Source organism: Gorilla gorilla, chromosome 11, assembly GCF_029281585.2.
Source record: "Gorilla gorilla gorilla isolate KB3781 chromosome 11, NHGRI_mGorGor1-v2.1_pri, whole genome shotgun sequence".
Taxonomy (NCBI): Eukaryota; Metazoa; Chordata; class Mammalia; order Primates; family Hominidae; genus Gorilla; species Gorilla gorilla.
The window spans coordinates 29126194-29249093 of NC_073235.2; the positions used below are offsets into that span (position 1 = coordinate 29126194).

Sequence of the window (122900 nt, forward strand, 5' to 3'; positions counted from 1 at the left end):
GATTACAGGCGTAAGCCACTGTGCCTGGCCATTAATGAGTTTTAAGAGTTTGTTATGTGTTCTGGATACAAGTCCTTTATAAGATAGGTGTTACATCTTATATTGTGTCCAAGTTTGTGGCTTGTCTTTTCATTCTCTAGACAGGGTCTTTTGCAGGGCAGAAGTTTTAAATTTTGATGAAGTTCAATTTTTCCTTTTTTTCTTTTATGGGTCATGTTTTTTTGTGTTTTATCTAAGAAATCTTTGCCTAACCCAGAGATTTTCTCCTATGTTTTTCCTATATGTTTTGTAGTTTTAGGTCTTATATTTAGGTTGATGATCCAGTTTATGATTTACATTTGTGATCTGATATTTTTCTATGGTGCAAGGTACACAGCATAGAAAAAAAGACTTTTGGCTGGGCATGATGGCTTATGCCAGTAATCCCAGAACTTTGGGAGGCCAAGGCAGTCAGATCGCTTGAGGTCAGGAGTTCAAGACCAGCCTGGTCAACATGGGGAAACCCCATCTCTACTAAAAATACAAAACTTAGTTGAGCATGGTGGCATGCGCCTATAATCCCATCTACTCGGGATGCTGCGGCAGGAGAATCGCTTGAACGCAGGAGGCAAAGTTTGCAGTGAGCCGAGATCACACCACTGCACTCCAACCTGGGCGACAGAGTGAGACTGTCTCAAAAAAAAAAAAAAAAAAAGACTTTTCTGTCTTTCCTTCCTTGTTTCTTTCTCATCTTTTCTCCTTCCTTCCTTTCTTTTTCTCCTTCCTTCCTTTCTTTTTCTCCCTCCTTCCTTTCTTTTTCTCCTTCCTTCCTTTCTTTTTCTCCTTCCTTCCTTTCTTTTTCTCCTTCCTTCCTTTCTTTCTCCTTCTCTCTTTGTTTGTTTTGTGTGTTGATACTCTATTATTGCAGTCCTATTTGTCAAAAAGACTATTTTTTCTCTATTGACTTACCTTTGCACCCCTGTCTAAAATCAACTGACCGTCCATGTATGGGGCTGTTTCTGGATTCTCTGTTATCTTCAATTCCCCTCTCTGTCTATTCTTTCACCAGTGCTACACTGTCTTGATTTCTATAGGAAGCGGTGCAATCAGATAGCATGTGCCCTCCAATTTTGTTATTCTTTTTCAAATTTGGCTATTCTAGGTCATTTACCTTTCCATATACAGTACATTTTAAGATCAGCCTGTCAGTTAGTACCAAAAAAAAAAAAAAAAAAAAACTGCCTGCATCAGATTCTTTCTTAAAGGGACACCCAACCAGTTGCCCCCATGATGGCCACACTGAGTTCAATAAGTTAAACAGGTTTCGTAATGGTGGCACTTCTCAGAGGCTCTGCCGTGCATTGGGATTCCTTGAGAGAGAGACAGGGTGCCGTGTTTCCTAAACCTACTTCCCCAAGGAACCCTTTTCCTTCGTTTCATGGGACTATGCTGGATGCTGGTATTCTGAAACTGCATTCTAACCATTAATGGGCCATAAAATCAGTCTTCTAGAACAAATCAAATATCATAGAATAGAAACACCCCAGCGTGTCACTCTTCACAAGAACTAGTACTGAGTATTTTGTTCTAACTTTGTGTGTGCAGGTGGACATGTGTATATACTAGGATGTAATGCAAAATATCTTTCTTACTGTGGATCACATCAGAAAACTTGCAGAAACAGCTTTACAAAAAAGACTGACCACTTCCGTGTGCCCTGGCCTGGACACGCTGTTGGCACTCCCCATGCCGGCTTGGCCTCTCCGTATCAGCCTCAGCCCTGCAACCTGAGCCATCTTTCTAAGCTGTGAATCTGCTCTCACACTCTCTCAGAAGCTTTACTGCTTCCCTTATTACTGCAGAATGATTGCCCAAGTTCTGAGCCTGGCATTTAAGGCTCTGTGCCACCTGGCCCTACCTACTAACTAGTTCTGTCTACCTTCCACTGCTTTCCTCCTGCATCCCGCACTCTGACAAGATTTCTGCGTCTGCAAGCACACTCCATGCTTTTTCTGACCTCCGAGGTTTTCCCTGCATTTTTGTCTTCCTCTTAGCTGGCCCTTGGCTTCCGTCACTGTCTGGTGCAGCCGTGCCCATTCTTCAATTCGAGGCTTGGCCACCTCCTCTGAGAAGCCCTCTTACATGATCCCACTCAAATTACATTTTCTCCTCTCTGCTCCCATCATGGGCATCGCCTGCTTACCTTCAGCCTTTGGAAATGCCAAGACAATCCGCAACGACAACTCAAGCCGCTTTGGGAAGTACATTGACATCTATTTTAACCCCAGCGGGGTGATCGAGGGCGCACGCATCGAGCAGTTTCTCCTGGAGAAGTCCCGGGTCTGCCGGCAGGTGAGGCCTCCACCCGCCCAGGTCGGGAGTTGAGGGAATGGGGGAGGTTTCCAAGAGGGGCCCCTTTCCCACTCTCACCTCTCCTCCCCTCTTCCCCAGGGGCCCTCCCAGAACCCACAGGCCTCACTGGATAATGAGGGCCCTTCCCCAGTATTCCAGGACAGCAAATGATAGAAATTTTTCCATTTTGAGCAGGGCTCGGTGGCGCACGCCTCTAATCCCAGCACTTATGGGAGGCCAAAGCAGGTGGGTTACTTCAGGCAAGGAGTTTGAGATCAGCCTGGCCAACATGACAAAACCCTGCCTCTACAAAAAATATGAAAAAAAAATTAGCTAGGCAGTGGCACTTGCCTGTAATCCCAGCTACTTGGGAGGCTGAGGCATGAGAATTGCTTGAGCCTAGGAGGCAGAGGTTGCAGTGAGCTGAGATTGCACCACTGCACTCCAGCCTGGGCAAAAGAGCGAAACTCTGTCTCAAAAAAGACTTTTCTCCATTTTGAATTTTCCATTCACATACATTTCTTCTTTCTTTGGTGCCTACCATTCCTCATCTCTACTAGAATTAATTCTGAGACTAGGCTAGTTGGGTGGGCCGTATCTTCAGGTATGTTAGGGGACATGGCAGAAAGACACAGATGACAGTATCCCAAATACCACATGGCCAGGAAGTACAGTGGCATGTGGCCTGTGTTGTCACACCAGGCCCTGTGCTCAGGGGGCCCCACGCTTGGTTTCATGCTCTGCTATTGCCACCTTGAAATTCTTACTAGCTTTTTAGCAAGAAGGCCCATGGTTTCCTTTTGCACTGGGCGATCATGTAGCCAGTCCCAAATGGTAGGAATCCCAACACATGGCACCTACAACAGCAGAATTAATGCACCTGTGTGTGTGTGTGAGTGTAAGGGGGTGCTCTCGTATGATGGCATAACACCTAACACATGCATGTGTGCAAATGAGTGCACACACACAGAAGGGGTCCAGAGGGGAGAATGCCACCAACAGAGGGGCTGTGGCTGTGTGAGAGGGACAGATGCCTCCGCACTGTGACAAGCTGAGAAGGAAGGTCACATTTAGTGACCCCCCGACCTGGTGCTATACTTTTCCTGTTTTATCTCATTTGACCTTCACAACCATGAGAGGTAGGTCTCTTTATCCCTATCGTACAGATGAGAAAACTGAGTCCAGTTAAGTTCGGCCCCTTGTCCAGGGTCACAGAGCCAGCACATGGCAGAGTCTCTCTGCCCTGTCTGGAAGCTCCTATTTCTTGATATAGTCATTGCTGAATTCATAGAACTTGTCACCCAAAATGATACCCTGAAATGGGCAGGAAATTTCTAAAGCAGGTGAGAAATAAGGCCCGCCCAAGAAAAGAGAAAGAATTTAAAATTACGGCGTATCTATACTACAGAGGAGGCGGTCTGTCCATGTCAATGTAAAGGATCACCAAGAGATATGTTTAGGTGAAAAAAAAGGAAGTAGCAGAACCATAAATATGTTTTGTGTAAAAAAAAGAAACAAAGAAAAGAAAAGAGATAACTATTTATAGATATACTATAAGTAAATGTTTTTTAAAAAAAATGTCTAGGTTCTGGGGCGGGGAGGAAGGGATTTAAGAAAGGGGAAGGCAGGATGGAAAGGAGCTCTCATTTTTTTGTTTTGGATCCTCCCACCTCAGCCTTTTGAGTAGCTGAGACTAGAGGTGTTTACCACCACATCCAGCTAATTTTCTTATTTTTTGTAGAGGTGAGGTCTCACTATATTGCCCAGGCTGCTCTCAAACTCCTGAGCTCAAGTAATCTTCCCGCCTCAGCCTCCCAAAACTGCTGGGATTACAGCCCAACTGAGACTCCCATCTTTTAACACTACTGCATATGCTTCAGATTGTTTGATTTTTATGAGAATGCATTTATAAATAGTGTTTTAAAAAATACAGAAGGCACCCTAGGCAACATGGCAAAACCCCATCTCTACAAAAAATACAAAACTTAGCCGGACGTGGTGGTGTGTGCCTGTGATCTTAGCTACTTGGTAGGCTGAGGTGGGAGGATGGCTTGAATCCAGGACTTCGAGGCTACAGTGAGCCGAGATTGCACCACTGCACTCTAGCTTGGGTGACAGAGCAAGACCTTCTCTCGGAAAAAAAAAAAAATACCAAAGGCCTAGGGAGCCCCGTGGCTGTCAGATCTCTCATGGGCCACTAAGTGCCTGTGAAGACTGTGGGGCTATAAGAGAGCCCCGACTCTGTGCCATCACTCCTGGCCTGGAGACTTTGGGCACAGCAGTGTCAGGGCTTCGAGGAGCAGTCAAGATGCAGGGAAATGGAGTTCTCAGGGCAGGGATGAGACAGCCGCGGAGGCCCGGGACAAGGACAGCAACCAAGCCAGGCTGGCCCTGGGTCAGTGCCAGAGCTGCTCCTGGCTGAGAGACGTGGAGCGGAGGCCAGGGCTGGGCTGGGCAGAGGCAGTCTGAGGCCCTGAGGCCTCAGGGGAATGGCTCACGAATCTGTCTGGAATGCCCTCCCTCCCTCCCAGGCCCCCGAGGAGCGGAACTACCATATCTTCTACTGCATGCTCATGGGGATGAGTGCTGAGGACAAGCAGCTGCTGAGCCTGGGCACGCCCTCCGAGTACCACTACCTGACCATGGTGAGCTGCCCATCTGCCGCCTCCCAGTAGCCAGTGGAAGGGAGGAAAAAGAGCTGGTGCCGCTGCACCCTCCAGGACAGCTGCAGAGAAGCCCAATGCTGGCCGGGCCCCTGAGGCAGGGCTGGTTCCCTTTCCCTCTCCTCGCCAGCCCCTCTCTGCTGGGAATCACCTTGCCCGTGTGCCTCCCGCTTCCCCGTCACATGTACCCCATGCCCCAGGCTGGACCCGGGGCCTCCCCACAGACCTCATCTTCCTTTGGTCCCCACTGGATGACAGGCTCCCGGTGCCCAGTGGGCCACAGGGAGTTGCTCACACGCCTCCTGCTCCTGATTTCACTCCAATTGTCTGTCCTTGCAGGCCCCCTAAAACGTAAGCCCCGGGCCCCAGGAAAGCAAAGCCCTTCCTGTGCTCCCAGCTGCACCCGCCACCTAGGACAGGGCGGCACCACAGCCATTGCTCATTAGCTGAGGCGCCCTGGCCCTCAGGAGAACTGCGCCTCCTGGTTTATTGACCACAGAGTGGACCCAGAGCATTCTGCCTCTGGGATCTCTCCCATGCAACCCTCTCTCCTGGGTCCACTGCTCCAAGGCCTTCACCAGCCCCTGCCTAGACTTCATGGGTCCCCCATTGCCAGTCTTGACCTCTAATCTGTCATCCACCCTGCAGCCAAAGCACTCTTCCTGTAGGAAGGTTTGCACTGTAGTGTCATGCTTTGGATGGCACTGCCGCAGTGACCCCTGCGGCTTGTAGGGTAGAAGTCCAAACTCCTCCGCGTGGTTTCCAAGTCCCTCCAAGATCTGCCCCTCTGCCGACCTCTCCCTTCTCAACACCCACCCCAGCCTCCCCGCAGCCCTGTCCCTGCCTCCCCACCTCGTGGCCTTGCTCCCATCATCCTCTGCCTAAACTGCCCTCTGTCCTCAGAGGCGGTGGGGCCAGCTCTGCACCTCCTCCAAGAAGCCTTTCTCCACCTCTCGATAGGGCTGGCCCTGGCCCCTGTGGTCTGGGCACCTGTAACAGTCAAATGGCCATGGCACGGTCACTGGCTCCCTGCCTGCCCCCCTGGATGCACAGCACAGGGCCTGGCCCATGGCGAGCCATGGAAAGTGTTTCTTAAAGGAGCAAACCCACGGTGTCCCCCAGAGAGACAAGGCAGGCTCGAGTAGGGACGAACGACAAATAGAGGATCAGAGAAGAAGTGTGACTTGGCCAAGGTCACACAGTGGCCAAATGCTGGTGCTGGTGGCAAGGCCTGATCATACTGTGGCTACTGTGTCATGATTCTGCCTCTGAAAAGAATTGCATGTAGTTTCTGAGCGTGGACCCTACGTGGTCCACCCATTGCCTATGAAGTGCAGTGTCTCAGCCTTGCTGGTCCCAGGAGGGAGGTGGTGGGGCAGGGGATGGCCCCATTCACTGAGGCGCCCTGTCCCTCAGGGGAACTGCACTTCCTGTGAGGGGCTCAACGACGCCAAGGACTACGCCCACATCCGCTCGGCCATGAAGATCCTCCAGTTCTCCGACTCCGAGAGCTGGGACATCACCAAGCTGCTGGCCACCATTCTCCACCTGGGGAATGTGGGGTTCACGGGTAATGCCAGTTCTGCCCCAACTGCACCCTTGGGGAGGGAGAGGGAAGGGGACAGGAGCAGGAAGGCATCTCTAGGGGTTCTCACAGGAAGGATCCTGTGGTCCAACCCAGGCCTGGAAAAATATATCTAAAAAATTCAGCTGTGATTTTGGAGGCCTCGTGAGGCAAAGGGGAAAATGTCAAAGCTTAAGGCTCTCCACAGGTGGAGACCGGCCAATCATCTCTCACTTTTAGCTGGGACCCAAAAGGGCTTCCCCCTTTAGGTTCAGGTAAGCCAGAGTAAACAAATCCACGTGTCAACTTGCAAACCAGATTGTGAGCAAGGGGCGGTCTGGGGATTAAGTTGTCCTGACCTGTGAACACCCCCAAGCACCTAACGGAAGTTACTGACAGTCCTCGCTGGAAGAAAGCACCAGCAAATTAGATTACAAATGATTCCTGTGAGTAGTTTTTCAAACACAACATCCAGCATGAAGCCAGGAAGAAATAGGAACAAGGAAATGAGATACCATGAACAAGAACCGGCAGAAATAATAAAGAGTAGAAATCGATCCACAAAGATTTCAAAGTTGGAATTATTAGACACAGACTAGAGAAGTTCTGCTTATTTTGCTCAAGAAAAGAAGCAGTCAAGCTTGAAAATTTAGACAACGAATGGGAAACTTTAAAGACATTATAGATTTATAAACGAACCACATAGAAATTCCATTCTAAAATAAAAAAAAAAAACCCAATAAACAAAAGGAAGAACCCAATGGATGGTTTAAGGGATTCTGTGCCTGTCTAGGAGATGGAATATGTGAGCTGGAGGGAAAGTCAGGAGAAACTGAGTACAGCATGGAGAGAGGAATGGCGGGAAATGTCAGAGTGAAGGTGGAGACTGGGAGGACACCATGGCAGAGGGAGCACACCTTTCATCAGAGTCCTAAAGGAAAGGAGAGAGAAAGGGGCAGAGGCAATATTTGAAGGGATTAGGGCTGGTTCTAGAACTAAGGAGAGACCATTCTCAAAGCAATGGGAAGGGATAGACTTTTCATAAACTGTTCTAGAGCAATGGGGTGTCCATATAGAAAACAAAAGCTTGGGCCACCATCTCACGCCGTGTGAGAACATTGCTTCCAGGCGAGCTGCAGCTGGGCTGATCTGTCGTCTACCAGCCAGACTGCACACTTCGGCCAGGGAAAGGTGGGTGCTAACCAGAGGCGGGCACCGGGGCCTGGGACAGCATCAGAAACATGATGCTGAGGAAGTGAAGCAGGCACAAGAGAACGCAGACAGATCCACTAACATAACATTTGTTTGTTTGTTTGTTTTTGAGACAGGGTCTTGCTTTATTGTCCAGGCTGGAGTGCAGTGGTGGGATCTCCACTCACTGCAAACTCCACCTCCCAGGTTCAAGCGATTCTCCCACCTCAGCCTCCTGAGTAGCTGGGATTACAGGGGCCTGCCACCACAGCCTGGCTAATTTTGTATTTTTAGTAAAGATGGGGTTTCACCATATTGGTCAGGCTGGTCTCGAACTCCCAACCTCAGGTGATCCTTCTGCTTCGGCCTCCCAAAGTGCTGGGATTACAGACACAAGCCACTGCGCCTGGCCCACTAACATAACATTTAAAAGCAGGCACATTAAATGCTGTTTGGGGACTCTATGTAGGGAATAAAAAGCTAGGAAGTTAGAAGTTGGGAGGGTGCTTACCTCCAGAGGAGAGGGACACAGTCTCAGCCCGCAAGGACCTTGGAGGGCTGTGGGTGCTGGCAGAGCCTAGATTTGGCTTTAGCATGGTTACGTGGTGCTGACTATATTCTTTACAACACAGCTTTGTGTTTTATGCACTTCTTTATCTGTATATTTTATCTCCAATTTTTTTCAGTTTAAAAAAGAAAAAAAGCAAAAACAAAGACACCCAAAGGTCCCGTCCCCCACCAGCCTGGCAGGTCCTAAGCTGGACATTGGTTTAAGAGGAGGAACTGGAAGCTGGGAGGCCAGTCAGGAGACGGTTGCAATAGATCCAGGCCTGGCTTACGGCTGGAGCTCCATTAGTGCTTTGCTTCCTGTGACTGAATAAATAACGAAACGTCCGGGTTTCCACACCCAGCAGCATGGACTGAGGGGCCTGATGGCTCATCTCTCCAGTGCCAGTGTCTGCTGTGTTTCCCAAGTCAGACTTCTCCCTCCAAATAAGCCCACCTTTCTTTAAACTTCCCTTCGACCCAGGGCCCTGGTCTCCTCAAGAGGAAGTGGTCTGCCACGTTCATCAACAGCTAAGGTGTGAATGACCCATGGTCATGGGGCCGTTGGCTCCCTCAAAGAGAGGACACTGGGAGAGACCGTGGCTCACGCCAGGGCAGCTGTCCTCCTGAGTGGATCTGGGGCTGCCGTGTGCCCGGGCCAGTCGGGACCTGGCTCCCATCGCTCCAGGCTGCTTTCCAACTCAGGATTCCTGCTTCTCTCTCTAGCTTCGGTCTTCGAGAACCTGGACGCCTCAGACGTGATGGAGATGCCCGCCTTTCCCACTGTGATGAAGTTACTGGAGGTAGGGCTGCTGTGCCCACAGCTTCCATTTTGGTGGGGGGCCTCAGAGGCCTGGGCTGACAGACCCCTGACACCTGATTCTCATAACCCTACCCAGGCCCCCGCCCCTCTCCCAGGGCCTAGGCTCAAACCTCTCTCTTCTGTATACTGCAGGTGCCTGAGGGTGGGCGCAGAGTGGGGCAGTGCCAAACAGAGCAGCGGAATGGCCAGTTTGGCTTTAATGAATGTTCCCTCCCTTTCCCCTCATTCCCTCCTGCTTGTCAGTGGCCCTGTTTCAGTATCCTCGCCCTCCACCCTGTTGGGTCCCTAGGCTCCCCACTTGGACCCCAACCCACCCATCAGACCAGCCCTGCCCTGTGCTCTCACCCCGCAGGGCTTCTCCAGGGCTTGCACTATTCTGGGAGAGTGGAATGTGCCAGTGAGTCTGGGGCCCATCCCATTAGCCTTCCCGGTTGTTCCCCAGTCCAAATGCAGCCATGGCTTAAAGGAAGGGCAGCAGACCCTGAGTGAGGGGCTACCTCTGCAATGGGGACATGGCAGCACCCCACGTCACCCCCATTGACAGTTCTGGTGGAAAATTAATAGAATCAGGAGCAAGAAATAAATACATAAAGCAAGCAATCACATTAGGTACCTTTTGCTATTAACATTCTTCTTTTGGTTCGAGGGTACTCAGAAACTCTGGGTTTTGTCAGTTCCAGTGGAGGGCTGGCCCAGCACACTCTCTTGCTCCTTTAGACTCTCAGCCTTCGGGCGGGACTGATTTCAGTCAGGACATGCCTGAGGTCTGGCCTCAGATCCCTCCCTCACCCTCGTTTTCCAAGGCCAGCCTGGGGGAGCCAGCCCCTTTCTCAGCCCCCAGGAGACCCACTGAGGGCTTGACCCACCGAGCTGGAGAATCCTTCCCTAACAGCTCCCACGGCCCTGGCCCTGGCCTCGGGCAGCGCCCACCTTCTGGTGGGCATAGGTGCTTGGTCACGAGAGGGAACAAGACTTGGCAGAAGCAGGTCAGAGTGCTGGGCCAGGCCCTGCTCCACAGGTGTGACGCAGCCCCCACCTGCCTCCCCAGGTGCAGCACCAGGAGCTCCGGGACTGTCTGATCAAGCACACCATCCTCATCCGAGGGGAATTTGTCACCAGGCCCCTGAACATTGCCCAGGCTGCTGACCGGAGGGACGCCTTTGTCAAGGTACAGAGCTGAGAGAGCAGGGCTTACATGGCCATCTGTTGACCACGGCTCTGCTTCTTGCTGTGCTGGTGGAGGGCAGGATGGAGCAGAGGGCCCTGGGCAGGTCCCCACTCTGCCAGTCCCCTGCCTGGTGACCATGGACTCCTCGGCCTCTTGGGCCCTGGTTTCTTGCCTTTGAAGGAGGGATAACATCCACAGTAGGTCCAAGACATTCGGCCTCTCCAGGTGAACTTGGAGGTAACCTCCTCCTGAGCCTCCAAGCCCAGGATTCTCCCACCCCTGTGTCTCTCCAGGGCATCTATGGGCACCTCTTCCTGTGGATTGTCAAGAAGATCAATGCCGCCATCTTCACACCACCAGCCCAGGACCCCAGAAATGTGCGAAGGGCCATCGGCCTCCTGGACATATTTGGCTTTGAAAATTTCGAGAACAATAGGTATGAAGATCTCAGATCCCAGCCCCACTGCTTCCAGAAAACAGAAGATAAGCAGCTCCTCTCGAAGGGGGCAAGTTGGAGGGGAGCCGTCACCCTGCACCCAGGCCTGGCGAGTCCCAACAGGTCCGTGTGCTCTGCATGGGGTGGCTGCTGTCCCCTGCCATCTAGAGAAGGCCGTACAACTAAAAGCTGTCCCTGAGAGCCGGGCTGAGGCCCCGACATTTGTCCCCCTCTTGGGCCACCTGCTGTCCTCATGAGCCAGGGCGGATTATCACACGAGGTCAGGGTTGAAACAGAAATCAATAACATGGATTCATCTGCATCTGGCTGGTTTATCATTTTAGGTAGTGGGGGAAGCTAGAAGCATTTGCAGACCATCCCTGACTTTTTAGTTCGTGGGGTAAGGCAAGCAGGACTCCTCTGACCTGGCGTCCCAGTGTTCTGGCACCCCAGACTAGAAGCTGGAGAGCTGTAACCAGGAGGCAGGTCAGAAAATAGCTGCAAGCTATGACTGTGATGAAGGCTGGGGGTCAGATAGACAAAGGTGGTGAGGGGACCAGGCAACAGAGCCAGGCCAGGCCAGGTGATGCTTAGGGGCACTATCACCAGCAAGAGGAGTCCCATGAAGACTGGTACAAGCAGGCTGACAACACTAGCTTTGCAATTTAGCTTACCTGAGCCAGCTCACTGAAAGGGCTTGATGGGACAGAGACCGGACTGCTGGCTCCAGGAAGCAGAGCTCCTCTGGGCCCTGTCTGAGGAGACAGGGGGCTAGCCTGACCTTGCATGCCCCTGCCCAAGGCCTGTCTGATCTGAGAGTGATTTAGAAGGGCCCCCCTTGGACAGCCAGGATTGTCAAGACACAAGCCATTCCACATGCAAGCACGCTGGGATCTCAGCCCTCCCAGGGCCAGCCGGGGGTGCAGGGCAGGGGCCTGCTCACTGCAGTCAGGTGGGAGAGGCAGGGCTGGCAGAACTTCGCCCAATGCACTCTCTAAGGCATAGAGAGCTCAAGTGTGATTCGGATCATTGGCGTCTGGCCCTGGGAGGGACAGGTATTGGAGACAGCATGGGCCAGACTTTGGCAACTGATAGGAACTGGACAGGAGGGACAGAGACAGAAACTCCTCGGTTTCTGACTTGAGCCGGGGGTGGTAGGTGGAGGGGCCATTTCCCAAGGCAGGGAATGCAGGAGGAAGTGCAGGTTGGAGTTCTGGGAACAGGGGCAGTAGGGCGTATGCCTGGTTGATGCAGAGGGGCCCAGCAGTCAATGCTGGGTCTCTGGAAGCTTGTCTCAATACCAAGGCTCATGGGTAGGGCTGCTGGTGTGCACTCAGACCACAAGAATTGTTTCAGTGTCAGGTGGGCAGGCCTGGCAGAGGACCTGGCAGGGGGCTGTGAGAAGCTGAAGGCGAGGACTTGATGATATGTTGAGCCGCCTCGTTTCTTTGTCTTTTTGCCGTGGGGTGGAGAAGGTGACGGTGATGGAGGCAGACAGAGGAGAGACAGTGTGCAGGAATGAGTGTGCATCTGTGTGTACACGAGATGTGCATCTGTGGGCATATCTGTATGCAGCTGTGTGCAGATGGCTGGTGATCCTATGCCTCCAGCCTGCTGCAGCGGGGACTCAGCTGGCCCCACTCCACCCCTGGGCAGTGACCTTGCCTCCACAGCTTCGAGCAGCTCTGCATCAACTTCGCCAACGAGCACCTGCAGCAGTTCTTTGTGCAGCACGTGTTCACCATGGAGCAAGAGGAGTACCGCTCGGAGAACATCTCCTGGGACTATATCCACTACACCGACAATCGGCCCACCCTGGACCTGCTGGCCCTCAAGCCCATGAGCATCATCTCCCTCCTGGACGAAGAAAGCCGCTTCCCGCAGGTGTGTGTTCGGGCCTGCCGACCTTCTGGTAGAGGCCCTGCTATGGGTCTCCTCTTGGAGGCTGGGAAACTCCATTTGGGTGGGCCACTTGTTCTGAGAGTCACTAAAACCTCTGCCAGGAATAAGCAGTAGAGCCTCAGCCTAACCAGACAGACCCTCCTCTCCAAGGCCCACTTCTCTGACTGCTGGGGTCCTCAGACAGTAGTTCAGAGGGTGGAGCAGAAGAGCTGGTGGTGGAGGGCGGCAGACCCGGCCTCTGCTCCCAGCTCAGCCCTCACTCCCCGCAACAAGTCACTGACCCCTGGGCATTAGTTTCCTGTCTGTACAGAGGCCCTCAATCATTCTGAGCCCAGATCTCTTTGCCTCCATGAGGAAGTCCCTGAGCCTCACCTCCCCATGGCTGGACTCTGGGACCTCAGCCCACAGGGTGTCTGGGTTCTTCCAGGGGACAGATCTCACCATGCTGCAAAAACTGAACAGCATCCACGCCAACAACAAGGCCTTCCTACAGCCCAAGAACATCCACGATGCCAGATTTGGCATTGCCCATTTTGCCGGCGAGGTGTACTACCAAGCAGAAGGTGGGTGCAGCTCTCCTCTCATGCCCCTTCCAAATCTGGACCGGGTTCCAGGGAGACCATGGAAAGCAGACTCAGAGGATGAGGCTATTTTGCAGCTCTAGCAATGGGGCAGAGGGATGAGTAGTATGGCTTCTACTGGAGAAAGAAAATGGAGTGGACCGGGCATGTTTTGTTTTGTTTCTGGTAATAACTCTGTTGAGACATAATTCACATACCATGTTATTTACCTATTTTAAGTGTACGACTTGACTGTAATATATTCAGAGTATATTAATGATTGCCACAATTTTAGAACTTTTTTGCCACCCCTAAAAGAAACCGCTCATGAGCAATCACTCCCATTTCCCCCCAGCCCTGGGCAACAACTAATTTCTGTCTCTATGGATTTGCCTATTCTGACTTTTTGCATAAATGGAACCATATAATACGTGGTCTTTTGTGGCTGGTTTCTTTCACTTAGTATCATGTTTTCAAGGTTCATCTATGTTGTAGCACGTGTCAGTGCTCCATGTCTTTTTATTGCAGAAAAACATTCCATTATCTGGAATGTTTATCTCGTCATCAGTTGGCAGACATTTGGGTTTTTTCCACTTTTTGCCTATTATGAATAACACAGCTATGAACACCCATGTACAAGTGTTTGTGTGGGCATATGTTTTCATTTCCCCTGGGTATCTACCTAGCAGCAGAATTGCTGTGTCATATGATAACTCTATGTTTAACTGTTTGAGGAACCACCAAACTGTTTTCCAAAGCGGCTGTATGATTTTACATTCCCACTAGCAATGTATGAGGACTCCAGTTCCTCCACATCCTTGCCTACACATGTGATTGTCTGTCTTTGTTATTATAGCTACCCTAGTGGGTTTGAAGTCTCAATGTGATTTGCATCTGCATCCCCCGATGGCTAATGATGTTGATCGCCTTTTCATATGCTTCTTGGCCATTTGCACGTCTTCTTTGGAGGGATGTCTATTTAAATGCTCTGCCTGTGTTTTCATTGGGTTGTCTTTTCATTGTCGAGTTGTAAGACTTCTTTATATGTTCTGGATACGAGTACCTAATAGGTGATTTTAAATTTTTTTCTCATTCTGTGGATTGTCTTTTCATCTGCTTGACGGTGTCCTTTGAGGCCCACAAAGCTTTCCTTTTGAAGAAGTCCAACTTATCTATTTTCCTTTCTTTGCTTGTGTCATATCTAAGAGTCCAGGGTCAAATACAAAGTCATGAAGATTTATCCCTATGTTTTCTTCTAAGATTTTTTTAGTGTTAGTTTTTACATTAGGTCTTTGACCCATTTTGAGTTAATTTTGGGATATGTTGAGAGAGGATCGATAATGGTTTTGATTGAAGAAGTGAAGGCCTGCAGTGGTCACCCTATGGGTGTGCTAAGAAAAACGAGGAAGGTGGCCATGGGCTGCTGTGGTCAGGAAAGCAGGGCGGCCAGAGGGTCACTCTCTGCCCCTCATGTGGAGGAATGAGGAGGTGTTCTGGTCTATTTAACTGGGGACAGGAATCCAGGGATGATTCTTTTGAGTAGAGGGTGATCATTTAGTCAGAACAGGCTAGGCTTTGGGAGGCCAGGGGAGAAAGGGAAAGGTGCCGTGGCTCCTTCATAGTTCCTGCCACATCCTGGCTTTGGGCTCTTGGAAAAGGGAGAGGCTGGAGCCAGTCAGACCTGCAGGGTCCTGGGACGCAAAGAAGATACCGAGCCCATCCTCCATGGGGCAATTCAAGGCTGAGTTTTATTTTTTGAAATGATAGGAAACTTACATAATGCTAAGATTAAGGTCGATTCTTTCTAGACTTTCTGGTTGCAGAAATATTAATTAAAACTAAGCCTTCTTTTTATTTTGGATACCATAATGTGCTGATGACCTCGGCTTCACTTACTCTGCCTGTTGGGAGACTGAACCCAGGAGTGTCTCAACCCTCCCCACCCTGAAAACATCCAGGGAGCTCCCTGCCCCTGGTGGGGAGCTCTGCCTGAGCCTCAGGGGTGCAAGGTGTCACCGAGTGTCCACCCCCCGCCCAGCACCCAGTGCAGCCCCCCTGGTGCTGCTCCCCTCACAGACACCTGCAGGAAGAGGTGGGAAACAGGCTCCCTTCCCTCTCCCACTCTTGACTCTTCCTCCCCAGATCCACAGCAGGCTGTGCAGGTGTGCACAGAGCATACCACTAAAAGCCGGAGTGACTTAAGGGGAGGAAAGTGAAAGAGGAAAGTCAGGGTCGTGCCCTTGGGAGTTCGTCCTTAGAGACCAAGCAGTGCAGCCCCTGGCCTCATGGAGCCTGGCTTTGAGGAGCAGCTCATCTTCAGTGCCTTCTCAGTGTGGTTCTGTCCCTACTGCAGGGCTAGGCCATTCTTACTCATGGCTGGAGGCGAGACATGGGATCTTCTCACCCCCTGGAGCCATGCCTGTATTAGTCACTAGGGCAGCAGTAACAAACACCACAGACTGAGTGGCTTAAACAACAGAAATGATTGTCTCAGAGTTCTAGAGGCTGGAAGTCCAAGATCAAGGTGCTGGCAGGTTTGATCCCTTCTGAGGCCTCTCTCCTTTGTATGCAGATGGCCGTCTTCTCTCTGTGTCCTCATATGGCCTTCCTTCCCTCTGTGTGTGTCTGTGTCCTCATCTCCCCTTCTTTCTTTTTTTTTGAGACAGAGTCTCACTGTGTCACCCAAGCTGGAGTGCAATAGTGTGATCTCAGCTCACTGCAACCTCTGCCTCCGGGGTTCAAGCGATTCTCCTGCCTCAGGCTCCTGAGTAGCTGGGATTACAGGCACATGCCACCATGCCTGGCTAACTTTTGTATTTTTAGTAGAGACAGGCTTTCACCATGTTGGTCAGGCTGGTTTCGAACTCCTGACCTTGTGATCCACCTGCCTCGGCCTCCCAAAGTGCTGGGATTACAGGTGTGAGCCACCACGCCCAGCCTCATCTCCCCTTCTTATAATGACACTAGCCACACTGGATTAGGGCCCATCCTAATGACCTCATTTTACTTTAATCCCCTCCTTAAAGGCCCTATGTCCACACATAGTCATGTTCTGATGTATAGGGTGTTAGGACACCAACATATGAATTTTAGGGGACACAGTTTAGCCCATGACACTGCCCCTCTCCTATTTCTGGAGGCTGCATCTGTTTTTAGTCTGAAGGAGCCTTAGCCCCAGTAGGATCTGCCCAGAGGCAGGAGGATGTGGCAGCTTATATAAGGGGGTTTGGAGTGGGAATGGGAATTTGGGGGGTCCAGAGTTTAGATAGGAGAAGTGACTTTGTGCTGGGTAGATGGTGGGGGCCATGCCTGGGTAGAGGGGTGGAGAGCATGGCCTTAGTGGGGCCATTGTAGGAGGGGGCTCCTCCATGCATCCTGTATTCCCCCACACTGCCCTCTTCTTCCCCATGGGTGGGCAGTGATGGCTAAGCTGGGATGCTGGGTGGGCCCTGTGTTCCCACAGGCTTCCTGGAGAAGAACCGAGACGTGCTGAGCACAGATATCCTCACCCTGGTTTACTCCTCCAAAAACAAGTTTCTGAGGGAGATATTCAACTTGGAGTTAGCAGAGACCAAGCTGGGCCATGGGACCATCCGCCAGGCAAAGGCAGGAAACCATCTCTTCAAGGTGGGCTCCCAGGCACCCTCCTGGGTCTCTCACCCCTGATGGCTACAGGGCCAGACAGACATGTGCAGGAAAGACTGTTTTACTCACCTCTGGGTCCCCAGCATGCAGTAGGCACTTGGGAATCCTGCAATGGATGGATGGATGGATGGATGGATGGGTAAATGGATGGGTGAATGGGTGGGTGGGTGGATAGATGGGTGAGTGGGTGGATGGGTAGTGGGTGGGTGGATGGGTAGTGGGTGGGTGGATGGGTGAGTGGATGGATGGGTGGTGGGTGGGTGGATGGATGGGTGGGTGGATGGATGGGTGGGTGAGTGGATGGGTGGATGGGTGTGTGAGTGGATGGGTAAATGGATGTGTGGTTGGTTGGTTGGACGGATGGATGGATGGATGAGTGGATGGATGGGTGAGTGGATGGATGGGTAAATGGATGGGTGAATGGGTGGTTGGGTGGATAGATGGGTGAGTGGGTGGATGGGTAGTGGATGGGTGGATGGATGGGTGAGTGAGTGGATGGGTGGTGGGTGGGTGGATGGATGGGTGGGTGAGTGGATGGGTGGATGGGTGTGTGAGTGGATGGGTGAATGGGTGTGTCGATGGTTGGGTGGATGGGTGAGTGGGTGAATGGATAGATGGATGGGTGGGTGGCTGTGTGGATGGGTGAGTGGATGGATGGGTGGGTGGGTGGATGGGTGAATGGATGGGTGGATGGGTGAGTGGGTAGATGGATAGATGGATGGGCAGCTGGCTGTGTGGGTGGGTGAGTGGATGGATGGGTGGGTGGATGGGTGGGTGGGTGGATGGGTGGGTGGGTGGATGGATAGATGGATGGGTGGGTGGCTGTGTGGATGGGTGAGTGGATGGATGGATGGGTGGGTGGAATGGTGAATGGATGGGTGGATGGGTGGGTGGCTGTGTGGATGGGTGAGTGGATGGATGGATGGGTGGGTGGAATGGTGAATGGATGGGTGCATGGGTGGGTGCATGTGGCAGCTTATATAAGGGGGTTTGGAGTGGGAATGGGAATCTGGGGGGTCCAGAGTTTAGATAGGAGAAGTGACTTTGTGCTGGGTAGATGGTGGGGGCCACGCCTGGGTAGAGGGGTGGAGAGCATGGCCTTAGTGGGGCCATGGATGGATGGGTGAGTGGGTGGATGGGTGGTGAGTAGGTGGATGGATGGGTGAGTGGGTGGATGGGTGAATGGGTGGGTGGATGGGTGGGTGGGTGGATGGGTGAGATGGTGGATGGATAGATGGATGGGCGGGTGGCTATGTGGGTTGGTGAGTGGATGGAAGGATGGATGGGTGGGTGGGTGAATGGATGGACACATGGGTGGGTGGGTGGATGGGTGCTGGGTAGGTGGAAGGATGGGTGAGTGGGTGGATGGGTGGTGGGCGGGTGGATGGATGGGTGGGTGGATGGATGGGTGTGTGAGTGGATGGGTGAAGGGGTGGGTGGATGGGTGAGTGGGTGGATGGATACATGGATGGGTGGGTGGGTGGATTCTTGAATAGGTAGATGCACCACCCCACCTGTGGGGCCTTGGCAGCAACCCTTGCTGGCCTACAGGGTCAGCTGTCCCAGGACATGGCTCCTGAGACCCACTTGTGCTCTGTGCTTCCATTCACAGTCTGCAGACTCAAATAAACGGCCCTCCACCTTAGGAAGCCAGTTCAAACAGTCTCTGGACCAGCTGATGAAAATCCTGACCAACTGCCAGCCTTACTTCATCCGCTGCATCAAACCTAATGAGTATAAGAAGCCGCTGGTAATGACAGGAGGCTGGGGCACAGCAAAGGAGGGAGGAGGAGGAGGCTGATGGCCTCTAGGGTTGTGGTCACTCCCTCTGCCAGGGCCTGGCTAGTGTTAGAGCTGTTACTGCCCCTACCTTACAGATAAGTACACTGGGGTAAGGTGACCAGACTAGGTCATGTGAAGGTCAGTGACCTGCAGAGCTTTGGGTTGCTGCTGAGACCTCAGTTCCCTTAGCTCCGCCATGCATCTTCTGTGTGTTCTTGGCCTGGCTCTTTGCTGCTGTGAGCCTCAGTTTTCCCTTCTGTAAAGTCAGACTTGCTCCTGCCTGCAGGAATGCACTGAGGGTTGGACATGAGGTTTGCAGTACATGTCCCATATGTAAACCACACTCAACAAAGGCAGCAATCAGTAATAGGACTTTAGAGGCTGACACCACTCCTTTCACCAAGCCCTGCAGAGAGTCAGCTTTACCTGATGTGAGATGGTGATGGGGTGAGAGCCCACACTCCCTGCCCACAACGGAGTCCCTGCTCCATTGGGTGGGGAGTCCCACCCAGAGGCCGCATATGCAGGGATTCCCCAAACTAGGAGACATCAGCTGAAACAATATAAAATGGTTTTATCCCCATAAGGGAATAAAAATATTACATGAAATTAAATGCTTTTTGGAAAGAATAAAACTATGTGAAATTGAGTTTGATCTGGGTGCAGTAGCTCACGCTTGTAATCCCAGCACTTTGGGAGGCTGAGGCGGGAGGATTGCTTGAGGCAAGCCTGGGCAACATAGCAAGACCTTATCTCTGCAAAAAAATTTAAAAGTATAAAAATTAGCTAGGTATGGTGGTATGTGCCTGTAGTCTCAGCTACTCAGGAGGCTGAGGGAGGAGGATCACTTGAGCCCAGGAGGTCGAGGCTGCAGTGAACTATGATCACACCACTGCACTTCAGCCTGGGTGACAGAGCAAGACCTGTCTCTAAAAAAATAAAATGGGGCTTGCCTTATGAAATCTAGGTTGCATCTTCCTTGAAGGCAAAATAGGCAGATGTGAGATAACCTATCTTGTTCCTTAACTGCTGGGAGAAGTAGCTGGGCCCCCAGAGACCCTTGGCTCGTTCAGACCCTGCCTACCTTGGGAGCTGGGAGTTGCAGGACAGGCAGGCAGGCCTGAGGCTGAAGCTCGGGGGTTGAGAGTGCCTCTGGCTGGGTTATCTCTCATTGGTGGCTGCTCAGGGTTCAAACCCAGGCTCAGCCCCTTAGAAGCAAAACCCTATGCCTCAGGCATCTCATCTTTAAGTTGGAGCCAAACACCCCCACCAGGTAGGAATGTTGTAAAGATTCAGTGAGAAACACCAGGCCCATAGGAAATCGTCAGTGAAGCGCAGCTAAACACTTACCCGAGGCTAATCTCAGTGTGGCCTGGACCCCACCAGCAGTTGGCGCTGTGACCCTGCAGGTAGGGTAACAGTGCCTGCTGGTGGGTTTGCCACATCAGAGGGCGTTCCCCAGGGTCCCTCAGAGATTCCTGGCTTGTAGGTGGAGAGGGGCTCTCTAGAATCCAAGCCATGGCAGAGTCTTGGAACCCCTGCTGAAGCCTGACACCCCAGGGAAGGACATCATGCCATTTCTCTGCCAGTCACACTCGCCTTCAAGCAAAAGACGGCTCAGCTCCCTGGGGCCAAAGGCCCTCTACTCCTCCACCCCAGCCACTCCAGGTCTTACTCTGACCTCCATCTCCAGGGAGGGAGAGACTAAGTTGATTAGGATATTTTCCGCCTCTGAGTAGATTTATTTTTTCATTTAACTATTGTGAGGGAGGCACCATGAAACTGCAAGTGCCTGCGGGGCAGCTTTCCACCCCGACCTATGTAGGCAAGGGGCGCTTAAAAACATTTTAAACTGGGCCAGGCGCGATGGCTCAGGCCTGTAATCCCAGCACTCTGGGACGCCAAGGCGGGCGGATCAGTTGAGCTCAGGAGTTGGAGACCAGCCTGGCCAACATGGTGAAACTCCGTCTTTAACTAAAAATACAAAACTTACCCGGGCGTGGTGCTACACGCCTGTAATCCCAGCTACTCGGGAGGCTGAGGCAGGAGAATCGCTTGCACCCAGGAGGCAGAGGTTGCAGTGAGCCGAGATCGTGCCACTGCACTCCAGCCTGAGCGACAGAACGAGACTCCATCTCAAAAAAAATAAATAAAATAAAATAAAATTTTTTAAAAAAGCATTTTAAACTGGGCATGTGCAGAGGACGTTTACATTCACAGCGCTTCGAGTAGTTGACAGTGATGGGAGTACTGTGTTTCTGTGGGTGCCACAGTTTTCATGCTATCGACTTTTATCTCCTTGACAACACTACGGGTTTTTCAACTACTTGCACTACTCTCTTCAAAATGTAGCCTTACTGAAGTCGCATTTGTTTAGTTCTTCCTTCTCTGGAGGACAGTGGGGGTGGGCGGGGCGAGGGGCTGGACACACTGACCTCTGGCTGTGGGCCCGTGCCCGATGGTGGGGTGCCGGGAAGGGGGGTGGCTGGAAAGTGGGGCTTGCGCTGGGTCAGCGCCCCGTGTCCGCCCACAGCTGTTCGACCGGGAGCTGTGCCTGCGGCAGCTGCGATACTCGGGCATGATGGAGACCGTGCACATCCGCAAGTCGGGCTTCCCCATCCGCTACACGTTCGAGGAGTTCTCGCAGAGGTTCGGCGTGTTGCTGCCCAACGCCATGCGGATGCAGGTCAGCGCCCCTCGGGGACGGGCACCTCTGGCCATCCGCGGCCTTCCCCTCGGCCTTGGGCACCTCCAGCCCCCAGTACCGAGGGGGTCTCCCGCTGCCCTCCCCGGCCCCAGCCTTGCGATGAGCCCTGTCCTTCCTCCCTCTCTCCTCCTCCCACCCTGTCCTCTCCCTCTCCCAGCGCCGCGGAAGTGAGGGGGCTTTCCCTGGGGTCTGGGAGAGCTGGCGGCCGCAGCGGTTCCTTCTGGAACATGTCTGTAGTTGTACAGCAGACACGTTCTCTCCTACCGTGTCAGGGAGCCGAGGTGTGGCTAGAAAGCTACTGGGGCCCGAGGTTCTTCCTGTCCTGTCTGGAACCCTCAGCCATCCTGAGGCTGGGCCTGGCCTGGGCCGAGTCCCACAACACATGGAGGCCCCAGGCCCCGAGTTCCCTCCTCGCCGCAGGCCCCGAGTTCCCTCCTCACCCCAACCCCTATTCGAGGTTCCCGTTGTGCCTGTGCCTGGGCGGGGGTGGGGGGCAGCCCCTGATGGGGGAGCCTGTGGGCGGAGGAGGGAGACACCACCCCCAGAGAGCCGCCGAGGGGTCTCTGCCCCACCTCCCACCGATACCCCCGTTTGGTCTTGGCAGCTGCGAGGCAAGTTCCGCCAGATGACCCTGGGCATCACTGACGTGTGGCTGCGGACAGACAAAGACTGGAAAGTGGGGAAGACCAAAATTTTCCTGAAGGTGAGACCCCGAGGAACCAGCCAGCTGTCGGCCTCCTGCAGCATGTGGGCTTGTCAGCTCTTGCACCAGGCCCGGGGTCCATGGTCCATGTGCCCTGAGCCAATGACACTGGGCAGCAGCTCAAAGCGTGGTCCCCACCCTCAGGGCACCCCTGGATGTAGAACATCACGCTAGGGGACAATGAGGTGGTGGTGAGGGTACAGCCTGTGGAAGCCCAGGAGGCTTCTCAGAGGGGTACCTAGGGCAAGGCCTGAGGGTGCAGAGGAGGCGCCTTCCAGCCACAGGGCAGCACCCAGGAGCTCAGGGCGGTCTGCCGGTGTCCTGAGACCTGGCCTCCATCATGCTGGGAGCCACATCCTGCCATGCAGGCTTCCCCACACTGGGGAGGCCCAGCCTCTGCAGAGCCCAGAGGGCTACTGCTTTAGTGGAAGGGTGCTGTGTGTCAACTCTCCACAAAGTGACTTGTCCTTAGCGGGGCTTGTGCGAGCATCACCACCACAACCTGCCTCCCCCAAAACGCACAGGGAGCTGAAGTCACACAAAGGAAGCTTCGGGGCCCTCCAGAAGTGCCATTTGGGTCAGAGCCACTGAGGAGGGAACCTCCCTGTCCCCTAGTCTCATAAGCCTCGGCGGGCCAGCACAGTGAGAGGGAAGAGGAATAACTGGGAGCAGAGCTGGGAGGATGCTTTGCCAGCTTGCCTGAGCTCCCACCCATCCCTGCTGCCCCTTCCTCTTCCCCCATAGTGCCTGCCCACCTGCCCTTATGTGTCCTCAGAGGGACGTCCTGGCCCCAGCCCTCGAGTCGGTCTGTCTGTCCATTTGGCTGTGCAGTAGTCAGGCTGTTCTGGGGCTCAGAGGCTAAGATGCGCGGGAAGAAGCAGAGTGGCTTCCAACTTAGTGGGGGAGGCAAGGCCAGCAGAGGGACCATCTCAGTGCACTGTGGGTTTGTCATAAATGGCTCTTATTATTTTGAGGCATGTTCCTTCAATACCTAGTTTATTGAGAGTTTTTTAACATAAAGTGATGTTGAATTTCATCGAAGGCCTTTTCTGCATCTATTGAGATAATCATGTGGTTTTTGTCTTTAGATTTGTTTATGTGGTGAATTATGTGTATTGATTTGCATATGTTGAACCAGTCTTGCATCCTGGGGATGAAGCCAACTTGATCGTAGTGGATAAGCTTTTTGATGTGCTGCTGTATTCAGTTTGCCAGTATTTTATTCAGAATTTTTGCATCGATGTTCATCAGGAATATTGGCCTGAAGTTTTCTTCTTTTGTTGTATCTATGCCAGGTTTTGGTATCAGGATGCTGCTGGCCTCATAGAATGAGTCAGGGAGGAGTCCCTGCTTTTCAATTGTTTGAAATAGTTTCAAAAAAAAAGGGTATCAACTCCTCTTTGTACTTCTGGTAGAATTCAGCTGTAAATCCATCTGGTCCTGGGATTTTTTTGGTTGGTAGGCTATTATTGCCTTAATTTCAGAACTTGTTACTGATCTATTCAGGGATTCACCTTCTTCCTGGTTAAGTCTTGGGAGGGTGTATGTGTCCAGGAATTTATCCATTTCTTCTACATTTTCTAGTTTATTTGCACAGAGGTTTTTATACTATTCTCTGATGGTTGTCTGTATTTCTGTGGGCTCAGTAGTGATATCCCCTTTATCATTTTTTATTGTGTCTATTGGGTTCTTCTCTCTTTTCTTCTTTTTTAGTCTAGGTAGTGGTCTATCTATTTTATTAATTTTTTCAAAAAATCAGCTCCTGGATTCATTGATTTTTTGAAGAGTTTTTCGTATCTCTATCTCCTTCAGTTCTGCTCTGATCTTGGTTTCTTCTTGTCTTCTGCTAATTTTGAAGTTTGTTTGCTCTTGATTCTCTAGTTATTTTAGTTGTGATGTCAGGGTGTCAATTTGAGATCTTTCTAGCTTTCTGATAAGGTCATTTAGTGCTATAACTTTCCCTCTTAACACTGCTTTAGCTGTGTCCCAGAGATTCTGGTATGTTGTCTCTTTGTTCTGATTGGTTTCAAAGAACTTCTTGATTTCTGCCTTAATTTCATTCTTTACCCAAGAGTCATTCAGGAGCAGGTTGTTCAATTTCTATGTAGTCGTGTGGTTTTGAGTGAGTTTCTTAATCCTGAGTTCTAATTTGATTGCACTGTGGTCTGAGAGACTGTTTGTTATGTTTTCCGTTCTTTTGCATTTGCTGAGGGTGTTTTACTTCCAATTATGTGATCAATTTTAGAGTAAGTGCCATGTGGTGCCGAGAAGAATGTCTACTCTGTTGTTTTGGGGTGGAGAGTTCTGTAGATGTCTATCAGGTCCACTTGATCCAGAGCTGAGTTCTAAATATCTTTGTTAATTTTCTGTCTTGATGATCTGTCTAATATTGACAGTGAGGTGTTAAAGTCTCCCACTATTATTGAGGGTAACATTTTTATATTGAAACAAGCATGGGGCTTTTACACGGTTGAATGCAAATGTCACATGAATTTTGGGAAATAAAACACAACTTCAGGAAAATTTTGTGCCCCCTCTTGAATTCTTCAGAGTAGAAATAAAGAATGCCAGATTGAATTAGCAAGAAGAAAGAGCTAATGTGGGAAGTTCTTGGATTGGGGTGGGAGGTATAGTTGCAGCTGCTGTCTCTGAGCAACATCAAGGTCACTTTGAGGGCCCCCTTCTCTGGCCTGCCCTCCTGGGAGAAGCCTGAGAGATGCTACCTTTGGGAGACAGAGCCCTGGCCCCAGGCAGGGGCTGTAGGGTGAGGGTGAGCAGCCCAGTGACGGCGTCTCTCCCATTCCAGGATCATCAGGACACTCTGCTGGAGGTACAGAGAAGCCAGGTGCTAGACAGAGCGGCGCTCAGCATCCAGAAAGTCCTGCGGGGCTACAGATACAGGTGCCGGCCCCACCCCAAGGCCCACCCAGCCCACTCCTGCCCACAGTGTCCCCACACAGGCCTGCAGCCCACAAACCAGGATCACATGTTCCTGCTGGGCCCTCCCTGGGGTTACTGAGATCTTCCAATGCCTTCCAACCAGGGACACTGCAGCCTGTGTTGGCCAGAGAATTCAGATACATTATTGGAATGTTTGGAAAAAACAAAAAAACACTCCATATGCAAGAGATGGGAGCTGAATGAAGGGGCAGCCCCACTCTCAACCAGGGTTTGACGTTCCACTTCCATTATATCAAAGCGTGTGGGTTTGGGTTGTGAGGCCATTTGCTTTTGGACAGGAAAGAATCCATGGCTTGCCTGGGTTCCCTGGTCAGTAAGAGGGTACCGCTTGAGTTGTAATCCAGGATCAGTGGATCAGCAGCGCTGCTGCCTTGCCCCACCCTCACCTGGGTTCCTGAGCCACCATAGCAAGGGCTGGAAACCCAGGCATGAGAAAGTAGAAGACAGCCAGCCCCGGGAATAGAGAATGAGGGGACAGAGAGCAGGGCAGGGAGCAGGGAGCTAGGGCCCCCAGCTAGAGAGGCAGCTGTGCTGCTGGGAAGCTGGAGGCCAGCTCAGGGCCAGACCCTGGTCTCAGGACAACAGGCCGCATCTGACCAAACAGGCCCACGTGGTCAGAGGCCAGGCAGGCTGGCCACCCTGACTCCCAACATTTTAAATTAAACTTTTTGTTTTGAGATTACTGTAGATTTACATGCAGTTGTAAGAAACAATACAGAGATATCGCCATAATCTTCGCCCATTTCCCCCAGTGGAACGTCTTACCACCAGGATTCCTTCTGCGGCCTTGTTTAGCCACGCCCCCTCCCTCACACCTGCCCCCAGTGCTGCTTAACCCCAGCAACCTCTAACCTGTTCTACATTTCTAGAATGTTGCCATTGCACAAATGTTATATACGTGGAATTATACAGCATGCAGCCTGGGGTGGGCTTTTTTCACTTGGCATGTTTCTCTGGAGATTCATCCAGGTTATTGCTTGCATTAATATTTATTTATTTATTTATGTATTTATTTATTTATTTGAGACAAAGTCTCACTCAGTCAACCAGGCTGGAGTACAGTGGCACAATCTTGGCTCACTGCAACCTCTGCTTTCCGGGCTCAAGCTATCCTCCCACCTCAGCCTCCAAAGTAGCTGGTACTACTACAGGTGCCCGCCACCATGCCCAGCTAATTATTGTATTTTTTTTAGAGACGGGGTTTCGCCATATTACCCAAACTGGTCTCAAACTCCTGGCCTCAAGTGATCCGCCCGCCTCAGCCTCTCAAAGTGCTGGGGTTACAGGTGTGAGCCACTGCGCCCAGCCAATATTTTGTTACTTTTTATTGCTCGATGGTGTTCTATGGGATGGATACACCACAGTTTGTTTAACCATTCACCTGTAGAAGGACATCTGGGCTGTTTCCAGTTTTTGGCTTTGATGAATAAAGCTGTTATGAACATTTATGAGGTTTTTGTGAGAACGTCGTTGCCGTTTCTCTGGGTGGTATGCCCAGGAGTGCAGTTGCTGAGTCATACAGCGGTTACAAGTTTTGTTTTTTAAGAAACTGCCAAAGTGTTTTCAAGAGTGGCTGTACCATTTTACATTCCCACCAGCAATGTCTGGCTGACTCAGTGTCCGTGCATCCTCACCAGTATTTGATGTTGTCACTGTTTATTTTAGCCCTTCTGATAGGTATGTGATGGTCTCTCATTGTGGCTGTCCTTACCATTTCCCGATGTGGAACACCTTTGTGTGTGCTTGTCATGTATGTGTCCCCTCTTTGGTGACCTGTCTGTGCATGTTGCTTGCCTGTTTTCTAGTTGGAGTCTTTGTTGAGTTTTGAGAGTTCTTTATATGTTCTAGATACTAGTCCTCTGTCAGCTATGTGGTTTGTGAATATTTTCTCCTAGTCTGTAGATTGTCTCTTCATCCTCTTAAGAGGGCTTTGCAGAGCAAAAGTTTTTAATCTTGGTAAAGTCTAATTGTCAAGTTTCTCTTTCATAGATCATGCTTTTAGTGTTAAGTCTAAGAACTCTTTTCGTCAAGATTTTCTTTTGTGTTTTTCTAAAAGTTTTTATAGTTTTAAATATGTTACATGTAGGTCCATGATACATTCCCATTTTGAATTAATTTTTGTGTAGAGCGTGACACTTAGGTCAAGGTTCTTTTAAATTTTTTTCTATGGTTGTCTCCCCAGTATTATTCATAAAAAAAGTCTATCCTTCCTTCAATGAATTGCTTTTACATCTTTATCAAAACCTAGTGGTGTGGGTCTATTTCTAGGTTCTCTATCCCATTCCATTGGTCGATGACTCTATCCCTCTGCAATGCCACAACATCTTGTTTATCATAGTTATATAATAAGTCTTAAAGCTGTGTAGACTAATTTTTCCCACTTTTCTTCTTCAAAAGTGTTTTAGTTATTGTAGTTCCTTTGCATTTCCATGTACATATAAAAATAATTTTGTCTATATCTACGAAAAAAAACCTTGTTGGGATTTTTGATAGTAATAGGCTTGTATAGCAATTTGAGAATTAACATCTCTACTAAATCCATCTTCCAATCCATAAACATGATACGTAGCTCCATTTATTTAGATCTTATTTGATTTCATGCATCCGTGTTTTGTAGTTTTTAGCACACAAACCCTGTACATGTTTTATTAGATTTACATGTTTTTTTAGTAATTATAAATGGTACTGTATTTTTAATTTTGACATTGGCATATTCATTGCTAGCACATAGAAATATTTTGGATTTTTGTGTGTTGACTTCATATCCTGCAGCCTTGCTGAGCTCACTTTTTATAAATTCCTTAGAATTTTGGATGTAGATCATCCTGTCATCTGCAAATAGGGACAGTTTTCTTTCTTTTTTTTCCAATCCGTATGCCTTTTATTTCCTTTTCTTGCCTATTGCAGTGGCCAGAACATCCAGTATTGTTAGAGTGGTGAGAACAGATATATTTGCTTTGTCCTTTATCTTAGGGGGAAAACACTCAGACTTTAACCATTAAATATAATGTTAGCTGTAGGTTTTTCATTGATGCCCTTTCTCAAGTCGAGGAAGCTTCCGATATTCCTAGTTTTCTGGGAGTTTTTATCATGAACAAGTGTTGAATGTCAATTTTTTTTCTGCATCAGTTGATAATGATATGTGATTTTTCTTGTTTAGCCTTTCAATGTGGTGAGTTACGTTTACTGATTTTTAAATATTGAACCAGCTTTGCATCCCTGGAGGAAACACCACTCGGTCATAGTGTATAATTCTTTTTTATGTTGCTGAATGCTATTTGTTAATGTTTCATTAAGGATTTTTGCATCTGTATTCATGAGGTCTGAGGATTTTTTTTCTTTTGTCTTGTCTGGTTTTGGTATCAGAGTAACACTAGCTTCATAAAATGAATTAGGAAGTGTTTCCTCTTCTGTTTTCTGGAAGAAATTGTGTAGAATTGATGTGAATTTTTCTTTAAATGTTTGGCAAAAGTCTCCAGTGAAAATATCTGGGCCTGGGAATTTTTTTATAGAGAGTTTTTAATTATAAATTCAATTTATTTAATAGTTATAGGAATGATTCAAATTATTTTATATTGAGTGAGTTGTGGTAATTTGTGCTTTCTGAGGAACTAGTCCATGTTATATCTAAGTTGTCAAATGTATGCATGTCAATTTGTTCATAGTATTCCCTTATTATCCTCTTGATATCTGCAGACTCTGTAATGATATCCCCTGTGTCATTCCTGATACTGGAAATTTATGTCTTCCCCTTTTTTTCTTTGTCAGTCTTGCTAAAGATTTGTCAATTTTCTTGTCCTGGCCGGGCATGGTGGCTCACACCTGTAATCCCAGCACTTTGGAGGCCGAGGCAGGCAGATCACCTGAGGTCAGGAGTCCGAGACCAGCCTGGCCAACATGGCGAAACCCCGTCTCTACTAAAAATACAAAATTTAGCTGGGTGTGGTGGCAGGCGCTTGTAATCTCAGCTACTCAGGAGGCTGAGGCAGGAGAATCGCTTGAACCTGGGAGGTGGAGGTTGCAGTGAGCCAAGATTGTGCCATGGCACTTCAGCCTGGGCAACAAGAGTAAGACTCTGTCTCAAAAAAACAAAACAAAACAAAACAAAACAAAAAACATTCTTGTCCTTTTCAAAGAATCAGGCTTTAGTTTCATTACTTCTTCTCTAATTTTTTATTTTTAATTTCCTTAATTTCTGCTCTTTTATTATTTTCATCCTTCCAAAATATATCCTTGGGTGTATTTTACCCTTCTTCCTCTAGATTCTTGAGGCAGGAGATTAGATTATTAATTCAAGGCTTTTCCTCTTTTCCAATGTAGAGTGATATAAATCTCTGTCTTAGCACTGCTTCAGCTGTGTTTCACAAATGTTCACGTTATGCTTTCATTTAGTTCATTCAATTTCATTCACTTTCACTCAGAAGAAAAATTAAATTTTCCTTGAAATTTCCTCTGTGAAATTTAGAAGTATGTTGTTTGGTTTTCAAGTGTTTAGAGATTTTTCTGTTATCATTTTGTCTTTGACTTCTAGTTTGATTTCACTATGGTAAGAGACACACTCTGTATGAATTAAGTTCTATTAAGTATGTTGAAGTTTCCTTTATGGCCCAAAATATGTCCTCTCTTGGTATATATTCTAAGAGCACTTGGAAAGAACATATATTTTGCTGTTAATTCGGAGGTGTGCTCTGAAAAATGTCAATTAGATCTTGTTGGTTGATAGTGGTGTTGAAGTCTATATTGTTGCTGATTTTCTGTCTATGTGTTTTATCAATTGTTGAGAGAGTCTCTAATTATAATTGTGGATTTGCCTTTTCCATTTCAGTTTTATCATTTTTGCTTCACATATTTTGCAGCTCTGTTGTTTGGTGAATACACAGTTAGGATTGCTATGTCTTGGTGGATGTGCTTTTTATTATCAGGTAATATCCTTCTCTGTCTCTGGTTATCTCCTTTGCTCTGAAGTCTACTTTATCTGGTATTAATATAGCCACTCCTGTTTTGATTACTATTTACATGATCTATATTTTTCATCCTTTTACTTTCGGCCTACCTATATAACTATATGTTAAGTGAGTTTCTCATAGACAGTATGTAATCGGGTCATGTTTTTCAATCCATTCTGCCAGTGTATGTCATTGGCATACATTAAATTCTCCCTAACATCATCAACAGATTCTTGGAAACTATGACTTTCCAAGAATATACAGCAGGTGTTCGAATATCATTGTTTCCTTCAATGTGGTTTCATTATAATGATGAGAAAACCATTGGTTCCATTACATATCATTTCACTCAAAGCCTGTTTCCAAGAAGGTATCAGCAACATTGAGGACTTACTGTATTTAGGCCTTTTACATTTAATGTAATTATTCATGTTAGAGCTCAAGTCAGCCATTTTATTTTTTGTTTTCTATTTTTTTCTCTCTCCTTCGCATTTTTATGTTTTCTTTTTCCTGCCTTTCTGTGACTTATTTAAAAATTTTTAAGTATTTCATTTTGATTTATCTACAATGTGTTAGAGTATATATCTTTTTTATAGCTCTCTAAAGTGGTTGCATTAGGTATCACATTATACACATACACACAGAGAGAAAGTATCTACCGCTGTCATCATTTTACCACTTCCAGTGAAGTATAGAAACTTTACCCCCTTTTATGTCCATTTACCTTCTCTCATATGTAATACAATTTTCTTAAATATTTTCTCTACATACATGTAGAATGACATCAGAAAGCATTGGCCAGGCACAGTGGCTCATACCTGTAATCCCAGCATTTTGGGAGGCCAAGGCAGGAGGATCACTTGAGGCCAGGAGTTCAAAGCCAGCCTGGTCAACGTAGTGAGAACTCATCTCTACAAAAGAAAAATACAAAAATTATCTGGGCATGGTGGTGCATGCCTGTAGTCCAGCTATTTGGGAGGCTGAGGTGGAAGGATCCTTGAGGCCAGGAGTTCAAAGTTATGTTGAGCTCTGATGACGCCACTGCACTCCAGCCCAGATGACAGAGTGAGACCCTGTCTCCAAAAAAGAAAACAAAGAAAGGAAACAACAACAACACTTTCTTTGCTCATCTATAAGAAACAACTCCTGGCTGGGCAAGATGACTCATGCCTGTAATCCCAGCACTGTGACCGGCTGAGGCAGGTGGATCACTTGAGCTCAGGAGTTCAAGACCAGCCTGAGCAACATGGTGAAACCTCATCTCTACTAAAAATACAAAAAATTAGCCGGGTGCGTTGATGTGCACCCGTAGTCCCAGCTACTCAGGAGGTTGAGGTAGGAGGATTACTTGAGCCTGGGAGGTGAAGGTTACAGTGAGCCGAGATTGCACCACTGTACTCCAGCCTAGGCGACAGAGTGAGACCTTGTCTCAAAAAAAAAAAAAAAAAAAAGTAACTCCTAACCCATTCAAGTTTTATCATGAGATTGCAGCAAATTAGCCACATCTTCAGGCTCCACTTCTACTTCTAATTCTCTTGCTATTCCTGCTACATATGCTGTTTCTTCCTCCACTGAAGTCTTAACCCCTCAAAGTCATTCATGAGGATTGGAATCAACTTCTAAATTCCTGTTAATGTTGATATTTTGACCTCCTCTCCTGAATCATGAATGTTCTTAGTGGCATCTAGAATGGTGAAAGCTTTCCAGAAGGTTTTCAATTGACTTTGCCCAGATCTATTAGGAGAATTACTATCTATGGCAGCTATAGCATTATGGCATTTATTTCTTAAATAAGACTTGACAGTCTGAATTACCCTTTGATCCATGGGCTGCAGAATGGATGCTTTGTTCACAGGCATAACAACATTAATCTCCTTGTATGTCTTCATCAGAGTTCTTGGGTGGCCGGATGAATTGTCAATGAGCAGTAATAGTTTGAAAGAAATCTTTTTTTCTGAGCAGTAGGTCTCAATGGTGGCCTTAAAATATTCAGTAAACCATGCTATAAATAGATGTGCTGTCACCCAGGCTTTGTTGTTTCATTTCTAGATTACAGGCAGAGTAGCTTTAACATGATTGTTAAGGGCCCTAGGATTTTCAGAGTGGTCAATTAGCATTGGCTTCAGCTTAAAGTCACCAGCTTCATAAGCTGCTAATAAGAGAGTCAGCCTGTCCTTTAAAGATTTGAAGCCAGGCACTGACCTCTCTATACCTCTCTATTACCTATAAAAGTCCTAGTGGCATCTTCTTCCAATATAAGGCTGTTTTGTCTACATTGAAAATCTGTTGGCCAGGTGTGGTGGCTCATGCCTGTAATCCCAGCACTTTGGGAGGCCAGAGTGGGTGGATCACAAGGTCAGGAGTTTGAGACCAGCCTGGCCAATATGGTGAAACCCCGTCTCTACTAAAAATACAAAAAATTAGCTGGGCATGGTAGTGGAAGCCTGTAGTCCCAGCTACTCGGGAGGCTGAGGTAGGAGAATCGCTTGAACCTGGGAAGTGGAGGTTGCAGTGAGCTGAGATCATGCCACTGCACTCCAGCCTGGGTGACAGAGGGAGCCTCCATCTCAAAAAAAAAGAAAGAAAATCTGTTGTTGAGTGCAGCCACATTTATCAATGACCTTAGCTAGATCTTCTGGATAACTTGTTGCAGCTTCTCCATCAGCACTTGCTGCTTCACCTTACACTTTTATGTTACAGAAGTGGCTTCTTTCCTTAAACCTCATGACCCAAACTTTGCTAGCTTCATACTTTTCTTCTGCAGCTTCCTTACCTCTCTTAGCCTTCACAGAATTGAAGAGAATTAGGATCTTGCTCTGGGTTGGGCTTTGGCTTAAGGAAATGTTGTGGCTGGTTTGATCTTCTATCCAGTCCACGGAAACTGTCTCCATATCAGCAAGAAGGCTGTTTCACTTTCTCATCATTCATGTGTTCACTGGAGTAGCACCTTTAATTTCCTTCAGGAACTTTTCGTTCGTATTCACAAAGTGGCTGTTTCGCGCAAGAGACCTAGCTTTTGGCCTGTCTCAGCTTTGGACGGGCCTTCCTCACGAAGCTTAATCATTTCTCACTTTTGATTTAAAGTGAGAGACATGAGATGCTTCCTTTCACATGAACACTTAGAGGCCATTATAGAGTTATTAACTGGCCTAATTTTAGTATCGCTCTGTCTCAGGGAACAGGGAAACAGAGAAAAGAGAGAGAGATGGGGCACTACTGGTTGGTGGAACAGTCAAAACACACACATTTATTAAGTTTCCCATCTTATATGGGTGCAGTTTGTGGTGCCCCAAAACAATTCCAATTGTAACATTAAAGATCACAGATCACCACAGCAGATGTAATAATAATGAAAAATTTGAAATATTGCAAGAATTGCCAAAACGTTATACAGACATGAAGTGACCACATGCTGTTGGAAAAATGATACCAATAGACTAGCTCAACACACGGCTACCACAGACCTTCAATTACTAAAAGCACAATATCTGCAAAGTGCAATAGAGCAAAGTAACATCATAATAAACTGAGGCATGCCTGCATCTCTATATGCACTGAGCTTGCCTGGGAGTGACTCTGTCTCGCCAGAGCCCAGCTTTCAGGTTTTCTTCTCCGTGTCCAGCCCTGGGCTAGTGGCCAGAGGAGGGCCGTCTGTAATAAAAATGCGGAAGTAAGTTTTATCCTTTTGTAGCTCTTTGGGGGTAGAGGGAATGAGGGAGAATTTTCTGATAACTTAAAAAAACTGGACTGTTGGCTGGACACAGTGGCTCACGCCTGTAATCCAGCACTTTGGGAGGCCGAGGTAGGTGGATCACTTAAGGTCAGGAGTTTGAGACCAAACTGGTCAACATGGTGAAACTCCATCTCTACTAAAAATACAAAAATTAGCTGGGCGTGGTGGCAGGCACCTGTAATTCCAGTTACTCAGGAGGTTGAGGCAGGAGAATTGCTCAAACCTGGGAGGTGGAGGTTACAGTGAGCCGAGATCCGTGCCATTGCACTCCAGCCTGAGCAACAAGAGTGAAACTCCATCTAAAAAAAAAAAAAAAAAAAAAAAAAAACCACTGGACTGTCATCATCCACAAATTTGGGTTGCTGATAGTAGATTTTTTGTTCCTAACCTGCCTGTGCGTCTTTTGGTCTGTAACACCTTCTGAGAAAGGATTGTACGTATTCATTTTTCCCAATATTTCACTAACCCTGTTCCCTTCCAAACCAGTTTTTCTCCCTCAGAAGCTTTAAACCATCTGGGATTGTTACATGTGTGTGGCTTGCATTGCCCTTCTAGGAAGGAGTTCCTGAGGCAGAGGCGGGCAGCTGTGACCCTGCAGGCCTGGTGGAGAGGCTACTGCAACAGGAGGAATTTCAAGCTGGTGAGAGAGCTCTCTGGGGCGGCTGGGTCCACGGGACCAGCGGGTAACTGTCCAGTAAAAGACAGATTTGTAAAGTTTGTTTCTCTGCATGAGAGACCTCAGGCAGGAAGGATCAAATCATTCACAGACGTGGCATGCAAATTTAAAATGATCAGACCTCAGCATCCCACACAGCCTCTTCTTAGCATAATCTCTGGCCCCATGGTCTGCAGGCTTCAAAATGTTTTGCAGAATTTGGAGCATCCTCAGAGCTAGACTAGGTGTCCTGCTCTGGAATGGAATACCTCCTGTCTTTTCCCAACTTGCAGGCAACAAATAAGCAAATGGATTGATTATTCTTTGTTCCAAGTACCTTTTCCTAATTTTTTCTCTTAACCACGGGCATTTGCTAATGAGTATCTGCTCAAAAGAATGAACTAGAGCAACCATGGCTGTGCCTGTGTCACTTGGCCACTTGCTTTTGTCACAGATGTGACTGGTTATGACATGAAATGGTCACATCAGCAAGACTGGCCCAGCCTGCCTGCATTCCATGCCCACAAACGGCATGATAGTAGCTGACCTGTGTGGAGCAGTTACTTGGGGCCTGTTGCTTCGCATACATCATTTTATTTAATATTAAACCAACTCTGTACGTCAAGGAACTGAGACATAGAGGGGTTGAGCAGTTTCCCCAAGAGCATGAGACTAGTAAACCCCAGAGCTGGGGTTTAGATGAGGGGCTGTGACTTCCAAGCTCTTAAGCCAACCCGTTGGGCAGGTCTTTAGGAAGCCCAGGGACTGCTGTGGCCCAGGGGATGTTTGCGGCACTGACGTGGTGTTCATCCATTTATTACTGCACTTTTACTTTAAAGATGCCCTCAGGGATTTGAGTGGCCACAGGCCTCCACACGGGTGTGCTAGCCCGTGGGCAAGTCAGCTGAACTTGGCTGGCAGATGTGGAGAGCAGGGCCTCAGGAATCCACTCTGCCATTTCACCCATGTGAAATCCACACCAATTCTCTCCATCCACGGCCCCAAGGAGGCCACTTTATTATTTATGCTATTTCACAAATGCTTATTTAGCACTTATTTGCACGTCACACTCTGGTCTAAGTACTTTATAAGCAATAACTCACTATTTTTGTGTTCATAGGTGTGTACCATTCTAGCACCAGCCCTTTGCCAAAACAAAACTAACTGTAAATCTATCTTGCACTGCCTCCTGGGGAGCACCCCTCTCTGTTTCCTGGGGAAGGCCTTCTTGCCCCTGATCTCACCTCCCTCTTGCCTCCGCAGATCCTCGTGGGCTTTGAGCGCCTGCAGGCTATTGCCCGGAGCCAGCTGCTGGCGAGGCAGTACCAGGCCATGCGGCAGAGGACAGTCCAGCTGCAGGCCCTGTGCAGGGGATACCTGGTGCGCCAGCAAGTCCAGGCCAAGAGGAGGGCAGTGGTGGTCATTCAGGCCCATGCCAGGGGCATGGCTGCCCGGCGCAACTTCCGGCAAAGGAAGGCCAATGTAGGTGGTCACCTGGCCTCTTGGGCAGGTGGGGCTGGCTGGGGCCCCAGTGGGTGAGGGCAAGAAGGAGTGAGTGGCTGTGTAGAGAGCTCACCAGAAGCACTTTGGAAAATCCCCCCGCCCCCGCCACAAGCCAAGACGTTAAAATCTGTTCAATTACTCAAGAGCACAGCAAGGATACAGGACACAAGATGCAAATTAGCAGGCACCTGGGCTGAGATGTAGATATCACGAGAGACACACTGTCCTCCTCTCCCTGTTCAAAGTCAGTTCTACAATGGCTCTGCAATGGCTGGGGAGCCGTGGCCACCACCCAGGAGCACGCAGGGTATAGCATGGGAGAGGCAGCAGGTCAATGGGACAGCCTTAGCCTTGAACCTGGAAGGTGAGCTCAGGTCCCCTCCCTTTCACCTTGGAGATGATTTTTGGGGCAGGGATGGTCGGTCCCCTGGAAGGTGCAGCAAAGCTGAGCCAGACAAGCTGGGAAAGGCCCCAGTTCCATGGAAGAGAGCAAAGTGTCCTGGTTACTGGGCTGTGTATGACAGCTCAGGGGACAGAGAAATATTAATACCAAGGGGAGCTGCTGAGTGTCTGGGGGGCTGGGAGGACACTGAGCAGGGGGACAGCACCAAGAAAATAACCCCATTTCCTCCATCAAGTACTCGAGACTCAACCTTCACACTTGGCTCATTTGGAAGTTGTGATAAGGCAAAGGGGCTAGGATGACGTTGACTTCTGCTCCATGGATGAAAACTTGGTCTACTAAGCACACTGCTAATACAGTGAACAGGGCAAATGAGAGAATGCACCCATAGACACGTCAGCAGCATGCTTCTGCACCCGCATGCCCCCAGCTGCCTGCAAAGCAGTCTTATCTGTGACTTCGTTACTGCAGCCCCTAGGGACCTGTCCTGGTGGACCCTTTTTGCCCTTTGAATGAAGGGACCAAGTGGTCCTGAGCAGTGGTTGTGCTCAGCTGGGTTCCTAGGGGGTCCCTGGAGTTTGAAGGGGTGCCTTAAGAGCCATCTGAGGGTAGGGACAAGCCAGCAACCTCACCTCTCCAGAGCTCTGATTATCACTGGGAAAGGGAAAGCCCTGGCTGGTTGATCTCTAACCACACTAGCTGTTAAAATCTATTGTTTCAGAGCAGAATATTGATTTGGACAAATGATAGCAGGATGAGGCTTACTTGGCTTCTGGGAGGTGCTTGCCCTGTGGGGTAGGCAGGACTGGGCCCCCTGAGCCCTGCTGGGCCCCTGGGTAACCTTCCTCCACGGGGTATGCAGGCGCCGCTGGTCATCCCGGCCGAGGGGCAGAAGAGCCAAGGCGCTCTCCCCGCCAAGAAGCGCAGATCCATCTACGACACCGTCACTGACACGGAGATGGTGGAGAAGGTGTTCGGCTTCCTCCCTGCCATGATTGGGGGCCAGGAGGGCCAGGCCTCGCCGCGCTTTGAGGTAACACAAGCCTGGTGTCCACAATCCGCCCCGGGCGGGGACAGGGAAGCCTGCCCAGTCCGTGAACTCAGTCCACCTCTCGGCTCCCTGAGAAGCCAGAGCGGTGGCCAAGTGTGTGCTGCAGCCCTGCTGGTCCCACACAGAAGAGGGGAGCGTGCGTGGGTTCTGTGGTCAAAGCCTTCGAGTCAGGCAGGCTTCCCACCTGCAAGACTTCCTGGAGCCTTCTCTACCAATGCTGCCGGGCTCTCCATCACACGGCATTCCCCGCGTATATTTGACCCACCCGGGCACCCCCAGAGCACCTTTGAGGCCGCTGCTCTGCAGTGTGGCTGAGGAAGCTGCAGTGAGGACGGTGCATGCGGCAGAGGACACAGTGTCTGAGCATGGGGCCAGGAGGGGAGAGGGCAGGAGCCCTGCCCCTGCCCGGCAGGGTGTGTAGAGAACCCTTTGCTGGCACACGGCAGCCCACCTGAGCCCACTGAATGTGGGGATGGGTGGTCTCCAGCACCTGAGGGATCAGGGTAATGCAACAGCCCCCGTGCTGCCCGGCCTGCTGGACAGTCAGCTGATGGGTTGGTTGTTAACCTGAAAGCCCTGCTGACCCGTGTTCTCCCTCAATGGCCATAGGATCTGGAATCAAAGACCCAGAAGCTGCTTGAGGTTGACCTGGACACAGTCCCCATGGCGGAGGAGCCTGAGGAGGATGTGGATGGCCTGGCCGAGTACACCTTCCCCAAGTTTGCTGTGACTTACTTCCAGAAATCAGCCAGCCACACACACATCCGGCGGCCCCTCCGATACCCGTTGCTTTACCACGAAGATGACACTGACTGCTTGGTACCAGGGTTCACTGGCTTCTAGTGGATCAGGCCAGCCCCGAGCCTGGGGTCTGAGCTATGGCTCGGGGAAGGAAGGAAGGGGCCATAGTCACTGATGGGTTCCCACTGGGCCTTCTGTCTTGTTTCCCCAGGCCGCCCTGGTCATATGGAACGTCATCCTGAGGTTCATGGGTGACCTCCCAGAGCCAGTGCTGTATGCCAGGAGCAGCCAGCAGGGCAGCTCAGTGATGCGGCAGATCCATGACACGCTGGACAGGGAGCACGGTGCCCAGGTTCCACAGCACAGTAGATCTGCACAGGCAAGTGGGGGGCAGCAGCGGGCAGAGGAGGGCGACACCTGCCAGGTGCCTACCAGGGCCCAGTCCCTGGGGCAGCTGGACAGGACGGAGAGACAAGACCTGGAGCCCTGTCCTCAGCCTTACCCATGGAACCCAGCCCCCAGGCCATGGTGCAGGCAACTTTCAGTGTTGAACCATGTTCAGGAGCTCATGAATCCCCATCCCAGGCTTTTTGAATTATACAGTCATTAACGGAGAGGGTGCCCTGGACTCTGAGTATTGGGTGTGACTTGAGCCAGATTCAGATGCACATAACAATAACAATAACAGGTGTTATTGACTGACAGCCTGCTCTGTGCCAGCTGCTACTCTTAATTCAATTCCCAGGTGGGCCAACCCTACAAGGTAGGGATGACTATATTTATTTATAGCTACAGAAACGAAGAGCTGAAATGACCTGCCCCCAGTTGCAGTGGACATGTGTATGGGACCTGGGCTTTGAATCCATTCTGCTGAATTCAAAAACTGAGCTCCTGACCCATGTTCTACCCTGCCCTCTAATGAAAGTTAATTCACATCCATTTTTGGTCAGAAGTCCTTCCTAAGGTCCATTTCCATGCTGTCATCTTAGTGGAACTAACCAAGAACAGTCCAAATGAATTACAAGCAGTGACAGCACTCAGTGGCCCGCCAGTGGCAGGAGCCCATGACTGCCCCATGTGCCAGGTAACCAGCTGGGACTTAGCTCAATACCTCTGGGGTCCTGTGTGCAGACTAACTGCATAGGAATCTAAAGGAGCCTGCAGCCCCATCACATGGCCAACCTTGTCCAGGAATTACAGAGAAGTTGCCCAGGCCCAAGCCCTGACTCCTTGATCTCTAGAGGTATGGGCTCTGCCAGAGTGTGTCAGATATCTGTAGCTGTGTAACAAATTACCCCCCCAAACCTAACTGCTTCAAATAGCACACATTCATTATCTCACACAGTTTCTGAGGGTCAGGAGCAGCTTAGCTGCATAGTCCCAGTTCAGGGTCCCTCATGAGGTTGCTGTCAAGCTGTCCACTGGGGATGGTGTCATCTGAAAGCTTGACAGCTGGAGGGGCTGCTCCCAAGAGGGCTCACTCACATGGCTGTTGGTGGGAGGCCTCAGTTCCTTGTCATGTGGGCCTTTCCACAAAGCTGCCTGGGCATCCTCACAACATGGCTTCCCTCAACATGAGTGATCCAAGAAGAAAAGCAAGAAGGAAGGTGCAAATGTCCAGTCTTGGAAGTCACATACCTGTGGCTGTGGGAGGGGCCCACACAGGGCAGGAATTTCAGGACGCAGGGATCACGGGGGCCACATTGGAGGCTGGCAGCCACTCAGGGAAAAGACTCTGGGAGGCAGTCCAGCCAACCAGCACCTCTGAAGGGTGGACATGGGGGGAAGCAGGACTGGCTTCCCAGAGGTCAGATCTCAGGTTTTCTGTCCTGCATGTGTTTATTAAGTATCCATGACGTGCCCCAGACACAGAGCAGTGAGCCCAGCAAGCCTCACTGCCCTCACGGACTTTGCCAGCTCATGTGTTTCATGGCCAGCCCCTGCACGGTAAACCAGCTTTGACGCACCCAGGAGCTGGTGCCTGGCCCTGGACCAGGCTGACCCCCACCCAAGCTCAGTCCCACACTGAGCTCCAATTTTGGCAGCAAATTCTTCTCATGACACCATCCTGAGAAGGGGCGGCCTCTGCCTAAGGACAGCAACAGATCCTAGTGGCTGCAGCCAGTCCCTCCCTGCTACCCGGCCTCTCAACCCCGGCTCTTCGGATCCCCTGCAGAGCACCTTGCAGTGGCAGAGCATCCTGCTTCATCTGCTATCTTTACTGAGAATGACCATGGCCTGGGGCTGTCCTAAGCACCTGGGCTCAGACCCAGTCCCACCTCCCAGGGGTTTACTGGGGAGAGGCACAAGCTTTGGGATCAGAACAGCCCTGAGCCCCTCCCTGGGGGCTGGTGACCCACTGAGCAGCTTTTGTCTAGTCTCTTGCCTTCCCTGAGCCTCTGATTCCACACCTGGAAGTGAGGATGGGACATGCACCTGTATGTGTGTGTGGTAAAGCTCTACCAAGCTGAGGGACTGCATGGTGCTTTATAAATCGGGCCAGGAAATGGCTGGGTGAAAGGGACACGTGCTCCACCCCAGGAGGCTGTGGGGTCAGCATCACTGAGGTAAGCCCAGGCTCACCTTCCTGCGGGAACTGTCTCCCTCCACAGAGATCTGGCTGCAAGGACAAAGGAACCAAGGATATCTCCTCCATGAAGCTGAAGCGGTCCTCCCGGATCACGGGCCAGGTGAGCCCAGAGCACAGAATCTCTGCTCCCAGCTGCTGCTGGCCTGCTGCAGGGTTCCAGTCTATTGCTTCCCTCCCTGTGCACCAGTTTCCTACTTGGCAGATGGGGAGAATCATAGCTGTCCTGATGGCTGCCTTTGGGTTTTAAGGTGGCCAGCCAGCTGAACATTGGAGAGGAGGCATTAGAGCCCAATGGCCTTGGTGCAGACCGGCCCATGTCCAACCTGGAGAAGGTGCACTTCATCGTGGGCTACGCCATCCTGCGGCCCAGCCTCAGGTCAGTTCCCACTCCCATCCCAGCCCCATTCAGAGCATCAGATGTCCTCGCTGGCTCTCAGCCCATGGCCACAGCCTCCCCCATCACCCCTATGACACCTCCTTGTCCTGCGGCCTGCAGGCTGGGTCTCAGGACAGCAGATGTCATAGCTACCGAGGGTTCTCTATGTGTTCTGCCTTTTAAAAAAGCCATGAGTAAAACCCGGTTTTAGGAAAAGAGTCATCATGGACCAGTGATTCCTTTTAGAACAGGATGTAGTGCAGGGCCCTGTAAATGAGTGGCTTCCTCATTTATATTATACATTTTGTGCTTTATATACAATTTGCTTTATAGGAATGGGTTTCTATACCAATTAGAAGAAACACGTATAGTCAGCCTGCAAACACTGCAGTTCCCATCCGTGTTGGCTGAATGCGTAGAAGCAGAATCTGAACCTACAGAGGCTGATTGTTCACTGCTTTAAGGGACAGACTACTGTGTTTTAGGGGTTCACTTACTTTAGGTTAATACTTTTAACAAAATTTGGGAAACTGTTGGTCATTATTTCTTCACATATTTTTTCTACCTCATTCTGTCTCTCTCCTTTCCTTCAAAATCTAATTAAGCCTCTGTAAGATTGTTTTATATTGTTCTTCAGGTACCTAGGGGTCTGCTTATCTTTTCTTTCTTTTTTCTCTGTGTTCTTTAGATTGGATAGTTTCTATTGACCTGTCTTCAAATTTACTGATCTTTTGTCTTCCCTAGTCTGCTGTCATATCCATCCAACAAATGTTTTATTTCAGATATTGTATTTTTCAGTTCTAGAATTTGTACTTGTGTCTTTTTTATATTTCTGTGCCAAGATTTCCTGTTTGTTCATTCACTATGAGCATTGTTTCCTTTATATCCTTGAGCAGATTTACAGTAGTTTTTAAATCTTTTCTGCAAATCCAATACCTGGGTCATCTCACGGTCAGTCTCTATTAACTGTCTTTTCTCTTGAGGATGGTGGTGTGTTTGTTTGCTCATATATCTGGTACTTGACTGTTTTTTCCTCATAAGTCTAGTACTTTTGGGTTGTATCCTGGACATTGAGGACGATATGTTAGAGACTCTGGATTCTGTTATACTCTTTCAAAGAGCATTGATTTTTTGTTTTAGGAGGCAACTACCTTGGCTGGACTCAACCTCTGTCTCCTCCATGATGAGCAGAAGCTAGAATCCCTGTTTAGTTATTTTTGCCTTGGCTAGAGTACCTGGAGTCTGCCCCACCATGTGTGTCAGGGGGCAGCCAGAGATTTGGGAAGATTTTATGTGCAAAATTTAGGACTCCTCTGATTCTCTTTATTCCAAGATTTCCCTTCTCACTTTCAAGCTGCTGTGGGTACCCTAAACTCTCTCCTCTGGTTCTTCAAGCCAGTAAGACTACAGGGCTTCTCAAGTTTTAGCTGCCTGCATGACACTAGCTGGGCAAGTCTTCTGACTGAGCTGGTTCTAATTCTCTCATGGTTAATCCTCACTGGCCACCACACCACACCCTCCAATATGGCAGACACATAAAAGCTATATTCGAATGATGTGTACTTTGGGTTCTTCAGACACCCCCTATAGGCACTCCCATACAGTGCTGGTGTCCAGCAGTGATACTGTCCAACACTGATCCCTTGAGACTTCCTACTGACTCTAGGCTGAAGTGGAACATCCCACAGCCTCTTACTGCTGGGGACTTCTAGAAAATGGGCTGCCTGCTTGTGTGGGATCCCATCTAGATGCCTGAAGCTCAGCTCCTTCCATGACATCTTTTGGTCAGCAGGAAGCTCATGCCTGCCCAACCATACAGTACATGTGCAGCTCCCATCTCCTGTCCTCTCTCCTCCTTGCCCATCAGGATGGGCTCAGAATTCTCCAGGAACAAGCAGGCGCTATGTCTTTGTTCATGGAGGTCCCTAACTCCAGAGTACAAAAGTCAAGCACTGGCAAGAACTCAATCAACAGGCTCTATTCTAGTACCCTGGGAGGTGGCAAATGGGCTTCTGGAGCTCAGCAGGCATCAGATGGGGAGTGACATGGGTCTCTTCTCTGGCAGCCCCCAGTTCTCCTGGGGTCCCCCTCACCAACCTCATCACTTACAGGGAGTGGAAATGGGACAGATCTCTCTACCCCCATGAAGTCCCTTCCAGGAATCACATTCCAAATTTCTTATCTTCCCTTATGCAGGCTGGAGGTGGCTTGGTGGCTGCACTAGTTCTGCCACCTTTTAGTAAATCCTACAAGAATGTGTCTCTTTAGAACGTTGGATGTGAGCATCCATTTGTCCTTGGCTGCAGGGCCTTGGTGAAATTCCCAGACAAAGCAGATGCCCCGTTCCACATCTGTCACACATTCCACACACACTTGCTCATTACCCACTCTGGGTCAGGCCCCAGCCTGAGGGCCAGGGACAGAGATGAAGAAGACATGGCTCTGTCCTGGAGGAGCTCACCCTTTAGCTGGGGGGCACGAGAGGACCAGGAAATTCACAATGCCAGTGAATTTCCTGGTCCTAAGATGGACCAGTGCTAAGATGGAGGTCTGTTCAGGGCCCCACAGGTGCACCAAGGAGTGGCCTTAGTGCCTACCTGGGCCAGGAAGGAGGAGGGGTGTTTGCCAGACAGAGGGAAAGGGTAGACAGGTCACCTCTGACAGACTGCCATGGTTACTACTTGAGACCATCACTACAATAGTTACTACTGTCACTACTTGAGACCGTCGTTATGAGACAGAACAAAGGGGGATGAATGTAGAAATGAAAACTTAAGACAAAAGAAACTTTTAAAGGAAGGGGCCAGGGGAAGAAAAAAAGGGGCTCCCTGCTCCTAGTGAGCAAAGACAGCCCCCACCCTGAGCTTCTTCAGCCCTTAGTATTTATTGGGTAGAATGAGCAGGGAGAAGGAGGTAACGATTGGTCAGCTGCTTAATTGATCACAGGTTCATATTATTACTAACAGGCTTCAGGTGTGCCCTGTAGATAATCACAAGAAACACTTGTGCCTGGGTCGTGACTGCCCTCAGCACTCCTTCTGGGCAGTAGACGCGGTTTGTCAGTTTGCCAACATTCTGCTTTTATGAGAACAGTTTGCTGTTTGCTCATATAGCCTCCAGTGGTATACTAGATCATGACCCTCACTCTTTCGGCCTGCAACATCTCTCCCTTTTTGTTTTGAATTAATTGAGAAAGGCAATTGCAGGCTGTGCAGCCCTTAATTGCCAGTTGGTGGTTTGTTCCGTCTTCGCATTCAGCTGGTACTGGGGGAACCAGGCCCGTGGTTGGGATCCACAGGTCCCTCCAGTCTCCCGTTGCATGGTCGCACACAACTTGAGGGCACCTACATGGTTTGTTCATTTCCTGTGAAAACACAAGCATACCCTCGTTCCCACAATAGTAAATCTCCTGAAACAGAAGCAAAGGCTTTTGTGGCTGCAGCTGGGAGGCATGCCGTCACTGAAGCATCTGCTCCACAAGCTGCAACTCAGCTTCTGCCTCTTTGGGTAATTACCGCGGGGTAAAACTCCACTGATAGCAAGAGGCAGGCTCTTTCTGATTAACAGAAGGCACAGAGAAAACAAATCAAGAGTTTATCCTTCTTGTGCAATAACAGTAAAAAAAAAAAATCCTCAAGCTCTATTACCATGAGACATCGTATCCATAAGCCCACAAAATCTACTTTCTTCAACTTACACTGCACAAGTGGATCTACTAGATGCTATGGGTTGTGATAGATAAATCTGTCTCCTAGTTGTACTTCCAAATCCCTGACCTCCTCGCTTCTTCTTACGTAGAGAAGGGTACAATTTACAGGGAATAAGCAACAGTTGAGCAACTTATTCTCCGGGTTCAAAAACCCAAAGGCCTTGTGATATCACCACCACCTGAATTTCTCCTTCACAATCCGAATCAACAACTCCTGGGGTTACAATAATGTCCTGTAAATTAAGACAGCTTTTACCTAAAATTAATCCCACATATCCTGTTGGCAAAGGTCCCCAAATACCGGTGGGAATCTTAGTGAGTTTGTCTCCTCCAGTTAACATAACACACTCTGACTGGGAGATCCAATCCTGCATTTCCAGGCATTCCTGGAGAGAGAGATTTAATGTGCCTCCGGAGACCCACCCCTGAAGCGGAGCTGTGGCCTGGATGGGGAATGCCCTCATTGTTTGAGGTGCCCGGGTCCAGGCCCCCTTCTCATTTCCCGACAGGGGGGTGCCATTTTGATGAAATTTTGAGTGGCACTGATGAGCCCAGTGATTTCCTTTATTGCAATGAGGGCAAAGTCTTGGTGTTTTTCTGTTGGGAGGGGAACCGTGTTATAAGATCCCTTTTGCCCAGAGGTCTGGCGGTGTTCTTTTTTGAAATGTCCAATTTTCCTACATTTATAACATTTTCCCACTTTAGGGCTTAACCCTTGGCTTCTTTTAGATCTGTCAGTTACCAAATTAGCCATTGCCTGAGTCAACATTGCAGAGCAGTGAAGCTCAGTTCCCACATCTTGACAAGCTCTGAGAAAACCTCCCAAGTCCTCTGCACATCTCACAGGTACCAGCGCACGTTTACAAGCCACGAAAGACAAAGCTAAAGTTCGCCTTTCTGTAGCTGCAAAAGAAGATGGTACAAGCCAATTTTCATCCTTCCTCTCCTGTTCACCACTTTCGATAGGTGCTGTAGGTGGGGCAAAAAATTCTCTCAAACCCTGAAATGACAAGAAAATGGTATGTACCAAACTCCAAACAAGAAAGAGAAGAGAACCAAATTCTTCCCCATGTTACCCTGATTGAAAAACTTCCCGTTCTTTGTACCTCTAGGACACTGACCAGTACGTTTTTAAAGCACTGACCTTATGCTGCCAGCAGACTTGTAACGGGGTTTCTTATTCATCTGGTTGGTTTTAGTTTTTTCTGGGCTTTAGTATTTTGTGTTTTTTTTTGCTCCAGCAGACCTTCCTTGCTCAAGTCCCTATAGGACCCTATTGTCCCTATCTGTTCCTGTCTGTCCCTGCAAGTTTCTCCTAGTCTTTGCTAGTCTTTGTCTATCGCTATCTGTCCCTGTCTGTCCCTATAGTCCCTGTTAGTTCCCGCAAGTCCTTGTCTTTCCCTAGCTATCTCTGTTTGTCTCTATCTCTGTTTCTATTTATCCCTACTTATCTCTATTTGTCCCCGCAGGCCTCTTCAGGTCCCTTCAGGTCTGTTTGTCCCTGATTGTCCCTGTCCAGGCAGCACTTGCAGCAGTTTGCCACTGTTACTACTTGAGACCGTCATTACGGGAGTTACTACTGTCACTACTTGAGACCGTCATTACGAGATGGAACGAAGGGGGATGAACGTAGAAATGAAAACTTAAGACAAAAGAAACTGTTTTAAAGGGGCCAGGGGAAGAAAAAAGGCTCCCTGCTCCTAGCAAAGACAGCCCCCACCCCGAGCTTCTTCAGCCCTTAGTATTTACTGGGTAGAATGAGCAGGGAGGAGGAGGTAACGATTGGTCAGCTACTTAATTGATCACAGGTTCATATTATTACTAACAGGCTTCAGGTGTGCCCTATAGATAATCACAAGAAACACTTGTGCCTGGGTCGTGACTGCCCTCAGCATTCCTTCTGGGTGGCAGACGCAGTTCGTCAGTTTGCCAACATTCTGCTTTTATGAGAACAGTTTGCTGTTTGCTCATATAGCCTCCAGTGGTATACTGAGCTGATCATGACCCTCACTCTTTCAGCCTGCAACAGTCACCCTTGAGACAGCCCACAGGGTCTGGAATTTATGAGTGGTTTGCCATTGTTGGGGCATGGAGCTTGGATTCCATCCTAAGGGAAGTGGGGAAAGTTTTAAGCAAGAGAGGATCTTGATCATATTTGACTTCCAGAAAGACCTCCCTGGCAATGTGGCAGGATGGAGCCTGGGGCTGGGAGGCCAGGCAGGGCTGCTACAGAGATCCAGAGAGAGCTGATGAGGAATTGCCCAAGGAACAGGAGCCAAGAGGAGGGGACAGAGGCAACATGCAGGAGACAGATGGTAGCATGTGGGCGCTGGTTGGATTGTGGGGGCTGGTTGGATTGTGGTGGCTGGTTGGGTTGTGGGGGCTGGCTGAATGGTGGGCACTGGTTGGATTGTGGGGGCTGGCTGGATGGTAGAGGCTGGTTGGATTGTGGTGGCTGGCTGGATTGTGGGGGCCGGTTGGGTTGTGGTGGCCGGTTGGGTTGTGGTGGCTGGTTGGGTTGTGGTGGCCAGCTGGATGGTGGTGGCTGGCTGGATGGTGGGGGGTGGTTGGATGGTGGGGGGTGGTTGGATTGTGGGGGCTGGTTGGGTTGTGGGGGCTGGATGGTGGGGGCCGGCTGGGTGGTGGGCGCCGGCTGGGTGGTGGGGGCCGGCTGGGTGGTGGGGGCCGGCTGGGTGGTGGGGGCTGGATGGATGGTGGGGGCTAGTTGGATTGGAGGAATGAAGGGATGGGAGGGCTCCAGGATGACCCCCAGATTTCCAGTTTGGGTGAATGGCTGATGGCGATGCCTGTAGACCACAGAAAGAGGAGGGATGCAGGAACTCAGAGAGCCAACCATGCACATTGCTTCCCATCTCTGTTCGGTGATGTCGTGTCGCAGTTGACATTGGCTTTGGTGGGAACATGTACACCACAGAAATAAGCAAATGCTGTGAATTGGGCTTTTCTTCCTGGGGGAGCTGGTTGATAAACATTTACCAGCACACCACTGAGTATTAGAGGAAAGATGCTGGCCTCTGGAGATGTGGCATTTGAGGTGTTAATGGGCCACTTTTATAACATGATAGAGGCTTGAGTCCATGGGGAAGGACGCAGGAGAGAACCGCCCCCAACACACCCCCACCAGGAGTGGGGAGGCTCCATAGACCGTGGGAGTGGGAATGATCAGGAGATGGGGTTGAGTGGCTCCCATGAAGTCCTCACTTTTCTCTCTGCTGTGGAGGGGAGGGGCTGCATTCAGGGAGGGAGGTGGGGCCTCAAGGCAGAGGGAGAAATGACTGTAATCACCGTGAGACTGGGGATCCCGCACATCTGGGAGCAGATGGGCTGTGCAAAGGGCGCGGCTGCTGAGGACAGGGCTGTGGCTGGAGAACCCGCTGCTTCCTGAAGCCGAGCCCCACCCTAAAGGACCGAGAGCACAGGCTATGGGAGAGGAATCGAGTAGGGATGCAGAGCCTGGTGGCACTGTCCTGAGAGAGGAGGAGGCTGGGCAGGGCCCCGGTGCTGGAGAGGTGCCCTGCATATGGGACCTCTCAGAGGTGCAGAAGAGCTGTGTGCCCAGGTACCCCTGTCTCCTCTCCTCCTCCAGCCCCCAGCCTACTCTCCTAATGGTCTGTGTCTTTCAGGGATGAGATTTACTGCCAGATCTGCAAGCAGCTCTCGGAGAACTTCAAAACAAGCAGCCTGGCCCGGGGCTGGATCCTGCTCAGCCTCTGCCTCGGCTGCTTCCCACCCTCAGAGAGGTTCATGAAGGTGAGAGGGTTCATGAAGGGAGGGCGGGCAGGGGGCAGGTTCTAGTGGGAGCGTAGGTGGCCCCTGGCCCTGGAGCAGGTCCACAGATTCCAGTCCGTGGCCCATTTCTCCTGCTCCTGCAGGCCAGATGGGCAGCCATGCCTATGCTTCTCCAGGCCTCAGTTTCCCCATCTGGAAAAGAGGACCCTGCTCCTGGCTCCTTCCAGCCCCTACGCAGGGTCTGCAGGGCCATTTCACTTTGGCTCAGGTGTCAGGATGGCGCTTCAAGACTAAAATGAGAAGGTAGATGACACGGGCCTTGAAAAGACAGGTGTCCAGGAGTGGGCCCTGCCTGGAGATGTGCCACGGCACCTCTTTCTAGTTCTTAGGACTGAAAATGGAGCTGGGTTGGCTGAGTGTTAGTGGCCCCAAGCTTCACTGATTTAATATGCCTTTAAATTCTGATTATAGAAGTAATATGTGGAAATGCAGAACATCTAAAACCAAAATAAAAGTCACCCCCACACTCAGAGCTAACTTCCATTAATATTTCCTTCTGGCCTTTTGTGGTGTTACAGGGTCCTTGTGATCAAACAGAAAACACTTTCTCACATGTCCCTTTGGGGACAGCAGGAACCACAGTCACTGAAGCCATCTGTGCATGGCACTCAGGGGGCTCCTGACACCAGTAAACCCTTCCAGGCTGTTCCTCCCCACCCCAAGGCAGAAGAAATAACATCTCTCTGTGAGACAAAAAGAGCTTCAATGTGTTTTCTTGAGCATGCTGGGGACATGGACTCTTCTGCAATTTTTTTTTTGTTTTTTTTTTTTTGAGACGGAGTCTCACACTGTCGCCCAGGCCAGAGTGCAGTGGAGCGATCTTGGTTCACTGCATCTTCTGCCTCCCGGGTTCAAGCAATTCTCCTGCCTCAGCCTCTCAAGTAGCTGGCATTACAGGTGTGCATCACCACACCAGGCTAATTTTTGTATTTTTAGTAGAAATGGGGTTTCACCATGTTGGCCAGGCTGGCCTCAAACTCCTGACCTCAGGTGATCCTCCGACCTTGGCCTCCCAAAGTGCTGGGATTATAGGTGTGAGCCACCATGCCTGGCCCCGCACTTTTCATTTACTGTCTTCATTATGTTTTCTCATGGTGTCAACCTCCCAGATGCCAGCTTGATGCCTCGCTGTTCCAGAAGGCACTGGGGTTGGGGGTGGGCATTTAGAGTCCATCTTCCAGTCATTCATCACCATAGAGGCCATCACGATCCAAAACCACACAGCCACCTTTAGGATAGGCCTGCATTATTGTGACAGAGTGTGCACACATCAAGACTATGCACCGTTTAAAACGTGTTGCCAAACTGCTCCTCAGAAACACACTGATCCATGTTCCTTCTAACGGGTGTGAGGGTGCCCCTCAATGCACATTATACACTGAGTATTATAATTCTTAAGTCCACCTGGGTGGTGAGTAGAAACTGGCCTCCTTTCTGAGTGTCTTCCTCCCTTCTCCCCTCCTCACCCACCAGTATCTACTGAACTTCATCGGCCAAGGGCCGGCGACCTACGGCCCCTTCTGTGCCGAGCGCCTGAGACGCACCTATGCCAATGGGGTGCGTGCGGAGCCCCCCACCTGGCTGGAGCTGCAGGTAGGGGCTGGCAGGGGTGAGAGCGGGCAGGGTGGGGTGGTGCAGGCCCCCAGGGACCCCCAGCACAGCTCATGGGGTGCCTTCTCCTAGGACAGAACTTTGTCCTCTGAGCCCCGCCATCTCCTCTGCAGTACCTCCCATGCCAGTGGTCCCTGTGAGTGCCCCTGGGGCTCGGCCTCCCCAGGCATGACCCCCATCTCCAAATCCATATTCCTTTAGGGTCCCACTAGCTAAGGGGAAGATCACCGGACCCACTCATTAGCATTACAGTGCGCCAGTTGCTTCCAGCACTCCCCTCCAAGGGCATTTCACTTGGTGACAAGGGCAGTAGTCACACCATGGTTGGCATCCTTGGTGGCATTGCTATTGGGCACATGTGCCACCTCCACCTGCTTTGGCAACTGTGTCATCTGTGAATTCTTGCTGTTTTCTCAGGAAGGGTCATTCAGAACAGCCAGCCAGGGTGGCGAGAGCACACCTGCACCTGGCTCTACACAAAGCTCTGGCCCCAGCCTAACCCCGGCAGGTGCCCGCCCTGTGACCCGAGGTGCCCTATACCAGGAGCTGTGGGTCACTTCCGCTGCACCTTCTTTCTGTTCTCACCCTGCCCCCAAGCCCACAGGGGCTCCCTCCCACGAGCCCTGGAATTGTAGGTGAACTTGCAGTAGCTGTGCATGTTGACACAAGGGAACAATACGTAAAGGCCCCAAAATGTTCCTGAGTCCTGGACTCAGATTCCCAAGAGCTCCTGGTCTTCTGTGAGGTGAAGTCACTGAACCACACCAAGCTCAGGATTCTCATAAAAGCAGCCACTATGGCCTGAGGCTGCCCCCACTGGAGGTCCAGGAGGACCTGGACGCCTGTGGCTAACATTGCTCTTGCCTGGTTGCTGTGCTTCCAGCGGCAAACACCTGTTGGCCTGAATTTTGTTTTCCATGCCAAGCCCATGGCCTGGGGCTTCAGAGGGCCCACCCCTGGGAACCCACGGGATGGCAAGCAGGGCCCATGGGCTGGGGAGAGGAGGGAGGTCGTGGATGGGGGGCTGGCCTCCTGTCCATAGGTTCCAAGAGGCCAGGGAACTGAATCTCATCTGTCCCCAGGCTGTCAAGTCCAAGAAGCACATCCCCATCCAAGTCATCTTGGCCACTGGAGAGAGCCTAACCGTCCCCGTGGACTCAGCCTCCACATCTCGGGAAATGTGCATGCACATCGCTCACAAGCAGGGCCTCAGCGACCACCTGGGCTTCTCCCTCCAGGTCGCCGTGTACGACAAGGTACCAGCCAGGCACCCTGCCCGTCAGCCGCCTCCCTCATACACCCAGGGAGAGCACCCTGAGGCTCAAGCCCTCTCACCTTTCCAGCCCGGCCACCACCTACCCTCCCAGCTGCCAGGCACAGCACTGCCTACCCTGCCAGCCACCAGGCACAGGCAGGTGCACACACACAGCAAACAGCCTGTCCTCCCGCACTCATATGGTCACCTTGCAGCTGCGCCTCAGCCCCAGCAGTGCCGCATGCACACCTGGTCCCCCACCCAGCAGCCACGCACAGACATCAGGAGCTCACACCAGTCTCCTGCTCCAAACTCCCTCATGCCCAGGAGCTGTGGACACCCCTGCAGCAAACATGGAGGGTCACACCAGCACAGACCCTCACCGCCCACACAGGCACCCCCAATTCCACGCCCACACCCTCAGACTCAGACACACACCAGTCATCCAACCGAGGCGCCGGACGAGTCACATCGGCCAGACTCATGTCTGCCTCCTTAGGGAAGGGGCTGCAGGGAGAGTAATGGGGAGTGGCAGATGGGCCATTGCTGTGTGGAGAAGCCCTTCAGGTGTCCACACGGGCTCAGCAGTGTCCACTCAGCCCGCGCTGGGCTCCAAGGGCCCCAGGCCCTGTCTTCTACGTGCACACACTGACGGTGGGCGTCCTCGTGGGGTGGGGCATGCGACAGCCGCTAACCCCTGCTCCCCGACTCTGGCCTCAGTTCTGGTCCCTAGGCAGCGGGCGCGACCACATGATGGATGCCATCGCCCAGTGTGAGCAGATGGCCCAGGAGAAGGGCGAGAGCCAGCGCCAGTCACCCTGGCGCATCTACTTCCGGAAGGAATTCTTCACCCCCTGGCACGACTCCCGGGAGGACCCTGTCAGCACCGAGCTTATTTACCGCCAAGTCCTCCACGGAGTCTGGTCTGGCGAGTACAGCTTCAAGAAGGTGAGGGGCCTGAGAGCCAGGTCCACCCTAGGCTTTGCTATCAGGAAACATCCCATAGAGGAGGCACCCAACTGGCTTCTGAGGCCAGGTAGAAGGTGGGGGGGCAGGAGGCCGAGGGCAGAGGAATGGGGGCCAGGAAAGGGGGTCACAAGGGTGCAGGTCCCTTCCAGGCCCAGCCTCTGTTTCCTCCTCCCTTAGGCCACAGGTTTGTCCGAGCCTCCAGGGTCCATGGTTCTGGCAGCAGGTCCCAGAGGGCCCAGGCCTTGCCTGGCCTCACCTCTCCTGCTCTGTTTATGGGGCAGTGAGACCTGGTGGCCAAGAACATGGCCTTGGAGCCCTAACACCTAAGTCTGAATCCCACCTCCCCATCTTCTTGGCATTGTGACCTTGGAAAGTCCTGTCACCGCTGAGCCCTGGGCCCTCATCTGACTGCGGGGCTCGGGAGGGGCTCTCACCTGGACCGTGCGGAGCGTACCGGGAGCTCTTTTGTAGGGGATTGTGAGAAAGCAGAGTGATCGTACCCCTGAAGTTCTGGGGGCAGCAGGCACAACCCTCCCTGTGCCAAGTCAGGCAGATGCTGTTCCAGGACCCATTGGAGGCGGCCATAGCAGCGTAGGAAGCCCGCCTGGAAGAGGCATGGGCAGGGGGTGGCAGGGCACCAGGCTCCAAGAGGCTTTGGTCTTCCAGAGGGAAGGGGCTCCTTGGGTCCTGCCCAGCTGGGCCCCAGCAGAAACTCCGCAAGGGGGGCTACTGGTCTCCCTTGACAAGCAAGGACTGGAACTCAGATGAGGAAACGCCTTGTCACTCAGAGCAACCCTGCTGGGTCCACCCCAGAACTGGAGAGCAGCCGTTGTCCTCAGGCAGAGGGCCTGTGAGGCTCTGGCCAAGGCCTCTGGGATTCCCGGCCTGCATGGTGGCCCAGTCAGGGCATGCAGGGAGGGGGAAGGTCCTGCCCGAGCCACAGGTTAGCTCCCCCGTGTTGGGGCAAGAGCTCGGCCACGGGACAGGGGCATCCTGGGGAAGCGGGGAGCTCTCACTTGTCTCACTCGCCCCCGTGGGTGCCCTGGGCTGTGCAGGAGGAAGAACTGGTTGAGCTGCTGGCCCGGCACTGCTACGTGCAGCTCGGCGCCTCAGCGGAGAGCAAGGCTGTCCAGGAGCTGCTGCCCAGCTGCATCCCCCACAAGCTGTACAGGACCAAGCCCCCAGACAGGTGGGCGAGCCTCGTCACTGCCGCCTGCGCCAAGGTCAGCCTGCATGCAGCTCAGGCACCCACCCGAGGGCTCTCCTTCGGGAGGTGGGGGGGCTCATGGTATACAGAGGAGATGGATTCCCTCCCCACAACCCCCACCCCCTGGGGAACAACTAGCCTCAGCTTGACAGTTAAGTAGAGCCCTGTCCCTTCAGGTTTAAGCAGTCCCACTCAGTTCAGCTCTCTGTCACAGGCCCATGCCACCTTCTTCCTTCCAAGCTGGCATCTTGGATGGGTCCCTGTGCTGGTCTGCACTGTGGTGTCTGGACAGGCCCTGGCTTCTTGGGATGAGAGGGCACCTGCAGTGGTTGACTGCTGACCATACCATGGCCTTGGGGGCCCCCCTGTCTGCCTCTGGGCCTCAGCATCCCCTCGCTGGGTGCATGGGAACCCCCCAGGCCAGAGTGTATGGACATTCTAAACATTCGATACATATCGAATATTTTCAAATCACCCTTCAGATTTGATGCATTTATTACATTCCCAAAGCCAGTATATGAATAGCACCCAGCCACTTTTCTAAGAAATAACACTGTATTCAACAGTGAAAAGAGAGTTTGGTTGGATATTACAGTCGGTGATGGACACAGCACAGTGGTGCTTGGGAGAGGAACAGGTGAAGGCGGGGAGTTAGGAAAGAGGAAGGAAGGAGACTGGAAGACAAGGAGCTAGAGGTGGTCCCGGAGAGAGGCCCCCAGAGACACAGAAGAGCTCCAGAGAAGAAAGAAGAGAGGCACCCGGGACACAGACTCGGAGCAAGATGCCCTCCTGCACGGAACGAGTCACAATCCTGCAAGGCATAGGCTGGCAAGAGCGAGCCTGGGCTGGGGCACACAGACAGCGCCTTCCACAGCTAGCACAGCCCCGCCCTACAGATGCTAATGAGGGAACGGGATGGCCTTCCTCCCTCCTCTTAAAGGGTCCCCACGCCCCTCCCAGGTAGAATAGGGTGGCGCCAGGCTGGACGTGGTGGCTCACGCCTGTAATCCCAGCAGTTTGGGAAGCCAAGGCAGGTAGATCATCTGAGGTCAGGAGTTTGAGACCAGCCTGGCCAACGTGGCAAGACCCCCTCTACTAAAAACACAGAAATTAGCCAGGCGCAGTGGCACGCGCCTGTAGTCCCAGCTACTCGGGAGGCTGAGGCAGAAGAATCGCTTGAACTCGGGAGGCGGAGCTTGCAGTGAGCCAAGATCGCACCACTGCACTCCAGCCTGGGTGACAGAGCGAGACTCTGTCTCAAAAAAGAAAAAAAAAGGATAGGGCTGCACCAGTCCCTGGGGACATCCCAGGTGCCTCCCTACAGGATCCGTCTCCAGACACTGGCCTTGTAGAGCCTTCTCAGAAGGATCCATCAACTCTTTTACCCTGAGCACTAGGTGAGGGATTCACTAGGGGAGGCAAGTGACGGAGGTGACATCCAGGATCCCCCCTCAGGCCCCATACACTCAGAAGCAAGCCACACCACTGGCCGTGCGAGAGCAGGTGGTGGACGCCGCCCGCCTGCAGTGGCCGCTGCTCTTCTCCCGGCTCTTCGAAGTCATCACACTCTCAGGTAATGGCATCTGACAGGGGGCAGGGAGCGGGTATGGGCTGGGCACCCAGGGGTCCCATGCAGCCTTCACACTGCCGTCTCTCCTGGCCAGGCCCCCGCCTGCCCAAGACGCAGCTGATCTTGGCTGTTAACTGGAAGGGGCTTTGCTTCCTGGACCAGCGGGAGAAGACGCTGCTGGAACTCTCTTTCCCAGAGGTCATGGGTCTGGCCACCAACAGGTGCGGGCCCTGAGGGAAGATCTCTTCTTACACCCTGAGTCCTTGTGATGCATCTGGGGGCTCGGGGAGAGATGGGGAGAGGGGCAGTGTGCTGTCCCGGGTAACAGGCCGGGGTGGAGGGACAACAATCTACGTATACGATGGCTTCTGTACTTCGGAGCCCCACCCTCCTGCACCAGGCTGTACAGCCCATGAAGTACTCCATTGGGGCATCACACATTGCACTGGCAGCTTCTCTTTGAAACCCAGATCCACCCGGAAAGGGCAGGGAAGCGTGCAGCCTCTGGCGGGCACTTATTTAGAAGGCTCCTTTCTTTGTCATGGACGAGAACTGGTGGCCTGGAGGGTACAGGTTGTCTGGGAAAGCGACAAGGGACAGTGCCTGGTGTGTCCTGGGGCACAGGGCAGGGCTGGGGGGCCTCTTAGGCTGGGGCTGACCCCCACTCCCATGGGTCTCCATGGCTCTCGTTGACTGGGAACTTTTCCATGCCCTTTGGGAAGTCCCACCCAAGCCCTGCCAGAGCGCCCCTTGGTTAAAGCACACGACAGAGTGGCACGTGCATCTCTGGGCTGTGCCAGGTGTACAGTGGCCACCACTCCCCACTGGCCACCTCTCACTGAGGCTGACCATGCTGGGCACTTTCCTGTATGCCACGAAGTACCGACAGCATCACCCATTCTGCAGATGAGTAAACTGAAGCACGCCGAGGTTAGGTGGCTCAGAGTAAGCACATGGCAGAGCCGGCAGCTCATCTCAGCTCTGACCTTTGCAGTGTCCCTGTGGTGTCACTGCACACCAGCCACCTCATTATCTGCCCACAGCCAACCCCACACATGGGCTGCACCACTCTCAGCCTCCGAGGTCCTGTGCTCCGCTGTCCTTCATTTGTCCAGACCCACAGTGGTGTCTGGCCTAGTCCTGGCCCTGGCAGAGCAGCTCTGTGTCCTCATCTGTGACTCAGGGCCCCCAACCCCACCTCCCAAGGCTGTTTAGGGGCTGGATCAGGGGGAGGTGGAGGGGGCTCCTGGTCACGCTGCCCTTCATCTCCAGGGAGGCCCAGGGCGGGCAGAGGCTGCTGCTCTCCACGATGCATGAGGAGTACGAGTTTGTGTCACCCAGCAGTGTGGCCATCGCTGAGCTGGTGGCCCTGTTCCTGGAGGGCCTGAAGGAGAGGTCCATTTTCGCCATGGCCCTGCAGGACAGGAAGGCCACAGGTGCCAGACTGGGTGGGATGGGGTGGGGTGGGGTGGGGTGGGGGAGGGCCACGCATGGGGTCTGTAGGGAGGCGGCATGCTCATCTCCACACAGCAGCCGCAAGGCAAGCAGAGGGAGGGAGGGCCGCAAAACTCTGTTGGGGCAGCTTTAGGTAAGGCCCTGCCTTCTTTCAGCCACTGCTTCCTCTTCTACAAAATGAGGAGCTAAAGGAGGTTGTCTCCAGCCTTGCATAGGCCAGCCATGCTCAGCGCTGCACTGCTGCAGAAGCACTGAGAAAGGCCAGCCCCCAGCCCAGGGAAGTTTTGAACACCATCCCCACAGTGCACTGCTGCAAAAGCACCCCATTATCCCATTTTACAGACATGAGGCCAGAGGCCCAGGGATGGAAGTAGCTCACCCAGGGTCACACAGCTCAAGGGGGTGGGAGCCTAGTTCTTGGCCACAGTTCTCCCATAAGCCAGCACTCCATCGAGAGCTGGGCTGTGTCTCTGGGCTATGGGGGAGCATGACAAAGCCCCAGGACCCCTACTGGCCCAGGCTGCTGGCTGGGTGATCATGGGCGGTGGGTGGTGTGGTTAGTGCAGGGACTTCAGAAGGGGGTGCTGGTTGGGATTGTAGCAGAAGAGGCTGTGCGTAGGGTCTTTGGGCAGTGAGAAATGTCAGCCGAGATGTGCTGCCCTATCACCCCATTCAGTCCTCACGGCCACCGCAGGAGGGAAAGAGGATCGCCATCTCCACATTCCAGATAAGGAAGGGGTCTCGAGAGGCAGGCAGCACTCAGGCCAGGCGTGGGGACTGCCAGCCTGTGCATCCTTCCTCCCTCATCCCTGGCTCCTGGTCAGCCCTCTGAGGGTCTCCCAGGGCTAGGGCTGCAGTCAGAGCTCTCGAGCCCCCACCCACCCTGGGCTCTGTGCCTGTGCAGCTGCAGCAGGTGACAGCCGTCTGAGGCCCCTGAGGTTCCAGTCCCACCATCGCTCACTCTTGGAGTGGTCTTCTGCCCACCACTCTATGCCTCGGTTTCATCTGTCAAAGGAGATGACCCACAAAATGCCAGCACGGCCTCTGGCCCCTGCAGAGCCCTCAGCAAATAGCCTCCCTGCCCTTACAGATGACACCACCCTCCTGGCCTTCAAGAAGGGAGACCTGTTGGTCCTCACAAAGAAGCAGGGGCTGCTGGCCTCTGAGAACTGGACCCTCGGCCAGAACGACAGGACAGGCAAGACGGGACTGGTGCCCATGGCCTGCCTCTACACCATCCCCACGGTCACTAAGCCCTCGGCACAGCTGCTGGTAACTGGCACGCTCCCCTGTCCTCAGCCTGGGTACCCGAGGGCAGGGTGGAGCAGTCCTGGGATGCCTAATTGGGAGGCCTAGCTCAGGGCCTGCAGCCCACCTAGCAGAGGTCAGGAGGGCCACCCGGGCAGCCCCCACCATTCCTGCGGCAAGGTGTGTGTGCAGTGCCAGCCCAGCTTTTAGTACTTAGTAGGTCCTCAATAAATGGGTGTTCCCTCCCTCTTCCATCATGGGGGTGTCCGGGGGACAAACCCAATCTTTCTCTGCCTCATTTATACTCTGACCCAGGGGGACTCAAGTCTTTCCCTGCACAAGGGAACCACCCACCCCAGCCCCTCAGGAGGCAGGAATGGCAGGCATTGCAACATGTACATACTGAGTGCTGAGTATGTGCCCTGTGCCTGTGGTACGAGTCTGGGCACAATAGCAGCTCCACCCTCAGGGCAGACATTTGGGCAGATAATGACACATGGATGGCAACTGTGCAAAGTGCCACCAAGAAGAGGGACAAATAATAGGGTGGGGAACCCACCCTGTCTGGGAAGGCATCCCCGAGGGAGGGACATTTGTGCCGAGGCCTGAAGTTGGTGGCAGACTAGGCAGGCAGGGCTGGGGTGAGAGGTGGCCCCATGGAGAAGGGGAGCTGGGGGTCTGAGAAACCCAGAGTGCCGTGGCCCCCAGAACGGGTGATGTGGGTGCCACAGCCATTGGCACTCACCCTCCCAAGGGAAAGGAGACAGGCACCAAGAGGTAGAGTCATGGTCCTGGGTCACACGGCAGGTGACAGGGGTGTGGGTAAGCCCTGGCCTGTTCAGCCCTGGGCCTGACCCCTCCCAAGTCACTGAGGCTGCCAGGCCGGGAGGAGCCTGCAGGAAGGGCCTCATGGGCGGTGGCTCCTGGGCACCGGCTCCTGGGCACCCACAGGCCTGTGCCCCCTCCAGAGCTTGCTTGCCATGTCACCAGAGAAGAGGAAGCTGGCGGCTCAGGAGGGACAGTTCACAGAGCCATGTCCTGAGGAGCCACCAAAGGAAAAGCTGCACACCCTGGAGGAGTTCTCCTATGAGTTCTTCAGGTGCCCCCCAGCCCCGCTCTGCCTCATTGCGCCCCCACCTCCCAGCCCCGCTCTGCCTCATTGCGCCCCCACCTCCCAGCCCCACCTCACCTCACCTCACCTCACCTCACCTCATTGCACCCCCTGCTCCCAGCCCCGCTCCACCTCATTGCACCCACTGAGAGCTGCAGAGAGGCCACGCCACCCATGTGGAGCCTGCCTGGCCTTCCCAGGCCAGGGGAGTCAGGAGGGGCTTGTGACAGGGTGGGGTGCTCTGGCCCTCCCACAGCCACCCAGGGGTGTCAGAGGACAGAGAAGGCCACAGGGTAGGCCTCACGCCAGCCTCTGACCTCACAGGGCTCCAGAGAAGGATATGGTGAGCATGGCCATGCTGCCCCTGGCCCGTGCCCGTGGCCACCTGTGGGCCTATTCCTCCGAGCCGCTGCGACAGCCGCTGCTCAAGCGAGTCCACGCCAACGTCGACCTCTGGGACATCGCCTGCCAGATCTTTGTCGATATCCTTCCCCACCAGCCTGCCTGCGCCTCGTCAACGCCAGGGCAGAGGCACCCAGCACATCCTGGCCCTACAGCTGTGCTCTAGGGCAGGAGAGCCCAGGAGATCTGAGAAACCCGTAGTGGCGGGACAGAGCCCACACATGGCTCACCGCAGGGCTGGGGTCGGGGTCAGCATCTATCCCCAGTCTGTGTCAGTGTGGGGCTGCCCCAGCACCGTGCTCCTTGACAGCCACACCCATCCTCCGGTACATGGGCGACTACCCTTCTCGGCAGGCCTGGCCCACCCTGGAGCTCACCGACCAGATCTTCACACTGGCCCTGCAGCACCCGGCCCTGCAGGACGAGGTCTACTGCCAGATCCTGAAGCAGCTGACGCACAACTCCAACAGGTCTGCTGGGGCGGCGGCCAGCCCACGCGGGCACCCTCAGTCCTCATCCCAGCCCGAGGCCAGACCGAGGCTCAGAGAGGACACTGCAGCTCGTGGCAGCAGAACCCCTGCCTGGGCTCCTGCATCAGCAGTGGGAAGGGTTGGGCCCTTGGTCTGCTCTGCTGATGTCCTAGGGGTGGTCAGAGCAGGAGAAGACGGCCCTGCCCACTCCCACCCTCTGTGTGTGACCTGGCAGGCCATGGCCTCTCTGAGCTTCAGTGTCGTCTTCCAAAAAATGGGTGCAATGCCCACCCACCCCCATCTTGAGGGTGTGAAAACCCGTGGCATCGGGCAGCCGGGCACAGCTGGCATGGTGCAGCCTGGCAGGTGCCCTCCCCCTCGGGCCCTCTAGACCCCAGGCAGCTGTCACATCCGTCCCTGCTCCCCAGGGTGCCTGCCTGGCCAGGGCCCCCTGAGGGGCCTTTCACGGCTGACAAATGCTACCCTTCAGGCACAGCGAGGAGCGGGGCTGGCAGCTGCTGTGGCTGTGCACGGGCCTCTTCCCGCCCAGCAAGGGGCTGCTGCCCCATGCGCAGAAGTTTATAGACACTCGGAGGGGGAAGCTGCTGGCCCCCGACTGCAGCCGCCGAATCCAGAAGGTCCTGAGGTGAGCCCAGTGCCTCCAGCCCCCAGCATTGGCCCTGGGCCCGCAGACCTGGGATGCTGTGGGGCCTGGCCAGCCTTCCAGGAGCTCATGGTCCCTGGAGGACTCTCCAGAAGCCAGTGTCAGCTTGGGAGGCAGGATTGGGCCCCGAGCTGCCAGAGAAGAGGGTGGAGGGTGAGGCCCAGGAGGGTCAAGAGAAGGCTCAGTCATAGCCACCAGCTCCCCTGCCCCACCACTGCCCAGCAGTGGCACAGAGGCACTGCCTGAGGGACAGAGAGGAACCTGGATGCCCCAGCCCAGGCCCTCAAGGCTGAGGTCAGAGGCCCATCCTTCCAAGTCCATGCGGCCTCCCTCATCCGCCCACAGCTGTGAAGCTCTTCCTTGGCTGTCTTTGCTCTCCCCGACCCCTCCTGCCTCCTCTGGCTTGGCCTCCTGTGGCCGTGAGGAGGGCAGGTTGACTGTAGGAGTGGCCATGATTTCAGTGGCAGCCATGGTCACAGAGAGAGGTGGGCGCCCCATAGAGGCCCTGCCAGAGTCCCTGGCCCCTGCCCGATGCCCCTGTTGTGCGAGAACAAGAATACTGCCAGCCTTGCCCGCCGGCGCCTTCCCGGGAGCCCCTGGCCTGGCCCTTCCCCGTGTGTGCCCCAGGCTTTCAGGCACAGCTGCACCATCACTACCTCTGAGGCTGCGTGGAGCCAGGGGCAGCCCCCAGGACGTGCGAGGGGCTGGAACCACCCCAGTGATGGTCACTGGGGTTTTCTTTTGTTTCTGGCACATGGTTTAGGGCCCACATTGGGGCTGGGGCATGGGTGAGGATGAGGGTGGGGGTGGCACCTGCAGCACACGCTGTCCCCTCAGGACAGGGCCCCGGAAGCAGCCCCCGCACCAGGTGGAGGTGGAGGCCGCAGAGCAGAACGTCTCCCGTATCTGCCACAAGATCTACTTCCCCAATGACACCAGCGAGGTGAGGCCCTGCTCTGGTCTGCACGGCAAGTCTCAGGCCTCCAGAGGCCATGGGGCACCCTCCCTCCTGGCCCAGCCTGCTCCTTGGTAATCCCAGAGAGCCTTTTCTAGGGCTGTCCCATCCTCACCAGTCTCCTGCCCTCTCCCCATGGGATGCAGGCCCCACCTGCCCTTGGGTGCTTTGGAAGTCAGGCCAGTCCCAAGGTATGAGTTGGGGGATCCAGGCCCAGGACACAGGAGAGGACAGAGGGGTGGGCAGCAAGGGTGAGTCCCAGGACTTGGGGGCCCCTAGGGGCTTCTGACCATCTGGGGTGCAGGAGAGCAGGCATTCCCACTGCGTGTGCCTTGTGCACAGAGCCTGCCATGGGTGCTGGGGGAACAAAGGGGCCAGGGGGCAGGTGGGAGACCACCAGGACCCCGCCGTGACATAGAGGCCTTGATCAGGGGCAGCAAAGACAAGCGGGCTGAGAGGCCAAAGTGGGCAGTGTCGCCTCGCGCCCTCTCCAACAGCACAATGGTCTTTTTGGCCTTGATATTCGGGTCCCAGTAACAGGAAGTTCCCACAGTCTGGCTGCTGGGCTCTCAAGGCAAGTCAAAAGGCCAGGCCTGCAGGGCCCCAGGACAGCGAATGCTGGGACTAAACAACATGAACCTCTGGCCAAGGTTCTGGAAGGGAGGCTTGCCCTGCTCAGGGCAGACCACATCCAACCCAAGTTTCATGAAGGAGCAAAAGTGCTAGGCTAGGAAGGCTCATCCTGGGCTGTACTGGCCCCTAGCCAGGCCCCAGGCCTCACCAGCTGCCTCTCTGTCCAGGTGCTGGAGGTGGTTGCCAACACACGGGTACGGGATGTGTGTGACAGCATTGCCACCAGGCTGCAGCTGGCCTCCTGGGAGGGCTGCAGCCTCTTCATCAAGATTTCAGACAAGGTGGGCTGGGCTGGGGCTGGGCAGACGGTGGGCGGACGGGCAGTGAGCGAGGCCGTAGGTGCTGCCTGTGGGGGCCTCAGCCTACCAGGGGCACCCATGCTGGACCAGGCTGCATGGCCAGGGCTGCTGGGACGGAGGTAGGTGGGGTCCTGGAGCAGAGCCAGCTCCACACGCCAATAGCCCACGCACAGCCGACTCCAGCGCAGCACCCAGGCCGTAGGCAGCCACTGGACCAGAACCCAGCAGGTTCTCAGGAGGACAGTCCCCGGAAGCCACCCAACTTCCCTGTACCTTCCCCTTCCCCAGGTCATCAGCCAGAAGGAGGGAGACTTCTTCTTTGATTCCTTGAGGCAGGTGTCTGACTGGGTGAAGAAGAACAAGCCCCAGAAAGAAGGTGAGGAGGCCTCCTGGAGGAGCTGGGGGAGGGCGTGGCTGGGTGGGTCGAGGGGGCACTGTCGGCCTCTGTGCGGCCCATGCCCATTCATCCATCCGTTCGTTCCCATGTGTCCGTGGGTTGTGGGAACAACCAGGCCCTGGGGCCCGGCGGTGAGGGCCAGCTCAAGCAGAAACAGGTGGCTGCACCTCGGAGTGATGAAGGATGCCCCGGGGCTGAGGGGCATGACCCTCATGGGCTGGGAGTGGGAGTCCAGGAATGTTCCTGGAGAAGGCAGCCTCTACACTAATCTTGAAGGAAAATGTGGGGACTGGGGAGGAAGAAGGGTGGAGGCTTTCGAGGCAGGGAGGTGGCAGGCGCAGTGTGGGGGGTGGCAGGGGGTCAGGGCTGGTGTACCTGCTGGGACAGGCTTGGTGCCCACTGCTGGCCCTCGCCCAGGGGCCCCCGTGATGCTCCCCTACCAGGTGTACTTCATGCGGAAATTGTGGCTCAACATATCCCCAGGGAAGGATGTGAATGCAGACACCATACTCCATTACCACCAGGTACTGGGCACACCTGTTCTGAGGCTGTAGAAACCAGCAGGCCAGGGCAGGGCCAGCCTCAGCCCTGGGTACCAGCCCATGTGGTAGGCAGACCAAGCCCCTGAGGGCTCTGGAACCAGGAGCAGAGGGCAGCAATGTTTGGGGACAGTGACTGCACTGGCACCTGCAGCATGACTTGGAGAGGGTGGGACAGAGGGTCCTGTGACCCATGGAGCAGTGGCTGTGGCCTGCAGGGCCAACCACATGGGTGGAGCAGGCCATCACCTCCACGCAGATATCAGGGGGCCCTGCCCTGACTCAGGGTCATTCCCCTGGCCTGAAACTCTCTGCTCAGTCTGTCCTGGATGGAGTGGGCTAAGCCCCAGTTCCCCACCATCTGAGCGGGAAAGAGGTTGGGGGCGGGTGGGCCGCAGCCGGAGACCCAGCATGCCCAGTGTGTCCACCACCCAGGAGCTGCCCAAGTACCTGCGTGGATTCCACAAGTGTTCGCGGGAGGACGCCATCCACTTGGCGGGCCTCATCTACAAGGCCCAGTTCAACAACGACCGGTCCCAGCTGGCTAGTGTCCCCAAGATCCTGAGGGAACTGGTGCCTGAGAACCTCACACGCCTGATGTCCTCGGAGGAGTGGAAAAAGGTCCCTGGTCGGGCTGGGGAAAGGTTCTTGTGCTGCTGCTCCTCCCTGGGCCCCTGCACCAGTGCCATGCCCTGCCTGGGCTCCAAGATCACATGGGTGCACATGGGTGGTGTGGAGGGTGGGCTGGCTCTGCACACACCACGCCTTCCTACGCCATCCACAGCACCGAGACTGTCCCATGCTACATTCCTCCCCTCCCCTCCCCTCCCCTCCCCTCCCCTCCCCTCCCCTCCCCTCCCCACCCCTCCCCACTGTACTCGCCCTGGGGTAGGCAGGTGCTGCTCCCACCAGGGCTTTGGACGGCCTCTGGGCACCCAAGTCCTTACTGGCCCTCCTGTCCCCCAGAGCATCCTTCTAGCCTATGACAAGCACAAGGACAAGACAGTGGAGGAGGCCAAGGTGGCCTTCCTGAAGTGGATCTGCCGGTGGCCCACCTTCGGATCCACCTTCTTCGAGGTGAAGGTAAACCTTGCCCCACGCCCAGGCCTCCTACCCAAGAAGGCTCCACTCAGCTCTGCCCCAGCAGGCCCAGCGTCAACCAGCACACATCTTGGGTGGGGGTGGCCGGGAGGCTGGAGGGCGTGGGTGTGTGTGTGTATGTGCGTGTGGCCTAGATGAGCTCCTGGGAGGTGCAGCCTGGCCTCCCGGGCTGGACTATGACCGTCGTGTCCCTCCCTCCCAGCAAACCTCGGAGCCTTCCTACCCGGACGTCATTCTCATCGCCATCAACCGACATGGGGTTCTGCTCATCCACCCCAAGACCAAGGTAGCTGCTGGGCCTCCGGAGGGGCTGGGGGCCACCAGGTCCAGGGACCCGTGCAGGTGGGGCTGCAGTCATCTCTGCGGTGTGTCCTGCCTCTCCTGTCCCCTAACACACACAGAGCCCGTGCTCTGGAGGCGTCCGGCCCACCCACCCTCTCTGCCCCCAGGACCTGCTCACCACCTACCCCTTCACCAAGATCTCCAGCTGGAGCAGCGGCAGCACCTACTTCCACATGGTGCTGGGGAGCCTGGGCCGTGGCAGCCGCCTGCTGTGCGAGACCTCCCTGGTGAGCTCAGGTTCTTTCTCCCAGCCAAGATGCACAGGACAGAGCTGCTGGAGACTGGGTTCCCCACCCTCACCCCTAAGAGGGCTCAGTCACAGGGCCCAGGCGGGGCCAGCAGATCTGGAGAGGGCCTGGGTGCATCCCCAGGACCAGCAGCCAAGGTGGCAAGGCCAGGCGGGACCCCCTGCACCCTTGGCCCATTCCGAGGAGGGAGGGAGACCCAGCTCCAGCAGGGCAAGCAGAAATGACGGCCCCAACGGCAGGAGCCCACCTTCCCTTTCTCCATGCCCTCCACTGCCGGTTGCTGAGGAAGAGAAGGTGGTCCCTGAGTCCAGGACCCCCACCTGCCCTCTGCACCCACAGCCTCTGACCCACCCTGTCCCTTGTCCAGGGCTACAAGATGGACGACCTGCTGACCTCATATGTGCAGCAGCTCCTGAGTGCCATGAACAAGCAGCGGGGCTCCAAGGCCCCAGCCCTGGCCAGCACCTAGCAGCGGATGCTGTCGTGTCTGCTCAGGCGCCCTTCCCGACCTCTAGCCTGGCGGCACCTTCCCAGGCCCTCTCAACCCAGGGCCTGTCCTCAGCAGGCAGCCTTCCATGCTGCCCCCCATACAAAGCCCACTCAGCCCCGCAGGCGGCCCCCTCTGTCCTGGGCGCTGCCCAGGGAGGCCAAAAGACGGGCCCAGAATGGGGTCGGGAGTCTCGGACCCCCCAGGCTATTGGTGGATGGCTGAGAGGACACCTCCCAACCCCACCCCACCAGAATGTTCAATAAAAACTCCTGGAGCAGGAGAAGTGTGTCTGTCTGAGGGAGCAGGGTGTGGCACAAGGTGGACAGGGGGCCTGGGAGGCTCTGGCCCGCAGAGAGCTGCAGAAAAACCAAAATGCCGTGTGACTCCCCCAGGGAACCCGGAGGGCAGCTGCATTCTCCAGAAATGACTTCATCCCTCCCTCTTTCTGCTTCCTTCCTCCCCCTCCCTTCCTTCCTTCCTGTTTCTCAGACTGGGGAGGGGCACTCATGGGAGAGTTCTCCTCCCAGGCCCCTCCTCACACCTTCTGTCCTTCTCCCCACCCGGGGCATTGATACACCTGCACTACCCCCAGGAGGCCAGGGTGGAGGTGCGGCTCTCTGGCTGCTGGCTTCATGCTATGGCCAGCTTATGCCCAGACAGTGGGCAGAGCTGGACATAGCACCTTGGAGGCCTGGATTCCCCCACCTCGCTGGCATGCCCTGTCCCCGCCCACCACCTCCTCTGCCCACTGGGCCAGCTTATGTGGACCTGGCCACCCAGGCTTGTGAGGTCCTGGCAGGGCTAGTCTTCAACTGCTTATGGCAGCCTGGCCTGGGATAGAGACTAGGGCCCCCTGAACTCGTGCCTGTCTATGTCTGTCCCTCTGTTCAACTGCCCCAGCAGCAGCGTGTCCAGACCCGCTGCCATCCCCTCCACCCCTGACCCCGCCCACAAACCACGCAGGCTGCTGTGGTGGTGTGAACAAGCCTTCATTGTGCAAGCGTGAGCCCAACAAACACCAGGTCTGCGCTGGCCGCAGACGAAGCGTCCTCCCTGGAGGTGGGAACAAGCCACCTCTGACCATACCTCCTCTGACCCCATCACCTCCTGGCTCAACACAAGCCCCAAGGTTGGGGGGGAGGGGGGCGGGGCGGAACCAAGGTGGGAGGCCAAGGCGAGATTCCAGGAAGGCCTTCCGAAGGACGGAGGTGGGTCCTGTCCCTCCAGGTAGCTTGTAGGTGTGGACAGCAGGACTTGCTGCCTCAGTGTGGGCACAGGGACACTGTGCCACTGGTTGAGTGAGTGGTGAGGGATTGGAGGTGGCTCCCAGAGGCCTCCATCTGCATGGCCCTGGCCCTGTGGCTCCAGCAGGCTGCCCTGGCTGTGGGTAGCCCAGGAGCCACATGCGCTTAGTGGGGCCGCTCTGGGGCAGGGGCTCTCACAGGACAGCATGAGCCACTGAGCCGCCTGGGGAGGGCCAGGCCAGGGGGGAGCTGTGGTGCAATTTGCTCCTGTCCCTGGAGGTTTGTGGGCGGAAGCTGTGGGCACAGGTGGACACAGCTGTCAGACGTGGGGTCACAGGCTCCCACTCCCCAGCTCCTGCCTCCTCACAGAAGCCACGGCCAAGGAGAGGAGAGACATGGGGAAGGCAGAGATGAGGGAACAGGAAGGGAGGAGGCAATGAGGAAAGAGAAAGGGAGGGTAAGATGCGGAGGGAGCAGGTGGATGGGGACGATGGGGCCAAACATGGACAGCGGGAGGGGAGAAGGCGGAGGGGCCGAGAGGCGGCTGCGCAAGAGCGCCTTCAGGCAGAGTTGAGGTCCGCGGCCTTGGGCTGGGCCTTGCGGGAGGTCAGCTCCGACAGCTTCTTCAGCCGCTTCTTCAGCTCCAGCGGGAACTTCTCGTAGCACCTCTTACACACGGGCTTCATGTCGAACTCCACAAACTTGTTCCTGGGGAGGAAGCTGAGCTGTCAGCAGAGCCCCACGCCCACCCCTTTAACCCCAGACAGGTGACTGTGGAGTGGGCTTCCCTCAGCCCCCAGCCTCCCCACACCAGCCTCTCCTTGCCAGCAGGCCAGGCCCTAGGGTGAGCTGGCCAGAGAACATAGGGATGAGAAGGGCCTTGAGGCTTCCCTTCCCTCCCAGAGGCTTCTCTGAGGTTCTGAAACCCCAGAACCCTCTATGCCTCCCCACAGCCCTTGGAAACCTGGACGCCATCTCTCCTCTCCCAGCTCCAGCCATCCCACGCCCCTCGAGGCTTCCTGGATGAGCAGCTGACACTGCTGCTTTTGCATATGCTGTTCCCTGGGCTGGAATGCCCTTCCCTCCCCAGAGCCCAGGGTTCTGGCAGGTGTGTTGGAGGCACGAGTGTTCCTCCTCCTCTCACTGTGCCCTGGGGTCCCTGGATCCCCTAGACACCCTGGACCTGCCCCCATCTCCCTGGGTGGTATAAGGCCGGGCTGCCCCTTGTCCCCACCATATCCCCAGGCCAGACTCAGCTGGTGTGCAGGAGGGCTGCTGAGAGGAAGGAGCTGCAGGAGCCCCCTCCACCCTGAGCCCCATCCCACGATCACAGGGACTCACTTCAGGGTGAGCTTGCTGTTGCAGGTGGAGCAGGAGAAGCAGCTCACACACCAGGCCTTGTTGAGGGCCGACACCACTGTGAGGGAAGCGTGGGACTCAGCAGGCCTGGCTAGGCTGCCGCAGGCCCAGCTGGGCTCACAGCTGCAGCACCCAGGCCCCAGGAGAGCAGGTGGGGTGGGGGAGGGAACACACGGCCTCACCATCGCCTTCAATCACATGGCTGCAGTTGTAGCAGACGTCCCCGAAGAGCTGTGGGCCGAGCAGGCTGTCAGAGCGGCTGCAGGCAGTCACACCCCAGCCCAGGGCCGTCATGCAGCCAGCCTGGCCCTCCAACACCGCCCCTCTCAGGCATCTCCCAGGCCCTGCCTCCCAGGGCCCAGCTGCAAGGCTGGGTTGAGGGCACGGCAACCCATGAGAACCACCCTCCCGGGAAGGACAACAGGCTGGGGCGTTGCTCCCCAGAAGGCCCCTCTGCTCTGGCCACTGCTGTCCTGCGAGGAGGTGGGCCCAGGTGGTGACTGCATCCCACCAGCGCCCCCTGCCTTCTGTACCAGAGCAAGGGAGGGAGGGGGTTGCTGGCACTGTCAGCCCCATGTGCCCGGGACCTCACACCAGCCCCAGAACATTCTTCAAAGGAAGACACTGAGCCTGAAGAGAGCTGCCCAGGTCTCGAGACCCCAGGCCAGGAGCCAGGGCTGAGGGTGCAGGCCTGGGCTCAGCACCTGGCAGAGCTCCTGAGGGGGTGCCCACAGCCTCCCTGGCTCACGGCAGCTCTCCTGGCCACCCCTCCAGACCCGCATCCCTGAAGGTTCTGCAGCGGGCTCACCTGGTTGTAGTGAGTCTCGCAGTAGGCCAGTCCCTTCTTCTCATAGTGCCGGTGCCCCAGGAATGGCTTCTCACACTTGGCACAGACAAAGTGCTGCGAGGACAGAGGGCGGGCCGGGTGGCATCAGGGCTAGAGCGGTGACCCCAAGGGACAGTGGTGACCCAGGGACAACAGTGACCCCAGGAGCCAGTGGTGACTCCAGGGGACCACAGTGGCCCCAGGAAGCAGCAGTGACAGAAGGGGACAGGAAGCAGAGTCTGGGCAGGTGCAGGCCTTTCAGGATTCACACTGGGCAGAGGGGACTGACACCTCTGTGAATGCCCTGGGGTCAGCAGACCCTACCCCTCCTCTAAGGCACTGATGGTAACCTTTCGAGTCACCATCCCCTCCCAGTCTGGCCTCCCCCTCGGCAGCCTCAGCCCCAGGAGTCAGGTGCCAGCCCGGTGCTGCAGCATGGTGGGCCCTCATAGGCAGAGGCGGCCCTGCGTGTCCACGTGGGGCCTCCTGCAGGCACCCCCTGCAAGCCTGGGATCACTGAGCAGCACCTTGCATTCCCCCAGGGATCTGCATGTGAGGATGAGAGCTGGGGGCTGGGGCCTGCATCAGGGCAGGACCGCATGGCCTCCCACCCAAGCCGCCACCCAAGGCACAGCTTCTGGACACAGCGCTGGCCAGGTCATCAGGGAAGGTGGTGGGCTCACTGTTCCCAGTGAACCCATGAGAACATGAGAGCCCACCACCCGGCGGGGACACTCCAGGTGACCTAGTGCTCACACCTGAGGAACTCTTCAGCTCCGTGTCTGCACAGGGCTGTCCATGCAGCGGGTTCTGTCCACCACAACCCCCAGGCACTCTGGGCAGACTGCCCCCAAGGTTTTCTCCTGACCTTGGAGTCTCTTAGAATGCCAGCAGGGGGAAGAGGAGAGGTGGGCACAGCTACCCAACCATGTGTGTGCACTCGGGTCTCCTGGCTCCCGTGGGCAGGCTGGGGTCCTTGGCTGAGCACAGGGAGGGGCAGCACCCCTGAGGAAGGGCCTCGTTGGGAGCCAGCCACCCGCCCTGGGCTGGGAGTGTGCAGGAGCTTTAGGGCTCTGACCGTGACCCTGAGCTGGGGCACCCCCCAACCTGAGGCCACGTGTCCACCAGCCTGGCTCACCTCCACGTGCCACTGCTTGCCCAGCGCGTTGACCACTCGGCCCTCGATGGGCCGGCGGCAGGCCCCGCAGATGGGGACGCCCATCTTGTCATGGCAGGGCAGGCAGTAGAGCTCACCCTTCAGCTCGCGGGCCTCGGCCGTCAGCTCCTTCCTGGAAGATAGCGTGCAGCCCCCAGGTGCCATCCCTGCCCTTCTGCAGGGTCATGCCAGCAGCGCCTCCACCCCAGGGCACGGCTCCCCGAGGGGCCCATTCTGTCCCTGCAGAGCCGAGGCGGCAGCGCCTTCTGATCTCTGGGCCCTTTGAAGACTTCCTGTGCCCCAGACAGGCCCTGGAGCACAGACTTCCTGCACAGCCCAGAAGAGTGGCCTGTGTTCTGCACCCAGGCCTCTGAGAAGCGGGTCTGTTCTCAGGCCCCCCTCCTCCTCCAAACCAGAGGGGGTGTCTGGATAGGCACGGAGACAACTGGAGGGGACGGTGGGGGTGGGCGAGGACGGGGGCTGAGGGGCTGCCTATGCAACTCCTCTCTCCAACACCAGCACCAAGCCCGCTCCCGGTCTCTTGCCCTGCCCCCTCAGGACCCTTCCGCTGCTCCATCTCAACCCTCGTCTGCAGTCTAGGGGTCCAGCCCACCCGCCTCCTGAGTCTCAAGTGCCCCCCAAACAGAGCCCCGGAGAGAGAAGCTTCCTGCCGTGGCTGCTTCCCAGCCCCCAGCCCACCTCTGCCCTGCAGCCTTGCTCTCGGGACCCCTCTGTCTGCCCACCCTGCTCCCCTCTCCCTCCTCAACACTTCCCCAGGTGGAGGCCCCACCGCCCTTACCCTGGGCCAGCCCTGGCTCCCCGCCCCCACAACTGCAGGGCCGGGCTGCGCACCTACCCACAGTGGGTGCAGTTGAAGTGGTCAGGATGGTAGGCGTCGCTCCTGAACATGAGGGGCTGCTCGTCGATGACCAGGTGGCACCGCTGGCAGATGTACTTGCCCAGGCCCTTGGCCTTCTCACGGTTGTGGCAAGGCCGGCAGAGATGCCTGCGGGAGGCGGGGGCATTAGGGGCAGACCCCCCACTCCCACACAGCCTGGCCACCTCCAGGAGAAGAGCCCAGACCCCTGCAACTTCACTGAGCAGCTGGGGGCTTCAAAGGGGTTCAGCCCAGGGTATGGAAAAGCAGACTGCCCTGTCACAAGGCCCAGAAGGTCACAAGTGTGTCCTGGGAATGGGACGCATGCTCAGCAGGAAAGACGCCAGAATGCTCGAGGTTACTGTCTCTGGATGGTATTTTCCTCTTTCTACTTTCTCTAAGCCTGGGGCATGCTGCAGAATACAGTAGACATTTAATTGATATCTGCTGAAAGCATTATTTTCCCAATGTATTTAACACACACGAGTTATGAGTGTCACTGTGCCCAGCAGAGTGGCCAGTGAGTGTCCCGGGAGGCCCACTCACCCCCTTCCTTTGGGGTTTGCCGGATGAAGAACAGCCCAAACACATACAGATGATTTCTGTCTCCAAAGACAAGCACTGCTATGTCAGATGGAGGCCCCCAAACCCAGGAACTGTCACTACAGAGTCTTTTTGTGAAGGCCTCAGAATAATTTCTGATGCTACTTGCTGTGTTGGACGACAGCTGTGTTCTCAACGGAGAGACAAATCAACATGGTTTCTGTTTCCTTGGACCTCAAAGGTGGCAGGAATCTAGATTCAGAGTCCCCAGGCAAAGATACACAAAGGCCCCAATCCAACACCCCTGGCCCCCATCTCCACCTGCCACCCGAATCTCTCTCTGGTGCTCCTGCTGCATCCAGGCCCCCCTTCCCAGGCCCCCCAGCCCCAGGGGCCCTCTCCACCCCTCACCAGCCTCCACGGCTGCCCGACGCCCAGTGTTGGCCCCTCTGACAGGCTGGTCAGGGAGGATACGGAAGAGATCCAATCACAGACCCAAGATCCCCACCCAGGTTATGGTGGGCAGACCCCAGATGCCAGGGCCACCCATTCAGCATCCCTCCCTGGACCCCAGGACCTACTACTGCTGGGTCTGGACTCCATCCTGCACAGCACTGTGCTCCATCTGCTCTGGGGTGTCTCATCGTCAGCTGTGTGCAGGGCAAGGGGCCCAAACAAAGGCCCAGCAGCCACTTGCTAAGCTTCCGACTGGCTCTTTGTGCCTCCCCAAGACCCTATGTGCCCAGCAGGGGGCAACAGCTCAGGGTCAGTTGACTGAATGCCTGGGTGAATGAATGACTGTACAAGAGAGGAAAGGAGCCTCGGTGGGCATCATCTCCCCCTCGACAACTGGCCAGGGCCCTGGCTCTTATGCCCCAGCGACGGGAAGCAGTTGTGGCCTGTGGCTTCAGTCTTCATCACCACAATCCCTGAAGCCCACCCTTGCCCAGACACCTGTGCCCCAGCACCAACCCCAGGCCACCTCCTCAGCAGGTCTGGGGCTGAGCTGCCCCACCTGGCGCCTACGGTGGCCAGCCCATGCCCCCCGCGGTGCCTCTGTCCCAGCCTCAGCATGTAGGCCCCATGACCCCACTCCACATTCTGGTGACTCCTCATGAGCGTCAGGACAACACTCAACCCACGAGGAATTACTTTTGTTTCAAAGATGCAGGAATCAGCTCAACGCCTCAAAACTCCATCACCACGGTCAATGCCCTTGAAGCCATCGACAGTGATCACCCCAATAACAGAAGGTCTGTGAGCCCAGAAATGCCCTGCTCAGGGTGGTTAGCTTCAAGCCACCACCTTTCCAACCAGCCTGGGCCAATTCTTCCAGACAGCCGCCTGTGGGCACAACAGGAAAGAGACCTGCGCCCCGGCTCAGACACCTCACACCCGGCTGGCTCTCAGGCCAGACAAACTGGGAAGCCCATCTCTCTTGAAGGAAGTCCAGATGGGAAACAGCTTCTCAACAGACCAGATCACAGCACCAGATCTAAAGGTGGCCTTCAGAATTCTTTTTCAGATTGAATTAGGATCAAATCTAAGCATTCTAAATTCAAAGTGCAGCAGAAAAACAAAACACACACACACACACGGAGCCTAAGTTCTGGAGTGACACGTGCTTGGGTTCAAATCCTGGCTCTGTTGCTTCCTACTGTTTGCTGATGGGTGAGTTTCTTCATTTGCCTGAGCCTCAGTTTCCTTGTCTGTAAAATGGGGCAATAATCCCAGCTGCACAGGGTGATGTGAAGACACAAATTTAAGACACTGTCCCTTAAATGCTAGCCACATACATACAGTTTTCAATGTTTAAACAACAAAATGTAAAGTCTTTTGAAACCAGGAAGGGTGGTTTGGTTTCCCATGTTGCTGGATGTATCATTTTTAGAAAGACAGAGAGAAATGAACTTTGTTCACTCAGTCTCAGAGGTGGCCGCCGGCAGCATTCAAAGGCACCCCAGCCCGGAGCCACCCCAGGGAGGAGCCCCAGGGCCAGCGGTCAGATTCATGGGCTCCCGTGCAGAAGGGGAGCTGCACCGGCGAGCACCCGGCCTCTGAGCTGAGCCACATCCTCACGGACAGGACAGCGCCCCATTATGAGGCTCCTGCAGCTGTGCCTCGCTCCAGATAAAGGCCATGATTTATTCTGTGTGCCCAAATGGGGCCTCATTATACAGGGCAGGACACAAGGACCCTACAGCAAGTGTCCTCAAAGAGTCGCCTCTCACTCGGTGAGCAAGACTCCTCGGCCTCCCACCCTCCGTTCACAGGCCCCCTCCGCTGTCTGCGGGCGCAGGCCTGGGAGCGCCGCCTGTTGCCACGACAGCCGGCCCCTCCCTGCCCCCCATCAGTAGGAAATCATCCCCTTCTGAAACGTCCTGTTGTGTCCCTCAACTCCAGCCCAAGCCCCCCACCCAGCCCCCGCCTGCTCTGAGTCTCTGAGACAGTCACACACTCAGACTCTGTGGCCAAGCTGGGGGCGGGGGGCATGGGCTAGGGACACACTCGAATATTCACGCTCCCGCGGCAGCAGCAGCAGCAGCCAGAGGAGCAGCCTGACACACAAGGGACCCCTCAGGAATGAAGCAGCCTTTCAGGGCCAGAGGGGCCGTGGTCTCCCTTCCTCTCCTTAAATAGCCAGCGTTCCACCCACAGCGGCAAGGAGCCCCCTGCCACCACCGACACCCACGGGCGGAGATCACCTGCTGCCCCGCAGACCCCTGTCCCTTCCTCCCGGACCAGCAGCTAGAGGTAAGGGGCAGGCTGGGTGGGGCGGACTGGGAGCCCAGGGCTAAGCAGAGGGAAACACTCAGCGGGAAGCCCTGCCCAGGGAGACAGGCAGCAGCCTGTCTCGTCCCATCTCTTTGGTGATGGTCTGACCTGTGCATTGAAGGCTGACCACAGTCTGAATTCACAGCAGCCCACAAAGCGGTGTTTTGTCCCTCTGATGGCGGCTTGCAGAGGGGAAGTGGCTTGCCGGCAGTCCAGGCTGCAATGACAGCACCGCTGCCCCTAACCATTAGGCAGCCTTGACCCATAGAGGAGCCAGATGGCTGGGAGAGGGCTCGGGCCAGGGATGGAGGGGCGCTAATGCAAAGGAAACTGCCACCACCTGGCCATTGCGCTGCCACCACAGGCCCTCCCCGAGGCCACACATGCCCACCTGCCACCTCCACAGAGGCCTAAGACCTGTCCTAGATGCTCGACTCACCCATAGCCACGGGACCCAACACTGCCCAGGCCCCGGCCCATGCCACGCCCTTTCCTCTTAGGGACACCGGCTCAGTGGCCGTCTGACCAGTGAGTCGTGAGGAACCAGCGAGTCTAGGCTGAAGTTTGTGTTTCTAAAGGGCAACAGAGAGTGAAGCGGGGCCCATCTCAGACCAAACTGCAACAATCAGCATCAGAACTCCTCAAACGGGGGACAGAAAGGGAGAAGAAACCTCAGCAAACCTGAAACAAACCAGAAAGCGGTTTAAAATGGAGTCTCAGTCCCAGAGAGAGCGAGGGGCACGCCCTTCGGCCCGGGCAGGAAGTGGAGGGCAGTGCCCAGGCTGAGGCCCCCGGGCTGGAGGCAGCAGGCACCACAGGCCCACCTGGTGCCATGAGATATGCCACCCCTGCCGTCACTCAGGGCCCTGAGCCCAGTAACACTCTGCCGTCACTGTCCTGAAACTCTTCCTTTTTGAGCAAGGGGCTGCACATTCTCATTTCACACATGGGCCCCTAAAATGAGGGAGTGGCCCCAGGGCCAGGAGGGGGTGCTGAGCCTGGGAAACAACTCCATGGCAAGCTCTGAGACTGAGTCACACCCCCCACCCTGGCCGAGGCACCCTGGTGGTCTCCCAGGGAGTGAGACGGTTTCCCTGGTCTCACTTCCAGCTCCAGGGCCAATGTCTCCTGGTCAAGTGACCTAAGACAAGTTAGCAGACACTCAGCCTTGATTCCCTAACCTGTAACATGGGGCTAAAACTGGTTTGAGCCAGCACAGGCAGGCCCCCACCATGCCAGGCAGAGTGGTCAGTCGTACCTATGAGCTGCTCTCTCGTGGGGCCAGGTGATGCCTGCACTGTGGGGCACAGCACAGGCCTGAGGGACAGCCTGGGGTGGAGGGCACCCACCTTGGCCCCTTCCCACCCCCAGGTTCTAACAAGGGCCCCTCACTCACTGGGCCCCCTCTCCTCTTCCAGTCTCCAGGGCCTCCCCGCACACACCTTCCTCCTCTCCTGCCAACCTGAAAACAGCACACCTGTGTGCCCCTCCCATCTACCATGGGCTGTCCTCTCTGCTTGCCCATGCATCTGCCCTGGAGCCCTGTTCCTCCAGTCTCCGGGTCCTCACCCCCAGCACATGCAACACGACACCCTCAAAGTCACGGGCCCCCCTCCCCTGCCACCGTCCCACCGGTACCTGCTCCCTGTCCTCCCCTGCCTCACAGGCCCTGTCAAGGGCTGTGTTCCTCCCTCCTTTTACCTCTCCTCCACAGCCCCCTTCAGAGCCCTCAGCCCTTCCCCAGGGCTTCAGCCAAGCCTGTCTCCCTCTCCCAAGGATCACTCACCCCGCCTTCTTCAGCCCTCAGCTCTCCGCCCTCACCGTGGTTTTAGCAGTCCTAGGGAAAGTGCCAGCCGAGACCATCCAGACCAAGTCAGAGGACTGTGGAACCTGGATTCCTGGGGAATGGGGTCCCCATGAGGAACTCCACATTGGACTAAGAACAGACCCTGTTCCTGGAAGCAGCAGGAAACCATCTCTGGTGTTAGAACTTCAGGCATCTTGAAACACTCTGAAGCCGGGGGCAATCTTTTCAGGTAGGGGAACCTGCCTAGAGAAATAGCTAAAAGGTAATATTATTAGGTAGTTGCCCTCCCCTTTGCTTGAGGACATTGATGGCCAGGTGCTTGGGCCAGCCCTCACCCTCCATGTGAGGGCCACAGCAGCTGGCCACTCGCTCTCCTGAAGGAAGGGTGCGACCCACCCTTCCCTAGGGCTAGGGCCACCACCATGCCTGCTTCTCCTCCATGTGAGGATGGCTCCAGCCTCCTCCTCAAGGGGCTGCTGTGTCCATGAACAGTCATCATGCCCTCTCTGCCCCGTGCCACCAGCATCCTGAGACAGCCCTGTGGAGTCAGTAAGAGGAGAGGGGCTGGGCGCAGTGACTCATGCCTGTAATCCCGGCACTTTGGGAGGCCAAGGAGCACTTTGGGAGGCCAAGGAGAGAGGACCACTTGAGCCCAGGAGTTTGAGACCAGCCTGGGCAACATGGCAAAACCGTCTCTACCAAAAAATACAAAAATTAGCTGGGTGTGGTGGTGTGCGCCTGTAGTCCCAGCTTCTCAGGAGGCTGAGGTGGGAGGATCACTTGAGCCCTGGAGGTTGAGGCTGCAGTGAGCTGATTGCACCACTGCACTCCAGCCTGGGTGACAGAGGGAGACCTTGAAAAAGAGAAAGAAAAAAAGAAAAAAGAGGGGGGAGGGGAGGGAGGGGGGAGGGGAGGGATGGGAGGGAGGGGAGGGATGGGAGGGGTGGGAGGGATGGGAGGGGTGGGGGAGGGGAGGGAGGGGAGGGGTGGGGGAGGGGAGGGGACAGAGGGGAGGGGAGGGGGGAGGGGAGGGGAGGGAGGGAGGAAAGGAAGAAAGAGAAAGAGAAAAGAAGGAAGGAAGGCAAAATAAAAGAAAAAAGGAAAAAGAAAAGAAAAGAAAAAAGAAAAATAAAGAAAAGCAAGCAAGCAAAGCGAAGTGAGAGAGAGAAGGTAGGAAGGTAAGAAAGAAAGAAGGAAGGAAGGAAGGAAGGAAGGAAGGGGCAGGGAGAAATGTGCAGAGTGAATTTGCTGCAGGCAGGACCCCGGCTGTTCGGTGCAGAGCCAGGCTCGCCCAGGATGAGGACCCTGCCAGGGCTGCGGCCCGTGCCTCCTCCCCTCCTGCTGCCACAATGGGCACAGGCAGGATGCCAGCTTCTCTTCTGCAAACCTCTCTCCAGCCTCTGCTTCAGCCTGGCTGTGCAGGGTGGGGATGGTGGATACTGGGAAGCTGGGTGCCCAGAGGAGCCCCAGAAGCTGTGCCATCATCAGCACCCACCTGGCCGAAGCCCGCTGGTGACCCCAGTTCAAAGGCAGGCCAGGCGCGCTGTCCTGCCCTGGTTCCGGGCTGCGGGCTGCTCTGGCCCCACCGCCTGCCCACACTGCCACTCACAGGCCTGGGTTGGGGAGGCAGAGTGTTTGGGACCCTCACTCTCCTTCTTCAATCTTCTGAGTTGACTAAAATCAAAACAAGAGTGGGTTTCTCTGCTGAGGGTGGGGAGCACCCTATCCAGACCCAGGGTTCACCAGATGGACATGACTTGTTTCCCAGGACTGTCACAGGGCTCTGCACTTGGCCTTCAAACGTGGGCAAGCCACGGGGCCTCCAGGCCTCTCCGGGGCTGCAGATCCGTCCTCAACAGCGCTGGCCAGTGTCTCTGACGCTGGGTAAAATGGGTCTTCCCCTCCTGGAAGAGATGCTGCCCCCTCGTGGTGGATCTACTCTGGGAGAGAAAATACTCCCAGCTGGCCTGATACCCAGGCACAGGCTTCTCCTAAACACAGGTCTCCCCACCTGTCAGGATGTCCAAACGGAATTGGTGGGCTAGGTCCAGAAAGCCCCCAAGAGAGATGCTGAAACTCTCAGGCGGGTAAAAAGAGCAGACCTCTGACGTCCCAGGGCACAGCCCTTGCTGCCATCCTGGGGGCACCCTCCTAAGTGCCAGGGAACCCATGGTCAGGGGAAGCAGAAAGTGGTGACACCCCGGCCACTGCACCTGTGGGCAGGTGGGTCAGGGAGGGTCCAGGCACTCAGGATGAGCAGAACTCACCTGCCAAGGCTTCGGCTGAGGAGGAGCTGGAATCCCAGAGACACACTGCCCCCGCCCCTCACCACCCCTGTCACTCAGACAGCACACCTCAGAGGCAGAACAGAAAACCCAGAGCCTCACCCAGGCAAGGCTCACGTCCCATTCCCCGCCATGGCACTGACCCGGTCCTCCCAGCTCTGAGGAGCCTCAGATCTCCCGGGTGGCAGGGGTGCAGCTGCATAGTGGCGAAATTCCAAGCCCTGGTTCTGCATTTGCCTTGTGCTGAAGTTCAGAATGCCTCTGACGCTCACGCACACCAAATGGACAAGGAGGTCCCCTCAGCAGCCCCGTGGGCAGTGCTGAGCTTGAAAGTGGGAGGTTCTGAAGGCATTGGAGGCCTGACTTCTGGACTTCAGAGAGCGTGAAGCTGCCTAGATTGCAAGCTCATTGTGAACTGTTTGCTTGTTCCCTCCAGGCTCTGACTCCAGCCAAAGCATGAATGGCCTTGAAGTGGCTCCCCCAGGTCTGATCACCAACTTCTCCCTGGCCACGGCAGAGCAATGTGGCCAGGAGACGCCACTGGAGAACGTGCTGTTCGCCTCCTTCTACCTTCTGGATTTTATCCTGGCTTTCGTTGGCAATACCCTGGCTCTGTGGCTTTTCATCCGAGACCACAAGTCCGGGACCCCGGCCAACGTGTTCCTGATGCATCTGGCCGTGGCCGACTTGTCGTGCGTGCTGGTCCTGCCCACCCGCCTGGTCTACCACTTCTCTGGGAACCACTGGCCATTTGGGGAAATCGCATGCCGTCTCACCGGCTTCCTCTTCTACCTCAACATGTACGCCAGCATCTACTTCCTCACCTGCATCAGCGCCGACCGCTTCCTGGCCATTGTGCACCCAGTCAAGTCCCTCAAGCTCCGCAGGCCCCTCTACGCACACCTGGCCTGTGCCTTCCTGTGGGTAGTGGTGGCTGTGGCCATGGCCCCGCTGCTGGTGAGCCCACAGACCATGCAGACCAACCACACGGTGGTCTGCCTGCAGCTGTACCGGGAGAAGGCCTCCCACCATGCCCTGGTGTCCCTGGCCGTGGCCTTCACCTTCCCGTTCATCACCACGGTCACCTGCTACCTGCTGATCATCCGCAGCCTGCGGCAGGGCCTGCGTGTGGAGAAGCGCCTCAAGACCAAGGCAGTGCGCATGATCGCCATAGTGCTGGCCATCTTCCTGGTCTGCTTCGTGCCCTACCACGTCAACCGCTCCGTCTACGTGCTGCACTACCGCAGCCGTGGGGCCTCCTGCGCCACCCAGCGCATCCTGGCCCTGGCAAACCGCATCACCTCCTGCCTCACCAGCCTCAACGGGGCACTCGACCCCATCATGTATTTCTTCGTGGCTGAGAAGTTCCGCCACGCCCTGTGCAACTTGCTCTGTGGCAAAAGGCTCAAGGGCCCGCCCCCCAGCTTCGAAGGGAAAACCAACGAGAGCTCGCTGAGTGCCAAGTCAGAGCTGTGAGCGGGGGGCGCCGTCCAGGCCGAGCGCAGACTGTTTAGGACTCAGCAGACTCAGCAAGAGGCATCTGCCCTTTCCCCAGCCACCTCCCCAGCAAGCAACCTGAAATCTCAGCAAATGCCATTTCTCTAGATCGCCTAGTCTCAACCCATAAAAAGGGAGAACTGACAAAGGGGATCCATCAGCCACCCCTCTGCAGGGGCTTGTGATGGCTGCAATGGCTCCTAGACACTCAACTACTTCATCTGTGGCAGGGAGAGAGGAGGCCGGAAGAACAACCCCTGAACAATGGAGGCCTTTCTTTCCCGCTAGGCTCCCAGCCTCCTTCCCGCTACAGAATCGCTCAGCAGCGAGGCTCAGCAGAAAGACCCGGAAGGCAGGCTGCAAATGACCCAGAAGAGGGACCTGGGAGTCCTGGTGGGGGCGGGGAGGGAGTCTCAATATTCCTGTGCAGTGCAAGGTACTCTGAGGCCCCTCTGCAGTGCCTCTGCCAGACACACACTGCCTGAGTTGAAGACACACAGGCCACACATTTCAGGCTGGTTGCCAGCGGACGTCAGCACTCACGGCCTGCAGGGACTCAGCACAGCTCTGGATCCTGGATCTCTCCTGCTGTAACCCCACGCACAAGCCTGCAGCCCCCAGAGCTCTTTGACAGGCTCCCAGGCCTCCCAGTCCTGGACAAGCATGTCCTGTGCAGTCACGGGAGCTCAGCTCAGGCCAGGGCTGGGCTGTACACCTGCCTCCCACTGACCCAGACCCACTTCCTCCAGAGAGGCCTCTCTCTGCCTGAGCTATTTCCCTTGCTAGTGTGCAGATATTTCCCTAACATGTCCTTTTTTGTATTTGTTTGTACAGACCATAAATATAACTGTAGCTTTAAGACTACACAGGTTGTTGTGTTTGGTCAACATGAAGCGTTTCTCAGAACTTCTCTGACCCAAGAATGGTGAAGTGGTGGTACAGTGGCAGAGGCAGCCTCGTGGGCTCTCTTGCTGGGGCTCTGGCAGCTCACAGCACATCTGCCCAGATTCTGAGGTTCTGCACTGTGGGGCTGGGAGGGCCAAGTGGGGGCCCTCATTCCTCACTCTAGCTGCCACCCTGCACCGTCCTTACGGCAATACGCTTTTGTAGCATGTTTGACTTTCCAAAACGTTTCCAGCATCTTTCGGATTTCCCCAACCAGCCCTTGGGGCAGTGGCCCTGTGCAAACCTTGGCTCAGGAAGGAGATTGGGCTCGCTCCACACACCCTGTCGGCGACGTTGCTGGTCAGCACAAGCCCCTGTTGCTGTCCCTCGGCCCCTGCACTGCACCATCTGCCCCTCAGCCCTTAATTTAGACCAGCTGCTCAATGCCAGGCACCGCCCAGCTCCGAGGACAGTGGGCTGGACACCAGGCACCAGGCCATGTGCCTCTCTCGTGGGCAGCACACGGACAACAGCTCGGTAGTGTCGGGGAAGCACCTCGGAGGAGCTGCGGGAGGGAGCAGAGTGCCCGGACAGAGCGAGTGTGGCAGGGGAAGCATGGCTGGGGCCTCTGGGGGGCGGCGCCGCCTCTCACTGATACAGGGGACGCATGCAGAGGCAGCCTTGGTGGTCAGTGGAGGAGAATCCCAAACTGCTTGTGCCTCATTGCGTTTGGGATGCCCGGTGGACACCAAGTGGAGGTGGCATGTGGGCAGCTGAGGACAGCGAGAGAGAGGCCTGAAGTGGAGCCCAGAATTGTCCAGACACACGTGCCATTTAAGGCTCTAGGATTCTGTCTGCAAGGGCAGCCATGAGGGCCGGGCACGGAGCCCCAGACGACCCCCCATGGAGAGACAGGGAGAAAGGTGGCTCAGAGGAGGGGAGTGAGCAGGTGCAGCTGTGGGGGAGGGCAGAACCACAGGAACTCAGGGTCCCGGGTGCCAGAAGGGGGGCGTTTCTGCACCTCAGCAGCTGTGGTGAGGGCTGCTGAGGGGTCAAGAGGAGGTGTGGGTCCCTGGGCAGATGAGACCAGGGTAGCACACGCGAGGGGCAGCAGGTGTGCTGGGAGAAGCCAGGGAGGAAGGCCCGGCAGTGTTTTTAACCCACCTCCCCAGCCCAGTCCTTCAGAAAGGACGAGAGAGTGGCATGGAGAAGCAAGCCCTGGAGAAAGTGTGGGGATGAACAGGGCTCACAGACAGAGGCCGGGCTGCACGGGATCTCAGAGCTAGGGCCAGGGGAGGTGGGAGACAAGGCCACCTGCTATAGGGACAGTGCTTGGGAAGGGAGGATGAGAGACCAAGGGTTCGCAGAAGGTGGGAACTTCTGGAGTACCCATGAGGTTTGTGGCCCTGAATTTAGAGTAAATGTGGGCATCTCCCTCCAGCCACACTGAGCTGCACAGGTACAGGCAGGAGAAGGTGGAGAGGTGGGGTCAGTAGACGGGGTGGCCGGGGGGGTGGCAGAGTGTGAGGATTTCTCATGGCTCCCGAGAAGCTGCCAGGAGCTCGCTGAGCATGGGGCCCTGTAAACTGGGAGCTGGACTATCCTCCCCGGGGTTACCTGGAGGGAGGGCAGCTACATCAGTGCAGGCTGCAGCACCAGGACCCTGCTGCGCCCTCAGCAAGTGGGTAGCACACAGGAGGGGTGGCAGGTGTGCTGGGAAGGGCTGTGGCCCAGTCCTCTCTGGCCCAACACGGCCATCTCACCTGCCGGCATTCTTCACAAAGCCCAGGTCAGCCAGCTCCACATCACACAGCTCGCAGCGGAAGCAGCCCGGGTGCCAGTTGTTGTTCATGGCCTTGATGACGCGGCCAATGATGAACTCACCTGGAAGAGGACAGGTCCCTGCTGGCTGGGGAGCACATACCTGTCCCCTCTTCGGACCCTCCCAAGCCCTGTCCACCTAGCACTCCACCTGCTCTCTGCCTGGCCCATGGGCTCCCTCGTGGGATGGTGATGCCTGTAGGGGGCCTGACGGCTGCCGCTCAGAGAGGCAAGGTGGGGAGTTAGGAAAGAGCTGGGCCAGTTCTGTGTGACCCCTCGGCCCCCTGCCCCCAGACACTGCTGCCCACTTCCCAGGCAGCCCAGGATGTGTACTGTCACCGGCCTTACCACAGGATCCACAGCACGGAGCAAACAGCATTTGGAAGTCGTGTTCGCAGTACTTCCGGCCTTCAAACTGCAAAGGGGTCACAGAGAGAGGACAAGCAAACCACCTATCATCCCCAAGAGCAGCCCAGGCCCTTGTTGGGTCAGAACCTGACAGCAGGGGATGAAGCACTGAGGCAGGGGCATGCCGGGCTGAGGCTGGAGCAGTGGGTCCCAGGCCTGGCCAGAGAGGACACTGGCCCTTTTGGGATGGTGGGGTGCAAAGGGAGGTGCCCCCGTGGAAGCTGGAGAGGTCGGTGAGGCCACCTGTCAAAGGGCCACTGGTGTCTACTGAGGATCTGGACCCTGTTGGTCCAGAGAACAGGCTGGGGGCGAGGCGGTTTTAAGCCAAGAGGGATGAGATCCAGTTTGAAGTGTAGTGTCACTTGGTCTTATTTCCTATACCTTCTCTGTGGGAGTATCCAGCTCTCTCAGAGGCCATGAAGACCCGGGTATAGGAGACAGAAGGAAGGGAACGCAGGAAGGGCCTGGGCATGGGGAAGTGGGAAGAGCTCAGGGCTGCGGCCAGCAGGAGCCAGCGTGCACACCCTCCAGGCGGCAGCTGCCAGCGAGGGCCCCTGTGCTGGCCACAAGCGGGGCCAAAGCCTGCCTCTGCTTTCCTCTAACAATTGTATTTTCTGTTTTTTAATTGGTTTTTCCCTGTTCTCTAAAATGAGTGTCTTATTAGACTAAACTGGATATAGCCCTACCCAGTGACCTGTAGAGTCAGGAAGGGCCTTAAACTCTTTCAGCAATGAAAATCTTCTGGGCACCTACTGTGTGTGAGAGAGAGAGGCTTTGTTCTGGGCATATGGCCACCCCTCCTAGAGCTTTGCCCACCCCTCCCGCTGCCTCTACACTTAGACAGCATTTCTCAGGAGGCCGAAGGCACCATGAGGAACAGCGGCTCTTGCTCTGCCAGGCGGACCACAGGCCCCACATCCATCCACCAGCCAGTCCCATCAGCTCTACCTTGAAACAGAGCCAGCATCTGACCCCTGGCCACCACCGCCACCACAACCACAAGTGATGTTCTGGTAAATGTTGAACAGCCAGCTCTCTGGGGCGCAGAGGCAGGCCCTGCTGTGGGGCGTTTGCCAGTGTCCATGATGTGAATATTCCCGTCATGGCCAACTCCTGGCTGCCAACATGACATCGATGTGGACTTGAGAGGAGATGTGCAGTGGCCACACCAGCACAATGGACAGAAATAACCCCATCAGCATAGACAACAGTAAAGTGGAACAAAATAATTAGCAAGTGGTATGCTTTGAGTATTTGTTACCTTTGTTTTTAATAAAATTGTATCCCATTGTACGTTGATATAATTTAATTTTTAAACAATAACTCTGTTGCCCAACCAGCTCGCAAGATTGTTGATGATTTAACGACTGCTCCTGTGAGCTGGTGGGGGCCCCTTCACTTTCATCTGGGTGATTGCACTAATTCAGCTCCTGGTCCCCCCGGCCTCCTGGCCCAGCCTCTGTTCCTGCCCCGCCTTACATCCTCTCCTCAGCACAGCGGCCACAAGCCTCCTTTTTTTTTTTTCTTTTTTTTTTTTTTCAGATGGAGTCTTGCTCTGTCCCGCAGGCTGGAGTGCAATGGTGCGATCTCGGCTCACTGCAACCTCTGCCTCCCAGGTTCAAGTGATTCTCCTGCCTCAGCCTCCCGAGTAGCTGGGATTACAGGCACCTGCCACCATGCCAGGCTAATTTTTTGTATTTTTAGTACAGACAGGGTTTCACCATGTTGGCCAGGCTGGTCTTGAACTCCTGACCTCAGGTGATCCATCTGCCTCCGCCTCCCAAAGTGCTGGGATTACAGGCATGAGCCACCGCGCCTGGCCAGGTCACCTTTTCAAATGTCAGCAGATAGTGTGACTCCTCTGCTCCACACCCCAAGGTGGCTCCTGCCTCTCGCAGAGGGGAAGCCTACGGCTCTGTAGAGGCCCGTGGGGCCAAGCGAGATCCACCTCCCTGTCCTCAGCTCCTAGCCCTCTCCCTCTCATGCCCTCGGCTTCCATCACACCAGCCTCCCTACTGCTCTCCATACACCCCATGTTCTCCCACCACAGGGTCTGTGCATATGCGGTGCCCTCTGCCCAGTATGGCTCCCTCCCCTCAGGTGTGCCCAAACCTCACCTTCCGTGAGCACCACCCCACCCCACCCCGGGAACCCTGACTCCCAGGGAATCAGCACCATCTGGTGGGCCGTGTGGTTGCTGTGCTCACTGTCTGGTCCCCAGGGAGGGCAAGCACCACCAGGGCAGGCTCTTCCTGCCCCCAGGGCCTGCCCAGCATCTGCCCAGAGGAGGCTGGTGAAAGGTGGCTCTCTGTTAGCACCCAGGGCACCTGGGGTGCTGTTCACATCTCACAGGTGAAGGATGGGCCTGTGCAGGAGCTCAAGCCTGGTTCTGGGCTGGCTCCAGACCTGGCCCTGTCACCAGTCGGGACCACTGCATGGAGCCCGGCCCACCCGCTCATAGAGGGCAGACTCTGAGCTGGGTCTGAGAAAGCCCTCAGTAGTGTCCTCACCTCATAGAAGAGCCCCTCGGGGAAGGGCCGGAAGCACTGGGCACACACGAAGCAGTGCTCATGGTACAGCTCCCCATTGCTGTTGACAATGCGCTCGGCGGGGGAGAAGCGGGCCTGGCAGCGCTGGCACACGGCGTTGGCCAAGGCGTCCGACATATTGCTGGGGGCGGGAGACAGGAGGGGTGAGTCAGAGCTGGTCAGGGGTGCAGATGGGGCACACACGGAGGCCTGCGCCCGACAGACACACCTCGTATTAAAAAGTGAAGATGCTCTACGGGATCAGGAAAATCGCTCTAACCCAGGATCCAGGCTGCTCAGTGCTTGTAGTGCCCACCCCTTGGGGTGTCAGGGGCCCAGTCAACTCCCACTTGGGCCCCTATTACCCCTTCTTCAGGGACCAGAGAGTCTCGCACACAGAACACCACCCAGCACAGGTGAGCGGCTCTGTATTCACACTCTTATTTAATCCCCAAGGCAATACTGCAGCTACTATTATTATGGCCTCTTCCAGAAAAGGGACCTAAGCCTCAGAGAGGTTGAGTAACTTGCCCAAGCTCACACAGCAGAGCGGGGTCCACACTTGAACCCAGACTGCTCAGTCTTCCATGGTTCCATCCTCTGCACCATGAGTTAGTTTCAAACTGACTGCCTCCAATAAACACATAACCACCCAAACACAGAGCAGGTAAGAGGGTAGCCGGGTGCGTGTGCAGAGTGGCTCAAGCCTGTCATCCAGAGCACTGTGGGAGGCCAAGGTGGGCGGATCCCTTGAGCCCAGGAGTTCGAGACCAGCCTGGGCAATATGGCAAGAACCCATCTCTAATAAAAATACAAAAAAACAAAAAAATTAGCCAGGTGTGGTGGTGCAAGCCTGTAGTCCCAGCTACTCTGGAGGCTGAAGTGGGAGGATGGCTTGAGCCTGGGAGGCCAAGGCTGCAGTGAGCTGTGACCATGCCACTGCACTCAGGCCTGGGCAACAGAGTAAGACCCTGTCTCAAAATAAAAAATAAATAAAAAAGACAAGAGTATGAATCTTTGAGACGAGATGGGAGTGTGGTGAGGGGAGCAAATCTCACCCATACTGGGCACTGCCTGTCCCCAGAGTCAGTGGTGGGTTTCCTTCTGGGAGGGGTGAAATGCGAACTACAGGGGAAAAGCCCACAGTGAGCCAGGCCCGCAATCAGTCCAGCCCCAGGGCCCTTCGGCACAGCCAGGAGGGGCCTTTTAGACTCAAAAACAGGGTCAGGATGTAGTCCTAAACACCCCAACTGCCTCTACGACCTTCAAAGAACCGGATACCCCACACCTTTTGCTAGGAAGGGAGAACATGGGTTCTGTCTCAAGTGTCAACTCCAGTGGATTCCTGGAAGGCTGGGCAGAGAGGGATCATCAGGCCCGCTGGGGAGTGACGCAACCAGCTGGTAACGTCTGCCTGGTTGCAGCCGGGTGGTGGCAGGACTCGAGTGCAGTGCCTTTGGGAATACCTCTCCGCCTGCTCTGCCTTCCAGGATGAATCCCACCCAGCAGTCACTGCCGCGACATCATGAGGGAAATGCTTGGTGAGTGAGGCTCCTGTCAGGCTGTTCTGCGGCCTGCAATCTGGGCAGGGCCAGCCTGAAGAGTGTCAACCACAGAGAAGAGGGGCCTTAGGATGAGTCCAGGGGTGGACGACAGGGCTGCGCTTAGGGTCTGGGTGTGGGCTGTGGGCGGAGGGTCTCGCAGGAGGCTGCTGCCACATGGAGATGAACTGGAAACTTGAAAGGGGCACCCAGGCTGTCCTTTCTTCTCTGCTTAGGGACCCATCTGGCAGAGGCTGTCTGGAAGGCCATTCAACCAGGCTTTCTGGGCATGCTGGGCTTCTGTCCACCTTGGCCTGCCCTCTGGGGTGCTTAGGAGACCAAACCCACCATGTGAGCCCACATTTAGGCCAGAAGGGCAAGGAAGCAGAGATGGTGGCAACAGGAGTTGGGAAGAAACCAAGAAGAAACGAGGTCTCGGCACCCAGCGGCTGGTCCTCAGTCCTCCCAGCTCCCTGCTGGTCTCCACAGGGCGAGCCAGGCAGGCCACCAGGGTGGAGACTGGCCGCCCCAAGCCACCCTCGAGGGCTGGGCAGGGCTTCACTAGGACAGGCTTGGTTTCCTTCCGGGAGAACACTGTGAACCTCCTCTTCTGAAACACACACCCAAGGTGGCAGGGAGGACGTTCCAGTGCCTGCCCATGAGCGAGACCTTGGGAGTCTTAGAGAAGTCGGAAATCAACAGGAAATCCCATGGCTCTGGGCCTGGAATTCCTCACTCCAAGGACCCAGAAAACGAAGCCAAATTAAGGACTTCCACCCAGCCCCAGCCTTTCAGATTCCGCCTTAAAGCCAGACCTCTAGACCCCAGTGAGTGAGCACACATCCCTCGCACCCCCTTCCAGGCTCCTGTTCTCTGCCTCCAGGAACTGCTGTTTAGGGCCTGCACCCACACGCCTGCCCCCTCTGGCTTCCAGGTGTGCTGACCCTACTCCCACGGGCCAGGTGCTGCTGGGACCCGTGACTTTCCTTGTGGTTATGGGCACTCCTGCCCCACTAGCCCAGCTGCTTCACCACCCTTCCTCCCTCGCCCTTTCATAAACAGACCCTCAATTAGCACTCCCCAGTCACCTTGCTTCCCACTGAAAAAGGAAGCTGGCTGGGCTTCTGGTTGGGGTGGGGACTTGGAGAACTTTTCTGTCTAGCTAAAGGATTGTAAATGCACCAATCAGTGCTCTGTGTCTAGCTAAAGGTTTGTAAACACACCAATCAGCACTTGGTAAAAACTGACCAATCAGCACTCTATAAAGTAGACCAATCAGCACTCTGTAAAATGGACCAATCAGCTCTCTGTAAAATGGACCAATCAGCAGGATGTGGGAGGGGCCAAATAAGGGAATAAAACCAGGCCACTCGCGCCCTCAGCAGCAACCAGTTGGGGTCCCTTTGCTTGGTGTGGAAAGTTTGTTCTTTTGCCTTTTATAGTAGCTTTTGTTGCTGCGTGTTCTTTGGGTCTGTGCTACCTTTATGAGCTGTAATGTTCACAGTGAAGGTCTGCAGCTTCCATTATGAAGCCAGCGAGACCATGAACTGACCGGGAGGAACCGTTTTGAGGAACAGATAATTCTGGACGTGCCACCTTTAAGAACTGTAACACTCAGTGGGAGGATCTGAGCCTTCACTTCTGAAGTTGGTAAGACCACAACCCCACGGGAAGGAAGAAACTGGACATAGCTGAACGTCTGAAGGATCAAATTCTGGACATACAGTCTTGAAGAACTGTAACACTCACCGTGAGGGTCCATGGCTTTATTGTTGAAGTCCGCGAGACCAAGAACCCACCAAAAGGAACCAATGCTGGACACACCACCGGGGCCCTGACAGCAGCCTGGCCACACACACACTTCTCTACCTTCCGGCTCATCTTCCAGTTAGACCTGATAGCCAGTCTGTAAGCAGTTTCTCGGCTGGTCCCTGAACGCATCCAGTGAGATCATTGCTGCCTGTGGCCGACAGTAGCGCACAAAGTGTGGCATAGGTGGGGGGGGGGGGGCGGATGTGGGGGTGGCCACCTCCTTCCTGTGCCCAGGGGCTGTCCCCGCCCAAGTCACAGGCACGAGAGACCCTAACAGCAGTTCTGTGAGGGAACATTCCGCTACAAGGGCAAAGATGGGACAGACAGAAGCATGCAGAGACAATGGAGACTCAGCACCATGAGAGAACACGCCTGCTGACTCCTGCAGGGGAGGAGGAGAGGCAGTGTGACACAGAGAGGCCAGCAGAGGCCTAGGCCCAGCTGCTCAGCTCTACACCTGATAGCCCCAGCCACCAGCCTGGGATCTGGAAAGAGGTGCTCGCTTCTGTACGCCTCACGTTCTCTTTTGTAAAGAGGTGCACCAGAGAAACGGCCACATCGAGGAGCCGAAGAGAATGAATGGCACCCACGTGTCCAGCACAGAGCACCAGGCCAGGAAGGGCAAAGCGCTGGATAAAAAGAACTGTTGTTTTCCAGCAACTCTGGGAGCCTTCCAGAGTCCCTCTGCATGGCTCAGCCCAGGGGAAGGCCTGCAGGCTGCCTGTGGTCCCTGTGAGAGGTCAAAGGGTCAGAGACGTGGACATTCCATGTCCTCCTTTGCACATTCCTTCAAGATAGAGAACACAGTCTGTCCAGTTATCCTCCAGGAGACACCACTACCCACCCCCAGCTGGACTACGTAGAACATACTGCTCAGGGCACACCCAGCCTGGAAGCCAAACCCCAGAGGTGGGGGAGAGCACACCATCTCATGCCCTTCCTCAGCCCTCTCCAGCACCCCAGAATGCTTTCAGTCTTGACAGCCAATACAGGCCACTTTGTTGCAAGATGTCCCTGAGTCTGAGGTGGGATCAGAGAAGCTTGCTCTGTTCCAGGCCTTTGTATAAGGGGAGGAGGCTGGTTCCAGGTAAGGAGATTGAAGCACAGAGAGGGTCAGTAACCAGCTGAGGGTTACACAGGATTGGACTCATGTTCCTCCCATCTCCTCTTGGCATCCCCCATTCCTGATTCTGTTTCTTCAACAACCTAGAACTTCCTCCATCCCAGCCTTCCTGATATCTGAGTCTAGGAAGAGTGTGTAAGGATCTGGGAAGAGTCGGGGGCCAGCCACAAGGAGTCTGGTCACACCCAAGATGAGCAAGTGTTGCTGAGGCCACGTCGGCCTGAGTAGCAGTCAGGCCAAGGGTGTGTCCCCTATAGCCAGGCACACCAGGCTGCAACCCTGGCCCGGACGCCCCCTGTCTGTGTGACCTGCAGCACAGGACTTTGAACCTCAACTTCCTCGTTTATAAAATGGGCCAGGAATAGCTACCTCCAGGGACTGTTGGGAGGGTTCAGTGAGGCCATTCCTGCAAGCACAGCCCATGCTTCTGTCCTTCTTCCAATGAAGTCCTCACTGAGCACCCGCACTGATAGGCACTATTCCAGATGCAGAGGGTTTTGGGGAGGGACCCTACTGCAGCACAGCCCAGGGAGCAGCTTCAGTCCCTCAGCACTGCCTGGGCTTCCTCCCCGCCGCGCATCCATGAAGTCAGCCAGAGGCCAGTGTCGGGTCACCTGGCCACATGAGGTCAACAAAAATGTACACAAAGCCAGCCCACCATGGGGACGCTAGAAAATTAACACGCTGCGTGTTCTCACTGGTAGGTGGGAATAGAACATTGAGAACACATGGACACAGGAAGGGGAACATCACACACCAGAGACTCTTGTGGGGTGGGGGGTGGGGGGTTGGGGGAAGGATAGCATTAGGAGATATACCTAATGTTAAATGACGAGTTAATGGGTGCAGCACACCAACATGGCACATGTATACATATGGAACAAACCTGCACGTTGTGCACATGTACCCTAAAACTTAAAGTATAATAATAATTAAAATAAAAAAAAAATTAACATGCTGCCTGGGTTGCTATACACAAGATGCATTGACACCATCAGAAACAGACTCCAAATCAGTATGAAACGTGTCTGAAATTAGAGCTTTTTCTGAAGCCCTTGCCATATCTCTTTGCTCTAGCGGCTTTTCTTTTAAGCAGGTACACCTGAAACATGTTACACTAACAACAAAGAACTGACAGAGGACATGAACCAGAAGTTCAAAGAAAAACAATGTGAATAGTCACATGCGCATGCGTGCTCAGGGCTGCCCCAGGCCTGTCATCATCGTGCCTGTCCTGCCTGCATCTCAGCTGTGGTATCAGTACTGTGAAAGTCACTCCAGAACAGCCTTGGGGCCATCAGTGCCCTGGCCACTCGCAGCCTGGTACCACAGTTATGCCACACGCATCCAGGGCTGTCCAGAGGTTGACCAGGGAGGGTGCCTGCTCCAGCTCTGCCACACTCAGGTGAGTGACTTGGCCTCCTGAGTCTGGGGGTCCCCACCTGAACAGCAGGCTGCGCCAGACCTGCCGTGCCAGAAGCGGGAGCCCAGCATGCAGCAGGGACTCCACAGATGGCCGTGCTGCTGGCCTGCAGTTCCCGCCCTCCACTCGGTGCCCTCCTTCTTCTGTTCTCAGCAAAAGATATCTTTGATGGCTCAGTCCTCTAATTGTCGCTCTGGGAGCCTTCCCTGACCACACACAAGGAGCTGAGAGTGGGCTATGCTTGCCCTGGGTGGCACTGGCCTTCCTCTGCTCCTGGGTTCTCCAGGCCCTCCCCTACCTCTGCGACTTATGTTCCTGGCTCCCTCCCTGGCGCCCCCCCCCCCCCCCAGCCCTTCTGCCCAGCCTTGGCCTCCTCCCCAGGGTCCCTGTCACTTTGATGCCAAAGACCCCAAGGTCACAGCCCTATTGCTCTCTCTTCCCCGCTGGCCTCTCGGCACTGCAAAGGCAACATGTCCAGGAGCTCCTCCTCATGCCCCTGACCCCAAGAGTGAGGGGAGGTGGCCCCACCACCATCCCCGTGCTCCTCCCAACCTCCCCATCCAGAGCCAACTCATTCTCTGAGGTGCCCTGAGGACCATCCTGAACCCCACTGCTGGAGTCAGTCTAACCTGGGTTCAAATCACAGCGTAGCCATGTTTGGGGTGGGTGAGTCCAGCAGGTGCCTGCTCCGCTCAGAACCTGTCTGCTCATCTATAAAGTGCAGCATGATCGCCCCCGTCTGAAAGCAGTGCTGGGGGCTACACAGGCTCCCTCGTCTCTAACATAGGTCCCTGGGCGCACCCTGCCAGGAGAGCTGATCACAGGTGACATCCAACCCTGTTAGATAAAGTCGCACGCGCCCACCCTGTCGCCAACCCAGGGCCCATCCGACGCCGGGGCAGAGAGCCCATGGCGTCGGAGGGCCCCGGTCGGGTTTCCGAGGGAAGGCCTGCCCTGCCGCCGCAGGTTTCCGGCCATTGTCCCCGCCACCCGCCCCACCCCTGGCCACCTACCCCGTGGCGGGCGGCGGGCTCTGCCGGTGCTGGCGCCGCCGGTACAGCCCCGACGCGGCCAGCGCACCCAGCCGGGCCGCCATGGCGCGGGGCAGCCGCCTTGAGGTCGAGGGTGCGGGCCGCCTGGTGCAGGGGCTATGGGACCACCTCGGAGGGGAGGCGCGGCCGCCTGGGGCCAGACACCAAGACGGGACGGGCGTGTGGGCGCCTCCCCCGCGCCGGTCGCGAGCTCACGTTACGCGCTGGGATCTCCAAAGGGCAGCAGAGTCAACTCCAAATAGAAAGGATATTGTTCGCGCCGCGGGGGCAGCTCCTGAAAGCTGAGGCTGGCGGGGGTTGGGTCCCGCTGGGAGGGGACTGGTCTGGGAAGGCCCCAGACAGCACAGAGGTGAGGTCCACAGTGGCGGCAGGACACCCAGGAGGTCTCCGGCTGCCACCTGCCAGGAGGAAAGCTTGTGCCCGTGGACACACTGAGGAGGGCAGAGTCAGCTGAGGAGGACAGGGAGGACCTGGCGCCTTTAGGATCCCTGCCAACAGTTAGGAAACCGAGGACCGGAGCCACACAGGCCCACATTCTGCTTTGCTCCCTTCTCTGAGAGCCTCTGCCACAAACATCACCATGGGGCACCCAGACCAGGTCAGAGCCGATCCTCTGGATCTGGCCAACAAATGGTCAGGCACCCCAAAAGAGGTCCATATTTTAGAGAAAAAGCAATCCTCCAGCTTCCAGGGGAGCAGACGCAGAGGGACCTGGTGGAAACCACCAGGAAGGCACCATGTCCCCCGCATTTTTACCCAGAGATACTGGCAAAGTTACTTGTGATTCATAAACACCAGCGGTAGGCATCCAAACTGTGACCAAGGTGAGCCTGGTCAGCAGTACAATAAAGATCCAGAGCACTCATGGAAATCTTTAGCATTGATTCCATTTCCCTGAAAGACCTTTCTAGAAAGGTCAGAAAGCTTGAGCAGTATCTTCTTCTGCCTTCTGAAAGCAAGAGCTGGCAGCCGTCACTAAAGACAGCAGGGCACTGATCCTCCCAAACTAGGGTGGGAGAAAGCCTTGGAGGGGCTCACTGGCACTCAGATACCAGGCCCACACGCCACCGAGGAACACACTCACCCAGCAAGTCCCAACAGGAGGAGGTACTCGTTAAGCACCCTGGCAGTCAAGTGACGACAAGCATTGGGTACAATATAATTTGTAAATGTAGTCCAATTCCAAAGTTGCCCAACACTGATCAGTTCAACAAATAGTTTTTAAAGGTGGCCCCAGGGGCTAAAGGGCATGGAGAAGCTGAGCCCAGAGGAGCCAAAATGAATAGGGAATACCGCTGACTCTCTGATGCAGGTAGCCGAATGCTTAAGAAAACTTACACAGAAAATGTTCTTACAGCAGCTACAAGTCAATGCCATAGGGCCTAGACCCTCTCACCACTCCCGACTCAGCCCATCCATGTGGAAATCCTCAACACTAGAATCCAGGACTCTCATGCAGACCCGCAGTTTTCCGTAAGGAGGAAACATTTATTTAGGGCTCCGAGGGTCACATATAGTACTGGAAAGGAGGCTACAGCCACAAGTGTTTTGTACAACATAATCTGTAAATGAAGTTCAAGCACAAGTTTACCAAGTACTAATCAATTCAACAAATATTTACTATAAAAGCGGACATCGAAGGCTAGAAATTGAGAGAGGCTTAGAGTCTGATTGAGCCCAAATCCCAAATCTCTGCACAACCTTACCACCCATTCTGCAGCCTGTCCTGCTGCAGGGATGGGATTGGGAGCCACAGATACTGTAAACTGAATCTAGAATTCTATACAAAGTATTATACACCATGACCAAATGGGATTTGGGTCAGTGCTCTGGCTCTAGATATTTGCAAAAACACCGAGAGTGATGTCAGCAAAAAGTGGTGGAGTAAGGACCTCCAGAAGTTCATCCCTCCATAAAAGCAATGAAAAACCTAGCAAAAATTATCAGAATCTACTCTTTCAGAACTCTGCAAATCCACCAAAGGTTTTCAGTAACCCTAGGAACACTTGGTCAAGAAAAACAGATGAATCTTGGTAAACAAACAAACACAAACCAGTGAGGTTTGTGTTGTTTTAACTTATCCTAGTCCCTTATTCCTGCTCCCTAACTCCATGGCTGCCTTGAAAAATAATAGCTTGTGGTCCCAGTAAGGAGGTAGCAGAATGGAATATTATGAACAACTGTATGCCAATAAATGAAATAACCTACCTGAAGTGGAGAGATTCCTAGAAGGACACTACCAAAACGAACTCAAGAAGAAATAGAAAATCCAAATGTATCAGTCTAAATTTTCATACTGCTATTAAGAACTGCATGAGACCCGGTAAATTATAAAGGAAAGAGGTTTAATCGACTCACAGTTTAACAGGGCTGGGGAGGACTCAGGAAACTTATAGTCGTGGCAGAAGGCAAAGGGGAATCAAGGCACCTTCTTCACAAGGTGGCAGGAAGAAATACCAAGCAAAGGGGGATGAGCCCCTTATAAAACCAGCAGATCTTGTGAGAACTCACTATCACAAGAACAGCATGGGGGGAAACACCCCCATGATTGAATGACCTCCACCTGGTCTCTCCCTTGACACGTGGGGATTATAGGGATTACAATTCAAGATGAGATTTAGGTGGGGACACAAAGCCTACCCAAATCACTGAGTAAGGCCAGTAACATGTAAAGAGACTGAGACAGTAACCAAAAACACTTGCCACAAAGTAAAGCCAGAGCTACATGGCTTCACTGATGAATTATATCAAAGGTTTAACTACAATTAACACCAAACCTACAAACAAACATACAAAACACCAGTGTGGTGGCACATGCCTATAATCCCAGCTACTCAGGAGGCTGAGGCAGGAGAATCACTTGAACCTGGAAGGCGGAGGTTGCAGTGAGCTGAGATCACGCCACTGCACTCCAGCCTGGGTGACAGAGTGAGATCTTGTCTCAAAAAGAGAGAAAAAAAGAAAAAATACCAAACCTTCACAAAATCTTTCCAAACAAAAGAAAAGAAAGACTAGGAGGGAACACTTCACAACTCATTCTATAAGTATCTTGATCTCAAAATAAAACGCTAAAGTCACATAGATGCAAATGTCCTCGATAAAATACAATAAATCTAACACTCTATAAAAAGTATTATACACCATGACCAAATGGGATTTATCCCAAGAACATAGGGTTGGTTTCACATCCAAAATTCAATGTAATATACCGTATCAATAGAATATAGGGAGGACACTCTATGACCATCTCAACAGATGCAGAAAACACATTTGGCAAAATCCAACATCTTTTCATAATAAAAGCACCCAACAAACTGGGAATAGAAGGGAACTTCTTCAATTTGGTAAGGGGCATCTACCCAAAACCCATAGCTAACATCATACTTAGTGATGAGAAAATGAATGCTTTCCTCCTAAGGTCAGGGGGATTTCCAGTCCACTATTTGTTTTCAACATTGCACTGCAGATTCTATCAAGGACAGTTAGACATGAAAAAGAAATAAAAGACATCTAGTTTGAGAAGGAAGAGTAAAACTATTTTTATTTACATATTACATACTCATATATAGAAAACTCTGAAGAATCCCTCCTCAAAAAAAGAAACCCTATTTACAGATAAGAAATGAGTTCAGTAAGTCTGCAAGGTATACACTCAATACACCAGAATCGCTAGCAATGAGAAATCTGAATATGAAATAAAACAACCCCATTTGGGACAGCATCAAAATGAATAAAATACTTAGGAGTAAGTTTAACAAAATAAGTGCAAGACTTCTTATTCACTGAAATTATAAAACATTATTGATATAAATTAAAGAAGACCTAAATAAAGATAAAGATATCCCATGTTCATGGATTGGAAAACTTAATATTGTTAAGATGGCAATACAACACTACATCAAATGGACCTATAGATTCAATACAATCTCCATTAAAATTCCTGCCTTTTTTAAAGAAATAGACAAGGCATTCCTAAAATTTATATGAAAATGCAAGTGACACAGAATAATCAAAACAACTTTAAAAAAAAACAAAGAGGCCAGGTGCAGTGGCTCACACCTGTAATCCTAGCACTTTGGGAGGCCAAGGCAGGTGGATTACTTGAGGTCAGGAGTTCAAGACTACCCTGGCCAACATGGCAAAACCCCATCTCTACTACAAATATAAAAATTAGCCAGGTGTGGTGGCACATACCTGTAGTGCCAGCTACTCAGAAGGCTGAGGCAGGAGAATTGCTTGAACCCAGGAGGTGGAGGTTGCAGTGAGCTGAGATCAGGCCACTGCATTCCACCCTGGGTGACAGAGTGAGACTCCGTCTCAAAAAAAAAACTTACTTAAAAATTACAAATTACTTACTAAAAAATTACAAGTGTGGCAGTGGTGTAAGGATAGACATATACACCCATAGAACAGAACCAAGAGTCCAGAAATAGGCTGGGTGCAGTGGCTCATGCCTATAATCCCAGTACTTTGGAAGGCTGAGGCAGGCAGAGCCCAGGAATTCAAGACCAGCCTGGGCAACATGGCAAAATCTCGTCTCTACAAAAAATACAGAAAGTAGCCAGGTGTGGTGGTGTGTACCTGTGATTCCAGCTACTCAGGAGGCTCAGGTAGGAGGATCACCTGAGCCCAGGGAGGTTGAGACTGCAGTGTACCAAGATCTTGCCACTGCACTCCAGCCTGGGTGAAAGAGTGAAACCCTGTCTCGAAAGTCCAAAAATAATCCCATATATTTGTGGTCAACTGATTTTTGACAAGAGTGCCAAGACCATTCAATAGGGCAAAGAGTAGTCTTATCAACAAATGATGCTAGGACAACTGGATAGCTACATGCTAAAAGTATAAAACTCCTAGAAGAAAACAGATGTTTTCATTTCATGAGCCAGGATTAGGCAGTAGTTTCCTAAACATGACAACAAAAACTCAAGCAGCTAAAGAATAAGAAAATAAATTGGATTTCATTAAAATTTAAAACTTGTGTGTATCAAATGACACAATCAAGAAAGTGAAAAGATGATCCACAGAAAAGGAAAAAATATTTGTAAATCGGCTGGGCATGGTGGCTCGTGCCTGTAATCCCAGCACTTTGGGAGGCTGAAGCGGGAGGATCACCTGAGGTCAGGAGTTTGAGACCAGCCTGGCCAACATGGTGAAACCCCATCTCTACTAAAAATACAAAAAAAAAGCCAGGCATGGTGGCACACGCCTGTAGTCCCAGCTACTGGAGGGGCTGAGGCAGAAGAATCGCTTGAACCCAGGAGGCGGAGGTTGCAGTGAGCTGAGATTGCACTACTGCACTCCAGCCTGGGCGACAGAATGAGACTCCATCTTAAAAAAAAAAAAATTTGCAAATCATATGTCTGAGAAGTGTCTAGTATTCAAATAAATAAGGAACTCTTACAATTCAACAATAAAAAGACAACCCAATTTAAAAAATGGGCAAAGAGTTTGAATGGACATTTTTCCAAAGAGGATTTAAGTGGTCAACAGACACAGGAAAAGATGCTCAACACTATCAGTCATTAGGGAAATGGAAATCAAAACCACAATATGACACCACTTCACACCTACTAAACCAGACAACAATAACAAGCATCAGCAAGGATGTCGGGAAATTGGAACCTTCATACATTCCTGGTGTAAAATTTAATAAATGTAAAATTGTTCAATTACTTGGAAAACAGCGTGGTAATTCCTCAAAAAGTTTAACATAGAGTTACCATATGCCAGCAATTCCAGTCCTGGGTATATATTCAAGGAGAAATTGTATGTTCACACCAAAACTTGTATGGGAATGTTCATAGCAGTATTATTCACGGTAGCCAAAAAGTGGAAACAATGCAAATGTCTACCACGGATGAATGAAGAAACAAACTATGGCACAATAGAATATTATTTACCCAGAAAAAGGAAGAAAGTACTGATTCATGCTACAATATACGGATGAATCTTGGAAATATGTTATTAATAAATGAAAGAAGCCAGGCACAAAAGGTATATAATATATGGTTCCATTTATGTGAAATGTCCAGAACAGGCAAATCTGTAGAGACAGAAGGCAGGTTACTGGTGGCCAGGGCTGGGAGGAGGGGGAAATGAGGATTGTCTGCAAATGAGTACAAGGTTTCTTTTAGGAATGATTAAAATGTTCTGGAATTAATGGTGATGGTTGCACAACCTTGTGAATGCACTAAAAACCACTGAATTTTACAATCTAAAATGGTGAATTTAATAATATGTGAACTATGTCTCATTTTAAAAAACACATGAGTAATGAAGAATGCAACTACATGGCTTCTTAGAGGCTGGAACTGAGGCCCCAAGCTATGAGGCAGGGCTGCCTCCCCAAGGCCCTGGGGCATGTGCCCTCAGCCCAGTGGGCAGAGGCAGAGACGGACAGAGGCAGAGATGCCACAAACAGGCTGTCCTCCAGAGCCAGCTCCCCCACCAGACTCCTCGCTGGGAGGCTGAAGACAACTCCATGAGTTTCCCGTGTATTCCTCCAAGGATGTGGGTGAGGACACAGTAGGTTTTACGTTCATATGTGTATTCAGTCACCTCATCTCAGCAAGACATATGCATTCACTCATGGAGGTATCTCACTAGGGTGGTCATCCTGCTAAGTCATCTAAGTAAATATTCACCTTCAGAAATGTACACGCTACACCTAAACAGAACAAGGAAGACAGTGACAGTGCCTCCCTTGGCCCCTTTCCCACCTGGAAATGAAGACCTAAGGGATGGTTAAGCCTGAATGCAGGCTGGGCACAGTTGTTCACGCCTGTAATCACAGCACTTTGGGAGGCCAAGGCGGGTGGATCAAGAGGTCAGAAGATCAAGACCACCATGGCCAACACAGTAAAACCCCATCTCCAATAAAAATACAAAAAAAGTTAGCCGGTCGTGGTGGTATGCACCTGTAGTCTCAGCTACTTGGGAGGCTGAGGCAAGAGAATTGCTTGAACCTGGGAGGCAGAGGTTGCAGTGAGCTGAGATCACGCCACTGCACTCCAGCTTGGGTGACAGAGCGAGACTCCATCTCAAAAAAAAAAAAAGAGCCTGCATGCGGCACAGCGCAGATAGGGACAGACAGAAGAAGGATAACCCGCAGTGGATAGAAAGCCCGGGCTCCTCTCCCCAGTGGCTCCCTGGGCTGTCCCTTGCCAGCTCACAAGTGCTGGCTGTTAACTATTCAGGAATTCTGTAAAGCATTAATGCCATGTTGGTGGCTTGAAATGAGCCCAGGTGGGGGTATTCACACCACGGAACTGGACACCCTGCAGATTAGTCCCTCCATCCCTATTATGCCACTGGCCGGCTAGAAGGGGCCAGTCAGCACCAGAAGTAGAAGAAAAAGGAAGGAGGTGAGGGGCCATGGCAGTGCCACCTGGCCCAGTCTGGGGCTCAGGGCTCAGTGGTGCCACATCACAAGCCACATCACTTGTTACCCACTTTACAGTTTGCTTAAGCCCCTGACGCCACTGCAGCCTCATGTGCTGTGCTGAGGGCTCTAGCTGCAGTCAGCTGCCCCTTGGCCGACACCTTCTGCCTAGGGGACCACCGGGCACACTCCTCACCCGGAGGAGGGGCAAGATTGGTGGATATGAGGGCAGGGATCTAGCAGCGTGTTCTGCGCTGTACTAAGCATGGGCTCAGCACACAATCAGGCATACGACAGCCTCACACGTGACACACGTGACGGTCACACCATGGGTGGGACTCCACTTTATGCAGCCAAGCCATTGAGCTCACGTGGCCGTGGGTGTCAACATCCCAGGCTCCATTTCCAGGAATGCCAGGGACAGCTGGGTCCCTAGGTAGGTGGCCTTAATATCCTCCCTGTAGAACAATGGTGATGCCAGAGGTCCCTTCAGCTGTGATAGTCAAAGATCTTGTGGTTGTAAGTTGCAAAGTCCCTGAGTTGCCGCTGAGGGCGAGCCCCCTCTCTTCCCACGGCATGCCACCCCATGCTCTGGGCTGCCTTCACTCCCTGCCCAGCTGGCTTACTCCTGGGCTTCAGCCCCTCCATGCCCAGGTGCCTCCCACGGCTCCCCCTCAGACTTGCCACAGGTCTTCAAGCACTCCACAACCACACCAAGCATGCCATCCACCCCCACCTGTCATCACAGGAGGGGCATCCTCCCGAGCCCCACCCTCTGTGGCCCACCTCACAGCCAGTCAGTTGGGTCCTGTCCACTCCACCTCACAGAACCCTGAGTCAGCCTCCTCTCCTCCACCCCCTCAGCCACCCAGGAGAGGCCTCCCTAGTGGCTGCCTTCTGTCTCCTTCCCCATCTCCTTTCCCAGCAGCCCTTTCTCCACACCACCCATGGGTTCATCTGCAGACAGCATGGCCACACATGCCACTCCAGGTCACTTTGGTGGCTCCCCACAGCCCTCCCTCTGCTCTTGCCTGGTGAGGTCCTAGGGAGAGCTGGCAGGGAGAAGCCCTGAAGGTATGCGAGCAGAGAGGGTGTTTCCCAAAAGCAGCCTGGCTCTGGGCAGCATGGGGGATCCCGAGAGAACCAGGATCCAGGCACGAGGAGCTGCCTGGGATCACATGGGAACAGTGGACATGGGGAAGGGCACCCAGTGTGAAACAGTGGAAATGAAACTCCACTGCTTCTGGGACAGGAAAACTCTCGCCCACTCCGAAGGCCGGGTTGGATGTCTGTTCCTCATAGGCTGGCCCGGCCCAATCCCTGTGTATGGAAGGCAGGGAAGCCAGTGGGGCACCAGCACTGCGGGCAGCAGGGTCACCTTTGAAGGAGCGGGTGCATTACACTCAGATCGCTCACAGCTGCGTCAAACAAACTCCAGGAGAAAGGACTGCGGGGAGCCACCAAACTGCATAAAGGGAGGCTCTCGGGAGTGGAACTGCGGCAGTTTCCTTCTCTTTATGTTTCTGTTATCTTTTATGTTTCCAGGTTTCTCCTTATTCTCTAAGACGAGTTGTATTGCCTGGACGAGGAACGCCCTACACCGTGTCTGCCAAAGGCTGACTGTCATCCCTGTGTCATTTGAGGGTAAGAGTTTCTCAGGCCCTTGGAGCCCACAGCAGCAAGGGCAGGCTGACCCCTGCTCGCCACCACCTGCCTTCCCAGCGGTTCCGGCTGGGCTCACCTGACGGCCTCCGTCTCCAGGGAAAGGCCCAAGGGACTCAGGGGCAAGAGGACCCTTGCCAGGGAGCAGTGGCACCTCGGGGCCTCCCATTCCAGCCCCGCACCCTTCACGGCTCTGTTCTCCTCGACATCCCTCCTGTGCCTGAAGGAACCGTCTCTCATCTACCTCCACCTCAATGCTGCTGCTGGGGCTGCTCCGGACCCTGTTCCTGTCTCTCCCCACTTTCTTTTCCTAGAAAACGGAGAGTGAGAACCAGCCAGCTGGCAGGGATGCTCTGAGGAAAATGGGAGGCAGCCCGGCTAGAACCCTGGGGGGTGACCACAGGCAGCCAGTGGGCCTGCAGATGCCACTCTCCTGGGGATGAGTCCCTCCATCTCACTGCAGAGGGGCCTGGGCCAAGGTTTAGGGGTGACTCCAAGTCAGGGGAGCTGACTGGGAAGAGAGGCTTGGGGAGAAGAAAGGGAAGTGTGTCTGGAGGGCAGGACTTACAAAGTGACAAGTTACAGGCTATTTTTGGTTCCTGGGGCTGCCCTGAGACCCCAGGCCACAGCCTTAATGGCGATCACAGGCAGCTCCCCTGTGGGCCTCGGATTTGAGACTGCAAACCTGGACACTGCCCTGTACCCTCCAAGCCCCTCTCCCCAGCAAAGCCACAGGTGACTCTCCGGGCTGGGGCTCCCCAAGAGCCCCAGGTCATGGGATCCTGAAGAACAGCATCCGCCTGCCAGGACTTGGCTGGGGGAGACCAGGGCCTCAGGGACAGCCCCCTCCCATCCAGTCCTGAGTCATGCACTTGTACCCAGCTAGGTTCCAGAAAGGGCTGCAGGGACAAACACTGGCCGGACACTGGTGGACCTGTGACTGGCCTCCTGAGTGGCTCAGCCTCTGTGGCCTCTGGTGACCTCATCTGTGAAATGGCAACGAGGGGTCTGAGAGCAGAGGGTGGGCCAGGCCCAGGGGAGCGCCCTGTCCCCAACCAACCCCTGCACAGCTGGTGCTTGGGCGCAGCTCTGGCCAAGTTCCAACATACCCTTCAACATTTTTAACATTTTTACCACCCCAGGTTTACAGAGGAGGAAACGGAAGGCTCCAGAGATGACACTCACCGGGATCGGGGATCGCACAGCGCGGGCTCGGGGAAGTTGGGGGAGGCACGCAACCTTTGAACCTTTTGCCCGTGGTTGGTGTCTGACCTTGGACAAGACCCCCTCCCGCAGCCCTGGGCGTCGGTTGTGAGCAGACGGCTGTCCCATCTTGCAGCGGGAGGGTGGGCAGGAGCTCCACCTTCCGCTGCAGGCGCTCGCCCAGAGGAAGAGGCGCGGGGGCTGGGGGACCCCTGCCCCGACGGGCGCTGCCGCCCCGGGAGCTGCGAGAATCCGACGCGCCAGGGCGGAGCGGGGATCGTGGCGCCGCGGGGCTGTACGAGGGCGAGCTGCGCCTCGGCCAGGGGTCCCGCAGTCCCGCCTCCCCGGCCCGGGGGCGTGGGTGGGGGCCGTTACCTTCCCGTCATGGTGGCAGCGACGCCGAGCCCTGGGTTGCCGGGGTTGCCGCGGGTCTCCCTCTGCTGCTGCAGCCGCCAGCCGAGCGCCCGCCCGCCAGCCCGGGCCGCGGAGCAGGGAGACGCCCAAAAAAGGCCAAGAGCCGCTCCGCCCGCGAGAGGGGTGGGCGGGGGTGGCAGGGTGGGGCCCGCGGGGCGGGGTGGGATGGGGAGGTCAAGGCTGAGGGTGGTGGGGGTGTTGGGGAGGTGACGGTGGGAGGTTGCGGGCGTATAGGTGGGGGTGGGGGTGGCAGGTGGGGGTGGCGGCGGGTAGGGTTGGAGGGGTGGGGGTTAGAGGTGGGGCTGACGGTGGGGTTGGAGAGGTGAGAGTGAGGTGGGGGTGGGAGTGGGAGTAAAAGTCGGGGTAAAGGTTGAGGGTGGGCCCCGCTCGCGCACAGCCCCAGCTCCAGGGACACGGAGCGCGGCCAGCGGCGGGCGCGGGTCAAGTCCTTCCCAACCCGGGCTCTGCTCGCCACCTCCTGGATTCCGGGCATAGCTTTCCTTTTAAAGGGAGTAAAGTTATAATAAACGCGAACAAGCACCCCCACCCCCACAGCCCCGCCGGGACGCCCCGCCCGGCGCCCCCTCTGCAGTCCCTGGGCCGCCCCAACCGCAAACGCGTGCAGGAGATGGTAGGCGTGGGGGCGATGCTGAGACCACCTCCCTCCCGGACTTTCCTAGCCCGGAGTTCCCACCGCGGATCTGGGCACTGACTCCCTCCCGAGGCACCCGGGACCGCCGAGTCCACGCAGTCCCGCCCCCAGGGAGGCTAAAGCCGAGAGGCGTCCCTCTTCAGTCGCAAGGCTGCTTTCTCCGGGACATTCCCATTTCATCCCCCGTTGCGGGCCATCGCCCTAACTTGGCGAAAGATATTTCTTAAACGACAAAACCAAATGCCCAGCTCCCAGGTTTCCAGGGGAACCAGGAACGCCTCTGTATAATGAAGCGCTGAGAAGCTACCATTAGAGGCGTTAAGATGGAGGGGTAATATAAACTATTTAGGGAATCTCTTCGGAGGAAATTTTCAAACAAACAAAACAAAAAACCCCGCCCTGCCTAAAGGCAGATATTTCCAGCTGGACAGTGGCGTGCAGCTCATCTTTGGAAGCAGCCCAGATGTCACACTGAGGATTGGGAGCTGGGCGGCCTGATGTGTAAATGTGGTGCTACTCCGGTCTTGGCAGCAGAGAAAGATGATCTAGAAATGACGGTGTGAATTAGCAACCCACAAATAAACTGGTGCCGTTCAGAAAGATGAGTTGATAGTATCCTGCAGTTCCACCTGCAGAAATAAGCTGGGAAAAGACACCTGTTCCTAAGTGGCTGGTATTGTGGAGTGCCTTTGCAGTTGTTACTTTTTTTTTTTTTTTTTTTTTTTTTTGAGACGGAGTTTCGCTCTTATTGCCCAGGCTGGAGTGCAATGGTGCAATCTCAGCTCACTGCAACCTCCGCCTCCCAGGTTCAAGCGATTCTCCTGCCTCAGCCTCCCAAGTAGCTGGGATTACAAGCATATGCCACCACACCCAGCTAACTTTGTATTTTTGATAGAGATGGGTTTCACCATGTTGGTCAGGCTGGTTGCAAACTCCTGGCCTCAGGTGATCCGACTGTCTCGAGTTATTACTTCTTGTTGCGAGTGTGTCTCAGCTGATTCGGCTTAACTGTAATTTGATGGTTGATTAAGCTTAAGTATGGATAATTTCTTGGCTCATCTGCTCATACAGGGAGAAAGGCTTTCCACCGTTACTGACACAGAGGTGTAGGCCTGCTGGGGCCATGCACCAGAAATCCACTGCTGGACAGTTAATTGAATATCAGGGTCTTGTGGGAACCAAAGAGGATGAAAAGTTGAAAGCATTACACCAGAGGCCCATGCTCTCCACAGAGGAGACCACATTCCTGCCTTTTAGCCCAAAAGCCTCCCTGCATATGATAGCTGAGCACACACGGATCTGTATGTGGCCAAACCAGGACCCTATGCAGCTCCCAGTGTGCCTCATCCCTGGGCCAGGGCAAGCTCAGTAACAGCTGGTAGGGGTTGTGGGCATGGCTTAGCCCTGCTGGAGATGCAGAGGCTTCAAGGAGCCAGGGCCAGCCTCCCACAGTTCAGCCAAGAGGGCAGAGTTGCAGGAAAGAGCTGGCAATCACACATTCACACACTTATCCACTTGTTCCTTCAAGAGTATTTATACCGCATGGGCACTGGAAGTACTACGGGGAGAAAGAAGCCATGGACCAGGCTCTCATGGAGTTTAGCAGGGGGTGGAGGATGGGCAATAAACAAATAAATAGATACGCAAACTAGATTTTAGACAAGGGTAAGTGCTGCAAAGAAAAGGACAATGGTGGTGGCTGCTTTAGAGTGAAGAGTGAGGGAAAGTTTCTGAGCAGGTGACATTCAAGCTAAACCGGAATAAGGGAAAGAGCCAGCCCTCAGCCATCCGCAGGAAAAGCATTCCGGCAGAACAGCAAGTGCAACAGCCCTGAGGTGACATGAGCTTGGGGTACGCAAGGTCAGAAAGAAGACCAGTGGGTCTGGAAAACGGGGAGGTGGCAGGTGGAGGGGCACGGGAAATAAAGGAGAGGGCCCAGGGCAGAGCAGCAGGGCCACAGCAGAAGTAGGATTCCACCCTTAGGTGGAGAGCTCTAAGCAAAGACAGACACAACACTCTAGCATCAGCAGGGGGGAATCTCAGAAATACCGACTGAATGAAAAAAGAGCACCTTTTCCATCTATATCAAGTTCTAGAATAGGCAACATTTGTCTGTGGTAGAAAAAATCAGAACGGTGGCTGCCTCAGGCTGGTCTATTACACCCCAGACTGCCCTGGGGTGGCAGGACAGGGGTTGACTAGGAAGGAATGTGAGGGAGTTTCTGGGGTAACAGGCAATGTTTTAGTAGGAGTTTGGGTCACACAAGTGTATATGCCTTTGTAAAAACTCATGGAATATATGGCCAGGATTTGCACATTTCATTATATGTACATTTTACCTCAAAAGAAAAATACTGTAAACGATATTGAACTCTAGTTAATGACATACAATGCTGAAGTGTTTAGGTAGAAAGGTACTGATGTCTGCAACTTACTTTGAAATACATTGTTTAAATCAAGATGAGCCGGTGTGGTGGATCCCTGTAGTCCCAGCTAGTCCTTAGCTAAGGGGAGGCTGAGGAGGGAGGATCACTTGAGGCCAGGAATTCAAGACCAGCTTGGGCAACATAGCATGACTCTGCCTCTAAAAAATGAACTCAAGATGGGGAGATGGGTAAAGGGAAGGACAGAAAGGTGGTAACGTGAGTCTACGACGATATTAATGTGAGAATCTAGGTGGTGGGTATCTGGGTTTTCAACTTTGATGAGTGCTTGAACTTTTTCATAGCAAAAGGGGGAAGTGTCCCTAGCTGCTGTGTGGCCACTGTGTGAGGGACAGAGTGGTCTCAGGGACAGTCTGATTAGAGGCTATGGTGAGCGTCCAGGAGGGACTGGTGCCTTGGGCCGTGCGACAGTCGGGACACTGAGAAGGCATCAAACACAGGATCTATTTTGCAACTAACAGGATTTGCTGGGAATCTGGATGTGTGTGTGTGGCCGGCGTGGGCGTGGTCAGCACAGGTGTGGTGGTTGTGGGGCAGGTGTGTGTGTGGCAGGTGTGAATGTACAGCCGTGGGAGTCAAGAGGACTTGCAGGTGGCCTTGCTTTCCTAGGTATTGGTGGCAGTGGGACAGTCTGGGCAGGTTAGCGAGGGGTGACGCTGCATTGGGCCCTCCCCAGGCATCCCAGGGGAGATGGTGGGCGGGGCACTGTGAACCTGGAGCAGGGAAGAGAGGTCCATTCTCCAGCATAGATGCAGAAGGCTTGGTGCAAATGGAATTTCAACTCTAGGGCTCCATGGAGACCCTGGGGTGTCTGTACCAGTCAGGAGCCCTCCAAGGGTAAGAGGTGGGACTGGCAGGAAGTGAGGGGGAAAGCAGGAGAGTGTGAGGTGCCACAGAAGCCCGGAGGGAAAGAGCTCCAGGGAGGAGGTGCGCCACTGCCCCGTGTGCACACCGCTGCGTGCAGAGGCCAGGGAGGCATCTGGGTTTGGGTCAAGAGCCGGTCCCTGGGAGTGAGGGGCCTGAGTCCAGCTGCAGAGGGGCAGGCAGGGCCCCTGCAATGCCTCCCCCAGGAGCACCCCTCCCTGGGGTCTGTGTAGATGGTGCTCCCCAGAGTGCTGCACACAGTGCCCCTGGGGGGAGAATGCTCTGAAAGGGGGGCAGAGAAGAGACGGCAGTTGGAAGTGGGGAGGGGAAGGGGAGGGAAGGTGAGAATGCAGTGTCCATGCCCAGGTCTTATAGGATGGCATCACTGAGGGACATTCAGAGAGTGGCTTGAATCACACACTTAGTCTTCGCTGGGGGACAGATGGGGCTCTGAGGCTGAGGCTGAGGCTGGGCCACAGAGTGACATGACAGCTGTCCTAGAAGGTGAAAGAGGTGCAGCATCTCCCTGGGCACGAGCCTTCTGCCCTCTGGGGCTCAGGGCAGGTGGGCACCCCCTTTGCTGGGCAGGTACCCGAGTTTCTTCACCCCCCACCTTCTCCCTTCCCTACTCCAGGGCACAGCTACCTGAGACAGCCCAGGGCCCAATGCTCATGGGAGCTGGGACCCAGGGCCAAGAGAGGGGCTGGGCTTGGTCAGCGTGGCTAATCAGCAGTAGGAGGCTGAGGAGAACCCGGGGTCTCAAAGTGCCTCAATGAGCCTCCTCCAATATCCAGAGCCACAGCCCTGTCCCCATGTGACCACAGGGAATGGAGAAGGCCTTGCAGCTCTCAGGAGGCCTCAGGGTCTCCTGCCACAGCCTAGGTCCTGGGGCAGGAGCTAGCATGCCTTCCCAACAGGTAGGCTGTTCATCCTGCCTGTTCAAGGATGACCCCGTGTGATGTGAGGCCACCCAGACGGCCACTCTACAAGGCCTGTGCCCCAAATCTGGTTAAGGCCTGTCCCTTTCAGGGCACTGGGAACTGGCAAAACACAGAGACCTGCCGAATATCAACACCAAGTTCAAAGCCTTCAGCCGCCTCCTGTGAGACCAAAGTTAACTCGGGAAGTGGCTGTGAGAACCCTCCGGAGGGGAGCGGGGAAGCACCTGCACAGCCGGAGCCCTCCCAGGCGGCTCCCTGGGCCAAAGGAAGAATAGTGAGCAGCACACCGCCCCTGGCACCCACAGGCTTCACAACACATTGAAAAGTAAATGTGTCTTTTTAAAAATAGGAGCATAAAACCAGCTGGGCACGATGGTGCATGCCTGTGGGCCTAGCTCTTCATGAGGCTGAGGTGGGAGGATCGCTTGAGCCCAGGATTTCGAGGTTACAGTGAGCTATGATTGTGTCACTGCACTCAAGCCTGGGAAGCAGAGCAATCTCCTGTCTTTTAAAAATAATCATAATAAATAAAAATATGAGCCTGCCCTCAGAACTGTCATTAGACACACCCTCTGACCAGCACAAAATGGCCTTACTTCTCCCTGTGCCACACGGCAGCTCAGTGAGAGAAGCAGGCGGAATGTCGATCCACAGTTCTCTCAACATTTGCAGAACACACAAGAGACGCAGGGATTCTTTTCAGTCTGAGGGGAACACAGTGCCCTTCTTGAAAGTCTGATTTACTCAGGAGTAGAGGTGGACCATCGAGCTTCACAATTTTCCAAAGATGACCTGGCCTTGGAGTTTGGGAGGAAAAGGCCATCTCACTCTCGCCTTTGCTCTGGGACAGACTCCATTCATCTCACGGGTTTGGCTACCCGAGGGCAGCCCCCACCACATATCCAGGAATGCCACATTTTTTACACCTCAACACATCATGCCGTCGAGTATCCAGCAAGAAGCCTCCTGGGCGCAGAGCTCCTCACCTGCGGGGCACCTGCCTCTCCCTGCCTCTGAGAGTATCTCTTCCACATACTGAGGGTCACTTTGCTTCTTTTTTCCCATTGTGACCTTCCCACTGGAGCTTGTTCCACTCTGTCCAGGGGAAAGAGCAGCTGCCCATCCCAAGCCCAGCCTATCCAGACGTGGCCTCGCCCGCAGAAGGCCCCGCGTGCGGCCACGGTGGGCTGAACCTTCACCGTCCCCATGCCGCCTGACTGAGGGCAGCCCCTCCAGGGCTGTTCCTTGACCCCAAATGAGCAACATTAGCACAACCACTCAGAGTACAGGGAATTGCAGGGGTAGCGCAGCGATTGGCAGGTGGAAAGGACCTCCCGGGGCCCTGTGACCATCACAGAGTCTTTACCTCTGTGGCTGAGATGCCGCTCCGCCTCCTCGGGTGCTTCCTTCCCTGAGCGCCGCCAGCAACTTCTCTGAGGGAAATAGCAGCTGCCTGGCCCGCTTGGCACAGCCACGTGCAAGACTGAGCAGCCGCCAGGAGTGTCCGGCTACCACGGGGCACCCAGGCACGGCAGCTTCACCTCTCCCTGGGCAGGAGGCTTGGCCAGAGGTCCTTAGCTGGAGGCAGAGGCCGGAGGCACCTTGGGGTCAGGAGGAGACGGAAGAAGCCGCGGAAGGAAAGGCGGCCTCCCCAGGGAGGTGCTGCTCCGGGCCCAGAGCCAGGCCCACAAAACAAAAGGAGCAGCGGCTGCCCTCTGAATCCAGAGAGGCCGGCAGAGGGGCAGCCCCAAAATGAGCATTTCCCGAAGCCCTGAGCGCAGGAGCCCCGCCGGGTAGTCTGATGTTCACGGTATCCACGGACAGACTGCAAAAGAAGCCCCACAGTGAAAAGAATCCGGGCAACTAATTACGTGAACAACCCAAGAACAGCTACTAGGATGCTGTCTTGCCAAGTACGATTTTCCCTGAAAAGATGAATATCTCAGGACTATTTATATTAAAATAACATAAATGAATTATTTTATAATTTTCTGCTATAAAACTTTCATTGTATTAGAAATGCCCAGAAGTAGAAAGAAGAAAAATCACCTCCAGAAGATGGGTACTGCAACACTTTGTTCACTTTTAACCATGTACATTTATTTTTTGCCTGATTGTGATCATTTTGTGGTTTGCAATCTTTCCTTTCCTTCCTTTCTTCCTTCCTTTCTCTTCTTTCCTTCTTTCTTTCTTCCTTTCTTCTTTCTCTTTCTCTCTCTCTCTCTTTCGTTTTCTTTCTCCCTCTCGCTCTCCCTCTCTTTCTTTCTTTCTTTTTTTTTTTTTTTTTTGAGACAGAGTCTTACTCTGTCACCCAGGCTGGAATGCAGTGGCAGGATCACAGCTTACTGCAGCCTTGACCTCCCAGGCTCAAGCCATCTTCCCGCCTTGGCTTCCCAAAGTGCTGGGGTGATGGGTGAGAGCCACTGGGCAGCACTGGCCTCTGTTTGCAATTTCATATCAGTTTCTTCATAAATAAATGGCAGCTGTCTGCCTCTGCATCGTATCAGTGCGCCTCAGGGCTGCCCTGGGTCTTGTAGCTGAGAGGCACCACTCACAATGTGCTGTGCCCCAGGCTCTCCCTGGTCTCGTGCTATTTGGAAGAAGGAGTGCTGGGATTTATGTAAACTGTGTACATGATTTCTGTGTCCAACTTTTATGAGCACAACTGCTTTGCATTTTCAGTCAAATTTTATACCCCTCCAGGGGGGGACTATTTGCTTTTACACAACACGGAGCCCAACAGAGAGCCAGCTAGAGATAAAGCAGGCACTAGAAGATGTGTTGAAACCAGTGATGTATTACTCTATAGCCACTTTGGATTTTTAGAGACAGGGTCTCACTCTGTTTCCTATTCTGGAGTAAACTGGAGTGATTATAGCTCACTGCAGCCTCAAACTCCTGCGCTCAAGCAATCCTCCTGCCTCAGCCTTCTGGGTAGTTTGGACCACAGGTGTGAGCCACAATGCCCAGTCCCATGCATGTATTGTTACATTTTTAAAAATAACCTACCCGCATGTTATAAATATGCTATATGCCAGAGTGTAAACTGCTCAGTAAATATTTACAGCATGTTGTTGTAAACATTCTTGGTAAGTTTCACACTCGTATGAGGAGCTGCCTAAATGTAGAGTGTATATCACCCTGTTTTGCTCAAAGAACTCAAATATCACTTTACCCAACATATCTATTCCTGAACTGGATTTGTATAAATAAAAAACAGTTTGACCAGTACCTGTAGCTCTAACTACTTGGCAGACCCAGGCAGAAGGATTGCTTGAGCCCAGGAGATCTAGCCTGTAGTGAGCTATGATTGCACCACTGCACTCCAGCCTGAGTGTCAGAGCGACACCCTGTCTCTCATACAAATATTTTTTTAAAAGAAAGAAAAATAATAACAGACTCTGTTTGAAAACCAATTCACTCTCAAACTCATTTTTCATATTCCAGATGTTACAGTATGGTATGAGGCCACCACTTCTCTTGTTGGCCTTCTCAGTTTCTCCCCAACCTCCCCTTTTCCCTAGTTTATAAGACAGGAGAAAAGGGAGAAAGCAAAAAGTTGGAAAGAAACAGAAGTAAGATAAATAGCTAGACGACCTTGGCACCACCACCTGACCCTGGTGGCTAAAATAATAACAATATTATTAACCCCTGACCAAAACTACTGGTGTTATCTGTAAGTTCCAGACATTGTATGAGAAAGCACTGTAAAACTTTTTGTTCTGTTAGCTGATGTATGTAGCCCCCAATCACGTTTCTCACACTTACTTGATCTATTATGACTTTTTCACGTAGACCCCTTAGAGTTATAAGCCCTTAAAAGGGCTAGGAATTTCTTTTTCGGGGAGCTCGGCTCTTAAGACACGAGTCTGCCGACGCTCCCGGCCGAATAAAAAAACCTCTTCCGTCTTTAATCTGGTGTCTGAGGAGTTTTGTCCGCGACTCGTCCTGCTACAACAGCTGCACACTAGCCTGAGATCTGCCCCCGGAGAGGCAGCCTGGGAAGCCCACAGCACAGTAAGTTGGCCCGGCACTAACGTTGATCTGCCAAATGTGCATGTGCACAGGGCTGACCAGCTACGGGCAGGCCCACTGCCTCTGCCACGCACCCCCAAGAGAAGCTGCAACCCCACTGCGCTTCTGTCCATGTGGATCCATCCCATTGGTGTGAGGTCAAAGGGTGAGGGAGATCAACCACACACCTTCTGCCAGACGTGGGCAAGCAAAGACACTTGGAGCCCATGGCCTCTGCTGGACAAGAAGTGGGTGCAGGTGCTGGGGAAGAACAGGGCTGGGCCTGCATCTGATGTTTACTCTGTGAAGCTTAAAAGTGTTGTAACAGTCTGAAAACATATGCCAATGGAGGCAGCGTGGCACGGTGGATCCTGGAACGTAGACTACAGAGCCGGGCTACTTGGGTTCAGATACTGTCTCACACTCACTGTATGATCTTGGACAACTCCTTCACTTCTCTCGGCTTCAGTCTCCTCATGTATAAAATAAGGTTGATAACAACAGTACCTTCCTCATAAGAATGTTGTAAGGCGTAAGAAAACTCATATGTGAAACTGGTTCTCAAACTTTTTGGTCTCAATAACACTGTCTTATACTCTTAAGAAGTGTTGAGTATATCAAAGAGCATTTATTTATATGGGCTATATCTATCAATATTTACCATAATAGAAATTTAAATGTTACATGTTAAGAATATTTCATTATTAATTTATGGCCGGGCATGGTGGCTAACGTCTGTAATCCCAGCACTTTGGGAGGCCGAGGCAGGTGGATTACCTAAGGTCAGGAGTTCAAGACCCTCCTGGCCTATATGGCGAAACTCTGTCTCTACTAAAAATACAAAAATTAGTCGGGCATAATAGTGGACACCTGTAGTCCCAGCTACTCAGGAGGCTGAGGCAGGAGAATTTTTTGAACCCTGGAGGCCGAGGTTGCAGTGAGCCGAGAGGGCGCCACTGCACTCCAGCTTGGACAACAGAGCGAGACTCTGTGTCTCAAAACAATAAATAAAATATTTCTTTTTTTTTTTCTTTTGAGGCAGAGTTTCGCTCTTGTCATCCAGGCTGGAGTACAATGGCGACCTCGGCTCACTGCAACCTCTGCCTCCCGGGTTCAAGCAATTCTTCTGCCTCAGCCTCCTGAGTAGCTGGGATTACAGACACATGCCACCACACCCAGCTAATTTTTGTATTTTTAGTAAAGACGGGGTTTCACCATATTGGCCAGGCTGGTCTCGAACTCCTGACCTCAGATGATCTGCCCACCTCGGCCTCCCAAAATGCTGGGATTGCAGACGTGAGCCACCGCACCCGGCCAAGAATATTTCATTATTAGTTTACAACTCAATAAGAAAACTATTACATATGAATGCAATATGAATACAATGACATATCTTTATTAAAAAACTGTATTTTCTTAAACAAGAAATAATTACTAAGACTTCTGTACCCAGCCAAGGTGGAGTAGCAGCAGCCAGACAAAATGCATGAAACAATTGTTTCTGGGATACTGAACATCAGGCAGTGAGGGACAGTGATCTGTAAGAGATGGGCAACAAAGGAAGCCATGATTGCCCCAGCGTTCTGCTGTGAGAGTACTTCCAAGGCCTCGCCCAGGGAGGGGAAAGCCAGGTGGGGCTGAGAAGACTCCTCGAGTTGTGGAGCTGAGAGTACAGGGAGACCAAGGCAGCCAGATGCCACAGGACTGGATACCAGACAGGAGGAGGCTGCACAGAGAGTGGACACAGATCTCTAGAGGGTTCCCCCACGTATTCCCCTGAATGCTGATAAGCACGTGTGTGTGATGAAACTATTGTGGGTCAGGAAAGAAATATTTAAGAGGATTATACATGGGGGAGGGAAATGGATTAACTGTGCTGGCTAATTTTACATGTCAACTTGACAGGCCGTTGTCTGCCCAGATTAAACATTGTTTCTGCTGTGTCTGCTGCTGTGTTTCTGGGTGAATGCACACATTCCTATATGTGCATAGCCCATAACAAGTTACATGCATATTTTCTTATGCAATTACTTTTTAGATCAGTTAAGAGAAGAAAGAAGAAGAAATATGCAATTATACTTTCTTTTGTAATTATCTACTTTTACCAACACTTTTGTTTTTCATGTGGATTCAAATTAGTTTCTGGTGTCACTTGCTTTCTATCTGAAAAACCTTAAATATTTCTTGTTAATCAGGACTGGTAGCAATAAATTCAGTCAGATTTTATTTATTTGGGAGTGCTTTTTATTTTGCCATTATTGTTGAAAGATAGTTTTGTTGGGTATGGAATTATTGGTTAACAGGTTTTTTGTTGTTGTTTTGTTTTTACTGTTAAGCACTTTGAACATGTCATACCACGGCTTTCTAGCCCCCATTGCTTCTGATGAGACATCATTTGTCAATATTATTGTACTACTGGTACACAATGAATTGTATTCCTTTTGCTGCATTTAAGATTTTATCTTTATCTTTGGCTTTCAAAATTTGACTATAATATGTCTGAGTGTGAATGCCTTTGTGTTCATCCTACTTGAAATTCATTGTTTCTCAGATGTTTAGAATAATGTTTTTTATCAAAGTTGGGGAAATTGGTCAGGCACAGTGGCTCTTGCCTTTAGGTGATGAGTAAGCTCAGGACTTTAGGAGGCTGAGGTGGGATGATCATTTGAGGCTAGGAGTTCAAGACCAGCCTAGGAAATACAGCAAGACCCTGTCTTTACAAAAAACTTGAAAATTAGCTGAGCATTGGGGTGCATGCATGTAGTCCTAGCTACTTGGGAGGTTGAGGCAGGAAGAATGCTTGAGCCCAGGGAGTCAAAGTTAGAGTGAGCTATGCTTGTGCCACTGCCTTCCAGGCTGGGTGACAGAGCAAGACTCTTTCTATAAACATAATAATATTAATAAATTTTAAATAAATAAGCAAATAATTTGGGGAAATTTTCAGCCATTGTGCCTTCTAATAATTTTTATTTCCCTTTCTCTCACTTCTCTCCATTATTCTTATGTGTATTAGTCCATTTTTGCATTGCTATAAAGAAATACCTGAGACTGGGTAATTTATAAAGAAAGGAGATTTAACTGGCTCACAGTTCTGCAGGCTGTACAGGAAGCGTGGCAGCATCTGCTTGGCTTCTGGGGAGGCCTTAGGAAACTTATACTCATGGCAGAAGGTGAAGGAGAAACAGGTACATCTTACATGGCCAGAGCAGAAGGAAAAGAGAAGGAGCAGGGAGGTGCTACTTTTTTTTTTTTTTTTTTTTTGAGCTGGAGTCTCACTCTGGCCTAGGCTGGAGTGCAGTGGTGCAATCTCTGCTCACTGCAACCTCTGCCTCCCAGGTTCAAGTAATTCTCCTGCCTCAGCCTTCCAAGTAGCTGGGATTACAGGCACCCATCACCATACTCAACTAATTTTTGTGTTTTTAGTAGAGACAGGGTTTCACCATGTTGGCCAGGCTGGTCTTGAACTCCTGGCCTCAGGTGATCTGCCCCCCTTAGCCCCCCAAAGTGCTGGGATTACAGGTGTGAGTCACTGTGCCTGGCCCAGACTTGTAAATGACCAGATTTTATGAGAACTCACTATTATGACTAAGGAGGATGGTGCTAAACCACTGGAAACTGCCCCCATGATCCAGTCACCTCCCACCAGGCCCCACCTCTAACACTGGGAATTATAATTTAACATGAGATTTGGGTGGGGATACAAACCATATCATTTTGCCGCCGGCCCCTCCCAAATCTCATGTCCTTCTGATATTTCAAAATATAATCATGCAGTCTCACAAAGTGTTAACTTATTCCAGCATTAACTCAAAAGTCCAAAATCTCATCTGAGACAAGGCAAGTTCCTTCCACCTATGAGCCTGTAAAATCAAAAACAAGTTAGTTACTTCCAATGGGGGTACAGGCATTGGTTAAATACTCCCATTCCAAAAGGGAGAAATCAGCCAAAAGAAAAGGGCTTCAGGCCCCATGCAAGTTCAAAACCCAGCAGGGTAGTCATTCAATCTTAAAGGTCCAAAATAATCTCATTTGACACCATGCCCCACATCCAGGGGACACTAGTGTGAGAGCTGGGCTCCCAAGGCCTTGGGAAGCTCTCCCCCTGTGGCTTTGCAGGGTTCAGCCCACATGGCTGCTCTCAAGGGATGGTCTTGAGTGCCTGTGGCTTTTCCAGGTGCAGGATGCAAGCATCCAGTGGATCTACCATTCTGAGGTCTGGAAGACAGAGGTCCTCATCTCACAGCTCCACTAGGTAGTCCCCCAGTGGGGAGTCTGTGTGGGGGCTCCAACCCCACATTTCCACACTGCCTTAGTAGAGGTTCTGTATGAGGGCTTTGCCCCTGCAGCAGGTTTCTGCCTGAACATCCAGGCATTTCCATACATCCTCTGAAATTTAGGCAGAGGCTCCCAAGCCTAAACTCTTGCATTCTGTGCACCTTCAGGCTTAACACCACATGGAAGTTGCCAAATTTAATGGCTTGCACCCTCTGAAACAGTGGCCAGGGCCCCTTTCAGCCAGCTGGAGCTGGAGCAGCTGGGATGCAGGGAGTAGAGTCTCAAGGCTGTGCAGGGCAGCAGGGCCCTGGGCCTGACCTAGAAAACCATTCAGTCCTCTGAAGCATCCAGGCCTGTGCTGGGAGGGGCTGCCACAAAGGTCTCTGAAATGCCTTCTAGACCTTTTCCCCGTTGTCTTGGCTATTAGCACTTGGGCTCCTCTTTACTTATACAAATTTCTGCAGCCTGCTTGAATTCCTCCCCCGAAAATTAGCTTTTCTTTTCTACCACATGGCCAGGCTACAAATTTTCCAAACTTTTACACTCTGCTTCCCTTTTAAATATAAGTTCCAGGTTCAGGTCATTTCTTTGCTCACACATATGAGCGTAGGTTGTTAGAAGCAGCCAGGCCAATCCGTAAACACTTTGCAGCTTAGAAATTTCTTCCACCAGATACCCTAAATCATCACTCTCAAGTTCAGAGTTCCACAGATCCCTAGGGCAGGGGCACACCACCACCAGGTTCTTTTGCGAATACATAACAAAGGTTATCTTTGCTCCAGTTCCCATTAAGTTCCTTATTTCCATCTGAGACCTCCTCACCCTGGCCTTCACTATCCATATTACTATCAGCATTTTGGTCACAACCATTTAACCAGTCCGTAGGGAGTTCCAAATTTCCCCTCATCTTCCCGTCTTCTTCTGAGCCCTCCAAACTCTTCCAACCTCTGCTCATTACCCAGTTCCAAAGTCACTTCCACATTTTCAGGTATCTTTATAGCAATGTCCCACTCCTCAGTACCAATTTTCTATATTAGTCCATTCTTGCATAGCTATAAAGAAATCCCAGAGACTGGGTAATTTATAAAGAAGAGAGGTTTAATTGGCTCATGGTCCTGCAGGCTGTACAGGAAGCATGGCAGCATCTGCTCAGCTTCTGGGGAGGCCTCAGAAAACTTACAATCATGGCAGAGTGCAAAGGGGGAACAGGCATGTCTTACATGGCCAGAGCAGGAGGAAGAAAGAGGGAGGGGGGAGGTGCTACACACTTTTAAATGACTAGATCTCACAAAAACACACTCACTATCACAAGCAAGGGGGATGCTAAATCATTGGAAACCACCCCCATGATCCAATCACGTCCCACTAGGCCCCACTTCCAACATCGTGGATTACAATTTGATATAAGAGTTGGATGGGGACACAAAGCTAAACCATATCAATATGTTGGTGCACTTAGTGGTGTCCCATATTGCTCTGATGCTCTGCTCATTTTTCTTCATATTTTTCTCTATTTTTCAGATTGCATTATTTCTACTGATGTGTCTTCAAGTTCACTGATTCTTTTTTCTGCCAACTCAAATCTACTGTTTATCCTATCCAGTGAATTTTTCATTTTGTTTTTGTTTTGTTTTGTTTTAGAGGCGAGGTCTCACTATGTTGCCCAGGCTGGTCTCGAACTTCTGGTCTCAAGCAATCCTCCTGCCTTAGCCTCCCAGAGTGCCAGGATTACAGATGTGAGCCACCACTCCTGGCCTTTTCATTTTGTTTATTGTACTTTTCATCTCCAGAATTTTTTATTTGGTTCATTTTTATAATTTCTACTCCTTTATTGATACTCTCCAATGAGACATTGTCATTTAATCTTCATTTAGTTTTTTTTTTTTTTAAGAGACAGGGTTTCATTCTATTGCTCAGGCTAGAGTGCAGTGGTGCAATCATAGCTCACTGCAGTCTTGAATTCCTGGACTCAAGCAATCCTTCCACCTCAGCCGACCAAGTAGCTAGGGCTACAGGTGTGTATCACCACACCTGGCTAATTATATTTTTTTGTAAAGACAAGGTCTCACTGTGTCTCCCAGTCTGTTCTCAAACTACAGGCCTCAAGCAATCCTCTCACTTCGGCCTCCTGAAGTGCTGGAATTACAGGCATGAGCCACCACATTTAGCCATAACCAGATATTAATGGAAACAGGAAGAATGAAAAATTTGGTAATGATTGACAGTATGGGCAAAGTAGCAGGATCCAGTCCTATTAGCAGCTAGGTGTCAAAATCTATTCTGCTACATTGAGGAAGAATCTCTACCAGACAAGGGAGTGTTTACATATACATCAGTTACTTGTGATTTACAAAGAGGTAAAGTAGATTGAATACAATGAACAAGGCTAGAACCTGTAACCTAGAAAAATGTGCTATGAAGTGTGCATAGCTTTCCATTGAAACACAAGTATTTTTCTTCAATCTCCCTCATTTTGATAAGAATAACCTCAGAGAAAGCTTATTATCGACCCCCCGCCCCCGGTCCCCTACCACCATACACACACCACATCAGACAAAGTTAGTCTGATTAGATTTGGCCTGGTTATTTTTATAGGTACAGCAAGAATGGCCATTTACCGTAGGCCTTCTGAGTTTGCTTTATTAGAATTTTGCATAAGGAGTGAAATTTTAAAAACCACTGAGGCCAAGAAGCCAACTTAAGAACTCACCACCAGATCTCACTGGCAGTATCTATAGATGTAAGCAAATTCCCCTCTTAGAAGGGTTCCCAAAATATCCTAAGTTTCCTGGGTTGGCCAGGAAAGGAAAGTAAGGAAGGTCGACCTTCCTTACTCACTTATAATTCTGGGAACACTGTAAGCCAGATACCAGGCTGGTTTTTCCAAGAGGGCTTTGTAAGTGTTGGCTCCATAAAGTCAACCTCAGCTCCTTAAAAGTGTCTGGTCATATATGATTAAATGAGCATCATCCTCAAATATGACATTCCAGACAAGGCCTTGGTTGTATCATCAATGTTTCCAACTATTTCCCATTAACAAGAAGGATATATTCTTACTGAATTTATGATAATAACTTACATTTCCATGAAAATAAGAATACTCAGTAAGCGTTTTGAATTCTAGAGGGGTCAGGCATGAAGAAATCATTTTACAAACAGTTCATTTCTGTTTACAAAAGTATAGTCTACTAAATTGTTATGAATTATAGATAACTTATGAGAAAAATAGAAAGGGGGAATTCCTTATCTAGCCAGATAATGTTCAAATACAAAAGACTAGATGACAGTTCATTACAACAATAGTGCAACTGACAAGGAAATATGGTTGTTTCTGCATCCTGCAAAATGAGATAATAAAGTCAAAATTTTTTGACAAAATAATTATAAACATGATTAACCTCATTTTTTTTTTTTGAGATGGAGTCTCGCTCTGTCACCCAGGCTGGAGTGCAGTGGCGCAATCTCACCTCACTGCAGCCTCTGCCTCCTGGGTTCAAGCAATTCTCCTGCCTCAGCCTCCCAAGTAGCTGGGATTACAGGCATGCGCCACCACGCCCAGCAAATTTTTTTGTATTTTCAGTAGAGACCGGATTTCACCATATTTGCCAGGCTGGTCTCGAACTCCTGACCTTGTGATCCGCCCACCTCGGCCTCCCAAAGTGCTGGGATTACAGGCGTGAGTCACTGCGCCCGGCTCTTATTAACCTCATTTTCAAAGAATAGACAACAAGGGCTTTCAGGGACTCTCTGGGAAATTCAGAGTGTTTAGACATCAAAGCTATCCCAAATGAATGCCATTCTCAAAAATGACGTTCCAGGCAAAACCTGGGGAATTTTATCTTATTTTATTTTACATTAGGACTCAATATTGGGAAGGCAAAAAGCAAAGTTAACAAGAGATTTAACCACTTAAAATAGAAGTCAAATCATGAGAAACTATTTGGCTATTCATTTCAAACTGACAATAATTTCTGGTTTTTTTGTTTTTGTTTTTGTTTTAGACCGAATCTCGCTCTGTCGCCAAGCTGGAGTGCAGTGGCGCGATCTCAGCTCACTGCAACCTCCACCTCCTTGGTTCAAGGAATTCTCCTGCCTCAGCCTCCGGAGTAGCTGGGACTACAGGCGCGCGCCACCACGCCCAGCTAATTCTTGTATTTTTGGTAGAGACGGGGTTTCCGCATGTTGGCCAGGATGGTCTTGATCTCTTGACCTCGTGATCCGCCCACCTCGGCCTCCCAAAGTGCTGGGATTACAGGCGTGAGCCACTGCATCTGGCCATGACAATAAAGTATTTAAATGTTTATTTAAAATCAACAGAGAAGGAAAATAACTGTACAGAAATTAGCCCTTTCTAAATGAGTTTTTTCTTTCCTTTTTTTTTTTTCTTTTTTTTTTTTGATTTAGGGTCTCCCTCTGTCGCCCAGGCTGAAGTGCAATGGTTAAGATCTAGGCTCACTGCAGCCTTGACTTCCCCAGCTCAAGCAACCCTCCCGCCTCAGCCTCTGCAGAAGCTGGGACCACAGGCGCGCGCCTCTGTGCCCAGCTAATTTCTTGTATTTTTGTAGAGACGGGGTTTCATCATGTTGGCCAGGCTGGTCTTGAACTCCCGGGCTCATGACCTGCTGGCTTCAGCCTCCCAAAGTGCTGAGATTACAGGCGTGAGTCACTGCGCCTGGCCCATAGATGTTTTTATTAAGCCAAAAATATTAACCCAGTCACATTTGTCTAAATAACAAGATTTTGAATTCTTAAAACATTTCTGAGTTAGTTTTTATGAAAATAATTTTCCTTTTTGACCATTAACATATTAGAAGTTACATTTCCCCAACTTCTGAAAAATTCGGGACTATTCCATTTATATAAGGTGCTTATTTATCTCTAAGGCTATCAGAACAGGGCCCCTTTATCGATTTTAAATCTAACCTAGCGGGGTAGGGCTGCAGCCAAAAGCACCTGAGAGCGGCCCGCGGCCGGCGGGGTCCCGGGACAGGCCCGCGGGGGGCCGAGGTGCCAGGGCCCCCAGAGAGCGGGACGGGCGGTGCTAGCTGGACAAGCCGACGCTACGAAGGCCTGAGGGACAGCGAGGCATCCTGGGAGGCGCCCTGGCTCAGACGCTCCTGTGGGAGGGCGTCTGAGTCCTCAGTTTCCCCAGGACGCGTAAGGAGAAAACCGGGGGAGGGCCCCGCATGCCGCTACCCCCCGCGTCCAAGAGCCCGACCGTTCGCCCGCGCCCCTCGAGGAGTCTGCCCATCCCCAGCAGCACGCAAGCGCCGCCAGCGCTCCCCGGGCACCCACTCGCACTCAAGTGCAGGCAGCGTGGTGACAATGCCAACTGCGCCCCCTATCTCCGACAGGCTCCAGAGGGGCAGTGGGAATACAGTAGCTACATGTGGCTATGATAAATATATATTAATAGTATATTATGTATGTTACATATAATAATGTGGGTACATTATGATGTTTTAAATATAATTCAATATAAATAATGAATTAACTAAAGTTAATTAAAATTTAAAATTCAGTTCCTCAGCTGCCCCGCAGGTGCAGAGGCTACATGTGGCTGCTGGTCACTGCCTTGGCCGGAGCATCTCCCTCAGTGCAGAAGCTCTATGAGCCAGTGGCCACGGACAGGCTCTGCTGCCCCAAGGTCGGGGGGACAGGAGACATCATTTTGTGGCAAGTGCTTTGGCACTGTGCCTGAGGAAGATCACCAGGGCCAGGCGACCAACCCAGACAGTGACTGAGCCATGATGAATCAGCCTGGTGAGCCAACATTTGCCACAAAGCCTGAGCCACCCAACTTGAGGTCACCCGGAAAAGCCAAGGCAATGAAGACAGTGACAGGGGCTGGGAAGCAGGACTCAAAGAAATGAGACTTGAGAAGACCATCACCACGCAAGCAGTTAGGTATTCTTTCAAAAATTAGTAAATAAAAGAAGAAACTATAACTGCGAGACCAGCACATACTGGGCCTACCTTGTTGATGACAGAATGTCGCATTGCTTTGTAGGTACAACAGAGCCAAAACTGCAAGCCATGTTGCCCAGGCATGCACAATGGAACAAGCTTTGACCTCTAACAATACCCAGAACCAATGACTCCTCCCCTCGGAACAAAGAAGACCAGGACAGGACTGGAACCCGAACATGGAAATCTTTCAGAAGCAGGGATCCGTCGGCCTGGGAGACTGGGGCCCAAATCTACCTTGACAAACCTTTCCATAAATCGTTAAATTTGAAGCCCGCCAATCAGACCCTGCCAAGCCAACACTGCTCAATCACTTCCCTTGCCCTCTGATCCCTTAAAGCTTACCCCAGACCTCAAACTGGGGAGACAGATTTGAGCCCCACTCCTGCCTCCCTGCTTGTCAGTTTTGCAATGAAACCTTTCTTTTCTCAAAAGCTGCTGCCAGTGTTACTGGTTTCGCTGTGCATTGAGCAGTGAGCCCATTTGCTTGATAACAAAACTCCTCAAGGCATTGGCAATGTCACCAGTCAGTGACAGGGCTGTGTGGGCCCTGAGGACTGACCTGGAGGAAGGGGATGCTTGGGAGAGGGAGGGGAAGGAGCAGTAGACAGAGGTCCACCCAGCAGAGAGCCCAGGCTCAGCAAAGCCACAGAAGA

At 53.2% G+C, this 122900-nt stretch overlaps 3 protein-coding genes and 1 long non-coding RNA gene across 10 annotated transcripts; 2 read left to right on the plus strand and 2 right to left on the minus strand.

The window, feature by feature from the left end:
- The first annotated feature begins 27882 nt into the window (after positions 1-27882).
- On the plus strand, positions 27883-65745 carry MYO7B (myosin VIIB). Its single transcript, XM_055380671.2, has 30 exons — positions 27883-27918; positions 34217-34301; positions 35580-35798; positions 37085-37255; positions 37883-38092; positions 38226-38393; positions 40627-40704; positions 40853-40980; positions 48334-48460; positions 49973-50092; positions 51193-51366; positions 52086-52313; positions 53390-53557; positions 54997-55114; positions 55206-55332; positions 56384-56547; positions 57657-57838; positions 58783-58913; positions 59250-59407; positions 59644-59797; positions 60288-60443; positions 61299-61404; positions 62217-62330; positions 62637-62724; positions 63163-63269; positions 63720-63905; positions 64251-64367; positions 64588-64671; positions 64835-64954; positions 65343-65745. Exons 3-30 carry the CDS (start codon positions 35649-35651, stop codon positions 65442-65444), a joined length of 3936 nt encoding a protein of 1311 aa, XP_055236646.2. The 5' UTR covers positions 27883-27918; positions 34217-34301; positions 35580-35648; the 3' UTR covers positions 65445-65745.
- LOC129532210 (uncharacterized) lies at positions 54019-57659 on the minus strand. Its single transcript, XR_008677855.1, has 2 exons — positions 57449-57659; positions 54019-56525 (listed from the first exon to the last, which is right to left on the minus strand). It is a non-coding gene; the product is annotated as an uncharacterized lncRNA (long non-coding RNA).
- A 693-nt stretch (positions 65746-66438) lies between the features above and the next one.
- LIMS2 (LIM zinc finger domain containing 2) lies at positions 66439-109418 on the minus strand. Of its 4 annotated transcripts, none has more exons than XM_019022054.3 (10): positions 109355-109418; positions 85459-85618; positions 82889-82955; positions 82483-82603; positions 70907-71056; positions 70033-70183; positions 68877-68969; positions 68251-68299; positions 68051-68126; positions 66439-67417 (listed from the first exon to the last, which is right to left on the minus strand). In XM_019022054.3, the coding sequence occupies exons 2-10, from the start codon at positions 85612-85614 to the stop codon at positions 67270-67272; spliced, it is 1011 nt and encodes a 336-aa protein (XP_018877599.1). In that variant the 5' UTR covers positions 85615-85618; positions 109355-109418; the 3' UTR covers positions 66439-67269. The 4 variants fall into 4 exon arrangements, with proteins under 4 accessions (XP_018877599.1, XP_018877598.1, XP_018877600.1 ...); XM_019022053.4 differs by lacking the exon at positions 109355-109418 and adding an exon at positions 103049-103952; XM_019022055.3 differs by lacking the exons at positions 85459-85618; positions 109355-109418 and adding an exon at positions 103049-103589.
- GPR17 (G protein-coupled receptor 17) lies at positions 73972-81163 on the plus strand. Of its 4 annotated transcripts, none has more exons than XM_019022056.4 (3): positions 73972-74224; positions 76046-76281; positions 78774-81163. In XM_019022056.4, exon 3 carries the CDS (start codon positions 78794-78796, stop codon positions 79811-79813), a length of 1020 nt encoding a protein of 339 aa, XP_018877601.1. In that variant the 5' UTR covers positions 73972-74224; positions 76046-76281; positions 78774-78793; the 3' UTR covers positions 79814-81163. The 4 variants fall into 4 exon arrangements, with proteins under 4 accessions (XP_018877601.1, XP_018877602.1, XP_004032565.1 ...); XM_019022057.4 differs by having other exon boundaries at positions 76078-76281; XM_004032517.5 differs by lacking the exon at positions 76046-76281.
- Positions 109419-122900: the final 13482 nt, after the last annotated feature.

Excerpts from the sequence above, each read along its gene's own strand:
- LIMS2 (XM_019022053.4), bottom strand. Across the intron at positions 71,057-82,482 it reads TTTGTGAAGAATGCCGGCAG|GCATCTCTGCCGGCCTTGCC; the intron begins GTGAGATGGCCG and ends CGCCTCCCGCAG. Across the intron at positions 68,300-68,876 it reads GCGAGACTCACTACAACCAG|CTCTTCGGGGACGTCTGCTA; the intron begins GTGAGCCCGCTG and ends CTCGGCCCACAG.
- MYO7B (XM_055380671.2), top strand. The coding sequence starts at position 35,649 with ATGCGGCAGAGGACAGTCCAGCTGCAGGCCCTGTGCAGGGGATACCTG. Across the intron at positions 35,799-37,084 it reads TCCGGCAAAGGAAGGCCAAT|GCGCCGCTGGTCATCCCGGC; the intron begins GTAGGTGGTCAC and ends CGGGGTATGCAG. Across the intron at positions 38,093-38,225 it reads AAGATGACACTGACTGCTTG|GCCGCCCTGGTCATATGGAA; the intron begins GTACCAGGGTTC and ends TTGTTTCCCCAG.
- GPR17 (XM_019022058.4), top strand. The coding sequence starts at position 78,072 with ATGTCCAAACGGAATTGGTGGGCTAGGTCCAGAAAGCCCCCAAGAGAG. Across the intron at positions 78,136-78,773 it reads AGAGATGCTGAAACTCTCAG|GCTCTGACTCCAGCCAAAGC; the intron begins GCGGGTAAAAAG and ends TGTTCCCTCCAG.